Source organism: Pyxicephalus adspersus, chromosome 6 (assembly GCF_032062135.1).
Source record: "Pyxicephalus adspersus chromosome 6, UCB_Pads_2.0, whole genome shotgun sequence".
Classification (NCBI taxonomy): Eukaryota; Metazoa; Chordata; class Amphibia; order Anura; family Pyxicephalidae; genus Pyxicephalus; species Pyxicephalus adspersus.
The window spans coordinates 93,415,271-93,518,400 of NC_092863.1; the positions used below are offsets into that span (position 1 = coordinate 93,415,271).

The 103,130-nt window shown below is 38.7% G+C and overlaps 2 protein-coding genes across 6 annotated transcripts in view; both read right to left on the reverse strand.

Moving 5' to 3' along the window:
* Positions 1–754, reverse strand: part of RICTOR (RPTOR independent companion of MTOR complex 2) — an 86,019-nt gene extending 85,265 nt beyond the window's left edge. For both annotated transcript variants that reach the window (XM_072416618.1, XM_072416617.1), the window contains exon 1: positions 641–754. In XM_072416618.1, the coding sequence (XP_072272719.1) occupies positions 641–689 (49 nt within the window). In that variant the 5' untranslated portion in view covers positions 690–754. The remainder of the gene's footprint in view (positions 1–640) is intronic.
* Positions 755–9,576: 8,822 nt separating this feature from the next.
* Positions 9,577–102,683, reverse strand: FYB1 (FYN binding protein 1). 4 transcript variants are annotated; one of them, XM_072416626.1, is made up of 19 exons: positions 102,274–102,683; positions 66,696–67,758; positions 46,754–46,895; positions 43,025–43,059; positions 42,057–42,076; positions 39,215–39,261; positions 37,451–37,559; positions 35,994–36,150; positions 35,491–35,629; positions 33,732–33,748; positions 33,082–33,148; positions 31,771–31,893; positions 28,695–28,714; positions 26,930–26,990; positions 19,797–19,881; positions 18,914–19,076; positions 17,032–17,065; positions 15,033–15,067; positions 9,577–12,993 (listed from the first exon to the last, which is right to left on the reverse strand). In XM_072416626.1, the coding sequence occupies exons 1-19, from the start codon at positions 102,274–102,276 to the stop codon at positions 12,971–12,973; spliced, it is 2,343 nt and encodes a 780-aa protein (XP_072272727.1). In that variant the 5' UTR covers positions 102,277–102,683; the 3' UTR covers positions 9,577–12,970. The 4 variants fall into 4 exon arrangements, with proteins under 4 accessions (XP_072272727.1, XP_072272724.1, XP_072272725.1 ...); XM_072416623.1 differs by lacking the exon at positions 102,274–102,683 and adding an exon at positions 85,297–85,464; XM_072416624.1 differs by lacking the exon at positions 102,274–102,683 and adding an exon at positions 73,320–73,828.
* Positions 102,684–103,130: the final 447 nt, after the last annotated feature.

Below are 103,130 nucleotides of genomic sequence, written 5' to 3' on the forward strand. Positions count from 1 at the left end.
GGGTCAATCAGTATTTGAAAGGAGGGGCACCACTGTGGGGTATTTGCAAGGAGGGGGGCTCTGTTGGGTAATTGGAAGGAGGGGGGGGCACTGTGGGGTATTTGGAAGGAGGGGGGAGTACTGTGGGGTATTTAGTAGGAGCGGGGTACAGTGGGGTATTTGGAAGGAGGTGGGTACTGTGGGGTATTTGGAAGGGGGGCACTGTGGGGTATTTGCAAGAGGGCACTGTGGGGTATTTGCAAGGGGGGCACTGTGGGGTATTTGCAAGGGGGCCCCGTGGGGTATTTGGAAGAAGGGGGAAGCAGTGTGGGCTATTTGGAAAGAGGGGGGCACTGTGGGGTAGTTGGCAGGGGGGAGGGGGGGCAGTGGTTGTTTTTTGCTCAGTCAGTGATGGGGGAGGGGAGCTGTGTTTATGAGTCAGTCACTGGTGGGGGCGGGGTGGGTGTTCGGATGTCTCGGTGTTGCCGGTGACCCGGGTAGGGTGTCACACACAGCCCCGTACACAGGCAGGGAGGGCAGAAGCCGGTGTAGCCGGGATTATTGAGCCTCTCCCGGTGACACATCGCCTCCCCACCCCCGTTCCTCTTTCTGCCCCTCCCGCCATCCGGGGCCCCCCATTCTCACACAGCCCCCCGGTTACCTCTTATCCTGAGGTGGCGGAGGGAGCGGGCGCGGATGCTGGCCGCCATGTTGCTCGGAGGGGAGACATTCACAACACCGGAAACCTCGTGTAATCCCGCGAGAAGACGGGCAGAGGGCGGGGAGTGTGTGGGCTGCCCGGGAGGGGTTGTGTGTGGCAAACTGGCGGGGGATGTCGTGTGACCAGGATGAATATTTACAGGAAGCTGTTTTCTTTTAGTTAGTTGTAAAGGGAATTCACCATCTGTGAAGCCTCGGCAGTCATGTTTGTCATGGGCAAACCTTTCTAATGGCCACAGAAAAGCCCAGAAAATGAGGCTGAGAAAAGGACTGAAAATTAAAAGTGTTATCATAGATTGGTTTCTCTCATTCATTTTAAAAAAGAAAGATTTTCATCGACCATGAATCATCACTGTCCATATTTACTGTGGGCAAATCTGCATTGTGTTGGGCGAGCTAGCAGCTGGGTGTGACTTCACTGCTGAGTGATGCCGCCGGCGCCATATTTGTTAAGGGAAAGTCGTTCGATAATAAGTAGATTATAGATGCAAGGTAGGTACTAGTTCTCTAAATGTTTATAACATTCACCTACTTGGGTATTCTTATAAATTCTTTAATACAGTTGCATGGCAAGGTGGGCAAATCCTCCCTGTGTTTCCAGGTTTGCCCATAACAAAGACGGTGTATTGCTTGTAGGAAAAATAAATATTATGTAGACAGTGGGTGGATGGGACCCCTAGTGGAAGCTATGATGAACTGCAAACAAAAGAATCAGTGCACATGGGTGCAAACATAATGCACATCTACAAATGTATGAATGGTGGGAAGAGTAAGGAGGGTTATACTTCCCTCTATATCAGTGATATTTTAAGGGTCTGTGTCATGTTACATTCACTTTTATTTTTTGAAGATTTAAAACTCTACAAAGTGAGAATTCCTCTCTCAGACTTCTTAACAACTGTCTCCCTTCAAAGCTTTATCCTCACTTCCTGTTCTGGTGACAACTATAACATTTCAGATTTACCGTTAGTGTCAGCAACAAATGCCAGCCCTCCTGTCCCCCTACCCCTCCCCTTGGGTCCCCAAAGATTTATATTTCAGTTTTGATTTTCCTAGTTTCACATTTTATATTTTTATATTACACATTTTTATTTCTTGAGCTTCAATACAGAAACATTTCAAGAAAATAAAGCATATAAGTTGATGTCATTTGTGTGTCCCAGGATAAATACCCGAAAGTATAAAGTCTATCTATAGAGCAGCAAATCTGACATTCATCAAACATGCTAAGCGAGTGAATCAACCACTGCTATTGAAAACACGAGAGGTCAATAAAGCAGTGAATCTGATATTCTCTAAAACATTCCCTGGTGGAGAATCCTCCAGTTTCATTGGCAGTAATTGATTCCCACCAGGAAATGTTTCAGTGAATGTCAGATTCACTGCTTTATAAACAGACTCCAATGTCTTCCCAATACAAGAATATCAGAGCAGTGGGATGATCATATAAGGCAATGCTGAACCATTGGCTGACCTATTGATGACCTCATACTCTGTGGATGCATGCAGTACATTGACCCAGCAGGTAGGGGGCAGTATGTCACCCAGTCCCATGATGCATTTATCAAGTTTTGGAGAGGGTAATGTCACCACCACTCCTTTAGGCTCCAATGTTGGGTATAGTGGATCCCTGGAGAGGAAAGTACAGAGTGGTAGTGAGTGGCCCTTACTATACAGGATGACTGCTTACAGTGCAGCAATGAGAATGGACTGGAGAATTAACTATTCATTTTCTTTCATTTATAGGGCGTAGAACCTAGGGAGTCAGAGTCTGCCTTTGCTTGTGCACCTGTGCGGACAGGGAACATGCTGACAGGAGGGTAGAAGGAAGCCGATGGTTCATTTGTGTTTTGCTGCTGCAGCCATATTGGCCAATGAGTAGAAGAGGTGACACCGCTGTATTCATTATCTCCAGCAGAGAAATCCGTGTCACCCTCCTGGCTCTCCTGTCTGTGATAAGACTCACAAGAGTAGCTGGGCAAGTGCTGAATTAGGAACGCTGCAGCCAGACTCATCCATCCTTCCCTCCGCTCCGCTTCCGCTGCATCTCTTTGTAGTTCTCTTCATTGGCTTCCATTTCACCTTAGAATCAAATTCAAGCTCCTGTGCTTTGCCTTCAAATCCCTCCACAGTTATTGTCCCACTTACATCTCTGACCTGATAGAAAAATACTCCCCCTGCCGCTCTCTCCGCTCCTCCGATGACCTACTAATGACTTCCTCACTCATAACCTCATCACACGCACGAATACAAGACTTCTCTAGAGCTGCCCCAACTCTCTGGAATGGTCTGCCTCGCCCTATTCGGCTTGTTCCTATTTTCTTCTCATTTACAAGAGCGCTCAAAACCCATTTTTTCAAACTTGTTTCAAACCCGTCTTCTTCTGTCTCTTAAAACCATCACTACTTCCCACCACTACATATCCCCCATCCTATTGTGTGTTACTTCCCCCACCTCATAAATTGTAAGCTCTTCGGGGCAGGGTCCTCTCCTCCTGTATCTGTCTGTCATTTGCAACCCCTATTTAATGTACAGCACTGCGTAATATGTTGGCGCTATATAAATCCTGTTTATTAATAATAATAATAATATTAATAATATTTGTGTAGCAGGCTATGTGTATTAAGCTGTCTGGAAATTGGGTTTAGGGGTATTTACTTTCTGCATTAATGACATTAAAATGACTTACGTTAAGGCAGCCTATTGTAAATGAATGAGCAGTGAATGTGTACTCACATTCCAAAAAAAGCACATGACCCCTTTTGTAAACACAGCACACTACTATACATCATCTGTGTTGTGTTCAGTTATAACACTGGTGTGTTGCCTAATGGAGTTCCGGTGCCACTCCGAATGGGAATGAATGGAACTGCAATGAATGAATGACATGAGAATGAATGACACTGCAATGAATGAATGGCATGAGAGTAAGAATGGCACTGCAAAGAATGAATGGCATGGGAAATGAATGACACTGCAATGAATGAATGGAATGATAATGAATGGCAGTGCAATGAATAAATGAATGGCATTGCAATGGTTATTATGTGCATGGACCCTCATTATACTGTGATTTCAGCTGATGGCATTGTGCTGGACCCTCCCTGTAGTTTTGGAGTAATTCCCAATCCTGAGTGACCCGACTCGTTTCACCTGTACTCACCGTGGCCATATTGCGGGAGGGGCAAACAGGACAATTGTCCAGGCCTTACCTTCTCATGGTTTCAGTTGACAAATACCAGGGGTGCAGGGAGCTGGAATTCTGTGCTTTTGTATCCCCGCTTCATATTTGCCCTTTCCTGGTACTCTTATTGACACTTTATTTTACAATTTGTTTAGATTTCACGTAAATGTATTTGTAAATGGAAAAATGATCAATTTAAAACCTTTAATAGTACTGTAGTTTAGTACATTCTACATCCAACACAAGTCTATACATTTTGTATTCTGTCTTTACACAACTCTAGTAATTGTGTTATAATTATTACTGTTGGTGTTGTTGTTGTGTTTTACAGCAGTGTATATACCAGTGAAGCACGGGTGCCCCCTAGTGGTGACTATATACCATTGCATGCTGACAAACCAGCGCATAGCAATCATGTAGCCCCCTTCCTGTAATGTACAGGTGGAATGACTGCACAGGTATGCAGAACAAAGTCAGCGTTATGTCATATATAAGGACCAGGAGCCACAAAGCTACTACATGCAAGTGGAAACAAATTCTGTATTGTGTGCCGTACAATTTAATGCACATTTTCTTTTATGATTTGAGAACCTGCAATTTAAAATGGATTTTATTGTACTGCGTGTTTTGTAATTGGGAGTGGGACTTTTCAGGGCCTGAGAAGAAAGATGCACTGCCAGCCGAAAACATGGGGCATGTCCAATATAGATGGCATCTCTTTACGGCTTAGGACTTGCAGTGTGGTTCCTTTCTGCTATTGTTGGTTTTATAAAAAATAGGGATCGAGGGACGACTAAATATTTAATTTAATTATTTAATTAAAAAGAGTGACCTTACATCTGTCCACTCTATATACAAAGCCACAGTCCCTTTGTTCACAATAGGAGCAAAACTGAATCCTATCAGCGGACCCAAAAAATTAAACCCCATGGTGACTGCCATTGGGTGTAAAAAGAAGCCCCATTGTTGGTCACAGTGAGAGCAACTCACTACCTGAGCACACCAGGGTTCCCCCAAACTTCATCTCTCTCTGAAACTTTCAGCTCTTCAGGAAACCTCTTCTATAAATATTATATACTCAGTATATTAGTATGGTGGTCAGAGGTGGGCAGGACGGTGGCTCAGTGTTTAGCACTCTGGCCTTTGCAGCGTCGGGTCCCAGGTTTGAATCTCGGCCAGGACACTATCTGCATGGAGTTTGCCAGTTCTCCATGGGTTTCCTCTGGGTACTCCGGTTTCCTCCCACTTTCCAAAAATATGCAGTTCGGTTAATTGGATTATCTCCAAATATCTCCTGTAATAATGACCTATGACTATGGTAGGGACATTAGATTGTGAGCCCCTTTGAGGGACAGTTAGTGGCATGACTATGGACTTTGTACAGCGCTGTGTAACATGTCGATGTTATATAAATACCGTATAATATTTATAATAGCAAGAATGCCTCTTACATTGCTGGCCATTGGGATGTCACCCTTACAGATAGCCAAAAATATCATTGGTGTCACTTAAATTAATGGTGCAGTTTGCTCACCCCTAGCATCCTTTTGGGGAACCCTGGTGGACAAATGCTAAACTTTGGGTTGCCACCATAACAGCAATGGAGGGAGAATCTCCCAATGGGAACACTTGTTCTGGTGACATTTGTATCAGAGGGGAGTTCTCTTACTCTCTGCTGAACCATAAGAGATATAACACCAAAATATTCATAATACAAAATTGCAAATTTACCATGTACTCATTTGGATGTATAATTCAACACTGGGTAAAGCCTGAAAGAAAGAAGAAACTGCTGCTCCAACTCTCTGGAATGGTCTTCCTCGTCCTATTCGGCTTGCTCCTACTTTCTGCTCATTTAAAAGAGAACTCAAAACCCATTTTTTCAAACTTGCCTACCCGGCTTCTTCTGTCATTTGAAACCATCACTACTTCCCACCACTACATATATCTCCCATCCTATTGTGTGTGAAATTCCCCCACCTACTAGATTGTAAGCTCTTCGGGGCAGGGTCCTCTCCTCCTGTATCACTGTCTGTATTAGTCTGTCATTTGCAATCCCTATTTAATGTACAGCGCTGCGTAATATGTTGGCGCTATATAAATCCTGTTTAATAATAATAATAATAATAATAGAAAATCAAGTGTAATAAAAGGAACGTAAGACTAGAATAAAAAGCTAGGAAAGAAGGATAAAATAGAAGGGGGGTGGAGAGGTGGTTGAAAGGGTTGTTTATTGGGGAAGGGGGTTGCATCTATCTAGAGAAGTGTTTTCTGACCTTTTTAACATGGGGGAACCCTTGAAATAACTTTCAGGTTGTATGGAACCCCTTTTATAATTACTATATCCACAGCTCACAGTATATTAGCTTGGTGGTTGGTAGTAAGAATAGGAAGGAAGATGATTGGTGTCACTTAAACTGACCTAAGAGGTCTAAATGGCTCATTGCTCAAGGAACCACCTTTGGAGGAACCCCAGCATTCCACAAAACCTTGATTAGGAAAAACTGATCCAGACATTCCTCTTGTTCCCATTGTGTATCATCTAACACTATCCAGTATTTCTTATTACCCCTGGAAACATGTGATAGTGGTATTAGGTTTTGCAAAAAGCATATATTTAATTTTAGGTATGGAGGTGACGTGGAGGGAAAAAGCTGCAGTATTATCTCCAAAGGTTCCATCTGTTAACTTGGATCTTTCTTCCTGGACTCTTTGCCAGAAGCCATGGATCATCAAACACTCCCAAAAGGTGCGCCAGTTCTTGGTTACATCTCCAGCACTGGGCAGAGTGAATATATTTTATGTAGGACAGCTAAGATATTTTAATAGATAAGAAGGAACGTAATTCTTGGGAGGGAAGTTCGGTGTTGTATATGGAGTTGATAAAACATTTCTTAGTATGACGGCTCCCTGACTAAGAGGAGTGGTCAGAAAATTAGTCGCATTTTTTAAAAGACAAAAGAATGTGATGTTATATCTCTTCCCAAAGTTTCAGTGGTTTACCATATTTTAAATTTCCTCTGTGGATTCACAGAATGACTACGTCATGGAATGCTTAAGACAGAATTGGTTGGAACTGAGAAACCATACAAAGGCCCATCAGAGAAAAATGTGGGATCTCCTATAACTGGTGCCATGATTGAATGCTGTTAGGGAAAAAATATCCCATTCTATTTCTAACACCTATAATGTATTGCCTATTTTTGGGTGAATTGTTATATGGGGAGGGAGGTCAGTAAAATGGTGCATTGGAACACATTTGTTCTACATCAGTTCATCCCTTTCATGTCTACTCCAGTCCAACGTTTTGGTCATATTTACCACCTTGTGATATAACATGGGGTCTGGAATACCAATGCCTCCCCATGTTTAGGGCTTCATCCAACAGGTGCTTCTGATCCTTGGTTTGAGGTATTTGCCCAGAAGAACATTTTGGATCTTTTTAAGAAGAGCAAGAGGGATCTAAATGAGCAAAATCGTTAAAAGATATAGTTGTCTAATGCCCCTTAATACCATAGACTAAGGGCAAAATTTTGGAGGAAACCAATTAACCTACCTTGGTGTTTTTGGGGTGATGTGCCTGGGGGAAACTCATGTGATCTCGGGAATAGGGATGAGCGAGCAAATTTTTTAAATTCGGTCTTGCGGCTAATTGGGCCATTCTCACTTACCAAACATGTAGGCGAAAACGGTCTTTGTAAATTCAGCCGGAAAGACCAAATTTTTGGGACCTACATGACTATACAGGGGAGCGGAGCTGTTAGCTGATTGCTGCTGCAGTTTGCTCCCCTGATTGCTGTTGCAGTCCTGTTATATGTGTTCCTGGATAGAGTTTCTCTATCCAGGGACACAGTACGAGTCTTGCTGGCTGCTCATGAATGAATGCAGCATGGGAAAAATCCTCAGATTTTTCCCACGGCCTCTTTCATTCATAAACGCAAGCCGCCTGACTCACTCTGAGAGGAGGAGTATTGCGGCTGCATTTATGAATGGAGCCGTGAGAATCCTCCTCTCAGTGAGAGATCCCCCGGTACTACAAGTCAGAATGAGGGCTAGTAGTGTCCTGCCCAGATTTTGAACCTGGGTCTCAGTGCTACAAATGCAAAGGTGCTAGTCAATGTGCTAATTACTGGTTGAACTTGATAGACGTATGTCTTTTTTCAATCTAACTATGTAACTTTCTCTACTATAAAAAACATATTTAAAAAATTTCATAATTCTAGTTTTTCAAAGGGTTTTAATAAACTTTATTTTTCTAGAATATTCCTATTAGTATTTGTTCCTTCAAAACATTGTTTTTATGTATAGTTTTCAATTACATGTCTGCCATCATATATCTTTATCACATAGGTAGGCTTTTTTACCGGTTTGTGTCATTGCTAGTACTCTCCTATTCACTTTAGGTGACACGTGCGCAATTTTTTTTCACAGTTTAAATCCTCCCTCCTATTGTATGCAGCTTCCCCCACCTCTTAGATTGTAAGCTCTTCTGGGGCGGCTTCAGGGTCTGTCTGTGACTTGCAACCCCTATTTATTGTAAAGCGCTGCATAATATGTTGGCACTATATGAATCCTGTTTAATAAAAAAAAATTAAAAAAAATATGATTTTATTTGATGTTTCTTTATCTTGCATAGCTGCACAGTGACAGCATAGCCAAAATGTGTGCGTGTTCTCAGGCACAAAGTTTTTAGCATTCTCCAGTTCCTGATTTCGATTTTTCCGCTAGGTATTTCTCTAGGGCTGTCCTGGATCAATAAACCAGTTGGGAGAAGTGGCACAGGAAAGTATAAGTGGATTAGGAGTAAACCTCCAAAGACTTTGTCACATTTGGCCTGATTTATGAAAGCTCTTCAAGGCTGGAGAGGATACACTGAACCTGGGTGATCCAGCACACCTGGAATGGATCTGGCCCAATATTGAAAACATTTGCTAATAAATAGCAAATTACTTTAAAGAAATCCATTCCAGGTTTGCTTGATCACCCTGTTAACCGATGAAAGTGTATGCGCTCCAGCCTTGTAGAGTTTACATAAATCAGGCCCATTGAGTCTAATTTATTGAAGCTCTCCAAAACTGGAGAGAACAGTCTATCATGGGAGGTGATCAAGCCAACCTGGAATGGATTTCCTAAAAATCATTTGCTAATAATTGGCAAATATTTTGCATCCTGGACCAGATCCATTTCAGGTTTGCTAGATCATCCAGGTTCTCCAAGGATAGTCTTTTTTCCCAGTCTAAAAGAGCTTTATTAAATCAGGCCCATTGCCTTCAAAAACTAACAGCAGCTCCTGTGAGTTTTTATGAAATCTTTCAATTTCTTTTCAACAACCAGAAGTAACCAGAGATAAATGTACATATTTTCTGCATTGGGAAAATCAGCTTTAGGTTTACACTAATTTTATTGAAAGTTCTATACTGTGTTGAATGTTAGCAGCGATGGCTACATTGTGTGTCCTAGGTTTATTAGGTTTATACTGGAGTAAATGAAGTTTTTTTTGTTTGTTTTTTTTAAGGGAAAACTAGGTACATCACTTTATATTCAGTTCGGTTTATATTAGAGTATTTACACATAAATAAATGCAAGAATGGGACTTGACCATCATTAAAGTGAATAAGCTTTCTTCTCATCACCAAAACGCTTTAGACAAAATCATTCATTTCAGTTTTTGAACACGGAGACAAAAACAGCAATTCTGTGCATTGAAATACCACACATATTTATTAATCATTCTCTATTCATACACATGAACCGAAAACACCATAACTAGTGCAACACTTTGAAAGCAAAATTCCTATTTACAGAAACCCTGAATATAAACATATTGTCTTCCAGTGCATAAAATTCAATGACTAACTAATGGCACATTTATTTTGTTCTTGGAATGTAAATAGAATGAAGCAATGTAGTATTACAGCGTATCTCAGGATTTAAGGGAAAAAAAATGTACATTCCAGTACACACATAGCCATTTTTATTATGTAACAGGAAAGCAGTGAGGTCAAATATTTTCAACAAACGATAAAAGGACCCAGTAGAAGAAATCCTGGGGGCAAGTAGGGTAAAACAGGTAACGCTAAACTGTGCACAAAGGTAATTGTTACAGAATTATTTTCATACACTGAGTTTTAAACTGCAAGGTGAGTTCTATCAGCACTTGTCTTGCATTCACATACCTTGCTTATCATTATTGTACAGGTGTGGGCTGTTGTGTGCTGAATTACCTGTAAGCAAGCTAAGATTTATATTTTCTGCCCCCTAAGGTGACCATCATCTGCTGCTTCTACCCCAATTGACTGGCTAACCTTAAAATGATACAACTATGATCAGAAAGCCTAGCCACAAAAAGAAAGATGGGGAAGTAAAAGCTGCAACATGATTTTATTCAATGCAATTAAGAAACTTACAATTTCAGATTCTGCAATTGCAGTTTAATTCTACTGTAGGTGAACAATAGGCAACCCACCCCCTACCCCACCCTAAACTATATATATAAATACACATAGGTGAATGTGCTGCTGACATTCATTCTTTGTCTAAAACTTTCTTTTGGCTGTCATGTTCCTATGTAGCTCCTCCTGGGAGGTACTTAGGTTGCTCCAGGCTAACTAGGAACAATTGGTTTCCTTGTTAGAGAATACCGGCTGCTGCACACATTATCAGTTGCCTGTTAGCTGGTGCTAGAAGCTATCCTGCTGGCAGGTGTTTGGTAAGGGTGGTATAACTACTGACAACCAACATTCAGAAAGTGGTTTACAAGGGAAACACTAGTCTGAGAGTCAGTTGCTCCTATTGCAATTACTTTGAATTTTGACACAGTAGTTCACAAACCCTTAAAGTTTGTCACAAAGTCAGGTGTGGGCCAATTTATACCTCACCCATACTATATTGTTTTTTTTTAGAACCCATTAAAGGTTTTACTCAACATAACCCTAAAAAATATAAGCTAAAAGAAAATAAAAAGCATGATTTGTATGCACCAGTACCTTCAAAATGTGTTAATGAGGTTTTCCTTAATAGCATATTATAAATGAAGTCGGAAACCAAATCTTCTGATTCAATCAGATGGCTTCCCAATGTGCTTCCATTTGCATATGACATTTAGCAAGGATCATCAATAATGTATATCCTTCTAACTACTCAGACATGATAGATAGAAGCCTACAAACTACAATGTACAAAGGATAGGAAACAACTCTATAGAACCACATGGTGGTCAGAATTGTTGTGAACTCCAAATATTATACTGCACTGTATCATCTAGGAGCTGATGTTTCTTTTGAACACTTTCTCTCTCTCTTTCTCTCTTTATATATATATAGCCTGGCCAAAAAAAAATTCCAAAGCCTGAGGTCAGTGTTATGATGTGGGGGGTCTGTGGGGGCAGTGTTATGATCTGGGGTGTCTGTGGGGGCAGTGTTATGATCTGGGGTGTCTGTGGGGGCAGTGTTATGATCTGGGGTGTCTGTGGGGTCAGTGTTAGGATCTGGGGTGCCTGTGGGGTCAGTGTTATGTTCTGAGGTGCCTGTGGGGTCAGTGTTGGGATCTGGGGTGGCTGTGGGGTCAGTGTTAGGATCTGGGGTGGCTGTGGGATAGTGTTAGGATCTGGGGTGCCTGTGGGTCAATGTTATGATCTCGGGTACCTGTGGGGGCAGTGTTAGGATCTGGGATGTCTGTGGGGTCCGTGTTAGGATCAAGGTTGTCTGTGGGGTCAGTGTTGGGATCTTGGGAGGCTGTGGGTCAGTGTTAGGATCTGGGGTGCCTGTGGGGTCATTGTTGGGATCTGGAGGACCTATGGGGCAGTGCTATGATCTGGGGTGTCTGTGGGGTCAGTGTTCTGATCTGGGGGACCTGTGAAGGCACTGGTAAATTCTTGGGTTGCTTTAGTTGGACAGGTTCTGCATGTTATGTGTCAAAAACTGAGTTCAGCTGACTACCTGAATATAAGTAATGACCAGGTTTTTCCAATAATGGATTTTTTTCTTCCCTGATGGCACAGGCATATTCCAAGATGGCAAAACCATCAGGCTTAGATGGATGAAAGAGAGGTCCAGAGAGCAAGAGATATCATTTTCACACATGGGTTGGCCAACAATGAGTCCAGATATCAACCTTTTGAGATCTGCTGGCAAAGACTTTGCTTGGTGGTTTGACTCCCCCATTATAAATACAAGATCTTGGTAAAAAATAATTTCTACTCTGGATTGTAATAAATATTGTAAAAATGCCTACGTTTATCAAAACGATGGTGAATGCGTGGATAATCAAATCTAAAGGCGGCCCAACAAAATTTTAGAATGTGTGACTTTTTTGGGCCAGGCAGCATATATATATATATATATATATATATATATATATATATATATATATGGGGTATATAAATATACGCCCCTTGGCTCAAATGATGGTGCACAGTCTGCAGAACACTTAGTGGTCTATAGGCAGCAAATCAGACATTCACCAAATAATCTCTGGTGGAGAATTTCCAAGGTTCGTGTATTTTTAAGGGTAGTGACTGATTCTCTACCAAACAATATTTATTAAATATCAAAGTCACTGCATAAATGGACCCCTTAGACATAAATTCATTAAATGCCATGAGACTGTCATTCAACAAAAGGTTGAATTTGCTTAGCTCAGATCATAGGCAGCATAGAAGACAGCACCCACCACCCTGGTAACTCATATGATTCCAATAGCTGCACCAATATATCAATACATAAATAAGTGCACCCCCTAGCTACAACAAGCCAAATGAGAGATATTACCAGAAAAATTTGAGAACACACAACATTAAAACATTCACAAATGATTTTTGGCCATTCATATAGAGAATACAGTGAAAACCTTATGAACATACACAGTAGTTACACTGTACGGTGAGTTTACAATAAATCATAAAAGAAGGTTAAATTAGTTTGACTTTTTTGGCACAGGTCATTTTTTATAGAAAGTACTTTCAACATATAACATCAAGAAATGTTTTGTAAGAAAACTCAAGTGCAAACTGAAATGACCAATGATCCTTTTGTTGTAGAATAAGATCCAGCAGAGAGGATGAAATTGCAGGAAATCATCAGAGTAGGTTCAGTCATTGTCATAGATGCAATCTGTGAATAAAAAGGAAAGAAATCATAACGGAGTATTTCTCTGTTCCACCTATTAACTGAAGCCAGGGGTGGGCATGGGGGCTTTACAAACATTTCTACTTTGTTCTGTATGGGCGAGGTGCCTGAGTATCGTTAATGTATTCCTCTCTGTTTTACAACAGCCACTGGCTTCATTGACATATGTAACGTGTATGTAATAAATAGTATGTATGCTTTATGCCATGTACAGGTAGTCCATGTACAGGTTACATACAAGATAGGGACTGTAGGTTTGTTCTTAAGTTAATTTTGTATGTAAGTCAGAACAGGTACATTATTTTAATAAATGCAATTAGGACAGATGTTTGTCTCATTATATTATTAGGCATCGTGGTGTCAGTTACTGTATAAAATCCTCACTGTGAGTTAATCAAAAATAAAGCAAAGAGGAAAAAACTAAATTTTATGCAGCCTAGACATTCATTAACTTCTGGAGCAAGCTGTTCTTTGATATGCAAAAAGAAACAACTGCAGAGTTTGTCTTGGTCATTAAAGTGTTACAAGATGTTGCTAACTGTGTTTAGCAAAAAAGTCATGCAAATCGCCCCCTATCAAGCCTCTGTCCTGCACACGAGGAACCAGGGAAGCTCCGCTTGTATCTAGGAATCGTCTGTATGTTGGATGTCTCTAACTCGGAGACTACCTGTATATGGCTGTGAGCAGTCTGTTCATATGTCACTGCAAACCAGAAAATGTCAAACGAAAGAGGCACCAAATATGGTGGGGCTTTCACTATCTATACCACATCAAGTAACTAATGAAACATATATAAAAAAATAGAGAGTGGTGTTAGTAAGAGCTTGAAATTAACTCCACTGGAAACAGTAAGAAAATAAATAGGAAAATGGGACTTTAAAGACATCATTAACTTATTAACAGAATTAAATTTAAAATGCCAGCAACTTTATTAATAAGGATGAGCGAGCGAGTTTTTAAAACTCAATCTCGGGGCGAATTCGGCGGTTCTCACTTAACGAATTTTAGGCGAGAGGAGCTGGTGTAAATTCGCCGATCGAGGTCAATTTAAAAAAAAAACACATTTTTTTTTAAGTGCACAATCCACGGCACTAGAGGTTAATTACCCTCTAGTGCCGGGGATCACACAGCGCTGGGGATCACACGCATCCTTCATCCTTCAGTCATCATTGAGATTATCCCTGGGACTAGAGGGTAATTAATTTCTAGTGCCCCGGTAATCGCAAACAGGAGGATTCCCTGTGAGTTCTTCCGGTAAAATTTACTAGATCTTCTGAAGTTTGCGCGAAATCGGTTCAATGAAATTTCGTTTGGTCTGCCGCACCACAAAAGGAACATCAAGGAAGAGGCGTCACCACATTTGGAGGGATCATTGTGACTTCATCACTTCATTGTGACTTAAGGATTTTTAGGACTCTTTAAGAATTTTTTACATTGATCTCAAATGCTATCCCTGATGAAGCAGAGTTGTTGTTCTTCTGCGAAACGCGTTGGGTCAAAAATTGATTGAGATCATATGTTGTTCCTTTTAACATGTAAGATTGGTGTTTTTTTAATGTATATTTAATAAAGTTGCAGGCATTTTAAATTTAAATCTGTTCTTACGTATATGATGTCTTTAAAGTCCCATTTTTGTATATATTTTCTTTCTAACTAGTAAAACATATACATTTTTTTAAAACATATTTTGAAATTAGGACATATAAACCATATCAATATGATACAATTTTGCAGTATATAGCAGGCTTTTGGGCACCCTATTCAAAAGAAGGGTACTACACATAAAGATACAGCATATCAAGATGCCAATGAAAAGGTGCAAAGATTACACATGTTTTGATTAGGAAAGCTGATGACGCATTTCGCATATCAGGGTCGGCTTTATCAGATCGAAATTGTAATTTAGAAGATGATAGCAGATAAATGAGCTAGCCATGCTATAACTACATAAAGGCACCTGTGTAGGTTAAAAACCAGAAAATGTCTGCATGGATTAAATGGGCTGTAAATATTGATGGACATACCTTCTCCAATGTCGTCATATATTTCTCCATCATCACTGCAAGAAAGAATAAAAATGATATAATAATATTAAAAATGTTGCAACAATATCAATTTACACAAGCATATACTGTTCATTTCCTTTGTAGTATATTATACACCTAGATGTTATTTTACCATGTAAATTTGTATTAAGTAAAGGTTAAAGCCTAACTGGTTGACATCTATTTGAGGACTGTGTATAATAAACAAATGCAGCACTGCTGATTAGTGTTGGTATTCAAATTCAGGTTGTCCCTATATTGGACCTGAATATGGCTGTTCGAATTCGGATAGACCCGACCCGAAAAACACGGGATTCAACTTCGACTTAAATAAGATAAGGCTTTAAAGTTAAAGTAATATATTGAATGTGTGTGATTTGTGTAACAAACTTTAATTTTTTTACAGGTTATCCCACAATGACAAGATGATTCCCACAGCTGCATTCATTCATGAGCACAGCCATGGGAATCCTCCTGTCACTGTGGGACCCCCGGGCACTAGAGGTTAAATGAAGAGAAGTCTCCCCATTCCTTCACCTCTAGTGCTCTGTGATTGGCTGAGGAAAGGAAAATCCTGATGACGCTTGAGCTGTCACAGAATGATTCCCACGGCTGCATTCATTCATGAGCACAGCCGTCAGACTCCTGTGTTCTTGGATGGAGAATTTCTATCCAAGAACACATACTACAGTTCTGCTGGGGCTGCAAGAGCAATCAGGGGAGGGGAGCTGTCAGCAAGGCAGAGCTCCACTCCCCTGATTGCTCTTGCAGTTTTACACAGTCCTGAAAAATAACCCGAATTTTCCCCCTATTGACTTTAATGGTGTTCAAATTCGACGTTTGATCACCCTAACATTATCGGCCTATTTGATCAAAAAGCCATTGAATCGAATAGTCAGATATTTGACCAACACTACTGCTGATCTCTTTAGCCCCATTTAGACAATTTCTTTGTCCATGAAATTGCTACACTAATGGCCTCCTGGTATGTTCCAGGATTGATTTCCTGATGGTAACAAAGGTGGAACATCGCTGCCCTATATTTGTCCAAACACCGCTTCCCTAGAAGGGCATGTGACCAGGTGAGAGAGACAGGTGAGAATAGAAGGGAGACAATCTACTAGTTGAGAGAAACTGAGCGTTGTCATCCTTTATAAAGAAATGCCTTAACAAGGACATTTGGAGCAGGAACATTAGATATTAGATTGTAAGCTCTTCGGGGCAGGGTCCTCTCCTCCTCCTGTGCCACTGTCTGTATTAGTCTGTCATTTGCAACCCTTATTTCATGTACAGCGCTGTGTATTATGTTGGCGCTATATAAATCCTGTTTATTATTAATAAGTGCTGGTTAAAGTGTCCAATCTTGATCAGGCAGTGAATCATTATTAGGCTTTCCACAAATGTAAACGACCATGCTTCTGATTTTGCGCATGTGCAGACTATGGTCGGGCATCTCTGCCAACACCCTGCTGAATCCTGAAGCCTTATGGGATATGTGACTTAGGAAGTTGTGGGATTACTTGTCATCTTTCCAGCTGCAGCAAGAATACTGGAAGTGGTGGTGGGGTATAAATTATTTTTATGCATACAAATTAGAAAAAAAAAAAAAAAAAAAAGAACAATCTTTTAACAATATAAAAGAGCAAGCAGTCCTTTCAATTACATTACATTTTTGGTGGTAGATTTGCTTTAATTAGATAAAAAAAGGTTTTAATATTGGAATAATGAAGAGGTAGAGATCCAATAAGCTTGGGCTGCTGCAGTCTTCACCCTCAGGTGTTGGAATATAAAGTGAGCCTTACAATAGGTGTGTATATGGGTGTGTATGTGTGTGTGTGTGTGTGTGTGTGGGGGGGGGGGTGATTGGTTTAGGTCTTCCACATAATGGGTGATGGACATTAACGTTTGGTTCCATCTGTACTTTACTATTTATTTTACCTAACCTCTTACTGATTAACAACAATTACAGCATACTTACTTATCAATTATATTACTCCTTAATACATAACCATCTGCAAAACAAAATTTTGTGATTATAACATTGACAAGCAGATTAATGAAAGTGTCATTAAAGTAAAAAAAAATTGTTTTATCGCTTATGATGCCTCCTGTATTCTAAAAATATGTGTTCAGTTAGTTCCCATCAATATCTTCTATTTTTTGCAGAGAATTGCATATTATTAATGTCTGTGGCTACAATTCATGCTCCATTCAGAAAGCCCAGATTTGTAGCCACCCCAGATGACAAGTGTAAACAGTAATGATATACAATGCAAGGAATTGCAAGATGTTGAGTTTTCTTAGGAAGGAAGCTGACTTTGCTGTTGCTCTGCTGCCCTCTAGAGTTCAGCCAGAGATAGTGACAACTACCAGCAACCTCTTTACAGTTTGAGCCTGATTTATTAAAGCTTTTCAAGGCTGGAGAGGATACACTTTCATCAGTGAAGCTGGGTGATCCAGCAAACCTGCAATGGATCTTGTCCAAAATTGAAAACATTTCCTAACAAATAGCAAATGGCATTTAAGAAATCCATTCCAGGTTTGCTAGATCACCCAGCTTCACTGATGAAATTGTATCCTCTCTAGCCTTGGAGAGCTTTATTAAATCAGACCCATTGTCTTCATAAACCAGCAAACACATTGAAAAATATATTACTTATATATAATTGTATATTTGTTGCTCTTTTTTTAATTCTTAATGTGAGGACTGTGACTTTAGATCTCCTTGTACTTCACTGATCGTTATAGCATGTGTATATTAAATAACTAATATATATATTAAGTATAATATTATCATAGAAACATGTACACACACTTGTTTAAGGATTCTCATGTTTTTAAACACATATTACAACTTTGCTCTGTTGTTCTCTAGTAAGGTTTCTCCTTCTATTTGCAGAACACCAAGCTAAAATAATCCATGAAGTTATTTGGTGCATTTTTCTTCATACATACACATGAGTGTGCAAGTTTGGTGAGGGAACTGGTAGAGAATACAAAAAGTTTGGTGTTTAGGTGTAAGAAAAGTCAGACCCTCTGTCAGTTTTTTTTTGTTTTCTCTACATCCCTTCTGGGGATATTCACCCATTTTATTCCTGGTGACCATTGACACTTAGACAGAAAATGCTGAGAAATCTAAGAATATGGGTTATATTTATAAATGATTTACCAGTCATTTTGACTTAGATTTGGCAATTTATTGATTGGGAGAATTTCCCATTTTGACTGCTGTGCTCTTATGATAATTGGCCACTAGGTGGCAGGATAAGTCCTTGTTTTAATATGCATTGAAAAGAGCAATGTGTAGGGATTCGAATGGCTGTGAGCAAAACTAAGGCTGAATTGACAGAGGAATCATCTTGATGAGTTGTATCAGGCAAAAGCTAAGAGAAAATTCCCAAATGAGGGGCACCTTTTCTGGGATTAAAATTTGTTCAGTTTGGAGGGATTTCCTCTTAGTTTCTGCTTTGTCTATGGGTCTGATTTATTAAATCTCTCCAAGACTGGAGAGGATATACTTTTATCAGTGAAGCTGGAAGATCCAGCAAACCTGGAATAGATTTCTTCAAAGTCATTTGCTATTTGCTAGTAAATGTTTTGAGTCCTGGACTAGATCTATTCCAGGCTTGCTGGATCACCCAGCTTCACTGATGAAAGTGTATCCTCTCTAGCCTTGGAGAGATTTAATAAATCAGGGCCATGTCTTGGGCCAATGGTGGTGGCCCTGTATACAAAATATGATAGGTTACAGAATCTGAAAAGTTTTACTTTTATTAGCATGCTGATTAAACTTTGGTTTCAGCCAGTTTGCTTTGTGATAATGAAAATGAATCGTGTGACCTTCATGGCCGCGTACTTACATTTGCCCTCGCTATTTCTACACAGAAATGTAGAATTACTTGTATGTTGTATTATGTCCAAGGTTTCCCCCACCTTCAAAGGTAAGTCTTTGGATCCCCATTTCTTTGTTGACAGATTTAGCACAACCTGGACTCTGGTCAGCACTCTGATATCACCTGTGAACTGCAGAACCAAAATCTTATTGGACCACATTGCTGACCACAAATATAATATAAATGGAACAATGAAAAATCAATGAGAATAAGCCCGTATAGAGTTTTTTTATGCTGATCCTCACTATCTGCCCCTGTGACATAAATTATTTGACGGGGCATAAGGAAAAAAGAGATCATCTCCCCAAAAGGACACAGATAGCATAACATTTACAAAAGCCCCCTTTAGTCAAAGCTAAAAAAAAAATTTGGGTTGAAGTTAAACTTTAGGTTGGCTCTGTGCACAGTCTATATGCAATACAGTGGGGATGACACCACATATGTGCAAGATAATTTATAGAATTGCAAAGGCATCTGCTCATTTATATGCCCTCCAGTTATCAGGGAACACATTTAAATTTGCGTTTTTGTTGCCAGAGTTCCAGTTTAAAATAAACCTGTGATCAGACTATATTCAACTTACATATTTTTAGTATACATGAATCCAAGTTATTCCCTATACCTGCTCAGCTTCTGCTCCCTCCACTTAGCAGTGGCTCATCTCTAATACATCCTGATGTCTACAGAGCTCAGTAGCACAAGCTATAATTTACACACGCCTCTGAGGAGTAACTTATATGTGCTCCCTCCCTATGTTTATAAAACTCATTGTGCTGTGGTACTAATTACATGTTATATATTACCTGTATATTTGTAAGTCAATAATACAAATATATAAAGAGCAAGTTACTTTGAATTTTTTGCGGAATTCCTTCTCTTCTTTTTCCAGCTTTTTCAGAGTCTTGTAATCCAGTGATTTTTTCCTGTTTGACAGTCTAAACAAGAACCAAATTCAATTACTATGTGATGTACAAACTTCATACTATAGAAAAAAATCTTCCTTAACATTCCCATCCCAGACACTGCAGATGCCAGGGGGAGGGTTGAAGCAACAGAGCAGCCAATCCTGGGTGGGACTGGGTGTGGCCAGGTGCTGATTGACAAGCTGCAGAATTGTGTGAATCAGCAGTGAGGAACAGCTCAGTGCCTTTGCCACAACATTACAGCAAGCTGCATAGAATGGACTTCACTGGGAGGATTACCAGGTATTTGTAGGACTAGGGGAAGACTGAAAAAGCAGATTATTATTAATATTCTTAACAATAATAATAAACAGGATTTATATAGTGCCAACATAATATGCAGATAACCAAACCTTTGTAATAATTAAAGCATTTGAATTGCAGCAAGCAATGCAATGCATCCTTAATCACGTTATGAATAAAATAACAACGTTCTCATTCCATTGGTGTTGTTGATGCCATTCTGAGGTTCCCCGTATATCCCCATTCCCCTTGGCAGCATTTCAGGCTTTCTACAAACCCAGACCCAGAGCAAAAACCTAGAGAATGAAAGACTAGCCTAGCAACAATTACATCACAACCATTCCTGAGCCATTACTGTAAATTGGACTGCCTTGATTGGCTGTTCAAAAAACAAACAAGAACGTTTTTGATAAATATAATAAATATATAATAAATATAATTATGCTTTAAAGCAGAACAAACTCTTGTTGGTGTGGGTGAACTTTTGCTATACTCAACAAATATGCCTTACCTACTTACTAATTATGGCATGCACTTTTTTTTGTGCCCTTTAGACCCGTCACTGTCCTATCTCTTTGTAGTTCTCTTCATTGGCTTCCATTTCACCTTAGAATCAAATTAAAGCTCCTGTGCTTTGCCTTCAAATCCCTCCACAGTTTTTGTCCCACTTACCTTTCTGACCTGATAGAAAAATACTCCCCCAGCTGCTCTCTTCGCACCTCCAATGACCTACTAATGACTTCCCCACTCATAACCTCATCACACGCACGGCTCCAAGACTTTTCCTAGAGGAGTGGTGACCAACTTTTTTGGTTCCGTGGACCACTAAAGTCCCTGGCTCCTGACCACGCATGCCCGGGGAGGCAGGTGTCAATCAAAGGGGGAGAAACATCCCCCATAGAGAGGTCATCCTGATGTAGCCCTGCCCACTCTCCCATCGCAGATCTAAGCCTGTGTTCGGGTTATGTTCAGCCTGCCCACTTTCCTAAGCCTGGGACTTGTACGGGGATGTGTTCCGTGGCTCTGGCTGGTGCTTCCCCCCAGCGAGGTCCTACTCCTGACCATGCTCGGGCTGCATCGGCCAGAGCCCCAGACCCCCATTATTTTCTAGCAGACCACCGGTTGGCAAACGCTGTTCTAGAGCTGCCCCGACTCTCTGGAATAGTCTTCCTCGTCCTATTCCATTTGCTTTTATTTTCTGCTCATTTAAAAGTGCACTCAAAACCCATCTTTTCAAACTTGCCAACCGTCTTCTTCTGTCTTATAAACTCTCACTACTTTTCACCACTACATATCTCCCCTTCTAATGTGTGATACTTCCCTTACCTCCTAGATTGTAAGCTCTTCGGGCCAGGGTCCTCTCCTCCTCCTCTGTCACTGTTTGTATTTGTGTGTCATTTTCAACCCCTATTTAATGTACAACGCTGCATAATACGTTGGTGCTATATAAATCCTGTTTATTAATAATAATAATAATAATAATAATATTTAATAATAATAATATTAATAACAGTCACTGCTGCATCCCCTGAAGCCACTATGTTTGCCACCAACTCCTCTGGGTCTCCCATGGTTCTCTTTAGCCATTGGATGGTCACTAATGCAATGAATGTGCACATCATGTCCCCAGCATCCAGCTCCATTCTCAGCAATGTTGTGAATAGAGCCCGGCTCTGCAATGTGTGGCTCATGCACTGTACAATATAAAGAAAAAAAGCAAAAGGTCTTTTGATGGGAAGGAAAAAAAGCCACCAGGAACGAGGAAAGGGTTATTTGGCAAAATAGACTTTGCATGTCTCCTTTGCCATAAAACCTCAAATTTTGGTGAATTTCTTCAGGTTAGTCCTGCTGTAAAAGAAGCATTTTATATAAAAAACATGAGGTTGTCTCAGGTCACTTTTTATTGTACAATTCCTAGTTGCCATCAGGTTGCTAACAACACAGCTCAGACTCACAGGGCTTAGTTGTGCAGGCGTGAGCACAAAGTCTAATTATATGATCAGTTCAGCATTGGGAGTGCACATTGTCAGACCATTGTTTGCATACACAATACTAAGGTGTGGGATTTCTCTTTTCCCTGTTACTAGCAGAATACAACCCTTTCCTGGAGAGAATAATGCGACATAAAGCATCAATAGAAAACAGAGCATAAAATCTGCTATGTGACATCTTTTAGCCCTTTGCAAGCTGGCTACCAATACCCTGTCGTCTCCCACCAATGAGATATTGTTTTTTACAACGTTTAATCCCACTTTTTTAATTTAATTAATTCAATTTTTTTTAACAACCATCTAAAAAAAAAGAAAAAACATCTTGTACAGAACATTGTAAAAAGAAGAGAAGAATGGAAAAGGGTGGGGGTGGGGGGGACATTTCGCATATGACATACAGACTTCCAAAAATACATGGAACCATCACCATTATTAGGAAAATTAACAGAACATAACGGTCATTCGTGATGGCGAAAGCCCTGGGTACCTCATTTCAGATCTGAGTATGACAAGAGGTGAGTTGTCATAGAAACTGGAGTGCAGGCCAAGAAGTTTGGGAAAGACAAAGCCCAGTCCATCCATCCGTTTTAAAGTCCCGCCGTGAATTGGGAGTCGCAACAGTGTTACAGGTTACATTTATAATATATCATGAAAAATGCTGGAAGTGGGATAGTACCTCTTCCCTCTCTGAGTCTGGCAGAGCTTTGTCCATAAAACAGAACCATTTTCCCAGAAATTTTGATCTTTGCTTATCTTTCCCTTGTCTGGATTCCAGCATATCCCTATAGAAAATAGTTAGTAAAGAGGACCTAACCATTTCTAGTGTAGGGGGCTTAGATTTCATCCATTATTAATCCCACTTTTGATCCAATCAATACCATTCAAAGAGCTGTATATTGAATACAACAACTACAGTAGCACATATATCCATATATGTTTTTCAGGTTTCAAAATCAGTATATGGTATCAGTATATGTTCAACACTGAACGCGTGAAAATTTACTTCCAATAACCACTCTGTAACAGGTCCTCACAAGGACGTGTGCATCGGTTCCAATCTAAATAGTAGGGAGCCTACCACACTAAAAGAAATCATTAAACCAAATTCGAAGGAATACCCACGTGATCAATCAAATACCTACACTAGCGGGGCCACCCCAGAAGCATTACCTTTATGCAGTAATTTTACACCTCAAACACTGGAGGATCCAGCATCTCAATTCTCTTGTTTCATATTACTCCATACAATCATTACTAAATATCAATGTTGGTCTCTGAATGCCCTGAGGAAGCCTTTGTGCGAAACGCGTCGAGAATTAAGACAAGATCTGTAATGGTTACCATGATCCCTTGTGACATGTAAACATGGGCTCATGAAAGAATACCTAGTATAGTTGAACTTGGTTAAACTGAGGAATTGAAAAGTAAACATTTCTTTTTTCACACTTTTACAACATTGCCAAAAAAGCCGTCTTTTTCTTGGTCTTTGAGAATGGCCATACATTGGTTGAGTTTATTGTCCGATCATACAGTCTATTTGATGGTTTTATAGATTCAATAAATTTATTCTTCAATTCCAAATTTAATTGATCAAAAGTGATTAATATCAGGTCTAGAATGCTTGAAAAACTTCTATCGATTGTATCAGATAGGTTTTTGAACCTGGAAACCCTTGTGCTGACCATCTTTGTATGGAAACTGTACACCAAATGTCATGAAGCCTCTATCTACTGACATTAGGTGTAAAGAACCCTTTCTTCATTAAATAACAATGTGACATTTCTTTCCTGGAAAGAGACAATTTCCACTACAGGTAGTCCCCGGGTTACATACGAGATAGGGACTGTAGGTTTGTTCATAAGTTGAATTTGTATGTAAGTCGGAACAGGTACATTATTTTAATGAATGCAATTAGGACAGATGTTTGTCTCAACATATTATTAGCAGCGTGGTGTCAATTACTGTATAATCCTTGCTGTGAGTTAATCGCAAACAAAGCAAAGAGGAAAAAACTAAATTTTATGCAGCCTAGACATTCATTACTTCTGGAGCAAGCTGTTCTTTGATATGCAAAAAGAAACAACTGCAGAGTTTGTCTTGGTCATTAAAGTGTTACAAGAGCTTGCTTAGCTGTGTTTAGCAAAAGATTTCTTTTGAAAGTCATGCAAATCATGAAATGCAAAAAAAAAAAAAATCTTTATGGCCTAGAGATATATTAACTTCTGAAGCAAGCTGTGCTTTGATATGCAAAAAGAAACAACTGCAGAATTTGTCTTGGTCATTAAAGAGTTACAAGATGTTACAGAAAAACAAAAGATTTAATCTGAAAATCTTCAACTCGCCCCCCCTGCCCCCATCAAGCCTCTGTCCTGCACACCAACAGGCAGGGAAGGCCCATTCGTATCTAGGAGTAGTCACTATGTCAAATTTCCTTAACTCAGGGACTACCTGTATCTGCTTTCTTGTATGATCTGCTCTGTGTATCAAACATGCAAAGTACAAAACATTCTTTATTCATTTCTATAATCTACAAGTTACTAATCAAATGAATGCACCATGAGAAATATAACACATACTATATTCATTTTTAGCAGGGATTTTCTGATGCCTGAAGATATATCACAGAGTACCTCCTGAAAATGTTAAGAATCACAATATGGAATAACAAATGGGAAAGTCTAATCAAAGATTACTTTAGACCAGGGGTCTGCAACCTGCGGCTCCCTGACATCACCCTCCTTTGAACCCCAATTCCCCTGGAATGGGGAGATGTACAAAACCAAAAATGTAGGTGCAAGTGGGGGGACACCTGTGACTAACACCCCCTAAAATGTAATTGTTAGGCTATCATCAGAACATAAAGAACTCTGCCCATCAAAAAAATCTACCGTTACACATTATTGGAGGCACCTGAACCCCAATTTCCCTGGAACAGGAAGGGGGTACAGGTGAACAAAATTAGAGGTGCAAGTGGGGGACACCTGTGGCTAACACCTCCTAAAAACTCCACCCATCAAAAAACCCCTACCCTGTTACACATTGTTGGAGGCTTCTAGCACCTAAACCCCAATTACTCAAGATTGGGGGGTACAGGTGAACAAAATTAAAAATTTCATCGCTAAGGCATTGTCAGAACATAAAGAACTCTGCCCATCAAAAAAATCTACCCTGTTACATTAAAAGCCTCCAGCTTCTAATGTAACAGGATGATACGTTAGAAGCTGGAGGCTTCTAGGGGCAAAGTTCAGTGTTTAATTTATTTCAAAGTAGGCCTACACATGCACACTTGTTGTAACAGGTAAAATTAAAAAAAATATTAAAACTTTTAAAAGTTTATAAACTGTGTTATGTTTTGCGGCTCCAGACTATTTTTCTTTAGTGGAAGAGGAGGCAAAATGGCTCTTTTGATAGTAAAGGTTGCTGACCCCTGCTTTAGGGTAAACACTGAAATAATAACTCCAATTTTATGCTCACCTAAAATACACTCTAATTTTCTCTTGAAGATCATTGAAATGAAGATTTTTTTTATGGAGAAGGATGCATAGAGAAGCTGCTTGGACTAAAGGTTGGGAGAGTACTTTGTGCCTGATCCCTTCAAACAGATACACTACATGGCCTAGAGTTTGTGTGTTACTGGCTCCTTATAATCTTGTTGAACTTCCCATTCCTCCTCTGGTCTGCTTTTCATCAATTAATATGGTTCATCTCAGTTCTCATTCCCATTCTGTTGCTGGTATTCCAACACATGCAATCACCTCCTTTTATGAGTTGATGGCATGTGCTACACCACAGTAGCAGGAACCCAGCTGGCAATATATTGTTTTAATGTAATTTAATAAAGCTCTCCAAGGCTGGAGAGGATACACTTTCATCAGTGAAGCTGGGTGATCCAGCAAACTTGAGATGGATTTCTTTAAAGTCATTTGCATGCTGGACCAGATCCATTCCAGATTTGCTGGATCACCCAGCTTCACTGATGAAAGTGTATCCTCTCCAGCCTTGGTGAGCTTTAACCCTCCTAGCGGTTATCCTGAGCTGCTCCACACTCGGAGCAGCTTTAACCTAAAAAAAACCCCACTTACCTTGTTCTGTCCCCTGGTGTCCTGCTGGTCCCTGCAGTCCTGGGGACATGTCCTGCTCCTCCGATCTCCAGCCGCGAAGTGCAGAGACAATCTACGAAGATTCCTGGTGACGTTGGTGCATGCAGTGCGGCCGGGACTTAGCGGTGGGGAAATCAAATCATTTTGTATTGAATCCAATAAAAAGAGATCTTCATAAAATATATATATAATTAGGTTATATACATATTATACCTGCTACTGTACAGTTATTTTATATGTTTAACTATTCTTTTATTTTTTGTGGGTTTTTTTTTTAAATTTATTATTACATTTATTAAATGTATTAACTATTAGACATATTTTGGTTAGTTATGTCTATTATTTATAGGTCTACAATGTAAAATAAATTTCCATGCAAAAAATTGTACCGCTTTTTGTTTGGAAATCTGGACAGAATTAGAGCGCTAGGGGGGTTATTAAATCAGGCTTAATGTGTCTGTGTCGCTGGACTGTTTTGTAGTCAGCAGGTTAAACATGACCACGGACACATGGTCCAGCACGCATATGATGCTTCATATCATTCACTTCACACTGGGTGAATCTATTTGAGGCTCATGTTAAAGCTGGACAGTACACAACACTGGAGCTGTTGGTACCTTCACTGGTAACATGCGTTATTCATAAAATTTAAATCATGAACATATTTTTACAGCATATTATACTTACGTAGATTCTAATGGAGGTGGAGGTGGGAAGTCAGTTTCCACATCATCGTAAACATCGCTTTCTGCATAAAAGAAATGAGAATGAAAAATTACAACTTAACAAAGTGAACAATCTTTGTTTTCTATTATTATCTTTTTATCTATTTATTATTATTATTATTATTATTATTATCTATTATTATTATCTTTATCTTTGATTTATTCACAGCCCTGAATTTACTTTTTTACAGTATAAATTATTATTTTTTTATTTTCTTTAATAACATGAAATAGTCAGAGCCCCTGTTATGTTTTTCTTGCTGACTGTGTTACTTAATGGGGTCACAGACCTCGTACACATAGTCAATGCATAAGAACACATTCAACAAAATTATGAAAAGTGCGGTAACCACAACATATCATAGAAATTCATCTTTGACTACTTTCGGCCAAATAGAATTTTTTAGAATGGAAATATCAGCCATTACTTGTATTACTCTTTTAGAAAGTGAGTGCAAAAGGCATGTGGCCTGTTCAGTGTTGAAAGACATGGAATCCACAAGGCTAACTAGTCAGTAAAGGAAGAAGAAGCCTTAGCTCGGGGCACTGTTATCACTGAGAACTACCTGCAAAAAATGGTTCACATTGGACAAAAATGGGTCTGATATATTAAAGTTCTCCAAACCTGGAGAGGATACATTTTCATCAGTGCAGCTGGGATGAAGCAGCAAACCTGAAATGGATTTCTTCATTTGAAAGTCATTTTCTATTTGCTATCAAACGTTTTGAATCCTGGACTAGATCCACTCCAGGTTTGCTGGATCACCCAGCTTCACTGATGAAAGTGTATCCTCTCAAGCTTTGGAGAGCTTTAATAAATCAGGCCCATTGACTCCACTTGTTATCCTTTATTTGACAAGTAGTAGGAGATGGTAGCATTGCTGCATGGGATAGGAGCACCAATTCGTTGATTTGAATTGGTGCCACTTGCAAACACTTGCACCAGTGTTTTTAAGCATTCGCAATACAAAGAAAAAAGTAAAACAAGGAACCATTTTCTTAGGTTTTTGCAGCCACTTCCAAGTGCCTACGTAGGCAAATGCTTGGAAAAACCCAAAGGCTTACTACTCCCAGACACCTAAATATGGACGATGGATGTCTGGGGGTAGAAAACACCAGGGTAAAATACCAATAGTCTGTACACAGCCAAAGAATACCAGACCAAGAGTGTGTGCCTGTGAAAACACGCGAGCAATGGTAACTTCCATATTCCCATCCTTAAACATGGAATAAAGTCAATTTTTCACACTCTGCAGCCAGTGGGAAGACAAGAAGGATAAGAATGGTTGGATGCATAAATGAATGGTGATCTATGTCTCCTATGATAAAGTGCAGCTAATTTTTCTAATATTATTATTATTAATATTAATAATATTAAACAGGATTGATATAGCGCCAACATATTACGCAGCGCTGTACATTAAATAGGGGTTGCAAATGACAGACAGATACAGACAGTGACAGAGGAGGAGGAGAGGACCCTGCCCCGAAGAGCTTACAATCTTTTCAGGGGACAGGTGCTCAATATGAAGAAAAGAAGAGGACACACAGGCACTGGGAAGGAAAGTCACCAGTTCTCCCACTACTCCATTCACAACAAAATTTACAACATTCAAGAGGCATACAGAACAATGTCGAAAATGTGATTTCACTGATAACCCTGGATCACAGGGTTATCACAATGCATAGTGTATGGACAGGGTAAACTTTAGGCTGTGGCAACTTACCATGCATGGATGAATGTGACCTGTAAAATAAAAAGACAACAGCTTGATATACTAGTTATAATGTAGTTATACTAGTTGTTATCTTAAGATAATAAATTATTCCTTTCCATTAAAACTGGATGGCTGCACCACTGGAACCATCATCCTAATTCCTTGACATCAACCTGAACAAGCAGCTTCTAAATTTTACTTGTCAAATAATTTAAGAATAATTTATATCTGCTTCTGAGATAAAAAGGACATCAATCATATTTTACTTACCACTCTGATTTATATTTAATTTCTATACAGTTTTATTCATTATTTATATTAGAAAGGAAAAAAATCACATAAATACGGTATGATGCTGAGATCAGACATTTCATAAGTAGAAGAATGGTTTCTAATATTACAGAATGATAAGCCAATGGTTAGTACAATCATACGTGATACAGTAAGTGATATTAGAACAGATAAAGATTAGGAGTTCTGGCTGTTTATGAATCTAATACATTTTTTGGCTGTTGGTGTTGAAGATATTCAGATCAGATCCTATTGGTAATTTGTAGGGATGAGCCAGTGAGAAAATTAAATCTTTCGGGATTTTCTCGCTTACTGAAAATGTAAGCGAGAATGGCCTTTTGTTTCACCAGGAGGTTGAGCTCTCGCCGAACAGGAGGATTAAACTTTTGTGCCCCGAGGATCGCACACTCTTCTCAATGAATGCAGCTCCAGCTGCAATTATTGAGAAGATGCCCAGCACAGGAGAACCTCCTGACATTGTAATATAAGTATCTCTTACAAATGATACATTTGTTACAGATACAAATGTATTATTTGTAAGAGATACTTATATTACAATCTCAGGAGGTTCTCCTGTGCAGGGCATCTTCTCAATGATTGCAGCTGTGGCTGAATTCATTGTGAAGAGTGTGCGACCCTCGGGGCACTAGAGGTTAATTAACCTCTAGTGCCCGGGGATAGTACAAACGGGAGGATTCATCCTGTTTTAATTTCCTCTTGCGATGGTTTCGTGAAATCGGTTTGCCGAAATTTTGCGGAACCATTGGAAGTTCGAGGAAATTTTCGCAAGAATGCCAGAGGCATTCTTGCTCATCCCTAGTAATTTGATAACCAAATAAAAAAAAAAGAACTACATACTTTTAGAACTCTTAAGGATTTCTACAATGCAGCCTGGATGATAACTCTGTCTTGAAAAATAAGTTTGTGGACACCTGACCATTAACCCTAAATGAGCTTTCTGAATCTTCAATTCCAAAACCATAACTGATAATTTGGAGTTCCTCCACTCCAAACCATGATTGATTGAGCTGCTTTGTACATAGGGGTACAGTGATGCAGCAATAGAAAAGGATCTTCCCTAAACTGTTGAATAGGTTGAATGCATAAAATTGCCCACAAAGTCACAAAGTCTTTATATGTTATAGTAATACAGTAGTACTAGTGGCTGAAAACACCAGTATGCTGTAAGTTATATGGTAAATATACTGCCTGGCCAACATTTTGGGCCTGAAAAATTAGCTTAAATTACTACCTGAAGATACCGAATGAACTGGTTTTCCCATTCTATTCCATAATGACAATGCCAAGACACAGTTGGGCACAGTTTGTAAAAGAGAGGTTCAGGGAGCATGATAAATGCTCCTGAGTTCTTTCACATGAGCTCACTTCGCTGTATGACACACTAGGAATGGTAAGTATTCATTTTAATACTAATTGTTCCTGTTAATATAATGTCAGCTAGTAGGAGCAGTGGGCATGTTATGACCTGGGGTGCCTGTGGGGGCAGTGTTATGATCTGGGGTGACTTCAGTTGGTCAGGTTTACGTTGAGTAATTTTATGTGCTCAAAATTGAGCCAAGCTGACTACCTGAATATACTGAATGACCAGGTTATTCCATCAATTTTGTCTTCCCTGATGGCACAGGCATATTCCAAGAACCCCTACTAAAACCAGTTGATTGGAGGTCAGTGGGAAAAAAAGCTTCTTAAATTGGTGGCCATTGGAAAGGTTCCCCCATCCCCTAGAGTGGTGACAAGAATATCACCTTCATAGACAACCAAAAACAATTAGAGGTATGCAGTTGGCTCTACCAAGTGGTGTTGGCTCAAAAATTTTGCAGGCATCATCAAATGTGGTCAATCAGCCACAGTTTGAAGAATCCCTCATGGGAATGGCTGATATAATTTTAATGATTATTATATTCCTCTTTACTGCTCCCAAACAGCTACATAGTTATATGGAAAGCTGTGGAAATGCTGGGCCAGTACTGAGAGTAATTAGACATTTCCAGAAGAGAAACGAACTATGGCCTGCAAGGCAAGAGGTGGCTATACTTCTGAAAATTTACTTTTCTAGAGCAGTCAACTTTTTCAAATTTCTGAATTTTACCTGCTAGTGGTAAGGATTTGGGTTGAGCGAGAATGCCTCTGACATTATCTCAAAAATTTCCCCGAACTTCCGATGGGTCTGCGAAATTTCTGCATACCGATTTAGCAAATTCCAATAAATTGCAGGTTCCCACACTCCCTGGGTTAATAAGTACAGCCTGGGGAGCACGGGAACCTGTGGTCACAGCTGATTGGAGGCACGCGAGTGCTTCCAATCAGCTGTGACGGCATGCGAACTCCAGATGAACTCTCAATAAAGTTTCTCCCTTATAGTTCATCTGAGTTCACTTCCCATGGCCACCGGGCTGATAAGTACAGCTTGGGGAGCGTGGGAACTTGCAGTCACAGCTGATTGGAGGCACTCTGTGTCTTTCTCTCTATATTTTTCTTTTGCACAAACACATACCAATCTCTACACAATTGCTAACATCCTTTTACTACTCCCAAACATATTCCCTTATTAAAAATTATTTTTGTTGTAATAGCATTGAGTCGTTCTGTTAGCTTACAGTGAATCAAATGTAAATCAGGTGAATTTGGTTAATCTTTGATAGAAAAGCAAATGATTAATGGCGGATGTGACCGTATTGATTGGTAACAGTAGCATGGTTATGTCAATGAATTAGTACGACCGTATTGCTGAAAGCAGAGGTGCCGTCAGTTTTAATTCTTTATATCATCTTACAAAGCAAACTCGCTTTCTTCACTATCTTCATGGTCTGTTACATTTTTCTGTTTGATTTGGGTTCCCATCCGCTTCTTAAACCAGGACCACGTGCTGCTTTTCTCTTCCTCCTGCAGTACAGAGCTTTGCAGTGTGTAGAGTGCACCGTTCAGTTCAGACATCACATTTTAAGGGATACAGAACATCAAAACACCAATGTGTGAATCACTTCCTACTTGTTATTTCTCATGGGGCTGTTGGTGAACAGGCCTATTCACCTGTCCTGCTTACCTGCCCTGTTATAGGGCGCTTCAGTTCTCTGGCTGGATTTATCATACATTGAAACCTTAAGTCCAGGTAGATGTAAAAATGTTGTTTTGTGCATGAAATTAATTTGATGTCAGCCTCTGCTAATCCCCCTTGCCGTCGTGCCCTCACTTTTCTCAGGAATTTCATGTGTGCCCATTCTTATTCTGCAAAGAATTTGTTGATGGTCCGTGACTCTGGCCAGTCCGCCCCCCAGCTGGGTCAGGATAAGGACCTCCATATGGAATTGCATGCTCAGGGTGGTCGGGGGGGGGGGGGTTGTCTCATTGAACACACAGAGAGGTTCTGGTATCAAGACATCACTCTGGGGGAAGTTTCTTCCCCTTTGAGTGACACATAGGGTGTAGTGGGGTGGGCACATTTACATAACAATGATGGGCATGTGCGTTCGCCATGAATAGTACTGTGGCCCCCTCTTCTTTTTTTACGACTACACCCCTGGCAAGGATGAACTAAATAATGCTGGATTATTGCTAATAAGGAACATACTGACTGCTCCTTCACTGTTCAAAACCAGGCAGTAGGCAGGAGGTTAACAGATCAGTATTTTCTAACCTGAATTAAAGTAAATTAGGTCACCCGCCTGTCTGTGCTGTACTATGGGGCTGCATACAATTTGGGGCTAGGAGGACAAAAATACAACTTCTTTAGCAAGTATAATCGCTTCCACAAATGCATTTAAATTGTGTGCTTAGCATTTGCCTGGAAATTGTCTTTAATATTATAGATGTGGCAGGAGAAGTGATACTTAAACATTAGGCAGAACCCACCAAGGAATCTTTTAGTTGGGGGTCCCCCCCCCCCCCAAAAAAAAAGAAATCAATATCCACTGGATACAAGGATGAACATGTGATATAGAAAACAGTGGATTTTGGTAGTTCATGGTACTAGTTTCTAGATGCAGTAGTTGCAAATGACAAGAGAAAGCATCCTGTGCCCATTCCTATCATTCACAATGTGTTAGTGGTGGCTTCATTATTTTTACTAAGTACATAGAATACTCACTTGTCAGGGATGTCGTCATCCACTCCATCATAAATGTCATCATCATTACTTGGTGGAGGTGGAAAGACTGGAAAAACAAAACAACCAAAAAATAACTTGGCACTATATTTCTTCACTAACTATTTAGTTAGTTTCATTGTAAAGAAAAATTCCCTACTTTTATTAGCCAGAAAATGCCCAACTGTTACATGTTTTAGTTTATAACGCATTTTCATAACCTCAGGACTAAGCTTCAATAACTGACCCCGCAAACCAACCCCCCCATCTATAAAGCGTATCTTTTATGACTTTCAATAAAAAGAATGCTGGTGACTCCCTATGTTTGCCATGACAGGTTTCCATTGGGAAATGTTGGGAAAAAAGCGATCACATCACAAGGAACCGTGATAGGAAAGGCCGGTAGGTGTATTGTGATGTAGAGCTTGTACTTATGGACACCAGATATATATAATCTCCCAGCTCTCTTGTTACCCACTGCAAACACCATTCCAGCAGAAGCAAATACCCTTATGGCTTGGCACAGCTTGATCAACATCTGGAACATTTGATTTGTAGTGCAAAGTCAAAGCCACCAAAAAAGACATGGGTAGTAAGCTCCATGTTTGAGGGCCATTTGGTGATCGTAAATTCTACTCATCTATTATACTTACATGAGTTTCCAGCAGAGCTGTGAATTAAGAGAGAAAATAGGGTTAATTGAGTTACAGATCTTCTCTTACATACACATTATTTTATAATTAAACATATTCAATGCTAGGGCTAGCAAATTACTTTTCAGAAATCCAATCAAAGTTTGCTGGATCACCCAGCTTCACCGATGAAAGTGTATCTTCTCCAGACTTGTAGAGCTTTAATAAATCAGCCCAAAGGTGTCAATGTCTGTCTGACTTTCTTGAGAGGAGCCCCGATCAGACTATTGTGAGTCAGTGGGTCATAAATGTGGGTCTCTGCCCAGCAAAAAAATGGGGCAAGGGTACCCAAATTGGCCTGTACAGTCCAAGCTTGGCATTCATGTAGCCAGGGAGCTGATAATATGTGATTTCTGTTTGTTAGAATGGTAAACAACCCCTGCTTGGAGGAACACTCTTTAATTTTTGATTTGATAAAAAAAAGTGGGGAGAAAGCCCTGAAGTTTGGAAAGTGAGTTCCTGAAAGTTCTACATTTGGGTCCAAATCTCAATAAACAGTATAAATATTTAGATAGATATATAGATAGATAGATAGATAGATAGATAGATAGATAGATAGATCAAATATAAAAAATCAGTTTAAAAACAAGAAATTTATCCAAAACCGTTTAAATGAGTACCAGTTTGAATTGTAAACATTATATATGTATACAACTAAAAGGTATATTTGAGACATATAACTGACATCCTGTTATCAATTGTCAATGTATAAATCCCTGAAGACTCTACTTTACCCAACATTTACAGTATTTTTTTCACATTAGCTTTAACTAGGAAATGTTTGATTCAACTTTTACTAATGATTTATACATTTTCTAACTGAATCAAATGTTAAAAATAAAAGAAAAATAAAGTCGCAAAAACCATTCTAAATTTTGGTAAAGGTTGGATGAAAACATTTATAAATAGACCCTTTAGGGCAGCAGTTGTATCCGTGGACCACTGGTGGTCTGTAAGAAAATTTTGGTGGTCCTCAGAAAAATTTGGAGATATTTTGCAATTTTTATGTTTTATTAATAATAAAAAAAAAATATTAATATAAAAAATTCTTATATTCTAAATGACATTTTTCACCTTTATATTGCACTAAATTCATGAACCGTACTAGAGACAGAAAAACAAGGAGGCGTCAGTGTAGTGTTAAGTTGTATGAGGGCTGTACGCTTCAGTATTGTTTCCACCATTGTAAGAGTCACCCCGCTCCCCGAATACCGATTCCTATTCCATTGTTTTATTTTATTTATTTCTCAGATGTTCTTTTAGGTAAGCATGACCTCAACTATGTATTTTCTTTACCTGTTATATTTAATGTCATCAAATAATTTGACTTTAATAACTATCATTTCTTGTTTGGTCTTAGATTGGAATTAAATAAACCCATACTGAGTGAGAAAAAACAAACTAATATTTTGCTTTTCTTTAGTAATACCAAACATAATGCAACTAATGATAATAGTAACAATAGTAATACTTCACTTTACCGTGAGCTGATCAATGAATCAGAACCTCCACAGTCCTTGTCAGGCACCATTAGGGAGACCATTATTTTACACATGTATTTATCTTTTTTAAAAAAAATCATATTAACGGTCCGCGGGATTTACAATTATGAATTTAGTGATCCATGAGGTCTGAAAGCTTGGCAACCACTGCTTTAGGGCAAAGATTCATGCAAAAGTTAGTATATCTAATAGAAAGAGCTATAAACCATGATTCTTACTGGCTGGCTTCATCTTCTCCAACATCATCATAAATTTCCTGGTCTGGATCTGGTTTTATGGGAGTGAGCAAAGTTTCTGTTTTCCTTCTCCTTAGTGAATCATAGTCAACATTCACCATTGTTGTTTTGATGTAACCATCTAAAATATAAAGAATGTTGTAAAGTACTGTATTGAACTTTACCAATATACCAATCATAAGGTTTAAATCTTTGTTTCGGTATACTTTGTATTATTGCATCTTTGCTCTGATATAAATGTTATAATTCAAAATGTTTTAGATTTAGATAGCTTGAAACTTTAGACCTCGGTCCACAGCTTGACCCCCTAAACCCTTGATAGACCCCCACTCCATTATATAAAGTAAAAGTGTGGGTGTAATGGAATCCCTTTATGGGTCTTTCCTTCCATTCAGACTCCATTGGAGGTATCGTGACCTACATGAGTTTTCTTGCTGACTAAAACTGGGTTCCCTTAGTTAACTATTAATTTGACATATACTCACAATTTCCATTCATTCTTCCCAGCCATTTTCCCTCTGGATTATCTGTAACACGTAATATCTCAATCTCATCACCATTCTTGAAAGAAAGTTCATTTTTACCACCTTTGTGATCCACACATGCCTTGACTTGATGGATAACTTCAATCTTATCTGTTAACTGTGGAGAAACAAACAATAAAGTGTATTTAAAATCTCAAGATCACAAATCTTTTATATTATAGATATATTATATTAAAGCACAATAGTCCCGTAGTGGCTGCAATAGTTTCCTTTTCGATTTTTGTTCACCAGTTGATCCTACCAGTAATACTTTTCTTGTCCTTGGGTGATAATGCTCTTTTATACTCTATCAATGGAGGAGCAGCATTGCCACCAAAGAGGTTAGAACAACACAAACTTTCTGTCTCCTCATTTCTAGAAAATAAAGGGAAGATGATCTATAGTCTCCAGATATAGCTGGGAACCAAGGCGAACATAGGAAGGTGCAAAGGGTGCAACTGCATAAGGGCCCTAAGCCCTTCTTAGTCATTCAGGGCTCCCATAAGGGTCCCAAGTCAGTTCTGCACAGGGGCCCAATGTTGGGTACATCCGCCACTGATAGGAACATTGTAATAGATCATATTCAGCATAAGAAGAGTGCACTAGATTAAAAAGTATATTTAGCAGACCAAATGGGAGCATAGAAGAGAAGTTAATAGTTTGTTTCTCAAACAAAGTTCATTGGATTAATATTGGCTGCCAGTTGACAGAACAAATGGAAACATGCCAAGATTTTGGTAAAGTGTCCTGATACAAGTCCTGATACAGGGAAGGCTCAACATTATTAGGATTAAGCAGTTCTGCACCTTTGGATTTATTATTTGTAGAAGATCATGAAAGACAAGGGTATATGGTCACAAACCCTCAGTTGTGTGATTTATAACAAAAAGATCACCAGTTACACCTCTAAAAATGCTACTACAGTAATTACAGTGGCAACTGTAAAATTTGGCATGTCATCTGACCTTTATTAAGTGAGGGTAAAAATCCTTAAAGGGGTAGTCCCACCTAATGGTAAAGTTCTTCCTTCCCCTTACCATCAACATGCTAATGAAATATATAAACAATACGAATTTAAGGTTTTAAAGTGATTGCGATGACCTTCCCACAACAAGCATGCCTACTCTTTTCTAATGAAATCTCTGATAGCCATATACCTCTCTCCGCATCCACTCCTCCTCCATCTGGTTTTCCTAGTCACATGTGATTTTCCCATTGGTTAAAGCAGTGGTCTGAAGCTCTGGCCGGTGTGCCCCTATATGGGGTCAGGAGAAGGACTCCAGACCATGTCCCCCGCATGGATCGCAGGCTCAGGGCAGTGGGCGGGTTGTGTCTCCGCGGTCTGGAGCCGGTAAATTTATTGGTTCGTGGGTCCAAAAAGGTTGTCGACTACTAGGTAAACTGTCAAATATGCTCACCTTAAACTTCTTTCGTATTTCTTGTTCCTTCTTTTCTCTTTCCCTTTGCTCTTTCTTAGCTTGTTCCAGTTCTTTTTTTCTTTTCTTTTCATTTTTTTCTTGTTCTTTTCTACAGTGATAAAAATATGAATTTTATCAAACTGAAACACTAACTGTATACAATAACAAATACTCTTTTCCCAGTTATGATTTGTTCCTAAATGATTAAATGCCAGAAGGATTAGGAAGTATTTACTGCAGTGTTTCTCACCCAGGGTCCTTCTGAGTTTGTTAGAGGTTCCTTGAGCAATGAGCAGTTTGTGCCTCTCAGGTCAGTTTGTTAGAAACCAATCTGTAAGAGGAGTATTATTTCCACTGACTACTAGGCTAAAATACTGCGAGCTGTGGATATAGTTTTTTAGAAGAGGTTCCCTGAAGACTAGAAAGTTATTTCCAGGGGTCCCCATGTTAAAAAAGGTGGAGAAAGGCTGATCTGCTGCATCTAAATAATACATTTTTATTATAACCTGAACTCCAGAAATCAGTCTGAGGCTTTGAGTGATTTTCTTTTAAGGCACACATATTATTGGTTGGGAGCCCTGTGTGGCCCCATGGCATCATTAAGGTGGCTGTAATTGGTCCAATCCTATTTTCAATCGAATGACCGAATCGACTGATTTAACATCTGAGCCAAGAGCAGCCTTAAGGGAGTGATAGTAAAAGTTCACACTGCTGGAAGCCATAACACTGAATTTCCAACTTCATCCTTGCCATACCACATAGCCAGGCAGACAACTAACTATTCCACTACTTCAGTTTTCCTGTGCCACCCACCTGCCTGCTTTTTAGTCATCAACCTGTGACATATTATTGATTCATAGCTACAAAATGATATAGAAAGTGAAACTGTTGAACTAGGAAATTTACATTTAACCTTTTTTTCCTTCCCAGCATTTCCAAATTGAAATTTATAATGGCTCTGGTGCACCTGGCTATTGTTAAAAAGGCACCAGCCTGTGAGGCAGGGAGGTTGCAGCCTGAGGCCAGGTATGGGCTGTGTGAAGCTTGTGAGCTGGGAGAAGGTCTCCTACAGTTTGGTTATGTTAGACTAACTCTGTAGAGTGTCAGAGAGAGCCAAGAGGCTAAATTTTGTGTTTTCTTGTCATTATTAATATTATTATTATTAAACAGGATTTATATAGCGCCAACATATTACGCAGCGCTGTACATTAAATAGCAAATGACAGACTAATACAGACAGTGATACAGGAGGAGAGGACCCTGCCCCGAAGAGCTTACAATCTAGTAATACTGAGATGATTTTGATCCCCTGCATGGGAAAAATCCTGAACATTGCTTTGTTTTTGGAGTTTGTTTGCAAATAAGTGTGCAGAACATCCTGTAATTTAATATACCTCTGTATGTATATAGTATATAGTAATAACCCAAATGTAAAAGAACAATACTTGGCTTTAATCTGGAGCTGTCTCCTGCAGTACTTATTTGCTACCACTAGATGTCCCATGTCTTCTGGGTTGAGCAATAGCCAATGTCATTTAACCCACTTCCTTTAAATCATGGGTGTCATTGGCTTAGAATAGAACTGATCAACTTTAGGTGGGAAAAGGAAGAAAATAAAATGAGAATAAAAGATTTTATATAAAATGAAAGATAAAGCTGCTTGAATGCCAACACATTCAATTTGTTTTCATTTTCTTCTCCTCATTAAAATGAATCACCCTTTGGGTTAACACAGAAAAACAATCAGTATAATATTATATATACCTTGGCTCATCAAGTCCTTCATATAATTCTTGATCACTCTCCTCGCTCTGTAGAATAATAGGAAACAATAAAACATGAATTATTCAGAAATAAAAAAAGTGTAATTTACAGAGATACAAAACAAACAAAAGAATGCAAAGCCATTTAGTTGTGCTTGCTTCAAAGGGAAATTTAGAAGGCTTTGGGTCAATTTTAATTTATATTTAGAGCTGAAATGTAATCTGCTTATATTTTGCCTTCCTTGGTTCTTTCTTTTCTCATCATACTAGGAGGAATTATACAAAATATCAAAGGTGGATCAGTTTGCAGTGGCAGCCATTCCCAGGGTAGCCACCCCATGCAATGTCCACTGGTGATGTTAAACCTCCATGACTGAAGGATATAAAAAGAGGCAAGCCAAAAATTGTAAAAGACCGGAAGAGACGGAGACCTATGTTTTAGGTGGATGCTGACATGGCAAGCCAACGGGGTCCAAATGGTGTGCAGAATAATTTGTTTTAAAAGCGAGAGGTTCTGTGCTGCCTAATCCAGCCATTCAGATTTAAGCTGCCATTTTCTAGCGTAGAAAAGGAATGAAATGTGCTTTGCCACTATGTTCGGTTTGCAGCAAGTTTTACACATTTACCATTTGCACTTGTAGCAAATTTTATCATTGCAAACAGGATTTATATAGCGTCAACATATTACGCAGCGCTGTACATTAAATAGGGGTTACAAATGACAGACAGATACAGACCGTGACACAGGAGGAGGAGAGGACCCTGCCCCAAAAAGCTTAGAATCTAAGAGAAGGGGGAAGCAGCACACAACAGGAGGGGGGATATGGATCGGTGGGTGAGTAGGGGGTTTAAGAGACAGAAGACAGGTAGACAAATTTGAGCGCTCCAGAAAGAGCAAGCTGAATAGGACAAAGAAGGCCATTCCAGAGAGTCGGGAAACCCTAAAAAAAGCCATCCATGTGATGAGGTTATGAGTGAGGAAGTCATTAGTAGGTCATATACAGGCATTACTACCCATGTGCAGTGTCCAACCATGTCATGTTAGCAGGATTCTGATCGAAAAACATGGGACTTTACAGGCCGAGAAGGACAAATCTAATCACGTTTCTTGTAAATAATAAAATTATATAGCTTTAATGACAAATATCAAACATATAAAACTTAGATTAAAAAATGTGCAAAACTAGCCATATTCCTGTCAGGGTCACCACCAGATTGGTGTTCCCCTTTCAATATCGACGCGTTTCACGGATAGATTCCACTTCTTCAGGAACATAACAGGAATATCTATAATCCAGACAATACATAAATTTTTTAAAAAAACGTCAAAATACAAATCATCAGTCATAATTAAAGTCAAATTTCAATATATTGTACATCTTAATTTGCTATAGATGTGAATGTACCTGAGATTTGATGTACATGAAGTCTCACGTCTATTAGTATTGTCTTGATTGTAGACATTCCTGTTATGTTCCCGAAGAAGCAGAATCTATCCATGAAACGTGTCGAAATTGAAGGGGAACACCAATCTGGTGGTGACCCTGACAGGAATATGGCTGGTATTGTACATTTTTAATCTAAGTTTCATGTGTTCGATATTTGTCAATAAAAGCGATATATAATTTTATTATTTACAAGAAACATGATTAGATTTGTCTTCCTTGGCCTGTAAAGTTCCATGTTGTCCAATCCTATACAGGCATGTTATATTGGACGAATGTTGGTTATGTTATGTCATTTTACTTAGATTTGCTTTTAAATGCTAAATGCTAATTCTGTAACCATCAACAGCTTTACATTGGTTCTTTTTTTTAATTTTAGGTATGGTACTAATGGCTAAAGGAAATGCAATCTGTTTGTATAAGCATCTTGTTCTTGTCACTAAGTACAGGGTAGCATTTTGCAGCATAAGTGTGCAATGATGGGTTCACCAAAACTAAAGCAAACACATCCCAGGTTAATTCTCCCAGCTCTAGTGCAGAATGAAGAAGATGTATTGCTTTGCATCACACATATTATTGAAATGTAGCAGTAGAAGCAACAGTAGTAACTTATAATTTAGCACTTACACCAGCTGCTCTGCTGTGGTATGGTAAATGCACTGATGTTGTTGACACAATAATGTTTGTGTTAGCTAAGCCTGTTTTTAGGGTGGGCCGTGGTGGCTCTAGAATTCTGGCCTTTAAGTATAGAAGTCCTGTGTAAATGCACAAAGCAAAACTCTGTCCCCTGAACTTTCCCTCTGTATATCACAGGTAAGCAAGCAAACTAGTCTGCCATATTTAAATAAATACACTGGGGTACTAGAAGTAGCGAGGGTTTAAGAGACAGAAGAAGACGGGTAGACAAGTTTGAGTGCTCCAGAAAGTTGGAGCAAGCCGAATAGGGCGAGGAAGGCCATTCCAAAGAGTTGGGAAGCCCTAGAAAAGCCTATCATGTGATGAGGTTATGAGTGAGGAAGTCATTAGTAGGTCATATACAGGCATGGTATAACGGGCAAATGATGGTTATGTTTTATAATGTAACTTAGATTTGCTTTTACTAAATGCAAATTCTGTAACCATCAGCAGCTTTCCATTAGTTCTTTTTTTTTTAGGTGTGGTACCAATGGCCAATGGAAAAGAAATCCCGGCACACTGTATCAGTTATCTCTGTATCATGCAAATAGCATCCTAGATAACAGACTGCAAGAAACCAATAAAGTCTCTTATAAAATATATTATAAGCTTATATATGTGTTCTGTCCATAGACTTGCATTAACATGCAAAATGCCAATACTTGCTCTTTGCACATACATAATACAATACAAAACAATTTCTCAAGTGAAAACATTACTTACTATATCATTGATTGTTGGTCCTGAAAAAGAGAACATACATTTAGAGAACATTCATGTTATAGTAGTTGAAAAAAAAAGAATAATAGTTCCCTATTTTATATTTTTATCAAATAGTTATATTATCAAATATGGGCAGCATGGTGGCTAAGTGGTTAGCATTCTGGCCTTTAAAGTGCTAGGTCTCAGGTTTTGATCTCGGCCAGGACAATATCTGGCTTCTCCCCAAAAAATTGCCCTTAGACTACATTATTGACATATGACTGAGGTAGGGACATTAGATTGTGAGCCTCTTTGAGTAACAGCTAGTGACATGACTATGGACTTTGTACAGCGCTGCACAATATCATAGCACTATACAAATACTGGATAATAATAATAGTCCTTTTAGTCTGTTATGCGATTTCCTGTGCTGAACTGTACAATGTTTAATGCTGGTGTACAATAATTTTCAGGCATTTTTGACATAGTAAATTATGATAATATTTGTACTAGTGTAATAATGCTGTTATATTTAGGATTGAGGCATGCAGGGAGACTTAGGAGAGAAGGTTACAAAGGTCTATGCTAGAATAAAGCTACATACAGATGATAGATAAAAGTCATTATGATAAGAGATTCTGAATGAGAGTTTCCAAAAGAAAGATTCTTATTGCATTGATTAGAACAATTGTCATATCTGCGAATGGGAGCTTTCTTGGCATATGCATGGAATTGTAGATTGTGATATCGTTAATCAAGACCGCTCATTCATTAGGATTCACTTGTTGGGATTCTCTGATTCAGAATCTCTTGTTTATCATTTTTATCTAGCCTCTGTACTTGGCTTTATTCTACCACAGACCTTTCTAAGCTTTACTCTTATGTCTCCTTTCATACTTCACTCCAACAATTTATAAGCAAATGGTGAATTTTAATTATGAAGAAAAAAACACAAACACAATCAAGTAAATTCTACAAAGCCTGCATACCTTCAATATCATCATAATTATCATCATCGGGCACACTGTGGATAAGAAGGGACATTTTATTAGCATTGCAATAACTAATTATAACTAGTATCACATAAATAAAACTCCATGGCTGGAGGACACAAACCCTGGCCATAGAGTTACCCTAAAAGCACCCTAGTGAATTTTTCACTAGTAAGTAAGAGGGCCAGTACGTTTTGTTTGTAGTTTATAGTGCTTAAAGAGGAAGTAAACAAAAAAAAAACAATGAAAACAAATAAAAAGACCACTCACCTTCAATCCCCAGCATAGTTGATTGGTCTAGGGGTCTCGTCCATCAGGTCCCGCATCATGCTGTCATCCGTCACCTAGCCAGCGAGCCGGGTGCCGCCATCTTCTCCTTGGTTCTTCTTCCTACGTCACCCGACCCAGGCGTGGGTGGCGTAGGTTGGAAAAAAAAACCTGCCGATCTCACTGTGCATGTGGGAGATTGGCAAATTTTTCTCTTCAAACAAAAAGGCTCCTTCTGCGCATGCCCGGGATGCTCGGGCATGTGCAAAAGGAGCACCCAAGAGCCCCCCAGGATGTGTAACATAGGTATCACGTGGGGCTTTGCGCTCCCATTAGTTCTCGATCCCCTTTTTATAAAAAAAAGGGTGCTGCACTTAAAAAACAAACAGAATTTTTACATTAAATAAAAGGGTTGTCTACTCTTTTATGTAAAGTGAAATTTCTGAGTTTGGGTATGCTTTAAGTTGGATGGTGCCATAGCTCAAAGCAAATGGTCAAAATTCTATTGCAAAAGAGTGTCAGATGCTAAAGACTGTTCATCCACCAAAGCTCTTCAGGAAAGTTTCAGTTTGCTTGAGCCATTGCATTTTGGCATAGTCAGGGGGTCAGCATTGACAACATTTTGCATATAAAGGTAAGTGAGTAAGAAGGAGTTAACCTACAGGAAAACAAACCTACCTTTGCAGTGGAGCTACCCATTTTTTTGTTAATTCTTGTCTAGCAGGAAAGTACAACAGACTTTTACTTTCTTTATTCCCTTGCTCCCACAGGCTCCTTTTCTGTATGACGGGTCCCCCACAGCCTCTTCTCCAATCCATGTTTAGAGGCTCTGACATCATCCCCCGCTATGCAAGACCAGCAATCCTTCATTGCAAGTGAGGACACTAAGGGCTTGCCCACCATCTTATCATTGGATAGAAGAGGAGCCTCTGCAGGCAACTAAGCAAGGCATAAGGTAAGGTTCATTTTTACATTTCCCCAAGACCTAAACAAGCATTAGAGTGCAGGGGCACCCTACTGCAAAGGTAGATTTACATGATTCCTAAAATTCAGCTTTACATAAGTTAAATGTTTATAGGTAATACTTAAGAGTTCATAATTTTAAAGCAATATCCTGCTTTATATTTAGAAGAGAGTTCTGTTTTTCAAATAATTTTGCTTTTATTTCTCCTTTCATTTTTATGGGCTTTCTACAAACTGTTTAGAACATTTATTATTGAGAAACTTTATGGACTTTCTTTATTAAGTGTAAAGGGTAAAATGTTTCTGGACCCTATGGGTCTGATTTATTAAAGCTATCGAAAGCTGGAGAGGATACACTTTCATCAGTGAAGCTGTGCGATCCAGCAAACCTGGAATGGATCTGGTCCAGGATTGAAAACATTTGCTAGCAAAAAGCAAATGACTTTGAAAAAATCCATTCCTAGTTTGCTGGATCATTCAGTTTCACTGATTAAAGTGTATCCTAGCCTTGGAGAGCTTTAATGAATCAGGCCCTATATGTTAAAAAAATATACATATACCTACCTTTGCAGTAGAGCTACCTCTAGAGTGCTTAAATATATATTCCAGTTCAAATGGTAGGTGGGTTGAAGCCCAATTACACAGCTATGGTCAGTGGTGCAGGAGATTTTACCTAATTCTGCTGCAATTCAATATCACAGGTCTTGTCAACCGGAGACTGGATTGTAAAAAAAGAAGCAGCCTACTGATGAGCTCATCTTTTCTTTTATTCTTCTCTTTCCTCTTATCAGCAAGTTCCTTATTAGCTAATGGACACTTGTGTTGCTTTTTCCTTTCTCAGTCTGAGGCCTTCTGTGCTGGGACTGCAATTTCCTGATACTAAAGCAATATACAGATGCTCAATTATTGTTACTCTAAACCAGGGGTCATCAAAGTTTTATAGCCCCCTAGGCCATTTATAGGGTGGGCGGGAGCACACTAGACCGGACCTGCCCTAATGGCTTTGCCCACCACCAGGGAACACCCCCTGAAGTGAAATCCCTCTCCTCTGTATGCATTGCGGAAGAGAGGGATTAACCTTCAGGGAGCGTTACCTATTTACCGCGGTGGCGGAAGTATCAACGCCGGCCGCTGTAAATAGGGGAGAAACTGCAAGGGGGCGGCACCGGAGCTCCCACAGCTCCGGCTCCGATAGTTCCTAATGCCCTCTGGCCGATCCACCGACAACCCCCCGGATCGGCCGGGGGGCTGTTAGGCCAGAACGAACTACCGGCTAGGCCGTATCTGGCTTAAAGGCCAGAGTTTGCCGACCCCTGTTCTAAACAATTGTTAGTGATCTTTTCTGGTGATATTATTTGTAAATGATCACTATACAGACATGTTAACTGACTACTAGCCAAGAATGTGTTCTGTTCTATGGAGAAGGGAGGGAACCATGGGAAGGTGCCTCACTGCAGGAATTACAATAGCCGGCATTAGTGTTCAGTTATTTAGTTATCCAGCACAGCACTGGTCTGTCATTTACAAGAAGGAGTATTGCCAACCCCGCCATGGAGCCACTGTTCTCTGCCAGGAAGGTTGACCCATCAGTCACAGCTACTTTCAGTAACAAAATGTGGAAGTACAGAGGTCAGAATTTGCATGCAGACTAGCTGAGGGCTGCAACAGAATGAAGCAACATCTGATGAAATCTTTTGACAGATCACTTCAAAACCACTATCAGATAGAGGAAATCTACAAATCAACAGGCATGCATTTAGTTTTCTCAAAAATGTTTAAAAGGAAACTTGTGCAGAAAGAAATACAATTTGTTAACTGCAGGAGTGGATTTACATCTAAAGTGCTTGCGAGAACAAAAAGCTTTGCACTCTAAACTCTGCTTCTCAACAAGACCACATCCGTCCCCCAACTCTCACTCAATTTACATTATTTTTAAAAAAAGACAAAGTTATGCTTATATATATGTATGGACAAAAACATTATATGCAGCTTGTAATGTGAAGGAGACTCATGGAGTGGTCAGGTCTAGGTTTAGCAATGGTATGGACCCAAAAATTGTGCTCAGCTGGATACTTGAATTAAATGAATGACCAAGTTTTTCCAACAATGGATCTGAATTTCTGATCCCTTATGGCACAGCCATATTCCTAGATGACAATGCCAGGATTAGTCAGGCTCAAATTGTGAAAGAGTGGTGCAGGGAGCATGAGACATTTAATAAAATAATTCAGGCCATACCCTCATTGAGAATCTTTTGGATGTGCTAAAGAAGACTTTAAACAGCGGTCTGACTCCCCCATCATCAGTACAAGATCTTGGTGAAAAATCAATGCAACTCTGGATGAAAATAAATGTTGTGACATTATACAGGTCCAATGAAATGCTGTGTGCCGTAACCAAAGCTAAAGGCGGTCCAACACCGAATCAGAGTTTGTGACCTTTGTCTCGGCTGAGAAAAATTTATTATTGAGCAAAAATATTACAAGCATCACTTACATAGGCTCTGGAAGTCTGATGTTTCTGGGTGGTAAAGTTGGAACTGGTGAGGGGCCAGTTGGTGTTTTAATGGGTGGTGGAGGAGGAGGCAATGCAGACGATAGCGCAGATGACTTCTGTTCACTGACCGGTACCTTTCCACCTAATGATAAAAAGCACATAGATATATCTATCAATTAATACAATGCATATGCAAACAGAACATAATCTGAAAATAATGACACATTGTAATTAAAATATATTAGAGAAAACTGTCATTATTAGCCATTTTTTGGTAAAGCCCAACCCAGCCAATGGTCAGGTATGTGTTACTCCCTATATCTTCTCTTTAGATTTACTCTTACTACCTGTTCTGTTTGACACCCTTCCAAAAGAAAAAAAGAGAAGATTGTCACAGTACCAAGAGTTTTAACCATTTCTTGCTCTATCCAAATTTAAAAAAAATACAGATGTTTTGGATAGAGTTGAGCTTTGGAAACACAACCCTGTCCTTTTGACTAATTTTAGCAGTGTTTCTCAATCAGGGATCCGTGGTTCATCCAGAGGGGTTCCCTGAGCAATGAGCAATTTTTGCTTCAAAGGTTAGTTAACACTGACATCATGATGGTTTTGGTTATCTGTAAGATTGGCATTTTTTTCTACTGGTTACCAACATAAGAGACATTCTTTCTGACCATCATGCTAGTATATTGTGAGCTGTGGATATAGTAATTATAAAAGGGGTTCACTAAGACCTAAAAGTTATTTTAAGAGATCCCCCATGTTTAAAAAGCTGAGAAAGGCTGAATTAGAGCAAATTGTTGCATCACTAACACAGGACAAATCAACAAGTTCATGTAATTGTACCCTATCCCTTCTTCACTTCCCTGCTACCCTAATAAACAGCTAGGATCAAACAAAATATTTCTGGGTATCAAGAACTATGTAACTCACTCCCCTTTCTCTAATGTGGCAGCGATGGTGCTTGGTGATTGGCCTAGCTTTGTCACACCGGGAGGCAAAAATGAGTCCCTGGTCCCCTACAGAGCTTTACTATTCTCCCAAACAATAAACGAAGAACTGGGGGAGCAAAAATAATCAGTACATGCTGAGGAGGAGCGCATTAGGGCCACTTAAAGGTTCTGTATGGGTTAAAGCAACTTGAATGTATTGTTGGCACAGCTCAACACCCCAAAACTGCATCTTGCAATACAATGCACCAAAAGGCACAGTATGTGCCATACTAATACAGATTATATTCTATGTTAACACGTTTGGGTGGATCAGTTCCAAAGGCAAGTGATTGACGCCTTTTTGAAATCTTTTTACCAAGTATTAAATAACCCTTAAGCTACCATATTGGCTAAAAGGAACTCCACACTTCATAGCCAAAAGCCAGTTCATTAATATTTGGATCTAAGCTAATGTATTTCTTTTGTCTTTTTTGTAAATTATATAATTTTTTTTTAATCAAAAACAATCTAAAGTATAGTGACTCAAAGGTAATACACTATCAGATACGTATTGTTAGATAAATATACCAAAAGAGGAATTTATCTGTAGCATTTCAGCTTAAAGAAAGGTAATTGTCCAGTATGTGTAGTTCCACCTTCCAATTATTATTTGGGGCTCTAGGGAGTACACACAGCGGTACAGTTTGTGTGGTTTGTGATGTCATGTGACATGAAGATATCATTAGAGGGGGCTGCGATGACAATGCTAGCAGAAATTCTGTGCACTTCTTGGATAGCTGTATGGTTGTGGAGAGCCAGAATAGGCCACAGGGCTAACTACTCTTCTAGACCCTTGTACCTTTCATTAGCTAAAACAAAATAAAATGCACCAAAAAAAAATAAATGTTAAAGCAAAGTAAATGAGTAAATATGTCTGCTGCCATTGCTGAACCCATTGTAAAGGATGCTAATTGCCTGGATGTAGAGCTGATTTTGGTAGTGTAGCGTCAGTAACAAATCTGAAACAAGTGTGCAGCAATTTCCTGAACACCTGAGCTGCATCCTTAATCTGGGTCAGTGATTCAGAAAGTATTCAGAGGACCAAAACATGAACCAGGCAATCAGGATTGTTTTTAGAAACAGATCAGAGATAGCCGCATAATCATCTCAGTGAAAGTCTGCTCTAAAAATGGCAATTTGGAGATTAAAAAAACCTGCAATAGGTGTAAAGTGCTGGGAACCCTCAAATGTCTACCTATGCCTACACACACCAGCAGCAGCCTCCAAAACCTTTCCATCATCTAACCAACAAACTGCAGAGCTTCCTACTGCCCATGAAGCTGTCAGTCTTAGTGTTTAGACTTCTGGCTGCCTGCATTTTATATATGCAGCAATTTTTTTTTTCTGTCTTTGCCCATTGTGGGAATTTCCCAATACTTTCTGTCCCCAAGTTGCAAGTTACAGGAAAGTGAGGGGAATCACCCTTATATAAAAACTCGGAAGATGGTCTAACACATCCACTCTATCCAAAGCTAAATTAAGTTTTACCTAAGCCAATGTTACTCAACCAGGGTTCCTCTCAAGGTTGCTAGGGGTTACATAGAAATTTCTATCGCCTAGGCAATCGAGAATGAATGGGAGCGCAAAGTCTCCAGGGATACCTACGTCACGCGTCCCGGAAGGCTCTTGGCTTCTCCTTTCGCACATGCCCGTAAGTATCCCGAGCATGTGCAGAAGGAGCCTTTTCGTGAGAAGAGAAAAATTTGCCAATCTTACGCATACACAGTGAGATCGGCAAGTTTTTTTTCCAACCTACTTCACCCGATCTTGTGCCTAGGTTGGGTGACGTAGGAAGCCCGGCATGTTGGCTATGAGATGGATGCTGGCACGACGTTGGTCCCGATGGAAGACACCTCCGGACCAATCGACTGTGCTGTGGGATTGAAGGTAAATGGATTTTTTTTTTTGTTTTAGGAATTTTTGAGTTTAGCTCCTCATTAAGCAATGAGCAGTTTGCTTCTCTGAGGTCAGTTTAAGTGACACTAATGATGTTTTTAGCTATCTGTAAGGGTGATATTTTTCCCAATGGCCAGCAATGTAAGAGGCATTCTTCCCACTGACTACCACACTAATATATTGTCAACTGTGGGTAAAGTAAATATGGAAGGGTGACCTGAAAGTTATTTCAAGGGTTCCCCCATGCTAGAAAGTTTGTGAAAGGCTGCTTTAAACCTTGCAATATCTGATTTAAGTAGGGCCAGTCTGGGTCCCATGAGAGCCATTGTTCCACACATCTCAATCATCAGTCCTATATAATGATCTAAATCTGCAATGAACGTTTGGGGGTGTTGTGCAAATCTACAATAAAGCAGTTATAGTGCTGATAACACCTTACATGGCCGGACTTGCACAATTTCACAACAGCACCTTCTGTATTTGGAGAGTGAAATAATTTAGAGGAAATGCTGTTGCATACAGCTTTGTCCTCTTTTAACTTTTTGGGAAGTTTACTTTGTAAAATCAGATTCTGATTTATATCTCATTAAAGTTAAAGACACCTGAAGCCATCAGCTTAACTTGTCCATTAATTCACCTCTCCGTGCCCTGTTTGCCAGCCCGCTTTTCACACATTACCTTGTCCATTATTTACCCCTTTCCCATCCTGCAGCCTGCTGTTAAAACATAAAGTTATCCTTTAAAAGACAAATCTAGACAAAACACAAAATAAAACAGTAATACTCGTGCAACCTAAATGTGGATCTAGCTGTAACTTTGCATACCTTCATGAATACATTCCTGACATGTCTGAATATACAGAATCAATCTTATTTTTTTTATAAATTCTCTACCTTCTATCATTAAAAAGCCATTCTTGAGCTAGACAAAAAGTAAACATAATTAGTGTTGGTACCCTGCGGTTAATTCGATTTGGATGTTTTTGGCTTGTGAGTGATACATGGACCTTGGGAAAGCAGCCTAAATATCTTAGGATTCCTAAGATCATCTTGGTTTGTGATGCAAAAAAGAGGATCTGAGGTTGAAGTCTCAAACTAAAAAGTGCAGTCGGTGATTTTAATCCAAAGGTAAAAATAAGTAGATGATGAAAATCTTGGTTTAGCATAAAATGCATGTGGCCAGTAAGGATGAGCGAGAATGCCTCTGACAGTCTTGTGAAATTTTCCTCAAACTTCCAATAGGTCTGCGAAATTTCGGCAACCCGATTCCAGGTTTCCAGGCTCCCTGGGCTGTATTTATCAATCATAAGCACAGCCCAGAGAGGGTGGGAACCTGGACTGTCACAGCTGAACTCTTATGAGAGTTGGAGATTCTCCATCGAGAGGTCATATGAGTTCAGTAGTACGCCTGCGGTCAGAGCTGATTGGAGGCACATGCCTCCAATCAGCTGTGACCGCAGGCGTACTACTGAACTAATTTGACCATGCTAGTATGCACACCTCCAATGAATGCTACATGGCAAAGCTCTAGGCTTGGATAGAAAAAATATAAAGAGACATTCCTGGTTGCCAGATTTAATAATTAGACTCTCTATGCTACGGGAGTCTAACTAAATGTTTGACTGTTCAGTCATCCCAGCCATACATTACAGTGGGCAAGGCTTGATTGTCTCTATTTGCATTGTAGTAATAAACAAATTTCAGGGATACCATTGACTCATAAAAAAGGGATACCATTGACTCATTTCTGGTTTACTGGGAATTCTGGTTTACAGACCAGCAGAATCCAGATTGTTTTTTCTTTTGTTAGGAGAAAGATTTTGTGCGCTTAAAGTTTATTCTTCTTTTATTTTGCCTTTTCTTTCTTTTCTGCTCCCCCCATCCACCCCATCAACATAATATTAAAACCTTTATGCATACTTTATCTTGAACCCACTAGTGGCATCACTGGGCTTCTGGGCATTTCTAGGCAAGGGCAATTACAGGATCGGGTCAGCAGGGTGCTGGACAGAGTCTCCTGAAACTGGGCACCTGTGGTAATGCCTACTGAGGTCCTAGAAATAAAGAACTAAGATTCAATAAATAAAAGGTCAGGCCAGGTATGGTAAAGCTATGGAAAAAAAGGGCTAGATGACAATACATTTCCATTGATGCTGAAGGCTTTCCTTCAGTGCATAGTTATGCAAACTCTTCTTATATTGTGGCTTTTACTTATATATGTGGCCGGGCTGCATTGTTGGCTCAGTGGTTAGCGCTCTGGCCTTTGCAGCACTAGGTCACAGGTTCGTATACCAGCCAGGACACTATCTGCATGGAGTTTGTATGTGCTCTCTGTGCTCTGGTTTCCTCCCAGATCCCAAAAACATGCAGTTAAGTTATTTGGCTTTTCTTCAAAAATTGTCCTTAGACTACTTTATTGATTTATGACTATGGTAGTGACATTAGATTGTGAGCCCCTTTGAGGGACAGCTAGTGACATGACTATGGACTTTGTACAGCGCTGTGTAATATGTTGGTGCTATATAAATACTGGATAATAATAATATAATGGAATACAAAACAACACTGCCTCATCTAATGGAGATGAGGATAGGAGGTGGTTTGTAGTTTTAATCTGAAGATCGTCCTAGGTCACATTAATGTTCTTCTTTAAATGTCACCCAAGAGCAGAACGTGTTTTTTTGGCACCATTACTGGGTAAGACTAAAGAAAAATAAAATACTGGTAAGCTGCAATATAATGCATTTCTTTTTCGGGGGTTGAATACACTTTAACACATTTTATATTACAGACAGATCATGCTACAATATAAAAACTCTGGCTGGTCATGAAACATCCCCACCTGCTACCACATTGTTGTGATAACTATTTACAGGCAGTCAACCACAAAGTGACGTAGGAGGCAAAAGCTGACATTTCCACTGCAGCTCAGAAAATACATAGTGCCCATTCAAATCTTTGTGCTGCAATGCAGTGCTTCCATGAATATATCCTAAATCCCTCGTTCACATGCACTGTGCTAATGCAGAATATTCAAACGGACATGCAGCATTTTTTACAGCAGTGTTTATATATTCCTGTGTGATATTCACGAGTGCTTGCAGGGTGCAGTGTTTTAATGTGTTTAGGTATCTTTTACATTGTAGTACTTGTATTGATGTATTACAATGCATACATCGTTATCAAAACTTATACATGACTTAGTGTTGCTTTATTTATTACTGGTAATCCTCAAATATACAGATCAGAATAGAGAAATGAACTGCCTCATTTATGCCAGATTTATTAAACTCTGAGCAGAATAGAAAAAAATGGAGCTGGATCTGATCCAGTCGGTGGTGAAATCCATCCAGTTTCCCAGTCAGAAATTGTATTTTTTAAACCAGTCGCACTATGTAGCTGTCATTATCAAGCGTCTCTTAGATTGTAAGCTCTTCGGGGTAGGGTTCTTTCCTCCTCCTTTGTCACTGTCTGTATCTGTCTGTCATTTGCAACCCCTATTTAATATACAACTCTGTGTAACTAATAATAATAAAAAAATGAATATTAGATTGAATTGACTTGTTGGCTAGATTGACTGAGCCAATTATACCTGTCATAGAGAGCTCTATGTCAGAATGGAACTCAGATGCTTATATTTTAATTTCTGACCTAAAGTTAAAAAGCTCCAGAATAGTTAGAATCCACTCAAATTTAAAATCTGATCACCATCTACTGTAAATATAAAGAATTCTTTATGTTTTGTTTTTTTAATTCAGACTTACACAGCTATAACGTGCTGATATCATACTTAAACCGGGTAGCACATGTACCACATACCATATTAAATAAAACTTACAAATGTATTTCATAGCATTTCCACAAAAATCTCTTGTTATACATGCTACATGATTCCATTTTAAAATACATTTAACATGTTAAGCATGGGGCATTTTATTGGAAACCTCCAAGCCCGATGCGTTTCGCAAAATAAATCTGCTTCTTCAGGAGAACATTATCTTTGAAGGAATCGTGCAGATATTAATAAAACATTAAAACATGCTTATCTATCCCAATGATTTCTCAGGGAGGGAGGGTGATCAAGCGCAAACAGCAAGGAAAAAGAGACCAAGAAAAAATCCAGGAACCAGGCACATAGCCTAATTGGGCTGTATACTAATCTTGACGTAATGGTGGATCCACAGAAGCCAAAAGAAGGGCCAACAGTTCCAAAAAGCATTGATTCTGTTCCCCAGATCTTTTCACTAGTCTCTTTTTTTTTTCTTGCTGTTGACTATTTTGTGTTTTTGGTACTCTTGGGGAGTGGTATGGTAATTAATTCAATTTATACTCATATGTAAGCATTTCTGGTGGGTCTCCCCCACTTTTGTTTCATTGGCGTCAGGTATAAGCTTTATGTGCATAAAAGCTGCACTATGGCGGGCAAACCTATCCATAACTACTCCTCTTTGGCATGTTATAAACATAAGTGATCCCTAGCACAGGATTTTTTTTTCCTGAAACTGCATACTGGTTCTGTGATCAATAAAGATATATTCAGTGTTTCTATGAAGCTGAACATCAGACAATTTAATACAATAAATACAAGTATTTTACTGTGCATATGTTAGTTGTCTTACAGGAAGCTGATCCAGGTTCTGAAACTTATTATAGAAACTGTAATAGAAACTTATTACAGAACTGCTATGGGGGGAATAGTGGGATCATAAAGGGTTTTTCCATTGTAAGTCCACTTACGCTTTAAAAGTGCAAGCATGTTTTCTTTCTCTTTTTTAATACTTATTTACACTACAGTGTGTGTGTGAACAGTGGCTTTTTTTTTGCAAGCACTTCAAGGCTACGAAAAGTAAATGGCATGTTAGTGATTTTACCCTGCACTGCAATAAAAGTTACATGTCCATGCTACAACTATTACCTTGTGTTGGAACTATAACGGGCAATGCAGCCCAGCATGTTGGTGTAGATGAGTCCTACAGTCTATGGAAAATCATTCAGAGATTATGCTGAAGCACTGAATTTGGCAACAGGTTGGCTACAGAATAAAGAGGATTATGTTGCTATAAGGATTTTCTTTTTCATTAAAGGGAACTTGCTACATAAACTGTTACTGAAACAACTTCTCTTTTTTTGGTTGCTTCCACTTTGGTACTCATTTCTCAAGCCCATTATCTCACTGCTCATAAATATTAAAGCTGAAAGGAAGAAGTGAAAACTGCAATATCAGCTTGTAAATTTGTTTATTTTTTAATAGAAAACAACTGTTCATCCATCATGACTTTTCATTATGGGAGCTTTACATAAAATGATGTTTACTAATGAAGTAAGTTCACAAATAAAACTATGAATTGCAATACCATGGTGGCTAATCTTTGCCTTATTTTGCTAAAGTTGATCTAAACCCAATTGCTTAAATTGTATGCAATCTTTTACACAAAAATGAATTTTAACCAATTTTAGACAAATGTCCTAAACGTTTCGTACTCCTCCCCCACTGTTGCCCCCTTCGCTGTATTTGCTGGCAATTCCTAGCTCTTAAAATGACAGCCGGGAGTTGATTTATAAATAGAGAACCTGAAGAAACAGCTGATGTAAAAAAAAAGACATTTTGACACAGAGTTTATAAACAAATAAAAAGATATACAACATAACACTGTGACTTTTGTATCTGATATGTTTTATTTATCCACAGATCAAAGAGTTGAGCTGCATCTGTGTATGACCTCAGTAAGGGTCGGTTCAGATCTTGCTTGTGATGTGTTCTCTGCACCAACAACTGCAGATTTGCTAGTGGGCAGCAGTTAGCAGTATTCTACTGCCTACTGTGTCCCCTATTTGTTCTCTATGGGGCTGCCACCGGTAGACGCTACTTGTTGTGTTTCCTCAAAGGAAGTAGTTCACTGGCACAAGGAAGCTGTAACCACATTGCAACCTCAATGCCAGTCTAAACACAGCCATAAAGAAACATGACAAGTAAAAAGTATTGAACACTGTATTAACTCTTGGGCTTCTTTCAGTTGTGCATGGCTAGCCAGTCGCAGAGGCCCCTATTCAATTGTTCACAAATGTACTTTTTAGATTAAACTGAAGCAAAACTGCTGTTTTGTGAAATTGAGTGCACTGTGTAGTGCAAAGGACAAAGGGTTATGGGCCATCTTTAGTCCTCCAGCAACACAACCATTGTTTACTGAGGTTGGAAAGTTTCTCTATTCAAGTCAATGGAAGTATCTGGCAGCTCAAGGACATCCAGGAACTGTGCCACAAACCACCACAGCTGCAGTATGAATGCAATGGTGTTTGCAAAATATTTCCCAACTGCTCTCAATTTACTGCATGCGTAAAATTAGACTTAGTTTTTCCACGTCATTCCACAACTTCATCTTCTCTTTCTCCTTTTTTCTTTTTTTCTAGTTTCAATTTTCCTAACCAATAATGTATAACCTTGCTCGATTTTTTTTTTTTTTATTAGAAAATAAAATGTTTCATATATATCTTGCAATATTTTGTACCAGAATTATTATTTTTGATTGATTTTAAATAAAAAATTATAGAATAAAATGTATACTTTTTATTTCACAACAATAGCACTTTTTTCAACAATAATCAAAATATAGAAAAAGTTATTTTTTTCTGTTTTGGTAGGTTATTTGTCTATAGATTGCAGAAAAAAAACATTTGCATGATATTAGAGTACCAAAAAATAAGGACAATTTCTTAATAAAAAGATGTTTGCATTTTTTATTTATTTCTAAAAAAAAACACGTCTAAAGCAGAAATGTAAAATGTCTCTGGTCCAAAAGGGCTATACTGAGCTGAGTGTTAAACCCTTCTTAAGCGCATTGAAAACCTAAATTGATCTGTTCGTACCTTAGCAAATGGCTGAAAGTCGCTTTACACCAACCATACATGCTCAGTGCCCGCCCTATATAACATGAACATAGCACCCCTTTACTGGTGATTTTGTTTTCCTCTGCTGATCACAATTACACACAGCAGCACAAAGTGAAAGCACAATACCCTATGTATACATTTACACAGAATGAATGCTTTGTATGTTCTTCACTTCTTAGTACATTCACCAATATCTACTTAATACCATTTAAGGCCCTTGAACAAATCTCTACCGAAATTGTTCATAAGTACTCCTAAAATGAATGTATCACCAAATCTTTAGTTTAGTGGAGTTAGATTAGTGGAGTAATATCTAGTGCTAGTATTCGATTGAATAGGGCGATATTGTTCGAGTGATCGAACGTGGAATTCGAACACCAATAAAGTTAATGGGGGGGAAAATTCAGGTTATTTTTCGGGACTGTGTGGAACTGCAAGAGCAATCAGGGGAGCAGAGCTGACAGCTTCGCTCCCCTGATTGCTCTTACAGCCCTAGCGTAACTATAGTATGTGTTCTTGGATAGAGATTCTCTATCCAAGAACACATGAGCCCCATGGGATCCCCGGGCACTAGAGGCTAAACGAGGACAAGTCTCCCCAATCATTCACTTCTAGTGAGCTGTCATCAGGCTTTACCTTTCCCCAGCCAATCACAGAGCACTAGAGGTGATGAATGGGGAGACTTGTCCCCATTTAACCTCTAGTGCCCGGGGATCCTACACTGACAAGAAGATTCTCACGGCTCCACAATGAAAGTCGAATCCCATGTTTTTCGGGTCAGGTCTATCCAAATTCGAACAGCCATATTCGGGTTGAATATAAGGACAAAACCCGATTTGAACACCAACACTAGCAGTAACCCTCCCACATGGTCATTGATTTAGTTTGTACTGAATACTATGGAGGATGTTTTCCTTCACTTCCTGTGCTAAAGATGCAACGAGATATTCGCTGAAATTTCCCAACAAGAGGGGAATTTCCCTATTAGAAAGTTGTTCCAGGAACAGAAAAGATTTGCTGTCCTGGGGAAATCGCTAACATTTAAATTTCCAGGTTCATACTTGGTAACAATAGGACAGTAATAAAAACTTTCATAGGAAATCAAATCTTTTTTTACTTTATCCCAAAAAAGAAAAAAACTGCCATTGTGATGTATTTTAGTCTTACTATAATGTAAGAATCACTTTATTGCTCAGACCAGTGTTTCTCAACCTGGGTTCCTCCAATGGTTCCTAGAGGCTCCTTGAGCAATTTGTGCCTCTCGGGTAAGTTACCACTGGCACCAATGATCTTTTAGGAAGGCTGACATTCTTCCCACTGGCCAACAATAGAAGAGGCATTTTTCCCATTGACCCCATACTAATGTACTGTGAGCTGTGGCTATAGTAATTATAGAAGGGGTTCCCTGAACCTAGGGTTCCCTTATGTTAAAAAGGTTGTCTTGCACTATGATATTACATAATGGTAATATGCAGTGATGTTACGTGTATGTTCGTCACTACAAACACCTTTTTATATGTTTTTTTCCTGAGGAAGCTCTTATGCAGAAACATAGGGATCAGTTTGATCTTGAAACATGAGGACAATATAATGTGGATGTCTATGAGCTCCATTTATCCCTCAAACATCTCTGGTGGGAATTTTCCAGGCCAATGGCAGTAATGGATTCCTACCAGGGAGGGAATGCCAGATTCCTTGTTTTATAAATAGAGCCCCATGTTCTTTTTTAGTAGTTTTTTTTATCTATTTTAAACACAGTATAGTTTTAATGATAATGCCCCCTTATCATTTTTTTTAAGAGCAGCTGAGGGAAGGAAATACCAGATTTAAATGTGTGTTATCAGTTATGTTGGTATAAACTAAATGTTAAAGTAGATTTTATAAGCGCAGAAATAACTTTGTTGTTATTTTTGGTCCAGGTTTCTTAAAATTCCCATTAAGAATTCACATACTAAGAAACTCTAACTGAAGGGACAGTGCCTACACCCTGATTAGTGGAGGATACTATGATCTCTGCAGAGGGTAAATTATAACTTCCTCATAGAGGGATATACAGTATATATGGAAGGTAATAAAACATTGCAGCTTGTAAAGGAAGTAGATATGGCTACAACCTAAACTTTCTCATAAACATTAGAAGACAATCTTTGGATCTTCCCGTTTTGTGACTACAATAGACAGCATTCTGATAGTTATGGGTCAATGTACAAAAGCCCCAGATTAGACCCATTAGAAAACATTGAATTATTGTTAACGTATCACTGGAACTGTTGGGTGAGGAAAGAGAAGATAAGAGCAAAGAAAGAGGATGGTTCATCTTCCTTTGCTCTTATCTGAGGCTCTTGTGTGAACAGAACTCTTGTTTGGCCAAGAAGACATTAACTTCCCCGGCGGTAATCCTGAGTGTGGCTCTGGGTTAATTTTCAGTACCAAATGCGGTAATCCGAGCCACACACAGGGTGGAATTGCCAGGGAGTTGAAAAAGCTTACCTGTAAACAGTGCCCATGGCGTCCTCCAGCGATGCCCGACATCTTCTTCCCCTGGCGATGCCCGGCTGGACATCTGTGTAACCTGGTGATGCCTGGCCGGCATCTATGTTCCCGGCGTGTGAACGTTGGGGATACAAGGCCAGGAAACCCATCTGCGTGCGAGCGTGCGGGAAATTTGACGGGAAATTTGAAATAATAGGTATTTTTAAATGTACCGCATTTACATTTAAAATACTTCATATTTATACCTCCAGGGAGGTAAAATGATGATTAGATGCATGTGCAACTCTTCTCTAATGTCCTCAAGCAAGTTTGGGTAAAGGAAGTCCTGGTTGGTTATTAAACAGACAGTGAGCCTGAATAATTAAAAATACCTTATCATTGAATATTCTGTTTGGATTCAATTAATTGGATTTTACAAAATAGAAGTATAAAAATTCAATTAAAACAGAAAATTCAACAATCAGTATGAAAAGGAAAGAGGAAAACATACCAAGTATCATCTATCAAGGTAACCAAATCGCATAAGACAACAACAATTTTTGAATTATAAAACCCTGAAATCTGTAAAACCATGAAACATTTGAGTCAGTAGGTGGAAGAACCTGTTTGATTCAGCAAACCTGGAATGTATGTGGTTCAGGATTGAAAACATTTGCAAAATTACAGCACCACCAATGTAAGGAAGTATTTTTCCTATTGGCCATCAGTGTAAGGGAACTTTTTCCCTATTGGCCACCAATGTAAGGTAATATTCTTCCTATTGGCCATCAGTGTAATGCAGTATTGTTCCTATTGGCCACCAATGTAAGGTAACGTTTTTCCATAGACCATCAATGTAATAAACATTCTATCCTCCACCCACTAAAATAAAGAAGAACTTTTTCTATTGACCACCAATGTAAGGTAGCATTCTTCCTAAAAGATATTGAACATTTTATTCAAATACCACCAATGTAAGAGAGAATTTTTTCTCATTGACCACCAATGTAATGAACATTCTATTAATTGCCCACTAAAGTAAGGCTAGGTACACACGAATGACTAACGACAGATCAAGGATTATGCACGAATAATTTGAATGATTGTATTGTGCACAATTCTGTACATGCTGTAATAATACAATCGTTCAAAAATAATCCACAATAGTGTACACATGCTAGATACGATTGTTTGAATGACGCAGGAAGTGACATGTACAGGAGAAAATGTACTAAAAAACCATCCATGATCACTGAACGACCATACACACAATAGATTGCGAACGATCGTTACCCAATCAGATCTGCTGGGATGGTCGTTCATTTCCATTAACAATCCTCATCTGCGTTCATCTGCGTCGTTGGCCAGTCGTTGTGTACTTTTTTGTTAATGAATATTGAACAACTGGTCGTTAGTCATTCGTTTCCAACGATAATTATTGCACATGTGTACGGAGCCTAAGAAAACATTTTTCCCCTAGACCACCAATGTAAAGGAATATTCTTTCTATTAGCCACCAATATAAGGAAACATATTCTCCCACTGACCACCATTACATTGAAAATTCTACACCCTGCCCACTAACTAAAGAAGCATCCTTCCTATTCACCATTAATTTAAGGGACAATTCTTTCTATTGGTCATAAATGTAAAGAAACATTTTTCACACAGACCACCTCATATTTTTTATTGATCACCAATGTAATAGAGTATTCTTCCTATTAGCCACCAATATACAATTAACATTTTTCTATTAACCACCAGCGTAGGGAAGCATTTTTTTTTCAAATGATCACTAATATAATGAACATTCTATTAACTGCCATTACAGTAAAGGAGTACTCTTCCTATTGACCACCAGTGTAAGGGATCATTCTTCCTACAATGTATTGAACATTCTATTCACTGACTTTCAATGTAAGAGAGCATTTTTCCCATTGACCACAAATATAATGAACATTCTACTAATTGCCTCCTAAAGTAAGGGAGCATTTTTCCAATTGCCCACCAATGTAAGGGAGCATTTTTACCATTGACCACCAATGCAATTAACATTCTATGCCTACTAAAGTAGAGGAGCATTCTTCCCATTGACTACTAATGTGAGGGAGAATTTTCCTATCAACTACTAATGTAAGGAACATTCTACTCAATGCCCACTAATGTAAAGCTGCCTTAATTCCCCTGACTACCAATGTAGGGGACATTCTTCTCAATGACCACCGATGTAACATTTCCATTGAACACCAATGTAGAGAACAATGTCTTCTCCCTGGCCACCAATGTAAGGGGCATCCTTTACACTAACTAAAAATATAAAAAACTTTCTATTCCCTGGCCAACAAATTCACTGGTAAACTAAAAAAATATTTCAATGCACATATATAAAAACATTATTCCCAAGGTCCCAGAAAATAGCAACCAAATACCAAGCATGCAAGTTGTTCTTGAGGCTTAATGGCCGATCATCAAACATTCACACGTGAACAAGGCTTTCAGACTATTGCAGTTGCAAACCTCCACCTAATTCCTGTCTGCAAAAACCCCTTTTGATCTTATCATAATGTTACATCAACATTTATGCAAACAGATGTTTTTCCTGTGTACGTCATGATGTGAGAAGTTTCGGTTCAGGAGTGGAGCCGGTACAACTGTACAGTACTGAAGGAAAGCTCAGCTTTAAAGTGGACCTAGCACCACATACATGTTTTATTGTAAGTGCATGCATGCTACGTAACACTTTTTCTTAATTATTATTTTTCACTCCTTCTGATTATTGCATTGTTTTTCCAGAAGGGTGGAGATATTTTTGTCTAGTCATTGCCCTGGGACAACATCTAATATCTGAACTGACATATTGGTTAGGAGATTACACAAATCTGGCGCCCATACATTTGTTAAATTAATAAGTATCTGACAAAGATCAGGTCCTGCTGCATTCTCTCATTTGCAACAAAGCAATCTGATCTCGTATTCTGTATTAGCACTGGGCTCTATGACTATTGCCCCCCAGCTATGTCCTCTCCCAATGCCACCCATTGGATTTTTATTGCTGAAGTAAAACTAAATAGTTACCCATAGTCCAAATGCGTCATACAATATTTTAGCCATGGCTCGCTCCCTCTGCCAAGGCATGGGCATGGACTATGAATGGAACAATACCCTAATAAAATAAGATGCCTTTTTGGAGAGAAGCATTTCCATACACATTACTGACTTCTAGTTCTTTATAAAGCCAAAGTGGTCAATAAAATAAGTCTGTGGACTAATATCAGGGAACATAAAGAGAGAATATATTTGTCCAATGCCCACCAGAAAAAAGGTCTCACCGTACTGGTTGAGGGTAATGCTCTGAAACTGCCCATGTCCTACTCTTCTGTTGTCTCATAGATACACGTAAATCCTTGGGGTCTATTTCTCAAGCAGTGAAACATACAATCCCACCCATCATGGAGAATCTTCTAAGTTATTATTGTTATTATTAAACTGGATTTATATAGCGCCAACACATTATGCAGTGCTGTACATTAAATAGGGGTTGCAAATAAAAAAACGAATACAGGCATTGACACAAGAGGAGGAGAAGACCCTGCCCTGAAGAGCCTACAATCTAGGAGGTGAGTTGCTTTCTTTTATTGTCAGAGATTTGTGAATGTCATATTCCTTGCTTTATAAATATATCCCTCTGTTTTAAGAAGAGGAAGTTTCTTTATTCTGTGTTTGTAATTTTAAAAATTTTAGGAAAACAGAACCAAACAGATGCTTTAAAGATTAATGTAAGCACCCTGCAAGTATAGAAAAATACTCATTGATCTTGCAGAAATGCAGTCAGCTTCTGCAGTTCGTAATGTGTTTGTGGAATGATACCACATACCTATATGTGAATTTAAAACTGTAAGGCTGATTGTCAGCTCTGCTTATGTTTGTAGTTTAATTACCATCCATTCTCTTAACCACTTTAATATTGGAACTTATGTTTTCTATTTTTCACACACATGTTAAAACATAAGTTTTTGTACAATTTAAAAGAAGAGAATGCGTCGAACCATAAAATAAAAATTTGTGTGCACCCACCAATCACCAAAATGTTCCGTAGACAACTTTCTTCAAACTTCTGCAGCTCATCAGTTTAGATTTAGAAATGATTATTTTGGTATGCAAGGTAATATTAAAAATGTATAACCTTTTTACTATTTACAAATGCAAACATAACACAAGTCACAAGATTGTGTTTAGGGCAGGGGGTGGCTTTTTTTATGTTCAAAAGAACCCATGGTGGGTGGTGGTGGTGGGGTGACAGGTTCCCATTAATGTGACTAGATACATAAGATACCCTGATATCTTTTCTATCCCAGTAGAATTTGGGGTCATTTTTCTTAACACCAATAGCTATCTGTAAGGGTGACATTCTTCTCACTGGCTATCAATGTAAGAGACATTCTTGCCATTCACCACCACCATTGTGAGCTGTGGATATAGTAAATATAGCAGGGGTTCCTATGACCCAAAAGTTATTTCATTAGTTCTATCCATGGAAAGACTGGTGTAAAGGTGGGGCTAGGATAGTCCCCACAAATCCTCCCTACATAAGTGGACAGCTACATTACAGCCACTGAGATCATTCTATAATAAATCCAATATTAGGCTTGAAACAGGATCAAGATTTTAGTAGTAAGGACAGTTTAAAACATTAATATTTATATACATGGTTCTGAAGCAGTTAATGTTCAAAGCCTGAAAGTTAATTGTTCTACAGTGCAAGATAAGTATTAGGAGGAACTTGAGAAAGCACAGGAAGTATTCACAGGGTCTAGGACAGCTCTCAATTTTTGACATGACCAATAGATACTTTGTACTTGATGAATAGATGTAAGGAAGTAATAGACATTTGTTGATACAATTTACATTTTTTTTTTGCAATTCCCTGCACAATAAGCATGTTCAAAGCCAACCCGGGGTCATAGAGCAGATCAAATATGCAGTAAAGTACCAAAGAGTGTTCCACATCACCAGCAAATGTAATCTAGCCTCACCAGATTACAGAGAATGGAGAAGACTGGTGCAGTACAAGCAAGATTTCAAATTCAGTTTTGGAAGAATGAAGATGGTTTAGAAAAAGCCACATTTCTATTGTTGGGTTGGTTGTTATTGAGGAGAACAGGAAATGCAGGAAATTTCAATGGCAAACAAAGAACATTAAAAATGTAAAATAAATGAGTTTCTATTCTTTTTAATTCTGTCCAATAAAGGGAAATAAAACTGGCTGGATTTTGGTAAATTAGAACATTTTTCAGTGGAGTTTCAGAAGAAGTAATTCTGACATTCATAGAAACATTTCTTGGTGGAGAATTTTCTGGGTCCATGTTTTTTTGTATGGCAGTAATTTCTCTACCAGTGAATGTTTTGGTAGATATCAGATTTGCTGCTTTAGACCCTTTGTAATGTGAACACCGTATATTCCTCTAATATTTCAACCTCAATATTTTAAAAAAGAAAATGAAAGTGAAATATCTGCATCCACGGACAGCAATAAAAATCTTCATTTTTGTATAACAGCTAAGACCACGGTTTGTAGTGTTGGACAGCCCAAATTTCGTCAAACAACCACTAATTCCTCTTATTACAGACAAATTGGAACATTTGAGGAGGTGATTGAGAAGCGAAGCAGTTGATTAAGGGTTTCAAGATGCTTTGTGCAGAATCCCACGGTCTCTTGTCTTGTCAACTGCTTCTGTAATTCTGAATAGGAGCACCTTTGAACTCCATTATTAATGATGATAGGAGCACCTTTGAACTCTTACTATTTGAGAAGCATATTTGAATAGCACTTTTGTGGCCTTGATGAGGATAAACTTTGAAGAAATTACACGTTTCCACCTGTTCTAACCTTCCAATTGCTGCGTAAGACAATCTCAAAGCTTAATAAAGGGACTTATAGCAGGTCTCAGGTCTTCAATTAAAGGTCTGCCAACCACTGTGAACAATTGTCTGCAAACACGATAAAGCACTTAGCATTTTTTGGGTGCCCTGACCACATTGTAACTCCACTATACCAGTGGACAAGCCATTATTTTATTAGGCCACTCAGTAATTCTTAATGCCAAATTAATGATTCTAATTTCTTTGTAAGCTCCGCAGAAGTCAATAGTTGACAATCTTCCCCCCTCTTCCATGTACCAGTGTTTGTTGGTTGTAGATTAGGTTGCTTGGGCTTCATCCTGGGATGCTCCACCATACTTGGAAGAACCAAGCATTTCTGCAGGCTCCAGCACACACCAAGCTTAGATAAATATTAGCCATGAATAGCCAAGGTAACTGGTTCACTTGTGAGATTGGATTCACTATTAGAACCTGGCGTAGGTCTGCTCAGCCTTGCAAGTTTACAGGCCATATATAAAAACTATTTAAGGTAGGAAATAAAGAGAAAAGTAGGAAACCTATTTGCAATGAAGGAAAACTATACTATATGTGTAAGAAAACTCAACAAATTGTGCAACAAGTCATCCCGTTTAATAAATAAATAAAAGACAGATGATTGCACTAACAAATGAAAAACTTGTGACATGTTAACACATTTTATTTTTGTGCAATCATTTGTCTTTTATTTATTTATTAAACACGGTGATGTTCTGAGCAATCATTTGCATGCACTTCTATATTGGAACAGGTTTATATTAAGGTGGGAATATAGTCAAAAAGAATTCCACTGATTCCTAAATGGACAATGAACTCACTAGATTATTTGCACTTATTTAACAGATATAACAATGCGTTTCAATGGTATGCTCAACAGACCACAAGGAACCAAAAAGGAACATTTATTGAAAGAGTTTACCTACACTTTTAATTATATGCTATGTTAGATTGTTTAATAAGAGTTAATAATATGTAACCAGTGATAAAAAATGAAAAAGGCTTAAGCTATATATGCACTAGATGATTGTCGCTCAAGACAAAAAGACATGGTATACAGTGGCCCGCAATGCCATTAAGTTATCCGCCATGATGAGTTGCAAAAAAGCTGAGCAGAGATGACTATTGTCTTATATATGGAGGCTCAGCGGGTTGCCTTCTGTTCATCCTCCTACCCTCTCTATAGAACTAGACAATATTAGATCTTGGCATGAATATTAGATACGATAAATACAAGTGCAATCTGATTCACAGACATTTGAAATGTGTTTGCTATCAGAGATGGGTGAAGGCAGAATGGGGTCCTGGGGAAAGTAGCAGTTTTGCCCCATTCCTTTCTATTGACATTGATAAAGATTGCAAGAGGCACAGAAGAAGATGCCTCCTATTTGCATTGGCTATACTGGCATGGAACTTTTCCACCAGACACCAACTATCTACAAATGTATTCACCCTTGTAAAAGGATAGGCTGGTTCATGACCCAAACCTGTTGCAATATTACCCTGGCTTACTGCAGAAACAATAATGTTGTAGCTGGGGTTCCTGGACATCCTTCCTAGAGTTACCTTATGGACGACCTGGCTCTTCTTCTTAAGCATATTAACACACTGTGCAGACAATTTTGAAACCAGCCTAAGTATCTTGAAAGAAATATAAAGATTGGCCACATACATTTTTCACTTGAGCAAGATAGGGAAAACTTAATTTGGTTTACCAGCCATGTATTGTAGATACAAAGTTTTGTTTCACATATACAAACCGATCATAAAATTTCAACTTACCAATCCCCTTTCCAGCTCTGTATCTTTCTATATCCACATTTGGTGGTCTTGCAGGTTTTTGAGGTGGTGGACCTAGTTTGGCTAGAGATGGAAGTGGTTTTCGATTTGGTTCATTGGGATCTTTGGTCTCTCTTAAATTGTCCTGGGTGAATAGTGTTCCAGAATGTTTTAGTCCAAAAGGGGAAGAACTGTTACCGTTTTGGTTTGTTTTCATTTGGAAATCTTTGGGTGTGAAACTGGGTTTCACGCTTTCCTTTGGCTCATCTGTGTTTTTGTTTAGAAACGGGCTTTGGATCTGTTTAATACCAGTAGGCCTTGATGGCGCTCCATGCAAATGTTGAGGAGAAGCAGACATGTTTTCTTCTGTAGATTCTTTTACCTGTATTTTGGGCTTGTTGTCCTGAGGACCTGAAAATGTTTTTGTAACTAGGTTGTGTTTGTTAAAACTGTTCTCAATATGGGATCCGCCCAGGTTGACCGGAGGTTTCGCCCCAAATTGCGGCTTCTTTTGAAAAGGAGGCTTTGCTTCATTTTCTGGAGGTAAATTAAGTGGTTTAAGTTGTGATGGTTTAGGTAGAGCTGGTTTATCCTCAATTCTCTTTGTCTCTGGTGGAAATGTTGACTTGAACCCACCAACCTTAACATCCTGTGGAGAATTATTAGCATTGCCAAAAGGTTTGCCAGCTACAGGCTTTAGAAATGGGACCTTTGGTTCTTCTGTCTGTTGGCTGGGAGATTTAAATGCAGATGGTTTCGGAAATGTATTTCTGTCTTCTTTTGCTTGGCTGTTTGTATTAGAAGAAATAGGAGTCCTGTTGATGCCCGCAGTTGGTTTGACAAATGGCGGTTTGACTTCATTTGCTTTAGGTGCAAGTACAGGTTTAGGAACTGCTGGTTTCTTAGGTGTTAATCCAGGTGGAGTGTTGCTGGTTGACTCAAACCCTTTTCTTCTTTCTTGAAATGACTTTAAAGCAGGTGGTCCCGAAGAATTCTCTGTCTCCTCCATGGGACCAGGAACTGCACTAAACATAGCTGCAATCGACTTCACATTTGTGCCTTTCTCCTGCAAGCCGAAAAGAAGAAAAGAGCTCAAGTAAAGGTTTCTAATAGCGTAAGCACACACACTCACACACACAAGCTCTTTCAAAGGCTTCCTGAGCTGAGGCTTGCAACAGAGCTGATTGGTAGAATGTATTTAACAAGTATCTTCCTGTAGGCTAAATACCACTGACTTCTTACTTGTCTACTGTAGTTTTACATCTTTTATATTACATCAATCTCTCTAGTGGATTTTAATAGGTCAAGATACACTTTGGACAACTTGAAAATACACACATACGCATGTATACTCTGAATGAATTCACAACAACTTCATTAATTATCTTTGTTGTAACTACATGGACATTTTGCATTAGATTACTTACTTGGGCTTTGTAATATTTGATTACCTTTTGCATAAAACAACAAATTCTATAAAATAATACAATGAAGAGGTCATTTCAGGACAGGGAGCTCCAGGCAGTTAACTGTGTACACAGTGGAAATACATATATATGAATTGTCTAAGGTGCTTGTTCGGCAAGTTTTGAGGTTTTACACTTCTCCCCTTCACTGCACGGTTTACAAAATGACAACCTGTGCCAGTTTTTCTGCTTTCAGCAGGGCACAATATTGGGTTTATTTAATTATTTGCCTCACCAATCCTACTTTTCTTTCTGCTGCTTACACTGTGACCCCCAAAGATGCTTATTTTTATTGCATGATGGAATAAAGAAAAATATAGAGATACCAAGCTAATTTGTGCCAATAAAATATGAACTCTTGCACGCTTTTGTCTGTTAGTGACTATTTTCCTCATCCATATAAGTTCATGTTGTGACTCAGAGCTTGTCCAAAGCTTATGAAACCCTCACTGCACCCATGTGAAAGCGAGTAGGTTCCTGATCGGTCAACCACCAGAGCTGTGACCTGATCTCATGTGTCTAACCCCTGTGTTCCATATATGTTACTTTTGCTTTACTTTCCCTGGGGAACAGTAGTGGAAGGGTGAAAGGTAAAAATGCATAAGGAAACCATTTAAAGATAACCCTAACCATCATTCTTGATTATGATTGATTATCAATGACTGTTGCAGCAATGGGGAGGCTTTTTGGTGCTACCACTAGAGAGCTACCTAAGAGTAAAGCAAGTTAAATACAAAAACACAGACTACTGAGTAAAAGTAATGTGAATGTACAGGTGGTTTTGTGTAAACCATCGGGTCCGTGCCCTTGTGATCATCTTATGTCCCCTTGCCACACTTGTTCGGGTGGGAGTGATCTGACAAGTAGAAAGTTGTGATTGTTGACACCCCGACAGGTCATGAGAAGGAAAGCAGCTAGTAATATACAAAATATAATATTTACCAATAACTGCATGTTTTTAATAGTATAGTATAACAAGAAAGTTTGACCAAAATGAGCTAACAATGGTCATGTAATGATCTGATTGGTTGAGATCAGTGTATAATTATTAACTACACATATCATAGAACTGACATTTTCTGGATCGGTGTAAAGGAATGTCAGCTTTTCTCTCTGTTTGACTTTTCCCAGTTAGATTAACTGAGTCGTGTGATCCTGCTCTCTTGCTGTTTTGGACCACTGGACGCATCCAGTAAAGAGAAGTACTAACTTTAACTAACAATTAAGCAGTGTCTCAGTGTTCTGTGCCATTCTTTAACCCTTCCTGACATGTGTAGTCCAACAAACACTTCCACTTTAATATAATGACCTGCCGAACTCCAGCCATGGCAATAATTGTCAGTTAGCAGATGGGAACCATATTATCTTACTTAGAAATGTCAAAGGCTGATAAGCACTTTTTTTAGATTGTAACAAATAAGCCCAAAGATAAAGAGTAGAGCTAATTAAACTTTTATGTTGACAGTTCTTACACTTAATGCATCCATTTTATTGCATGATAGGACACCATTGCTATGTTTTGTTTAACTTTTTTTTTTTTTTGCACACCATTACATTCATGGATATTCACCTTCCAGCCACTCTCTTGACAAGGCTCCAGGCTCAGAGCCCTAAAAGATTTACTAAAATTATTACTGGAGTGGAGAAGGAACAGATCCTGCAGTTTTGTGGCTCCAGAGCAAGCTGACTAATGCCACTATATGCTGAGATCCACCATACAATTACTAGCTAAGATGTTACAGGAGCCTTATGGAAGCTATAGTTGTCCCCTCCCTATCTGTCCTTCCTTAAATTGAAATAAGTATTATTATGTCTTTGTCCTACATTATTTACAAAGTGTTATTTGTGAGGATTAGGAATGTCCCAAGAGGGGGTCTTCTTGTAATTACAAGACACCTGTAGGTGGATGATATAGAGAGTTAGGAACATCAGGACATTGGGTTTGGAACTGTCATGTAGCAGATCAGAGTTTCTAACAATCTTTAGGCTACACAGAATAAAAGCACAGAAATTCTTTCTTGTACAAGTCTATTTTGAGGAAAGTGGGAAAAAGCTATAAAAGCAGTAATGAAAAAGTAATTAAATACAGGGTCAAGAATGTATTTCATTTATATAATGCCACCATATTATGCAGCCATTTACAAAGTCCATTGTCATGTCACTAGCTGTCCCTCAAAGGGGCTCATAATCTACCATAGTCATAGTACCATAGTCAAAATGTCCCTACCATAGTCCTATGTCATTACCACAGTCTAAGGACAAGTTAGCGAGGAAAATAATTCCTCAGTGCCTGGAGGAAACCCACACAAACACAGAGAGAACATACAAACCCTTTGCAGATAGTTCCTAGCCATAGACCTAGCTAACCTTGCTTACTTTTTCCTAAAGCAAGTTTGTGGAACACAACTATTACCCCCAACTTTCCTATCACCATACAGCCACAGAAAATGGCTCATAGTGTGAACAATCATGTAACATGAAATATTTCCTGCTCTGGTCAGTTTGATGGATTTCAAGTACAGATTGCAAAAGCATGTGTTTGCTGTAGGAACGCAACAAGAATAATATTGACTGACTTTTTATATGGGTTGTTGTAGTTTATATAGTATACTGTTAGTTTTTTCTTAAGGTACACGACTCAGGAGTAGAACTAAAGAATCCAAGGATTCTAGGTTTTGGGACCTGGATTTTTCCAAATATTATTGTTTTTCATAACAAGGAGGGTTGTAAAGATAACAGCTGGAGGGTTGTAAGGATAACATACAATGCTGTATAGACTGACACAGAAATTAGAAGACATTGGGCAATTTAAAAAAAAACCTAAGACCCTAGTATTCCATTGTCATCAACATAAAAGGTGACAACAGTTGGACCTGGCATTGGTGGTGATCACCGTGGACATGCACTATAGATTCTCATAAATATTACTTGGAGGAGCCAAAACACAACTTCTGCCAATAATATTGTATATATAAATAACTGCTCCCAATTAAAATTTCTATGGTACTTGTTTTTGGTATTTGTACTTTAAAAAAAAAACTTCCATTCAACAAGATGAAAACACATGCAGCAATAAAGTATAATCCTGCTTTTGCTTCCTTTATTGTTCTTACTGTACATACACACGCACTGTAGGTGTGATGACAAGTCATTGTAAATTTGAAAATGTGATGTTTGCTGAAGCCACTTCCTGAATACACCAGAGACACACGGCTTTCTGCAGATTTTATTTCTTTGAATAACTTCAACTATAACATTGCCTCTTAAATGACAATTTTTTTTACTCCATATTAACTTATGTTACTACCTTAGAAATATAAAAGAACAAAGATTCTCTTATTCAGTGATACCTGGCATAGCTGAGATTCACATCTTGCATGACCTACCAACTTGCTGGAGGCTGTTGTCTCTTTTTTCCTGCTTATAGCTCTCATGAGCAAATAGCACTGTTGGCAAATAGGCGGAACAACAGAGCAACATACAGAAGTGTTGAGTCTTTAAACCATTACCAGGAATTCTTCTAAGAAAGCCTAATACCTGGTAATGACTGCAAGTGTGTAGGGTAGTGGGACCAGCATGTTGGCAATTATTGTGCTGCCGGCAGGGCTAGGTCAAGGTAGAAGAGCCTCTTACTTTGGGCCTGATTTATTAAAGCTCTTCAAGGCTGGAGAGGATACACGTTCGTCAGTGAAGCTGGGTGATCCAGCAAACCTGAAATGGAATATATAGTTTATATTATGTAATATTAAATATAGGTAATGTTTAAGTCATTTAATTAATAATAATTAAAAAATATCAATTCCCTCCATGCTCTTGTCCATGTGCCAGAAGGTAGCAACCTGAAGCTAGAACTTGTGCAGGCCCAGGCACTCTACATATGGATGTGAAAGCTTCATCTATCTTGGTTCAGGGGGAAGGGGTACACTTTACATCTTTGATTTAAGTGCCAGAAAACTTTGTCTTGGGTCTGTTTGACTAAGCTCGGTGGATTTGACTTTATGTTTCGATTTTATTCCGAACAATTCTGAATAATTCTCATCTGTTGTTGCTGTATCCAGAGATGATACTCAGATGGAACCACTAAGCTTTGCACATTACTATGTACTCTCCAAGATACCATTAGGTAAGGTCTTTCTTGTGCTATATGGTTCCATTTTTTTCCACCCAATACATGACCCCAGGCCCCTGGGTATATCATGTATTTAGTACCAGTGTTGTAGTAACTTACAAAAAAAGTAACTCCAGCTGAATTGTTTTTAGTTTTTAATAGATTGAAAAAAGAGTAAAGAAAAACCTCTGCCAGTTTTTTTCTGCCCGTGGCCACCATTACAAAGTTATACCCATACTTTCCATCTCAGAGACAAAATTTTTAATCATATTTTTAGTGCATTGAGAAAGGTTAGGACTTTTGTCAGCTTTTTTGTTCTCTTTATTTTACTGTACAGATATTTTTTTCTTTCTTCCTTTCATGGTTACAAAATAAGAGACAGGAAGTAAGATGAAATCATCCAGGAACAAAGGCAAACTTTTTTTAAAAAACTTTTTCAAACTTTCCCCACTGTGTCGAAAGCCTGAAAACAACACTGGATTTACACTTCAAAGGAAACCATTAAAGGAATATGTAGGCTACCATTGCTGATGTCATCTTCTGAAAAAGTTGGTTTCCAGGTTGTCAGATGATATTTGATTTAATTTATTGATCTGGGACTTGAATAAGGGGCTTGTAACATTTCTCTTACATTGCCAAGATGCTAATTCTCACCATCACACCATCGCCCTCCCCACCTTTGTTGACATTGTCCCCTGTCCTTACTGTCCTGCTGCGGGTTCAGAGATGTCACCAAGTGGCCATGTTTGATGACAGAGGGGCTCAAAAGAACTATGGCACAGGTTAGATTTTTACTTGCCTTTTAAGCTTATTATGTGACCTAAGTTGATGTTACTCATCCACTTACAGAGGATGCATTGAGGAATGCTAAGGTTCAGAAAACTGTAGCTTGAAAACTTTTTTTTTCAATTCTTCTCCATACATCCTTTTGGCCAAACTTTTGAGCAACAATTGGCACCATTGTTTATAGGCCATTAAAGTGAATATGTGCTTTGCCCAATCAGTTTACTTAAATAGTAGACCCTCCAGTAAAATTAATCACTAATCACCAACCTTGTAAAAAAAGGGGAGTCCATCCTGTGTGCCCATGCTCAAAAGTCTTGAGTGTTTTTCCAGTAAGTGGCCAAGCATAGCAAATTCCCCTTTGGCCACAGGGTTGCTGTTTGAAGATTCCAAATGTTGTTACCTGCAGCTTGGCCAATTGCGTAGAGTTCCTCCCCAGGTGTGAAATGAGTCCCGAAGTTTTGGCTACCTAACTACAAGATTTTTCAGCAAAATAAAAAACTCAACCATAGCAGGAACTGATGGTTTTTTTTATCCAATAAAGCAGTACTCCATTCATTGCTGGGTGGTGAGCTCTTGCCCTAATCGGATTATGGCACAGACCAGGATCTTGTCATTGCCGCAACCTAGAAAGCTGCAGACATTACCACCGAAGGAGGATTTCTGACGGCACAGAGATATTCTTTGATTCTTTGGCAATACGTATACTTTATACTTGGCTTACAAGTTCATGGTAACTGTTCTTAAAAACAAGTCCATCTAATATTATCTTCACAGGAAGCTAAAGAAGTCACAGGAGTATGGCGGCATCTCTCTGCACTCCCCTTATCAAGGATATTGCTTCCTCAGTGTGACAGCTTATATGCTAAAATGGCAAGTTCATTTCCTTACAAACCAGAACCCAAAATTAAGCATATCATAACAACACAGCTGGTCAGTGAAAGGAAGTCATTACATGGGTTACATTGTTCTAAAAGGAGTCATTAGTACAAGGTCCAATATGTCCACTTAGCACTCTGACTCTGTTATAGTAAAGTATACACAATATTATCTCTATATTACCCAATACCATTGACAAGATCCGATCCTCCAACTTATCTACATAATTCTAACTGACATCAGCAGTAGCAAACCTTCCAAAAGTATCGAGACATATATCTGATTATTTTATTCTCTGTTTTACTTGGTTCTCATTATGCAACTACAACGTGCCAAAGAAAAATATTTACAGACAGAGGATTAAATCTAAAATTTTGGATGTGTATGGCTGTTGCAGATTTCAGGGCACCATTAAAAGCATTTGTAGTTAGAAACCTTTAAAAGAGATGTAATATATGGGCAGTGGTGCTCATTGGATCTGGAACAGATTCTATAATTAAAACAAATTTATATATATTTATATATATACATACATTATACACTTATTTTGTTATTATATTCTGGACACAATTCCATCCACTATATCCAGTAATCAGGCAGCACCCCACTGTAAGGGAAGAGGTCATCCAACACCCCCAAAATATATATATATATATATATATATATATATATATATATATATATAGCATTCTAACCGGGTTTCTGAAGAATCTTTGCAGAATGTTGAATAAAAATTGATTGGTCAAGGAGGCCTTTGTTATTGAGGCTCTATTTCTAAAACAAAGACTGACATTCACTCAAACAATTTCTGGTTGGAATTAGGTAATGCCATTGAGGCATATGGACCTGGAAGATTCCCACATAATATTGTTTGAGGGAATGTCTGATTTCTTCCAAAATATTATTTAAATGAGATCTAATGGTGAAAACAATATTAATACTGAATGAATAGCAGATGGTACACTGAAAATTTGTAGTTAAAGGGTGGTTATACATATATATATATATATATATATATAAATTATAAATACTATCAACAATCCTGACATTCGATCCATATTACAATTATTTTCACCATTATCTCTCATTGATATATCAACACAAAAAGTGTTTTACAGTTCTATATGGCGGTTATTCAATTGAAAAAAAAAAAACCTCCTTGAACTTGATGGATAATGTACGCCCAGGTGTCTAAAGCAATGTACACATATTTCATTTATGTTGCTGGAAACCAACTTTCCATATTGTTTCCAGTGACAGGAGAATGAATGGGTTCTGTGCAGATGGATCAGTTCTATGGAGAGAGGAAGGAGGAGGACGAGCGAGTGGCACCCCATTGCTTTCTCCCCTATAGTAAATGACTGTGGTCCTCCCCACACATGATCAACTTGGACAAAAATATCATGATCATTCATCTCAGGTGACAATCTAGTTTGTGTAGGTTGCTTAACAATGTAATGTTTGCAATCAGACCGACCTGGCTTCATAGAACTGCATTGAGATAAAAAACAAACAACACACCCACTGTGTAGAAGTGCATAGTACATAGCAAGAAGCTGAGCTTTCTTATAATATGACATCATGTACTTATATCATTTCAAGCCACACATACATTTGAATTCAAAACACATTTCTATTAATATTAAATCTGATCTCTCCAATAAATGGCTCCCGCCCCCCAAAAGACTGTAATAAGGACATATGATAGGGACATTAGATTGTGAGCCCCTTTAAGGAACAACTAATGACATATAATGGAATTTGTACAGCGCTGCATAATATGTTGGCACTATATAAAGAAGATAAAAATATTAGGAGTTATTTATAATCTCTTATATTTAAATGGCTACATATACATACAAGTAATTTAAAAACACACGTGTATTAAGTAGTTATTTGTATATTTTATTAAACTATACATGCGAGCGGCAACACCTTCTTTGCATGTATACCTCCATAGTAATAAAAATAGTTAAAAGATATGATATTTAATGAGATAATAAACATTGGAGAGACTGTGGTTCACCTTTAAATATGCCATTTTTAACTAAGCTGCAGTGTCAAGTAGGTTCAACCAGATTAAGTGATTAAACTCATCCAGATTTTAATCTAAAGATTTACAGGTTCCTGTCCCACATCCTGTCAGTAAAATGCAAACAGGTGCATATGCCGTTGTTCAAGGAAAAGACATATGTGACCTTGTAGTAAGTAAGGCGGTGGTAGGATTAATTCTGAGCTCCAGGAAGTTCTGTACCTGGGACCTCTCTGCAGACAGAAGTTCAGTAGTGCAATGCAGCCGGGTCTAGGTCCCACCCAATCCCCTGATGGCACATGAAGATGCAGCACATTAATATCAATTATCAATAAATATCAATTAAAATACAAGTTTAAATCAGATGTCATTGGCAAAGTCTTAGGGCCTATTCGTGTTTCTTGAGTTGCAGTACCAGAGTAAGTTTATGACTTGCCATGACAATAATTTTGCATGGGACCCCTTAAAATGTGCTTGTCCATTTTTATGGGGTTATGGTGACCATTTCTTCAAGTACAACTTTAATTATCATCTTGCAGTGCACCAGCATGTGAATGTGAACAAGCCCTCACAGCATATGTAAGAAAAATTACCCCGACAGCTTTTTGCATAGAAGGGTCTTTGCTCTATGTGTGGAAGCAGTGGTCCTCCTGCAGAGCTCTGACACACCCCCTTCTAAATCTGAAAAATCAAACTATAATGCTTTGAAAAGTTTTTGTTTTAAAGCTCCTGTGATCCTCTATTCAAGCAATAAATATAAATCTCCACCCTGCCCCCATTCTTTGATGGTTAGCTTTGCTCTTTCCATCAGAGAACATGCTCCTTGTAAGTATTTGTGCATGGGACCAGGGCAGCCATGGGAAAGGAGGGGGGACAAGAGGTACGAGAGGTCATAAGCACTTGTCTTTTGCAATGCTGGAACTTTTAGACATGGGAGGTCAGGACGTGTACCTAATATAGGGCTCAGAAATTTCTGATGGCGGCTCTGCATGGAGCTCACCTACTTGACTCCTGGTCATTTCCCTTTCACCATCTGAGCAATATAGAGAGGATTCCAGGAGGCTGACAAGAAGTCACCCACAGATATTTACACTTGTGGCATTAAAAATTATATTTTATTTGTAAATGACTGCATGATAACATCAGCAATATTTTGTGCCATCAGCTTTTATGTCATCAAGTTTTTATGTGTGTGATTGAGAAGAGAAGATCAGGACATCATGAGGGGTTAACTGCAAAGTTTTACTAAATTCTCACTAAATTCCCACGGCAAAAATGACAAACCTCTGAAGTTCGGAAATTCCAAACCAAAAGTCTCATTGAAGTCAATGGCTTTGAAGCGAGTTGCAAAAATGAGTGTAATACAGAGCTACACAATATATGAAAGTGTGCAGAATTGTTTGGAGGGTTCTGGGACCTCTGTCTGATGACATGATGGGACCGCAATAACTACCTGAGTGACTTCTTTCACACACACACATACACACACACACACACATATATATATATATATATATATAAATATATATATTTATATATATATGGTGCCCAGAAAGAAACAAAGGCAGAGATATATTGCAGAAACACCCTTTGCTCCCAAACAGCTTTTTGTAAATCCAAAGCACCAAAAAAACCCTCTTGAAAAGTATATATAGATTTGGCCAATGGTTCAAATTTAACATCATCCAAAATTCAGAATCAACGCTAACATTGCTGCTACAGCTAGTATAGATCTTTTACTATAGAACTTTGGCAGCACTTCTGCGTTTCTAGTTTTGCAGACAAAGGAACATGCATCTTCTCCATCATCAAAACTGGGAAGTTTATTTTTACACTACTAGAAAATGCATTTCATCAGAAAAAATAATTTGCATAAAGATTTGTTTTAACAAAATATTGGCATTATATGCAAAAAAAAAACTTAGTAATAAAGAATGCAATAAGTAATAAACTGAAAGAACTTTTATATTGTCTATGATATGTTCATACATTGGGCCTCATTTATTAAAGCTCTCTATAGTCAAAGTCCATAGTGGACATTGTACAGAGCTGCATATTATGATGGTGCTATATAATACTGTGTAAAAATAATAATAACCCAGCAATCCCGGCTTCCCTTACTCGTGCCAGGAATAAATAAATTACCGCAATTGCCCGCAGGAAGAAAAGAAGATAGTGACACCCTGCGAGTGAATATGAATGGGTAAGTATCACAGGTTAAGTTCTGCTTTACCCATCTAATCATATGTGTTTTCTTTTCAAGCTGTTCCTTCAGATCAAGCAGGAGAAGCAGCTTGGAAACCTGGAACAAGTCGAGCTGAGTGTGACTATCTGCTACTAGATATACAATGTCCTGGATAAATGGGAACCTTCACAGTCATCCAATGATGTACAACCATAAATCCTGTTGTTTTAGCTTTTCTCGCACGATTAGGTATTGTTTGTAAAGAGAACCATCACCACATTGACTAAGCCAAATGCACCCTGTGAGCTTTTTATTCAATTTAATTTTATCTTAAAGCAGACCTATCATCACATTTAAAATAATATAAAAGGTGGCTCTTGTATCCCAGGAAGCTGTGGGCTGCTCCTTCTTCGCATGTCTGAGATTGGGCATCCGTCATCATTGAGCTTTCCTAAAATTGAAAAAAAAAAGACGGTGCATGTGTGAGACCGATACACATCACGCGCATCTGCTCAGTGCTAGATCAAGTGACCTAAGCAGAAGGTGGAATAAGAAGGAAGAAGATGGCGGTGCCCGCTGTCCAGTTTGCACCAGAAATAAGAAGGAATCCATGACGGCATATGACCTACTGGACTAAAATTGCGGAAGGATTGAGGGCCCCTCAAAAATAAAGGTAAGTTTGATTTTTTTTTAAAGACAATTCTACTTTAATTGTTGTACTTGCAGATTTTCATTCTTTCACTATGCTATGACCCAACCTTCTCAACACAGAACCAACACAGAGGTCATGGGATATAACGCCTTGTTTAAAAAAATGAAAAGATTGTTCGATGACAGTAAAACTTTATCATGATGCTGGAACTATAAATACCAGCAGGATGACAGTAATGACATTACAATAGTCACTGCACTAAATATCCTAAAACAGGAAAAAGGTGATTCCAGCTACTTAATTATATAGCGCCAACATAATAAGCAGCGCTGTACAAAGTCCATAGTCATGTCATTTACTGTCCCTAAAAGGGGCTCACATAGTATATGTCATTACCACTAAGGTCAATTTAGGGGGAAACCTATTACCCTTACTGCATGTTTTTGGAATGTGGGAGGAAACCGCAGTACCCAGAGAAAAGGCATGCAGACACGGGAGAACCTGCAAACTCCATGCAGATATTGTCCTGGTCGAGATTCAAACCTGGGACCCAGCACTGCAAAAGCCAGAGTGCTAACCACTGAGCCACTGTGCTGCTGAACAACCCTTCATATAACTGTGAATATGTGTAATTCTATGATCACATTTCTTAAGAAAATAACAGCGTCCACCCAACCCTAGACATACATGTCCCTCATACAACATTTAGGCTGTTCACTTAGCAAAGTGAATTATCACCCTGCTAGAGATATTTCACTTATCTTAGTGAATGCGAAACTTTGCAAAGACCACCCAATCACGTGCAAGGAAAAAAAACAAGATTTTTCTTTGCATATGATCAGCAGAGCTTCATCTCCATTTACTAAGCTGAGCGGACTATTGCTTGCAAGGGAATAACTAATTTTGCTAAGTGAATAGTTATCAAGGGCAAGTTTTTTTGAGAAGAATGTAACTGTGTTCTGAGAATATAGAAGTATTCTGCAGTTACCAAAGTGTCACCTTGCATGACAACTCTGACTTTTGGTGCTTCCCTAATTCACGTCTTCCCCATTTTCTGTTTTGGTGTGATGGGGCTGAAATGACATAAACTATGTAAGTCAGAGGATTGTGGCCTGAGCCAAATGGTTCTTTTTTTGGACAAAAATCTGATATATGTACAGCAATACCCTGATGTTGTTCATCAATATTCCTTGGCTTTTTCATCTTTCCCACTCGTCCTTTCCTCTCCCCTCTCCATAGAACAGAACAGCACTTCATCTGTCTTTGGCAATGAACATTAAAAGTCAGTAATCTGATGTCTGTATGGGCCTTTAAGGGTGTGCCTTCAAGAGACAATTCACTTAGCTGAGGACATGTAATTTTTTATAAAGAATACCCAATCATGTGCAAAGAAATCTTTAAAAAACATGAATTTTTCTTGCACATGATTGGATGATTGGCATCAGCAGAGCTTCATTTCATTTACTAAGCTAAATGTCCCCAACAAGGAGATCATTCACTTTGCTTCATTGAGAAGTCTATATTCCTTTAGTAAATCAGCTCCAATGTGCAGTGGTGTTGTTAAAACTATCAGCAGTTGTGTATTAAAAACCAGTAGAAATGAACAGAAGGTCCATAAATAGCAGCTGACTGGGTAACTGTAACACCTGTCACTATTAAATTTTCTAATATTCTAGTTTATGTAGAAAGGGTTTTAAAAAGAATAGTAGATGCAGGAATTGGTAGAGGCAGGGCTTTGCTTTCCTTTGTCAGAGCCTCTAGCAAGGAGAATAGTGATCACCACAGTGGTGCCATTACTAGATCTCACCAAATTTGCTTTAATGTTAAACTCAGTAGCAGCCGTACCTAAAATTCTTAGTGCCCAAATGATTTGAAAAATGAATTTATAATACTGGGTTGTATTGGATCTTTATATGAGCATGGTGTTGCACCATCATGTCTCTGTTCAGTTCTAGAGCTGCTTGTCCTCACATATCTCAATACAGGTAGTCTCCGAGTTAAAAACATCCAACAAACGGAGGACTCCTAAATTCGAATGAGCTTCCCTGCTCTTTCATGTGCAGGACGGAGGCTTGAAGTGAGGAGGGGGCGGTTTGCATGACTTGCAGAAGAAATCTTTTGCTAAACACAGCTGAGACTGAGCTCTTCTGCAACATCTTGTAACTCTTTAATGACCAAGACTATTCTGCAGTTGTTTCTTTTTGCATATCAAAGCACAGCTTGCTCTTTTTTGCTTTTATTTGTGATGAACTCACAGTGAGGATTTTATACAGTAACTGACACCACATGCCTAATAATATGGTAAGACAAACATCTGTCCTAATTGCATTTATTAAAATAATGTACCTGTTCCGACTTACATACAAATTCAACTTAAGAACCAACCTATAGTCCCTATCTTATATGTATCCCGGGCACTACCTGTATTTGGGTTTGGACCAAATCTGAACCAAACTGTTTCTGGTGTTTTTTATGGTAAAGAGACTACAAGAACCCAAATGGCTTATGAAGATCACCAAAAGTCTCAGAAACATTGTGGGGAAATAAAGAAGAAAATAAATGTGTCGGGGGGGGGGGGGGGCGCTAATTTACAGCTCTCTGGGGTCCCAAATACTTGCTCATAGAAATAAAGGACCACTAAGGGTCATTCATGGGTTAGTAGCTATGAAAAGAATATGAAGCTGAAAGCATAAATTTCAGATTAGAGATGTGTCAATGTAGCCAAAACGTAGAACTAGCTCTTTGGGTTTGCTGGTTAATTAGTACCATGTGGCACCCTATTGGCATGACATGGCACAACAAAGCACAAATAGCCTTCTTTGTGATCAAATATTAGACCATCTGCCCTTGTATATTTAGCACATGGGTACACCGCCCAATTAGACCGCAAAACCAACAAGAGACAGAGGACCTTTGATAGGATCCACTTTAAAAACAAATAGTAATAAGAGCAGAATGTGGAAGGGTCTTCCTAAAAAAAAAGTTAGGTATCGAAGTAGACATACAAGGACCTTGGAGAAGTCCTCCTAAGAAAAGAATATAAAAAGCCATAGGGAAGTTTTTCTAGCAATTTGTTAATTCTCAGAGCCATTAGACCTGGAAGGGGTCGGGGGTAGAAGAGGAAGTGGTTTTAGTTGAACCTTGCTACTGGTTCATCCACTCTACAGGAAACATACATAAAAAAGTCACAATAACAACAACATTTTTTTTGAGATTATAGATTATATTTAAAAAAAAAATCCACTGTATCCACTGACAACACACTAAAGTAATGTTAATAAGAAAAAAAACCTAAACCTTATTATGCCAATTGTGGCTGGTATTGTTTGTCTATTTGCTGAGAGGCAATGATCTAAAGCAGGGGTGTCAAACTCTGGCCTGGGGGCCAAATCTGGCCCCCAATGTCCTTTTTTTTGGCCCCCATAGGAATCCTAAATATGAACTGCAGCTAGCCCACCGCTGCATTGAAATAGTGCTGCTACTACAATTCCTGGCATCACTTGCGTCTATAGACTAGCAGGCTCTCCGCCTATGCATGGCCCCGCATTGGACTGTTTTATAGATGCAAATAATGCTGGGAATTTTAGTAGCAGCGCTATTTCAATGAAGAGGGAGTTTCAGCGGTGGGCCACTCATAAGATTTAGCTCCACATTGGCGCGTCTGGCATTTCCAGCACTCCCCCTCAGCTGTACTTTTCCTTGTTACTCCAAGGCTTCGACTTGAATGGTTGGATTTTCATAGAAGAATATTGTTATTATTATTGTTAGCCTGTGAAAAAAGGTTACCATTGAAATTTAACTCAGAAGGCTACAAATAGAGAAAGAGGCATAAGATTTTTCCTAAATAAAACTAGGCCTCTTTCTCTATTATAAACTTGTTCCAGATTGAATGTGAAGCAAAACTTCTTTGTTTCCATATGAAAAGGGTTTATATCTAATGAGAAGGAAAAATGTCCTCAATTTTTTCAATAGATTTCAAGGTTGTCTAAGTTTTTAGTTTTGGCCCTCTGTGTATTTGAGTTTGACACCCCTGCTGTAGAGTAATCATGCAGTAAAGCTACGTACACACTTCCAATTATTATCGTCGGAAAACGAACGACGAACGTTCCTGCACGATATACACGAATGATCGTATAGCACCGATCCTGCATATAGAGGTAACGACACGATCGTTCGTAGATATTGTACACACAATAGATACGATCGTTTAAGCGATAGAGGAACTATGTGCACGACAGGAAAGTAAACGGACGTTCGTTCATCACGCATGCTCTGACCATGGACGATCAACGAACGACCGTACACACGAACGATGTTCAACGATCGTCATCCAATCCGATCCGCCGGTCCGGTCGTTCGTTTCCAGCGACTTTCCTCGTTCGTCGGCGTCGTTGGTTACTTTTTTACGAACGATTTTTTGCCCAATTGATCGTTCGTCGTTCGATTGGAACGATAAAAATTGGAAGTGTGTACGCACCTTAAGTTGAGTCAGTGCTCCTCATCTACATACTTATTAGAGGTCAGAGACTTAAGTCAGACGATCAGCACAGAAACCTGCTTTAATTAAATAAGAGGAGAGATTATTGGCTTTTTGTATATTTCTTTCAGCATAGATTCCTTTAATTGGACTTAAAGAGCACCTGTTATGAGATCATGATCTAGGCTACAATTCCTGACCCCTTCTCCAGTCTGCTTGTGCCCTGCTTATGTGGATCCAGTTCTTTCTGAATGACTGACTTACAACAAATATATAAAGATAAGTATGAAAAGATATGTATATTCTACGTTTGTAAAACCAGCTAGGAAATTGGCCTTATAAGTGGCACGTATATGCTACTAACCCTCAAAAGCATTAAGTTCATCACTGCAGCCCAAAGGCAGTGCCATCATAAAAAAGAAGCAGCCACAACATTTAATGTTCCAGACTGGGCACACATCTTAGATGAAATGGGCAAATCCAGGCTGGGTCATGTGGTGAGTAACTGAAAGTGTAGTGTTTACTTACAGATGTCGGATACATATGGCACCTGATTTCTTTACTTAGAATTTTCCTAATGAAGACCACCAATGCAGCCTCTTAAAGTGGACCTATTGTCACATTTTAATTGATATAAAAGGGAAGATAACCCTTTTATATAAGGCAAAAATTGAGTTTTTTTCATTTTTTAATTTTTTTTTTTCATTTAAAGAGAAGGTCTCTCTTCTTCAGTTATTAAGGCTGCAGCCATAAAGACTGAATGAGAAGCCTGCAGCCTTTTGGGATACCTCACTTATCCCAGGAGGCTGTGAGCTGCTCCTTTTCTGCATGGCCAAGGGGGCTTTCCCCTACTTGTGCCAATCTCACGCAGCTTCCTGAAAAGCGTTGCCCAATATTGCACCTAGAAAGTGAAGAATGAAGAAGTAAAAGGGTGAAGAGTTAAAGAGGAAAGTGAAGAAGAACCCAGAAGAAGAGGAAGAAGATGGTGGCGTCCGATGTCCAGCCCGTGACAAAAAAGGAAGACGGGACGACGCAGATATGACTAGAACTAGAATTGCGGAGGAACCAATGGCTTTACACTGGTACACTGGTTTTTTACTGGTAAAATAGTTTGTTATAGATCCACTTTAAAACAATGTATATATATATATATATATATATATATATATATGTATATATATATATTAGGCGTACATTTAACTATACATTTGTACAGCACATTTAACAATACCAAAAAAATAATTCTGACTTAGACCCTTTGGTCTGGTAAATATACCATTGACAGCATTTTCCTTTGATAGGTTCAGCAATGTCAATCCTACCAGAAATTGCTGCAATGTCCTTGCTGACAAAGTTCTCAGCTATCTACTGCAGAACCACACCCTTCTATAATTCTATAATGTAGGAAAAGTCCAGAGTTCCATTGTCATGTCCAGTTTCTGTTGTCCTGATAGAGTATAGTAAGTGAGTGTTGTCTCCTTAGGATAGGAGGTGTGTTATTGGCAGAATCACCAGGTGAAAAGGGGGGAAAATAAAAACCCGAACAGCCACCAAATCCAAGAAATGGTAAGCTGCAAACATTTACATTTTTGTTTTTGGGTTTGGATACACTGTAAAAGAGCCCTGATGAAGCAGAACACCTATGTGATTAGGGTCTGATGGAAACAGCCTTTGCACAGGTGAACCGCAAGCATTTAGGTCCCTTTTTTGCACCCACACCCCTGCACCTATTAAAGAATAAACCTGGCTCGTATTAGCATGAAGGGCATTTCTCCCTTCTCCCTCCATGCTGTATGTACATGTTTCTAACATACAGAGGCAGGCTGTACAAAACACATATATCAGTTGCTGGCCCTTTGGGCTCATCACGTCACCCCTGGAGAGGCAAAACCTGCATGTGCCCAAAGGCCCCAATGTAGTCACCCAGGCAGTGATACCAGCTGGTTTTCCACTGATACAATAGAGCAGTCACACAAACAGACACAAATGGTATAAAACTAATTTACATATCTTGCTACTTACACATAACGTGATTCTGCAGCAAAGGTGAAAGACCAGGTGTGGTAAGTCAGGAAAGATCCTATCGCTGTATTCCAGATAGCCGTGAAAGTTCCCTGCTTGTGTTATATTGAGGACAAGGCTTGCCAAGTGAGAAACAATTAAACTTCTCATAAAGTGACATTGCTTAAATAGGAACTAGCTAAAGGGAAGCTGAAAGGGAAACTAAAATGTTAGGTTGGAACAATTCCTGCAGACATCACATATAAGTCACCGCTGCAGGTTGCAAAACAGGCCGGAGGAATATAGAAGCCTGTTTTACCTATTATATGCATGCTGCTGCAGGTAAGTGTTCTGCAGAGGTAAATAAATGCCCCAGCCAGCAGACAAAGCCCTTTTAGCTGTGCAATCTTCATATTTATGTACAGCAAGAAGTTTGTAGTAAGCAAGGAATGCCCTTTTGTGACAATACTCAACGCTAGAGATTGTCCACCTGAGGCACCAAGCACAAACTCAGCGAGAGATGGCTGCGGTGCCCGGTATTTTCTGGAGGTCTGGAACCAGCTTTATCTTCTGTATACCCATTGGTCAAACCACAACAGATTTACTTTTTGGGAAACTCATGACTTCATACTACTGCTAAAACTAACATAGCCATTAGTACTATCTTCACTAAAAGAAAAGATCTGTTTACATTTTATGGGTGCCGCCCTCTTCTAGCAGCAAGAGCTTACCATCCAAAGCTAACCCTAGAATGAAGCACTTACCCTCACCTATCTACCCCTAGTGGCAAGCTGTTATCCATCCCAAACTAACCCCAGTGGCAAGTGCTTACCTATCCCTAACTAACCCTAATTGTAAGCTGTAATCCATCCCAAACTAACCCTAGTGGCAAGTGCGTGCCTATCCCCAACAAACCCTAGTGGCAAGTGCTTACCTATCCCTAACTAACCCTAGTTGCAAGCTGCTATCCATCCCAAACTAACCCTAGTGGCAAGCTGTTATCCATCCCAAACTAACCCTAGTGGCAAGCTGTTATCCACCCCAAACTAACCCTAGTTGCAAGCTGTTATCCATCCCAAACTAACCAAACTAACCCTAGTGGCAAGCTCTTACCCTCACCTATCTACCCCTAGTGGCAAGTTGTTATCCATCCCAAACTAACCCTAGTGGCAAGCTCTTATCCATTCCAAACTAAGCCTAATTGCAAGCTGTTATTCATCCCTGTCTGACCTTAGTAATAACTTATTACCTAAGCCTAACTAAACCCAGTGGAAATTACTTACCATTACCATTACCTAACCTAGAAGCAAGCTCTTATCCATCCCAAGATAACCCAGTTTGCAAACACCTACACATCCCTATTTGACCCCATTGGCAAATTCCTACCAATTCCCAGCTAACTCTAGCTGCAAGCACTTGCCCATCCTTAGCATCCCTTGTGGCAAGCCATTACTCATGATAGCTAACCCTAGTGGCAAGGGCTTACCTATTCCTAGTTAACCCTAATAGCAAGCACTTACCCTTAGGTTAGTAACCCTAGCAAAAAGCTCCTAACCATCCTTATCCAACCCTAGTGGCAAGTGCTTACCTACCCCCAGCTATTCCTAGCAACAATCACCCATCGCTAACTAACCCTAGTGGGAAGCGCTTACCCATTCCTGGCTAACCCTAATGGCAAACATTTACCTTGACCTACCTTTTAATAGCAGCAAGCCCTTGCCCACAACTAGCAAACACTAGTGGTAAGTGCTTACCTATCTCCAGCTAGTCCTAGAGACAATCACCTACCTGACATGAATGAAAGGCAAATTCCATTGTCACGGTGTTGTTAGCCAGGAATAAATGCTGATCTTAGAATTGTCTGCACCATTAAACCAATTCTGAATGTTACAAAAGAATGCTTGTTCTTGGTCAGCTAGGAAGTACTTTTGTTACTTAATAGGCTTATTATGGTTATTATTAAGTGAATGTACTGTTCACATACCAACTGAAAACAATTTGGAAAAGTCCATCATGGTACATAAAGGAGAACTGTCCCTAAACTGTGTTTCTCGGAAGGAGAGATTAATGTGTATGCAAACACAAAAACTTCTCGGTTTACCAGTTCTAAGATGCAGTAACTGTATTATTTTCGTTTTTAGGCTCTTTTTTTTCTCTAGAAATCCTGGCAATAATACGTTTTCTGCTGCTTTGCGTCTACACTCGTCCACTATGGATGGAGCCCTAGTTGGACATGTCTGCCATGACATAGTGGCTGATGGGATTTTTAGTTTTCACAATTAGTTTTTAGTTTTTACTATACCATTGGGTGTAACCTATGAGTAATTGGAGCTAGCTTACAAAGGTCTATTGATTCCCATGTACCAACATGCAGGTCCCAACATCTTTTTACAGCTTTATTTGCTTGAAGTATGTCTAAGACCAATCACTTAAATTTCACATACATAAAAGCAGACAACTCCAAAAAATATTAAATGAATAATTTAAAGTATTTCTTTTTAGATTTGAATGAGTGGTGTTATCATGACAGCTGTGCAAATGGTGATTCACCTGACCTTGGAAAGATATCTCCTTACATCTTTTTGAGTCTACAGGACAGATATAAAAAAAGTGGACCTTCTATTTACTTGTATATTAATGGTCTGTTTTAATGTAATTCAAAATATTTTTGCAGTCATTGTAAAACCCTTTTTTGGAGTCTAATATTGGACAAAGTACTTCTTAAATCTTTGGGTTATACTGCCTCCTACAGGTGAAATGGACAATGGCAAAAAATGTAAGCCAGCCTAGTCATGTGGGAAAGCAGTCCCAAGAACTTCATTCAATTTTATCGTAAATACAGAAGGCTTTAAAATTTTCAAAAGGAATTCAACGGAGGAGTGAACAACTCACAAACAATTACTGTTAAATATAATATATATATAAACTCCCTCTTCCTCTATACTGTATATATTAAATATAAAATGTCTTTCTTTCTATCTTTCTTTCAGAGTATATATGTATACAGGTTGACATTAAAAAATTCGGCAACCTCCGGACCTGAGGAGTGTCAGATTTTTGAAAATTCAGGATTCTTTTGTATACTTCCCTCCACACACAGACAGCTTTCCTCTAGCAGCACACGCAGACATCCGGCACAATTCCAGGGAGCAGGCAGCAGGGACGTCTCAACATGTATTTAGTTTAGCAAGCAGGACCTAACAGCTGTTTCTGGAGAACAGCGCCATCAAAACATTGGTGGACAAACAATGTACTGCAGTCCCTGTATTGAAATTGCAATCCGAAATTTATGCTGGGAAACTGAAGGATCAGGATTATCAATGGACGGATTTTAGATTGTCAACCTGTACTCTGAAAAACTCATTTAGGGTATATATATATATACTTTACTATATATATATATATATATTTATATACTTTCTCTTTCTCTATACTCTATACTGTATATATAAAAATTCTTTCTTTCTTTCTTTCTTTCTTTCTTTCTTTCTTTCTTTCTTTCTTTCTTTCTTTCTTTCTTTCTTTCTTTCTTTCTTTCTTTACATATATATATATATATATATATATATATATATATATATATATTTATATATCAGAAACTCTCTCTTTTTCTATACTGTTTATATTAAGATAAATGGTTTTATTTTTCTGTGTTCTTTACATATAATCACCATGAAAAAAGTTGAAATTGTTTTAATTTTCATTTTTAGGTTCAGTGTTTTTGTATGTTGTTTTTTATTCTCATACATTATGCAGCATCTTTGCACTTCTGTCTCCTAGTGGTGGATTCAAATAAGGACAAGGTATGTAGCTGTGCTTGACTATAGCTGTGTACCAATCCACACAATCAGGACCTTTTGTGCTTTTATCTTGCACTTTAATGTTGGGAAATGTAGTTTAGATCAATTGTTCCTCCTACTTTTGGGGTTATATGGTCACATCTAATTGACCCTTCCACTGTTTGAACTCTGGTAGGATGAAACAAGATGTAGTGCAGTGTGAAAGCACATTTGGCCCATGAACCGGAAATGTACTTATTTCTTTTCTTCTATACACTGTTTGTTTTTATTTACCAATCTGATTTCCATTTGAATTTCCATTGTTCAGTTTTGGGCTTAGTTGGTCTTTGAGTGTTTGCTGTGTTCAGACAGCTCTTTATGAACTTTTAGAGAATGTCTGAAAGCAAATTGTTTCTGATACAATAGATATCATTTCCCATTAGGGGGTTGAAATGATATAACATATGGAACTGAATGACTCCTCTTTTTTCTTTTCTTATCTTCTTTGCAGATATAATTACTTTTGAGGGTAAGATTCTTTATCCCAGTCCAAAGGCTTTAGAATTTCATACCCTTTATCCTTAGGAGCCCATAACTTCACTGCGATTGGAAACTGTTCCTACTTTAGTGTATTTAGCTCTTCAAGGGCAACTACTTTTATTGTAATTGGTGATAAAATTATTATTGATAAGCAATATTGATATTACTATTTTTTAATTTTCAATGATTAACCTCCCTAGCGGTGTTTTTCTTTCCGGTTTTATATGTCTAAAAGCGGTACATAGTTTTTCATGAACATTTATTTTACAGTATAATATAATAGTACGAGTATAATAAAGTTTGAAACACAAAATCATGTCAAAATAATAAATTGAATAAATATTTTTTTTTATACATATTATACTCATACTATTATATATACTGTAAAATAAATGTTCTTGAAAACATTTTACTGCTTTTACACATATAAATCCAATGTATTGCATTCAATACAGTTATTTTGCATTGAATGCAATACACGCTGGCAACGTACACACGCACCGACGTCACCAGAAACTCCCTGGTGACTCATTGGGTGCAGAAGCCGGCCGAGGAAAAGAGAAGATGACGGAGGTCGCGGCAATAGACGTGGGACGCCGGCGGATCAGGTAAGCGCTGTATTTACTATTACTTCCATAGGATTACCTACAACGAGTGTGACTCGGGGTTACCGCTTTTAGCAACTTTTTTCTACCCCCGAGTCACACTCGGGGTTACCGCTAGGGAGGTCAATACTTTCTCCTTCCTCTTTTCCCCTGAAGAAGCAGGATTTACATGCTAAACGCGTCGGTCATATCTGTATTTGTCTCACAAAATGTTTCCACTTTAGTTAATACCTTGAAATGCAATTATGTTTTTTATATTTAACGAGTATGTATTTTTTAATATGAATTTTCAATAAAAATGTAGATTTTTATCCTATGAGAAACTCCAAAATCTAATTTATAATGACTACTCTTGTTAGCCCTTGCTGTTTTAATTAACATTCTCTTATCACCATGGCATAGTTTTCAGTGCCTTGCTATGTTAAAGGAACCTTTTAAAACTCATGGCGACAACAATAACTTAACTTTCAAATAAGTTCTGAGAATGTCATGGCCCCATTGATGAGGGAGAAAGCTCAGACAGCAGCGAGGAACCCATCACTTCATCCTAAATGCGGAGTCTGGTTGCATGTAAACATTAGGCCGGATGTGACTTTGATCCGCTCTCTTTCTAGACAGTGGTCAGGAGCCCAGTTTGACAGCAGCATGGTAAGACGGTGATCAGTGTCAGCACAGAGAACTTCCTCTTTGTGGCATTCTCAGCTCCTCACAGTACACAGCATGGTATAAAACACATCCATTCTTTACAAAAATACTTTTCTAAAGAACTATTTGTGCACAAATGTGTGTGTGTGTAATGTTTGCATGACAAAAAGCCAGGTAGAGGGATAACAAAGGTCCACTCACTGCCTTGTACTTCCCATGCAAATCCCAAGACACGTGTGAGTGTATTGTGTTACTGACCCGGGGTGTATTTACTGAAATATGGGAAGGATTAAAGATGGCAGATTGCATATCTGAAGCTGAAGTATGGAAAAAAATACAGCATGTCACTAGTGGTCACATAGCAGTTTTTGTTTTCCTATACCTTACCTAACAACGTGTTTAACTTTTTCATCCAAAAATGCTGGCCACTAAGGAAGCAAAAACAAGGTTTTCTAAACCAGTGTTTCTCGACCTTTTTAACATGGGGGAACCCTCGAAATACCTTTCAGGTCTTCAGGGAACCCTTCTATAAATACTATATTCACAGCTCACATTATATTAGCATGGTGGTTTATGGGAAGAATTCCTCTTACATTCCTGGCCATTGGGAAGAATGTCAGCCTTACAGATAGCCAAAAAGATCATTGGTGTCACCTAAACTGACCTGAGAGTCACAAACTGCCCATTGCTCAAGAAACCCCTAACAATCTTTGGAGGAACCCTGGTTGAGAAACAATTGACTTAATTTGTTTTTTTGGCCAACTTAGACTACAAACTTGTCAAAGTTATGACCACATTTAAGTCTCAGTTGCAGGTAAGATTTTTTTTTCTTTCTACTAACAATTAATTATTTTAGAGCTCTTACCCATCAGGCTGGAATTCTGGGAAATTAAAGTATTAGGGCAGGACTTCTTGCTACCAGTAAACGTGACTCCTGCAGCACAGTAGGTGGTTAGGTAAGTGAAGGATTAACCCAGTGTTTCTTAACCCAGGTTCCTCCAGAGGTTGTTGGGGGTTCCTTGAGCAATGAGCAAGTTTGATCTCCAGGGTCAGTTTAATGTAAGAGATTTTTCCCACTGACCACCACACTGTGCAGACCTGAAAGTTATTGCAAGAGTCCCCCCTAGTTATACACCATTGTTTATATAAAATAAAAAATCTGGTGATATATACCCTTTAACAAGTCTCATCATCTAAAAAGAAACTTGAACAATATCTGAGACAACAAAACACAAGGAAATCAAAGGCCAGGTACTAGCACACACTCATGGGCTAAACACATGAGCTGAAAAAGATTTTTAGCTTCAGATGAATATTAATAATTTTTTCTCACATGACCATAAAATTCTCAGTGGGATTGCATGTCTATGTTGTATCCTTAAAGATACGCCAAAATAAAAATTAAATATGTTGAAGCTTAGCAATACTGAGATGTGGTGACTTCATTTGTTTGTTGGCAGGTGATCTCGCCAGTTAAACACATTTGCCCTGATTTATTAAAGCTCTCCAAAGCTGGAGATGATAGAGCATCATGGGAGAACCTGAGTGATCCAGCGAACCTAGAATTAATTTTCTAAAAATAATTTGCTATTATTTGCTGAGTGTTTTCATTCCTGGAGCAATTCCATTCCAGGGTTGGATCGCCAGGTTCCCCCATGAAAATCCAGTCTTGTAGAGCTTTAATAAATCAGGCCCAATGGGCCCATTCTAGGCTGGATCACCCAGGTTCTCCTGTAAAAGTCTATCTTCTCTAGTCTTGCAGAGCTTTAATTAATCAGGCCCATTGGGTCCATTCCAGGTTTGCTGGATCACCCATTTTCCCCAGTGATTGTCTTGTATTGTATTGATCTTCTCTAGTTTTGCAGAGCTCTAAAAAAATCAGGGCCATTGCATCCTAAGGTATACCGAGGTTCTCCTATTGTGCTATATTAGAAAAATAATAACAACAGAGATAAGACTACAAAACATAACCTCTCCCTTATTGTCCACAACATGTCATGTTGTTCTCAGGGATAAGAATATTATACAAGAGCACAAGAAGCTGACACATTTTTGTGGCAGGATCATAAATTGCACTTATCACACAGATATAACTAAATGCTTTCAAGGTATATTTAGACGAGGAACAAAGTTCATTAAGGGAGTTACAAGTTCATTAAGGGATTTATAAACTTTCACTTGAGCCTGAACTCCAGAACGCTACACAAAATGTAATTTATTCTATGAATATATTTTGAAATCAGTTCCCCAGTGTGCCCAAAGCCAAATCTTTTGATTTAGTTTTTGACAGTGACTCATGTCAGCAACATGGGCACAGCTTGGGGAGATTTGTCTCTATTAAGAGCCATAATACATATAGGAAGATCATCCCCTACTATAAACTAACAACAGTAAAATTAAGGACTTTCCAGAAATTGCTATACCAATGATAATGACACCAGTAGAGATTATGTTTCTCTGTACTTTCAGTGAAATATCAGAACATTTTGTTGAAATGTATTTCTATATTTCTTTGAAAACACCATAGTCAATGGGGAAAGATAAAGAAATACTTTGGTGGTTTTTAAACTTTAGTTCCACTTTTAAAAGATGGCATCAGACAGGTCTTTATTTAATTAAATGTAAGCAGTTTGAAATCAAGTTTTCCACGCCATTGCTTTTCATTTTTAGGAGCGCTTTAATGGCTGACTTAGTACCGGTGGATTGTTTCTAGGCAAAAGTGGTGCCTATGGTTAAAGTGGGATCAAGGCACTTATGTATTTTAAAGTAGACCTGAACTCCAACATCAGACATATTATTAGATATCTATTCTCGCTTACCTGGAGTGGAATGTCAGTCCCCCTTAGTGGCGCTGGCTGTGTCAACTTTCATCCATGAAAAATTAAACATTCATTATATGTATGAAAGCAGCCATTTTGTGTGTGGCAAGTTGACTTTGCCATCCGTCCCGACCTTCTTCTCCGCCCACAGCCCTCCCTCACTACTCCTCACCCAGGCTCCCTAACCAATCAGTGAGTGTGTTGACTTCTGTGATTGGTTGGTGTCATGGATGTTACTATAGATCAAGCTGCCACCACTTGACACGAATCAGGAAATACCTTCCCACCACCATATCAGACCCCTGGACTGTATCATCTTTCTCCTCACTGCCCATTATCATCATCATCCTCCTCTTTGAAGCCCATTGTCTCCTTCATCTGTGTTGTCACCTTCATTCGCAAAGCCTGTTGCCACCTTCAATCTGCATTGACATCCAAGGAGCCTATTGTCACCCTCATCCAATATCACCCTCATCTCCATTGTCTTTCAAGCAGCTCGTTGTCACTCTCATCCACTTCATCACCCCCAAACAAGGAGCCTATTGGCGCCTCCATCTGTGGAGAACATGACAGGGGAGAACAGAAAAAAAAGCTCTAAACTTGTGACCAATGAGAGCAGTGGGAGTGATTCTAATCCACTCCCATTAGTCTGATTGGTAGTGGTTCTAAAAAACTTGCACTGCTTTGATTGGTCAATGCTTTTTTTCCTCTCTGACTGATGATGTCAATCTCCTATAATGCCCCTGGAGACTATTTTTTATTGCCGTTGCAATGGAGAGCCCAAATATATGGCAGTTTAGGAGAAATAAACATAGCTTGGGCTCAAATCATCCATAAACCATGAAAAATATGAGTTTAGGTCCTCTTTAAGGTCCGTACCCTGGGAACAACCCATTTAATAAAATGTAAGTCTCAAAGAATTTATATCCACAAAAGATAAGACCCAAATATTACCAAATACCAGACTAATCACCCCAGGAATACAGACTGGTCATCATTAGTGATTGGCTTCCAAACATGTTCAAACAAAATTCGTCTGAGATTTGAATGGTAGGGGAATAATACTTTTTTATTGGATTAAAATTCAATGATACTGATATTTTGTTTCAGTTAAATTCAAGTCTATAGCCGACACATTACTACTAGTCCCTGAACATAGTAATGTCTCCAAAATTGCCAAGAAAGTTGGGTGAACCTATGAAAACACATCCCATGTGAAAAATTAGGTGTTTTTTTTTTTTTTTTGCAAAAATCAAAGCAAAGTTTTGTTGGAAATAATTCAGAGGTAAGTAGATAAGGAAAATGCATGGGAACATGGTCCAGGTGAAGAAGTTAAAGCAACAAAAATCAGAGAATCAGCATTAGTTTTGTTAGGAATAAATTAAAATGTTGTGGATAATGAATAACTATAACTTGTGCTCATTAGTCCTCAGAATACAAGATGAGCACACAAGTGCATAAATGTAATCTTATATAAATGTAATGTAATATAAATGTACACCACCACATCTCTGCACATCTTGGCATCATCTCATATCAGCTATAATCAGCTAGGATTGCTACACTGTAACCACAAACAATACTTATACTTATTATATTGTATTAAAGGGGTTTTCCCACTGTTTGTTACTCAGGGCATGTGCCCTAGTCCTCCTCCTTAATCTCGGTGACAATATAATGTTTGGGGTCATAGCAATTAGGTGTATAAATTGACAACTAAAGGCAATAATCCAAATTTAAATGATCAAATATTCTAGTACAATCTGCATTATTTTACTTCATCCTACTCTTTATTCCAAGAGTTATTCAAAAAGATTCTGCACCTTTATATTTTTGTTGTAAACGGTGAGGTGGGAGTAGTAGTAGTTTGTGATGTTCGAGTGTCATGTGACAGGTCTATCTGGCAAGCCGGCTGAGCTTGGTTAGTATAAGAGTTGTCACACTGTGTTGAAGATGGCTGTGAAACTCAAAAAATTACACCAAAGAGGAGCAGCGCTACAAGAAAGCACAAACTCTCGAACTAATTCACAAAAACAGAAGAACAACAGCAATGGAAGAACCCATCCCCTGTAGTAAAGCAATTCAAGACGCAACCATTGGCAGAAACGTTGATGTTGACCGTCTCCTGGGAATCCCAAGGTCTTATTTCTGAAACCTATCAGGAACGTGGAACAAAGTGCCCCAAAAGTGCAGCCCACAGATTGGTAACCTTCAGACAATTGAAATGGGAAGTTATGGAACACCCAGCTTATAGTCCGGATGATGCGCCATCAGATTTTCATCTTTTTGGACCATTCAAAGAAGCTTTAAGGCAAGAAGATATTTTATATAATGATCATGTGAAAGCAAAAACATTTTTTGCCGACATGGGAGAGTGGATGAGTTCTGGCATCATGACAGCACTATGGGGGAACTTTAATTCCCTTTTTGAGTGACACACGCCCCCCACGCATGCGCGGTCCGGATTCAATGCATTTAGTTGTCAATAGGTCCGAAAAGGTTGGTGACCATTGCTATAGTCCACACATGCACAAGATTTTTTAGACCAAGTAAGATAAGGGTGGAAGTGAAATACCACCCTTGGCTATTCAACGTCAGGTGCCAGAACAAGGAATGGTTGCTTGTGAAGAGAAAGAAATGCTTTGCTGGAGCTCTGATCACTTCTCCTGCAGAATCAATAGATCAGAGAGAAATGTGGACAGGGTTAAGACTTTGTTAACTTCAAAAAGACCACATACAATAATTACTAGGACCTCTCTAAATGTACCACATCCCATGACTGTATTAAACCCAAAGACCAAAAATAAATAACACCTGGGATTTTAGAGGTACAACATCAACAAAGCTGGCTAGGTCCTTTTTCAAAGTATTGTATCCCTGACTGTATATGACACAAAACTACAAGAGGTCTCCAATATACAGGTTGACTGATATACTGATTAATTGGGCACCTACAGTACACTAAAGTTGGGTTAATGATTATAAATGTTATGCACTTTGTGGCTAGGAGGTGTAAAACTGGGTGAATTCATTTAGAGAAAGATGGTGGTGGGGTTCTGGTAAATCACAGACCTAATAAGCCTGATGTATTGAAGCTCTCTAAGACTGGAGAAGATAAACCAATGGGGAACATGGGAGATCCAGCAAACCTAGAATGGATATGGCCCAGGATTGAAAACATTTTCCAACTAATAGCAGAAATCCATTAATATTTGCTGGATCACCCAGGTTCTCCCATGATAGTCTAGGAGAGCTTTAATAAATCAGGCTCAATGAGTGTTGCTGCATGGGTGTCCAGAGGTCTGTACATTTTGCATTTGGATGGCAGTGTTGATTGTCAGACAAAGGAATGCTCAGTCAGATGAAGGGGAGCTAGGTATGTGAGGGGCCGGAGATTCACCACCCGCACTTCAGCTTCTAGACCACAATGTAAGCCCCCAATAATACTATTTAATAATATTCACCCCATGGCATTTTTATCAGCAAAGGAAGCAGGTGACAATCAGTTCCTCAACAACTAATGGAGGAAGGTGACATTATTGAAAAAATATTTTTCACACAATACAAAGTTCATATACAATAACATAAACTCCTACAAGGGGAAGTAAAGACAGGTTTATGTAATGTATAACCAAAGCTACAGCAGACAGCAAAAGAAAAAAAAAGTTAAATTCGGCTTTTAACCATTTCATTCTGTTGTTACCCATTTTAGGGTAACAACATATTTACCCATATGTTACTCATTTTAATATTATATGCCTACCTGGTGCCTAAGGAGCAAAATAATGGCAGCTATAATACTAATAACAGCCAAAAATAGCTATATATTTATACACACACAATAAATATATGACTAAAGCTCCCTATTTTATTTATATATAGGTGAGCTCTAAACATAAAAGAAATTGCAATTCTTTTTCTCCCTAAACTATTCACCTAAATTCATGATCATATGATGTTCTAGCTCTTAAGTTTTCACTCTTCTTTCTCTTAGAAGAGATTATTTTCTTTGGGTGTTTATGCCACTATCTGGGTAACATGGACACTCCCTAATGGCTGTCCAGTGGAGGGGTCTTCAGATAATTTCAGTGATGAGAGATGAGGTTGGACAGAGGCGACCTTCCTACTGCAATGATGGATACACCAGGCATGACCGCCCAAAGCAAAGCCGACCAGGGAAACAAATGGCGGACACAATTGAGTGAGGGCATTTCTTTTTTGGAGCATAACTACTAAATGAGGGACAGAAGACAGGGCTGGAAGGATGGATTGACATGCCTGAAGATGGACCAGCATTTATAGACCATAAGTTCCTATAAGTATTTCACCTTTTGATTATCCCAGAACCTGGGCATATTCTAATACAGCCATTGGGGCAAGATGTAAAACTCCTCTCCAGGCTGCCCCTGCAGACACCCCCCCCCCCCCCCTTACATCCACATCCCCATCTAACATCTCTCCTATAGAAATAAAATAATAAAAAAACCTACATAAATGTAAACATTTACAATAACTGCCCCTGATTTGGAATGTATGTCCCTTTTTTCAGATTCAAGTTCTTCTGTCCCTCTTTCCTTTTCTATTATTATTGAGATATTCACCTCAAGAAATGTATTATTTAACAATTAGGAACTAATATTTTCTACTAAGCCTACACCCAACCTCTAAATTATTCTGTTATTTTAAAACCCTATGTAAAAGAAATATCATTAGTAAAAAGAATAATTTTTGCGTATTCATTCGTATGGTCTGTAAAATGAGGCCATGGCAGGAGGTATGTAATTTCCCTGCAAACATTGAGCTAAAATGTATTCTCTTCCCTATCTCCAAATATTGGGAAGTGTCCTAATGACCCTTTTATGACATTCTGGTCCCAAGTGCTTCTGTATTCTTTTTGAGGAGTCACTGGCGCCATGCTGGATCACTCACCAACTGATCATTAATGGGGGCTATTGTGGCCCCTGCAGTGCCTCCTTATCATCATCCCCAATTCCTGTTTGACCTCCCTCTCCGTGCACTACACCTGGTCGTGTCTGAACAGCAATTACTTGTAACATTTGCCAGCTCATGACTAGTGACAGATGAATAATGGAGTAGTGTACAAATAACACCATTCTATTCAATAGAGAGTGGAGGGGTAAGTATGAACGAAGAGCACCCCACTATGCTCCACCTTCATAGTAACGCACCATGGTTGTTCCTGATCTGTCTTTTATCAGCTTGCTGTTCTGGATTGATGAACAACATCAGGGGACTGCTGTACACATTTCAGATTTTCACCCAAAACAACCTCGGGTGACTATTATCTGACGTGTGTATGTAGCTTTAGACTATTGTCAATGTGTCACCAACAGCTGAATCACATGTGTGACACGATTCTTACACACTAAGTGTATCTGCACCATAGGTGATACTATTTATTAATATTCACCCACGGCAATTCTTTTCAGATAGCAGCTCCTGAACAAATAACGGTGGAAGGTGACATTAGCAATGAACATAATCTTCCCACGATACAAAGTTTATACGCAAAACCAGAATCTCTAACAAGGGGAAGTAACTTAAAAAAAAGCCTTGGCGGGTGTTTAACCATTTTCTTCCCAAACAATCCAAACCTTGCTGAGTTTTATTTCATTATAAATAAGTCATTCAAATATGTACCACCGAGTAGAAACAGCGGCTTCTGGGAGTTATTAAGTATTATCGCAATTATCGCAATTATCGCTCACCAACCGCTCTATCCACCCCGCCCACAGACATTGTACAGTGAATGTGACATGCTTTGCAATCACCACGGGGTCTGTTTAAAAGGTTTTCAGCCAATGTTTATCCAGATGTACACCTTTTTCACATTGGGAAATGATGAACTTTTGATTCATACATTTTTCTGTGAATCTACACCAAGAATCGAAATGGAATCATATATGACATATATATGATTTCATATATGTCTTGTAGAAGATATCATATATGTCTTCTATTTAATTAATATTTATAGCTCAGTTTAATAATCTGATCAGACTTTTTGTGTGAGTGAGGCTATAAGGCTTTTTACACATCAGATGATTCTGGCCTTATAGGAACGTCCGGTCTCAGTTGAGAAGCTGACAGCGGTCACCCAACGTCATTCATGGATCCGTCCTGACCTGTCCATGAACGACCACTGGTGAACAACCAAGGGTAGAAGTCAATAGAGAAGAGCACAGTGGGGTGCCACCTATTCGTTCTCCTCCTCCTATAGAACAGAGCAATATGTACAACGCCCATTCGTTCATCTGTCACTTGTCATTGGAAACCATTACGAAAATTATTTCTGGGGACAAAAATTGAACATGTGTACGCAGCCTAAGGTGGGTGATCCAGTATTACCAGTAGGTGTGTTCTGGGGCCATCAGGTTATAGATAGAAGGCAGTAGGTTGGATTGGTGTAGTACACAGTGTAAAAATCCACTGCACTCACATATCTCATTGCCACTCCTATCCTTCACAATATCCATTAGAAGTTACGGCAAGTCAAACACAAGCCCACCAAATGTCACCACCCCCTGACCGCCCTTTTTATTTATTGGATTTCAGTTCTTTCAATCATAAGCATCACATGTGAACATAAAATAAAGTTTGTAATAAAATCAGAAATGTTTTATTTAGTATTTTCAAAAGTTTGTTGTTAAGGAAGTAAATGGGGAACCAGGGAAGTCAAGATATAAAGAGATCAAAACTTCAACCTGAACCAAAAAAATCCACCAGTCCTGCACAGATCTCTGCAAACCTACACAAAGTTATATATAGACATCAGGACACAATAGGTGAATCTGAATAATGAATGGTTTTTGGTCAAATGTCTGCTGAAATTCACTGTCTTTCATTCTGAAAGAAAATACTAATAAATACAGTATCAAGACTGATATCAGGATTCATCAAATGCAACAAACTTTAAGAGCTCAGATTTTCCACTTGAACACATTACAAAAAAAAACTCTTTAGTGTAAATTAGTGTTATTCCCCAAATAATTATCCTTAGACAGACACAATAAAATTCCTCGGTGAATATACAGTAGGTGGTTATCTTCTTTACACTACAATACTAAATAGGGAAAAACCCTCATAGAGAAAATAACTCACATTGCTGCCTAAAGAGAAATGAAAAAGAGTGGACCAAAAGTGGCATTAATGGACTACAAGAATTTGGGGGGATTCCTCCCCATCATCCCATATAGATACCATGTGGTGTGCTTGAACCATTTATGAAATTGTTTTTTGTCTATTAGACTTTTATTATTTCCTCCGCACTGCTTTGAAGCTTTTCAAGCCCAGACTGTGGTGGCTGCCATTGTTACTTCTCATTTTTTAAATGCTAGTTTCCTGGTTGTCCAGTTTAGACGCTCAGAACAAAAACATGCTAATAAGGATGTCTGGCTTTCTCAGAATTTACAGATTTGTAACCTTGTTTTAGGTTGGTGGCTCAAACCTTATGGAAACCAGATGTGCTAGTCTGAGAAGGAGATTAATGACCTCCTTGGAAAGGGTTGCATGAAATTTTCTATCTTTTAGGAACAAGAAAATTCTATCTTTTAGGAACAATGTTGGTGCTACTACTCAATACTTATTATCCAAATCAAGTAAGCTTGCTATAAGACATGGTAAACTTCGCTCTAACAGGTAAAATTCCCTACTGTAGAGTGGCTCACAAGAGGACCAGAAAAAAGTGGTGAGCCCATCATATGCCTCCAAGTATGTTTTTTTTTATTTGTAATACCAAATACAAGGAATGCTGTGCTTCTATCTATTGCTAGATCAATGTTCCCAACCTGAGGTTGCTAGGGGTTCCTCAAACAATGAGAAATTTGTGCCTCGCAGATCAGATAAGTGACACCAATGATTTTTTGGCTGTAAGCGTGACATTCTTCTCAATGGCCAGCAATCCCACTGACCGCCATAATAATATACTGTGAGCTGTGGATATTGTAGTTATAGACGGGGTTCCCAAAGACCTGAAAGTTATTTCAAAGGGTTCCCCTATATTAAAAAGGTCAATGATTACTGCCCAAGTTGAATGAATGTGATTGTTGCAGGTAAAAAATTAGCGTATATTACCTTTTATACAACTTTTCCCTGATGTCATTCACCAAAATGTCCTGGTGGATTCAAGAGCAACTATGTGTGCACAACCGCTGTACTTTGCTATGGAGAAGGATGCAGCAGGGTGCCACTTGCTCGTCCTCCCCTCTCCATAGAACAGAATAGACTATACACTATGTGTACAGCACTCATTCATTCATCAGGAAGGATCATTTCCAGTGACAGAATGTAAATTGTGTAAAAAGTGAAGCTGGCAGCAAAAATGCCAAAGAAAAACACCTACAGTTGCCTTGTGCAAACCCTTCCAGCTAACCCCAAATTCAGATCATTGTATTCTGCAAAGATCCAAATATTTCCTGCTAGTGTAAAATGTTACACCCTCTTGATTTTCACAAATTCCTACTGACCACAGCCAGCCCTTGATCCTACAGGGACCTATCCGTTTATCTCTCCATACAACGATATTTACTCTACTTCCAAACAGACACAAATAATCCAAATAATCCTAATAAATCTATTTGTAGTACTCACCATGGTTGCTCCAGTATGAGATCTGCTTGTGAAATGTACTGACTGAGTTTAATGATTATCCTTTGCACGTAATCGAAGCTCAGAACACACTTCCTCTTTTCCTTTTTTTTTTTTGGTTTGTGTTTCATTAGGTCTTATCATGGAATGGTTATCTGAATTACTGTATGCCCTGTACGCTGTTCCTTTCCCTCAGTTCTACTCTAATTTTATTGTACAGGAACGCAGATTTCACGAGGCTCTCGCTGCTATACTCTTGTGACTTTGGTGAACACTTCACACTCAATGTTGGTGAGGGGGGAGGGCTACCCTTTAAGTTTCCTCTTTTCTGTCTTCTGTACTTGGTATCTGCTTGTTGTGTCAGTTTCTAAAACATTCTCATGTGTTTCATTTGCTATATTACTTAACCTTTGTGTTATTTCATTTCCTTGTTATGGAACAGATTTTTTTCCTATGAATCACATTTATATATATACATACCATACTATATATATTTGGTACTATAAAAGGTGGACATGGTCGGCAACAATACTAAGCTAGGCTGTAGTTATTAAATAGTGCTCAGTTGGTACTAAGGGGTCCGAAGTGGCGCTGTGTCATCATGCTAAAGTGTAACAAACTTTGACGGCTCAATTCTGGTAAACTAGACACAAATGCAGTTCCAGGACATTCCACTAGTTGTCACCTAGTATAAACCAAGAATTTTTTTCTGGTGGCATATTGAGAGAACACAGAGTTTATATTCAAGATATTTAATTTTTATATGGGTTAATAAAACTTAATCCTTTATCAATGCATTTCTTGTGTACTTAATATCTCATGTCAGTTGTTAAAGGGAATAAGCAGGTATTTTGTGCATA

What these genes read in the sequence shown, in the direction of transcription:
- FYB1 (XM_072416623.1), bottom strand. Translation starts at nt 85,446, where the DNA reads ATGAGAAGTTTAATTGTTTCTCACTTGGCAAGCCTTGTCCTCAATATA. An exon ending in CAGAGCTGGAAAGGGGATTG is followed by an intron (nt 46,896 to 66,695) that starts GTAAGTTGAAAT and finishes TTTTATCATTAG; the next exon opens with GTGGAAAGGTACCGGTCAGT. An exon ending in GGGAAGAATGAATGGAAATT is followed by an intron (nt 35,630 to 35,993) that starts GTGAGTATATGT and finishes TTTATATTTTAG; the next exon opens with ATGGTTACATCAAAACAACA.